The sequence below is a fragment of the Oryzias latipes genome, chromosome 22, assembly GCF_053564925.1.
Source record: "Oryzias latipes strain Hd-rR chromosome 22, Olatipes_Hd-rR_3.1".
In the NCBI taxonomy this organism is placed as follows: domain Eukaryota; kingdom Metazoa; phylum Chordata; class Actinopteri; order Beloniformes; family Adrianichthyidae; genus Oryzias; species Oryzias latipes.
Genome location: NC_136258.1, coordinates 26253584 through 26372743, shown reverse-complemented (window position 1 = coordinate 26372743; position 119160 = coordinate 26253584). Strand labels below are relative to the sequence as shown.

General features: G+C 40.9%; 3 protein-coding genes and 1 long non-coding RNA gene across 9 annotated transcripts; 1 reads left to right on the top strand and 3 right to left on the bottom strand.

The window, feature by feature from the left end:
- Window positions 1-2104: 2104 nt before the first annotated feature.
- clmna (calmin a) lies at window positions 2105-29907 on the bottom strand. Of its 4 annotated transcripts, none has more exons than XM_078941102.1 (13): window positions 29742-29907; window positions 16632-16693; window positions 14413-14508; window positions 14235-14318; window positions 14049-14141; window positions 13716-13912; window positions 13445-13638; window positions 9864-9946; window positions 7728-9785; window positions 6259-6383; window positions 4805-4898; window positions 4681-4733; window positions 2105-3299 (listed from the first exon to the last, which is right to left on the bottom strand). In XM_078941102.1, exons 2-13 carry the CDS (start codon window positions 16650-16652, stop codon window positions 3179-3181), a joined length of 3219 nt encoding a protein of 1072 aa, XP_078797228.1. In that variant the 5' UTR covers window positions 16653-16693; window positions 29742-29907; the 3' UTR covers window positions 2105-3178. The 4 variants fall into 4 exon arrangements, with proteins under 4 accessions (XP_078797228.1, XP_023807157.1, XP_023807158.1 ...); XM_023951389.2 differs by lacking the exon at window positions 29742-29907 and adding an exon at window positions 27340-27712; XM_023951390.2 differs by lacking the exon at window positions 29742-29907 and adding an exon at window positions 27340-27712 and having other exon boundaries at window positions 6259-6380.
- LOC144989106 (uncharacterized) lies at window positions 22892-30479 on the top strand. Its single transcript, XR_013653254.1, has 4 exons — window positions 22892-23007; window positions 23153-23212; window positions 23687-23744; window positions 30361-30479. It is a non-coding gene; the product is annotated as an uncharacterized LOC144989106 (long non-coding RNA).
- Window positions 30480-35441: 4962 nt separating this feature from the next.
- Window positions 35442-51002, bottom strand: syne3 (spectrin repeat containing, nuclear envelope family member 3). Of its 3 annotated transcripts, none has more exons than XM_023951388.2 (14): window positions 50879-51002; window positions 46610-46780; window positions 45906-46078; window positions 45517-45826; window positions 42993-43148; window positions 41341-42921; window positions 40935-41071; window positions 39890-40064; window positions 39596-39778; window positions 38361-38504; window positions 37493-37627; window positions 37331-37420; window positions 36299-36334; window positions 35442-36182 (listed from the first exon to the last, which is right to left on the bottom strand). In XM_023951388.2, exons 2-14 carry the CDS (start codon window positions 46751-46753, stop codon window positions 35997-35999), a joined length of 3450 nt encoding a protein of 1149 aa, XP_023807156.1. In that variant the 5' UTR covers window positions 46754-46780; window positions 50879-51002; the 3' UTR covers window positions 35442-35996. The 3 variants fall into 3 exon arrangements, with proteins under 3 accessions (XP_023807156.1, XP_023807155.1, XP_078797226.1); XM_023951387.2 differs by having other exon boundaries at window positions 46610-46784; window positions 50879-50985; XM_078941100.1 differs by lacking the exons at window positions 35442-36182; window positions 36299-36334; window positions 37331-37420; window positions 37493-37627; window positions 38361-38504 and adding an exon at window positions 38512-38668 and having other exon boundaries at window positions 46610-46784; window positions 50879-50985.
- A 1448-nt stretch (window positions 51003-52450) lies between these two features.
- Window positions 52451-116448, bottom strand: gabrr2a (gamma-aminobutyric acid type A receptor subunit rho2a). Its single transcript, XM_004082154.5, has 9 exons — window positions 116067-116448; window positions 92495-92601; window positions 84303-84370; window positions 82037-82260; window positions 66318-66400; window positions 60795-60935; window positions 59558-59710; window positions 58399-58607; window positions 52451-56021 (listed from the first exon to the last, which is right to left on the bottom strand). The coding sequence occupies exons 1-9, from the start codon at window positions 116186-116188 to the stop codon at window positions 55689-55691; spliced, it is 1440 nt and encodes a 479-aa protein (XP_004082202.1). The 5' UTR covers window positions 116189-116448; the 3' UTR covers window positions 52451-55688.
- Window positions 116449-119160: the final 2712 nt, after the last annotated feature.

Here is a 119160-nt window from a genome sequence, read left to right as displayed (position 1 = left end):
CAGGATGAGGGTGATGTGGTCCCTCATACGAGGAGCAGCGTTCTGGACCAGTTGGAGATGTGAGAGGAATGACTGCTGACTCTAAAATAGAGAGAGTAACAGTAATCCAGCCAAGATATAATGAAAGCATAGATTACTGTCTCAAAATGACGTTTTGGTAAAAATGGTTCAACCTTCAACAACTGCCTAAAATAAAGTAAGATGGATTTTACCACTGAGTTAATTTAACAGTCAAGTTTAAAATCACTGTCCATTTCAAAAGCCAGGTTTGACACAGATTGTTTTAAATGTGGAGCCAAGGGACACAACTCCACTGAGGAGGATTCACAGAACCTTCCTTTGACCAAACACCATCACTTCTGTTTTTTGTCATTAACCTTAAAAAGCTTTGGGCCATCCAGTCTTTGATGTCTGGTAAACAAGACAGTATTGGTGTAATGGAGCAACCTTCCATTATTGGTAAATACATTTTTAAAGCTTTAAATTTGGTATGAAATGATATTCATATTTTTAGATGCTTTTGTAAAGTTTGACAGCTTTGACCTATCAGACCTGAACCGGTAATTTACATTTATTACATATAATTAGACAAATAACGTTACAGTAAGTCTGTTGCAAATTAATGTTATAAAAAGTACAGACCCCAGTTGATGTTTCCCCGTTTTTGTATAAACCTTCTGTCTTCTGGTATTTTTGGAGACAATAACTCAAAAAGGGTGTAAACAAACACAAAATGACCTAACAGGAAAATGATAGAACGATCACTTTAATTCAGCAGTTACAATACATATCAATTTGTATAATATATAAGATACTCTAAGCATTCACACTGAAAAACCTCTCCAGAAAGGAAAAAAAAAATTAAAAAACACTCAGCGCTTCAGACTTAAACTCAACTTCTTGTGAAAGTTTAACCAGGGAAGCATCTTCATCGTGATGTTACAGTTCTACCTTGGTGAAAGTGGCTCATCCAACAGTTTGGACTGTTCTTCAGTCACATTTCTGCATGTCAGAGCGATGGGAAGGAAAAAGTCAAAGTGGCAGCACCATGGAGGACAACATTTTACCCACTCCAATTTATGAGGAAGTTGGCTCAAAACCAGCAAGACTGATTGGTTTGTTGGAAAACTCTGGGCAAAAAAAATAAAATAAATAAAACAGGTACAGTTAAGTGAGAACTTACTATAGAAGGAAAAACCTTTGCTGGTTCAAAGTCTTAGTTGGACCTTTTTTCCAGGCTTCAGAACTATTCACTAAACCAACCCTAGACTCAGCTCGGGATCTTGGAACAATGTTTGTCTCAGAAAGCACATGCTAGGTCAATAGATGAGAAAAAAAGTGCAGGTTAAGAGGCCATGTGTTATCCAAAACATGGTGTAACTCTAAAGGAGGGATAAGAACAACACCGGACTTGGAGACGATTCAGGCCTGAAGGCTCCAACTGACAGCACACAAGATACAACAACTGATAAAAAAAGGACGTCATAATAAAGAAAAACATAACTGGAAAACTGGAAGACATGCATGGACATGGGGAAAAACTCCCCCCACCCCCTGGATCTAATATTGGCTTCAGTACCAGTACTATAACCATGTTTAGTGGAGGTTCAGAAGTATCATCACGCCATTGATTGAATGGTCTAGTAGGTCTGCTTTCTTCTCTATAATGTTGCAAAACCATCCAGATCCCTGCCGGTCATTACTTGAAAAATTCCGTCATGTCAAACAAAGGGGCAGCTTTTATCAACCCTTTTTATTAACTTGGGGAATCTTTTCTCAAATTTGACAATTTTTTGGTTTAAAGGTCAAGTATCACAGGTAAATATTCCCTGTACAGCACACAGAAGCAAAAAAATAAATCTATTTATCTCCTCTTTAAACAGTTATTAACTCCATTTCTGTCAACAGTTTACATTCTGATAATCTGATACTGAAGCTGCAATATCTGAACTACAAAAGCAGAGGATTGAACATCGCTCTGACATTGGCATTTCACATTCAAGAATATTTCCTGATAAATTTACATTTCTCCTCGTAAAATTACATCTGTATTCATAAAACCCTTCTGTAAAGTCTCGAGTAGTTTTAGGAAAGAAACATAGAATTTGAGGTCTTTCTTGCAAAGATATTTATTCATTTAAAGACTAAAATATGATCTTTCTGTCACTGTGAAGCTTCTTTTGCAGGTGTTCATAGATTTTAAACGTTTAATTTTTTATATTTTTTACATTTCAGCGAAGTTTTTCTTAAAATAACACAATCTTACAAAACAAAAACAAGTAGCTTTTGTTAAAAACCAACAATAAAATGCCTTCACTTTACTTTAGCGTAGTGAGTGTAGTGAAGAAAAGTGGCAGTTCAGCTGTCTGTGAGTGAGTTTTCAGTGAAATTGTGTTTCAGCCCCTTTCACACATAGACTTCTTTGTGTTTGGATCGGATCTGGATCCGGTCATTTGGCTTTTAGGGATTTGTCAATAAAAAACAGAGCCATAACATAGCTGATGATTTCATATTTAAGAAAAGCTAAAAAAAAAAAGAAAAAGGGGGTTTCAAGCTGTAGCTTCTGCTTTTTGTATTTTACAATAGCAAAGGTTATGGTCTTTTGGATTCAGTGACAATTAAAATGGCACATCAAGCATAAAAAAGGTTTTAATATAGTTTGCCCTACAGACTAAAATATTATCGGTAGTTATGTCTGATTTTCCATACATCCTAACCCCTAGAAGACTGTACAGTGCCCTGCATTTTACCACAATTCAAACACATGCTCACTCCATTTTTTTCTTAACAGGCAAATATGACGTCACCTACAACGGATTATTAGGGCCACAAAAATAAAGTTGTAAAAGTATGAGAAAAAAAGTCAACTCCGTAAGCCAAATTCATAATTTTACGAGAATAAACCCTTGTAGTTAGAAATTAAAAATGGTAGTATTACAAAGAAAAAGCTATTTCATAAATGGTCTAATTAAGTGACTAGCAGATTGAATCAATGACCTGTCAATACAGAGACTGCAACTATGGAGAAAAATGACTTCTTACAGGTGCCTATTACTGCCTATTACTCCTCTTAACCTATTTCCTTTGTCCGTTTACAAGCAAGTGTGAGTTTATGGATGACGGCGTGCGTGTCTCATGTGTGGAAAGGGCTTGTGCGTGTTGGAACTTTTGTGTGAGTTCAGTCGAGGTTCAGCAGAAGACTCGGCAGCTCCTTTAGGTCCATCTGCGGCAGCAGCATGAGGCAGTACAGAAGCACCCAGAGCAGCAGCAGCAGATAGAGGTCCGAATTCTCGTTCCACCTACAAACACAAAAAAGCCAACTTTGTTTTTCAGACACCTGCTGCTCATGAAGGCTTATCAACAGATTGTATCACAGAGTGCCAGAAGGTTGTACACCAAGGTCGCGACTCTCCTCTCTCCCTTATTTAAGCATTATTTACTTTTTTTTTAACAGCAGGTGTTCCACAGGATTCCAGATTAGGACTTCTTTTTTTACTTCACATGCTTCAAAGGCAAACATCTTTTTACTCAGTTGATTGGAAGCTAATCAGTGAAGGTAAATACTTAAAGCCTCACACCATACTTTGCAGTTAGACTTTTTCTTTATTTTACACGTATGAGTTTCTAATGATGCTGTTTTAATTCTGTCAGTTTTTTACCAAAAGACTTTCCTCCCAAAGGCGTATTAAAAGAAGATTTGTTGATCTATAGCAAGGGTGGGCAAACTACGTCCCGGGGGCCATATGTGGTTCATTAAACTATTTAATCTAGCCCGAAAAACTAGAATTCTATCTATAGTCCTTAATAATGTTTTGTTTTTCTTGTAATTCTGGTGTCTTCCCATAGATGGCGATTCATAAATAGACATTTGCGTAGGTGCTTATTTTGCATTCATGTGTGTTTTCCGAGTCGTTTTTCCCATCATTCCATCACCACATGAAAGCAGCATTTCACTAAAATTTGCGACTTTCCCTGGGGGGCATCGACCCATCGGTGCAATTAAAATGATAAAAAGCCAGAGTTCTGAAATAAAAACGTCCAAATCTTCTGTTTTAAATATCAATTTTCAATCAAAATGAAAGCATGTTTTTTTTTGTTCCGATTCCATGGATTATCAAAACATTCCATGCATCGGTCTCTGGTCCGACCCTTTTGTCAAATTTTAGAACCCCTTGAGGCCCACGATTCACAAGGTTTGCCCGCCCCTGATCTATAGAACGAAGGGTGCTATTATAAACTGTTTTGATCTAACAATTTCCTCCAAACCTTCCAGCTGAGAGAAATCTCTAAAATTGCTGAGACACTCAGAACATTCTCGATCCTTGGCATCATTTATGAAAGCTTCAATGATGCAACCCCTTTCTTATCAGAAAAATGTGTATGCCACAAGATGACGCAAATGTTTTCTTAAAAACAGGAGATAAAATATTGTGAAACACCTTGCAGGCTGTTTTTAAATGTCTGCAAATTTGCTTTTAGGGCAATTCTTTACTCTTTGCTCACTGATGACAGAGCTCATTTCAGAGAAATTGATTGTTCCTTTTATTTTAATGATTTTTTCTGTAGCTATTTAAGGGAAAAGTTTTCTAATGTTTGTTTAGGAAAAAACGTGTAGCTAACAAAGGCCAACATTTGGATTTATAAGCCTAATAAAGTGTTTTCGCGATGAAGAAGTCTTACCAAAAGCAAGTGCCATCTCTGTTGGCTGTTCTTGATGCAGCTCTCTGGTTGTCCTGAATGACAAACACACACACATCAGTAATGGTCGCGGTTCTGACCCTCAGCTGAGAAGCGGGAAACTCACCCTGGACTCCACGAGGTGAGAACCCTTCCTGCGCCGGAGACCTACAGGGGTCTGGATCTCGTCTATTCTGCTGGAACTTCCCGCATCTCTCCAACTAGGAGGAAAACAGACAAGTCTTGGTTCCTGAACACTTGATCAAAAAGGACAATGGTTCCCATCGCCTTCCTCATCTGTTAAGTTGCTTTTTGTTCAGTGTCTTTTAACAAACAGCATGGAGGAGTACTGTCACAACCCTGTTTCACGTCTCTTATTAGGAAAATGTTTATATAAATGTATCCAAAGTTGTTGTTTGACTTAGTTAGGCTAACCCATATATTCAAACTAAATCACAGTTTAGGGAAATGTTGATGTTAATTGTAATGTATGTATGTACGTAGGTTTTAGATGAAAAAACTGTTAGACACCATATTGTCTGGTTTTTTTATTTATTTATTATGAGGCAAATTTGCTGTTCCAAATGTGCCGATGTTCATCTACACCTAGATGCAGCGGCTCCAGAACAAACCCTGCTCTGGCATAATCTCCCAAAGTTGCAGACATGCAGGTTTCAGATGAAGCTAAATACATGTATGTTCGTGTGTCGAAAACAGTACAATTGGTTGTGATTTCCAAATGCACCTTTAGTGTTCAGACTGAATAAAATGATCTCTTCACTCCTTGAGCACAAAACTGTGTTTTTGACTCTTGAGTCTTATTGAAATCTATTTTACGTGACTTAAGACTTTGGTTCGAACTAGCAGCACCGTTTTCAGGAAAGGTTTCCTGACTTCAGTTTTCTATTTAGCAACAGCACTGGAAGCTTTGTTCATTCAAATAAAAGAAAAACTGGCTTCTCTGTTCGCGAGCTGGCGGAGAAGTCTCCTCTTTAAATGATAATGGTGTCTTTCAGAACGAACATCCACAGCAACTGTATGATGTACTACTACTTCACCCTTATGTGTGTGTTCGCTATGACCCTTTGCCTGCAGCCTGACTGTAGAAAATGATGTGCATTAACATTTTCGCTCTACAAACACACGGAGCGGTCTACAATCCTAAAATTACATCAGTATCCAACCATATGGGCAGGTGAGACAAGTTTTTTTTATCCTGAAGTGTCTGCAGTCTTGAGTAAATTTTAGGAGTGAAACAAAAAAATGATCATAAATAAACAAAAAATGATACTTAAAGTTAACAGAAAACACTACTTTTAATAGATTTAAGAGCTACGAAGCAGGAACTTTTACTGGATTATAACTTTGACTCACTGGAGGGAGTGAGCTGAGTTAAGCTGTGATGTAATAAATAATTGAAGCACATTAATGCGCATAATCCTCATCTCTTTTCTTGAGGATGCAGCCTTTAAGTACCGTTAAATTGTTCTGAGTAGAAATGAGGTCGGGACATTAATGGGGATTTGAAATCAAACTGACAGACGCTGGCTCAGAAGAGGCTTTCGAGCAGCCGAGAACTACCTCTCAGACTCCCTGCTGTCTGCTGGAAAATCCACCCGGGATTCCCCAATCGGCACCCCGCACATCGTGCACTGCTCCTGGGTGGAGAAGGCATCAGCAGGCCCCTGGCTGGATGGATTCAGCTGCTAAAACAAAGGATAAAAGCAGGATGAGAGACACTTGCAGATATGAATATTTAACAACGGTATGGCAAACAAAATAAGGGAAAGGGGAAATTTACAAGTGTTAATATACATGGAAATGTTACACACATACAGGGAAATAAGCAGCAAAATTCTGCATGGACACTGAAGCTTTCAGTGCAAATTCAGATAGAAACTCCTCAGGCTTTCTTATGAGTTTTAGAGATCAGATAAAATATGGCATCAGATGCTGGTAAACTCTTCTATAAGATTTTTGTGTGAACATGATTGAAGAAATTTATTTTCACAAGAAATATATGAATAATTACTGAGGCTCAGAGGTCTCAGTCTTGAAGAGCTAAACAAATACAGAACTCAACAGAGCTGTGATGAGGCTCATATAAAATAAAATTATAAAAGTTTGGCTTTAACTGTACAGAATTTGATTTAAAAAAGAAAATTCAATAAAAAAATGTCTTTACTCCTATGATGGATTTCAAAACAACATTTTTCTATGAAATGTGGAAATTCATACTTTTAAAATACACTCAACATATTTTGTGAACACTTATCTTTTGTATCTATGTCAATTTTCCTTATAGACTGAAATTGAAAAACTGAAAAAAATTATGCAAATGTGAGGTTTTTTTTTCATCTGCAATGGGATTTTTGGCTTCAAGATCAACACAAAGAGGCGATTCCCACCACAGGATTTAACATGTGCTTCTTTGCAGTAGGACCTCCCACTTAGTGAGCGATTTTATGAGTCCCATTCTCTTCTTTTAGCAGAGGTGTTACTTATCTTTGTGACATTAATCGGTGCACGCAAACATAAACCAAAGCGTGACTCGTGTGTTCACTGTGGACCACTTACAAAGACTGAACCCTTTCCTTGATTAATGCAAGTCAGCGTCTATGTGAAACAATGAAAGAGAACAGCAGCTGGCATAAAAAAATTAAAAAAAATGTTGGCTTAGCACTTTTGGGAGATGCTGACTCAGCTGCACTAAACTAATTAACAGAGGGGGAAAAAGTAAAAGCTTTACAATATTAATTAATATTTTTTTCCCAGATCAATAAGGAAAAGTTTTGGGGTAAGTTAATACGTTTAAACTGTACTGCTAATTGACAGGATTTAAACATTTAAATAATTAATTTAACACTGGAATAATTTTATCAGATAGATTTTAATGTGGGAAAAAACAAAGTGAAAGTAGAAAAGTTCTAAAGGAGCATTCAACAGAACCTTTAAGAAGGGGTCTTATCCAGGGGATCAAAATGCGGTTCCGGACCAAACGTCATTTGATTTCTCATTTCTAATCACCAACAGGAAATAAAGAAACTTACTTGATCATCATCCTCCTCTCCCGTCAGCTGTTCGTCATCCATGTCATCGAGTGACGGCGGCGCTGGCTCCAGAGCTGAGACGCTCAGAACTGAAGGCCACCTCTGCATCTCCGTGTCAGCAGGTTCTGAGAGCATGGGCTCCTCTTTGTCAGGATAGAACAGATCCATGGGTTCCACTGGGTCACCAACTAGATGCTCTGAGGGAGAGCTTTTGTCAAATTTGGAATAGAACAAGTCCATGTTTCTGTTTAATCCTGGTGGTCCAGAAAATGGAGAAACTTTTGCTTCGTTTAGGTCTAAAGTGTCTGTGTCGAGTATGCTCGGATGGGGGATTTGGGGGCCGCTTTCAGAGGCAGGACCGGCTGGTTTTACTCCATGTCCCTCAGGTTCCTGACTTGCATCACTGTCAGGATTTGCCTGAGCCATTGTCTTCTTTACAGCTGCAAAATCATCTGAGCTGTGCTTTTGTCTGGCTTCATCCATTTCCTGGTTCTGCACACATTCTGACCCAGAGTTTCTGGGAGGTTCATCTCCATCAGACAGTAGTTTGTCTTCAGAGTGGGTGGTTTGCAAAGGCCTCCTTTCAGAATTTTCTGATATCTGACAGGAAGGTCTCTCCTCAGATTCTTCTTTGAGGTCCTCACTGTAGACATGCTCTAGAGGACTGTGCTCCAGAGGAACACACTCCAAAAGACCATCCTCCAGACGACCATGCTCCAGAGCAACTGGACTTGTAGGACTGTTCAATTCCGTGTCATCTTCCCCATATCCAGACTCAAACTGCTGATGGAGTTTCTCCTCTGTTTCCTGGTCTTCTGAGCCAGATTCTTCTTTGTGCTCCTTTGGCTCACTGGAGATGGAAATGATGGGAATAATTAGACCAGTTTTTGATGCTCCCTCTTGATTAGTTAATATCATCTGAGAACTACTGATTTCTTCATCATGTGAGGCGTTAGCTAAGAGTTCTTCCTCCTGGGTTTTCTGGTCTTGATCATTTCCACCTTTTACCTCGATTCCTTCATCTTCCACTGAAGAGTCAGCTTTTTGATACTCTTCCACATAGGTTCCCCTCTCCTGTAGTTCCCCAGATGGACCATCAGTTTGTTCATTTAGGTTCTTTTTGTTCCCTTCCTGTTCTCTCTGAGAACTTTCAGTGTGTTCTTCATGAGGTGGAACATCTGTGGAGAAGGCTGGTTGAAAATGGTTTGTTTGACCATCTTTAAGGAAATCTTCAGAACCTGAGAGAGTTAATTCTTCATTGAATGTCCAGGACCGTTCCTGCTCACTGTCTTTGTGGAGTGGACTTGTACTGATGGGACTGAGGTCTGTCTCTTTTGAAAAGTCAACTTCACTTGGATCAATGATGAGTTCCTGAACCAGATTCTGGTTCTTTGAGTTCAGCTCCTTGTCCTGTTCCTCCTGGTGGGCTTTGTCCTGGGTGCTCTCCAACGAGGAGACTCCTTCATCGCTGTATGATCCCGTCACAAAGGGTTCATCTGGAGCTCTGTCGTCCATGGACAACATGAATCCTTCATCCACTGGTGTCACCTGCACAGGTGTGGCCCGGTACACATCCCAGCCCGGCCCGCTGTCAAACAGAGAACTGTCACTGTGAGTCTCAAGCATCAGCTCACTCTCCATCCAGGATTCTGGGGAGTGGATGGCAGAGTCGGGGATTACAGGCTCTGGGTTTCCACAATCCGGTGCGAATGACGGTGAATGAGAGAAAGACTGCTGAGGTAAGGTGCAGGTCAAATCCTGCTGGACCTCAGCGACTCCTTGGGCGTCATTAGAGACAACGTCAAGAGGCGAGTCAGACAGAACGTCTTCACTGGACCAGGAGCGAGTTGCAGCCACCCTGAGGCGAGGCGAAAGGATGCCTCTGTCCTCCGACACGGAAGAAAGTAGGACTTTGGGAGGCGGCTTATAGCCGTCTCTCTGGAACAATCTGGACCGCTCTTTCACTCTGCTGAGATTGGCGCCGTTTCTCATCAGATCTGCGTCGTTGAGTCGGCCCATGGAGACGCTCCGCTCAATCAGCTGAGTGGACTCCTCCGCCTGCCAGGGGGAGCAGAGAGGTCAGTTTGACGGGCTTACATCAGTTAGAACCTGGTGTCAGACCTGAAGTGACCGTACCTCCTCAAGTCCAGGGAAATGCTCCAAGAACTGGGAAACATACATGATGATGGACTGCTCGTCTGGCTCATTAAAACCCACATCTGGAAAAAAAGACGTCTTTAGTAGTAAACAGAGGAATCTCTTTCTGAGGGATTTTCCCTCGAGATAGTTCCTCCGTAAATTTCCGGCTTTTCCTCCAATTCACCAGTATGATCCACACTGAGAGGGAGATGCTGGCACCCCTCCATCCTTATGCTAATCAGGGACACGCATACTGAGGTTGTGTCCAAATTCCCTCTCTACTACCCTACTGCAAAAAACTATGTGGTGCGGGACTATCTAGTGCCCTGGATTTTAAAATTCTATCACCATTTTCCTTTACAAAAATTATTGACAAGTCTAATTTGTTCTGATGATGAAAACTTGGATGGTTTATAAAAAAATAAATGTAAATAAATTATTTTCACAGGAAGAATTGTTCAAATGTAATGCATTGTGGTCTGTTTTTGACCCTGTTTTTTTTGCAGGGACTTCTGGGAAATTTCTGATGCACTGGATTTTGGAACCGAAGGTTCGGACAGCCCAATTTAGTGCACTAAGCACTGAACCTATGTAATATATGATCCATTTCCTGTGGATAATACAGTCTACATCCAATCATTATTGCAAATGAAGGCCTGCTTTGTACAATCAACATGTTTAAGTGATTTAATGATAGTTGTCATTTAACAGGATTTGTTGAAGTTTGTTTGGTTAATTTATTTTTAGTGCATTTTGTAACGTGGATATCGGTTGAAGTCCCACTCCTATCATCTTTTGATCTATTGATCTATTATAAAATACGATTATGCAGTATTTAGCCAGAATCAAAATCCCTGTGTCGATATAGGACATAATTTCTGCAGAGCTGCAGGAGTTCATTAGAAATACTCCATTGAGTTGTTGGCGCAGAGTGAGTCTGCCTTCATTTCCCATCATTCCTTTGTTTACACTCTCTGCCGCTAGTTTGTAGCCCCTAACAACCCCAACATAACACTATCAACCCAACAAAAATGGCAGCAGTATCAGAGCTTTCCAGCCGTACAGTTTTGATCCAGATTCCAGCTCAGACGAAGAAAACAAAGACGTTCATGGATGTATTTGTCTGGAAGTGGATGTATAGGAATGGAGCAGAGCAGGGAGCTTGTGACCTGCCAATTCTCGATTTTTCGTCACAACTCCAAGCTTTTTCTAACAGCATTTTTAGTCCGCTCCTGATTCACCACAATTTTAATTTAAAAAAATGCCGTTTTAATCTTAAATTTTTTTATAAACTGTATGTCTTCCACAATGAGAAAAATGCTGCAAAACATGTTAAAAACACCAAAAACCCAATTTTTCATTGGAAAAGTTTGGAAAAATACATTCTTAAAGTTTGTTCGCTAACTTTGCAAATCTACAAGGGTTACTAATTTACTTTTTTCCTTGAAGGAAGGGTTTAGCCCATAGCTTTATTTACCAGCCAAACTGGATTTTTTTCTTTTAGTTTCCTGTTGTTGTCTTCTTTTGTGAGCTGTTACTGCTGGACCATAGAAAACAATTAGAAATAATAGGAACATGCTATCATATTCTGGATTTCCTTTTGTTGTGTTTGTCAAGTGAGGGCTTTTTCCCATCTCAACCTTGCACACCTTGTTGTCTGATGTGACAGAGGACTTCTAACTCTTTATTCTATCATTTTAGACAAGTCTTTCGTTTTTACTATGAACATAAATTCAGAGCATCTTTGGCTGGAGTCTCAAACACAGAAACTCGATCTGAAACTGTAAGCTCCTAGATTGAAGCCAAAAATCCCTTTATAAGTGTAATTTATCACCTTAAAACAATTTTCATGGCCAAACACGTTTTTTCTCCTGAGCAAAGACACACGATTCATGTTTCTGTCCACTCCAATTGGATTGTTTGAAAGCTCTTCTGAAAATAAGAGTTAAAGTTACAAAAGAGACTTGGCTGCACAAACGCTGACCGATCCAGGCAGGAGGCTTCCCTCAGAAGTGAGGTGTCACATTTCAATCCTTTATATTTTTCTACCCAACAAGCATTTTTATTGGATTTAACAGAAGGATAAACGTCTTAACTCCACGTATAAGCAGATGACTTAACCTCTTGAATGTTTTTACTCATGCTTGATGTATCACCGACTGTTTGCAGAAGTCTGGGGGCAGGAGGGGCCGCAGAATCTTTAGTGCTTCATAAAACTCGGTAGTCCTTTATGAGAGATCTTTATGGCCTCCTCACATTTTAGAGTGTTTTAATTTTCTTTAGACTGAAGACATCAAACATCTGCTAGAGATGCTTACCACTGAAGTCTTTAAAATGTTTTTTTTTTTTCCTAAAGACGTTACCTTGTATGTTTTGCCACATTTGCCCAAATGTTTCCAGAAAAATACTGTAAGCTAGGTCTGGCTTACAGGCGTGTGATTGGTTGATTGCAAGCTCAGGTTGAAAGTAGGTCAGGTGATTTTTTGTGTGCACTTAGAATTAAACAAGGTACATTTCTAATGCTGGACTGGATTATGTCAATGTTTTTTATTAGGGGTTTTGTTATTAAACATAAGCTTTTATTCAGCAAAAATATTATATTCTGCTTTTGTTGTCATTTGAACCCAAAGTATCTCATATTGCAGCAAGATGAGCGATACATAACTGGGATACTGATCCGCTGTGACACAATAATTCCTTCAGAAGATTTTTTAGCTCAAATGTAATTGTGGGTCATGAATTAGGTCTCTGTAAATAGTTCTGAGTCAGACCAAATAGTAACTGCAAACATGTGATTTCACACTCATGTGTTTCATGAGCACAAAATCTGGCTGCCCCAATTCATTTTTATCCGTGTCCAAATTCACTCACTACTCCCTGGTTAGTGCACTACATCAGGCGTTCACAATTTTTTCAGGGTGTCTAAATCTACGGTACAAAATTCCAGACCACTGGAAAATTGCCAGAGGTCTCTGTGAAAAACCCGTCTGCATCAATGTTCACTTGATTTGTCAAATATAAATCACAATGCATTACATTTGAACGATTTGTCTTTTGTTCAAATATATGTAAATTTGTTTTAAGTTTACGTTTTCGTCATCAGAACACAGAGGATTCATGGACAGCCTTTGTAAAACATTCCTATTTTTTACTTCGGCAAATCAGTGACATCATATTTGACATCATATTTTTTTAACTGTCTTTCCTTTATAGGTCTTCTCTTTGACTAATAATGCCAAACAACTTGTGTTGCCCTCTAGTCAGTGTTCCGGAGTGTAATTTAGGAGCCAAACGCACAATTTTGAATAATGTTGTTTGCACGTATTTACCTGCAACCAGGCATAAAAACTACTGAAAATTCATAATGGTCACGCGTCCAATCCAAGTGGCTTAGATGCACATTGCTGCAGTACCAGCATGTATTTTAACCTTAACTGTAATCCTAATCCAGCCCTAATTAGTCACTTATTTTTTTGCATTTTGCACTATTGTATCCGTAAGTCAATGGCATATTTAGCTATAGTTATCCTGGCAATGGGGCTAAGAAAGCTGGTCAACTGAGGTGGGGTTTTTGTTACCCTCGGGCTCCAGCAGGCGTGGAATGCCCAGGCTGTAGTGAGCTATCCTGAAGGCATCCTCCAGATTCTCTCTTGAACTCCTCAGTAGGGCTTTCCTCATGTCTACCAGGCTGGAATCAATGGACTTAATGAGGGCCAGGAAGGCCAATCCACTTGTCCAGCTTCTTCCAAAATCTTGAACCGCCACGCCATACCTGTAGAAGGACAGGTTGTAGATGAGGGTTGTTGATCGTGCTCAGAGCTGTGTCACTCCTCGCCAAAGCTGACTTACTTGCGGGTTTTCCTCTGAATCCACTGCAGCAGCTTTTTGATGGCTTTGCTGTTCTCCTTGAGAGCGTTGCTGGCGCTCCGTCTTTCCTCGGACGGCGTGCTGCTGTGGGACGTGTCCGAGTCAGAGCTCGTAGGGATGGACGAAAGGCTGGAACAGGAGGGAAACTGACTCTGAATGTTTCCAGTTAGCTCTTTAATCTACGAAAGATGGAGAGTTGGATTTAATTTGGTAATAGTCTCCCTGAGTTTAACCCAACAGCCCACAAGAGACTTCATTCTTCTTCTTTGCTCAAAGTGAAAAATGAAACATTTGAGGCACGGAGAGACAGATCACCTGAAAGAAAAGGATGATGTTCCAGAGGAGTCCAAGGATGATGGACGAGTTCCCATCAGCAACGTCAGCTGCATCAATGCTGACCAGCTTCACCTAAGACCCCCCCAAAGCACAATGGCAGAAGACATGAAAGCAGGCTTTACTTTTTCACCAACAGAATAGAACCCTTTTGACTGTTGGACTTACGTTCCGCTCCTCCAGGAAGGCCAAGACTTTGGCAATGTTGTTGAGTCGGAAAATTCGGTGGGAGGACTTCTTGAAGCCTTGAATCTGAGAACAGCAGCAACACAAATGGTCAAAAAATCAAGAACATATTTCAAAACAAGAGCAAATACAAGGTAAGACAATAATCCAAGAGTCTGACCAGTTTGCAGCCGGAGAGTTCCTCCAGCAGAACCATGAGGATAAACCCATCCTGGATGTCCTGGAACAGGTCTTGGATCTGGATGGGCGGGTCGCACTAAAGAGTCACACAAGAAATGACAGAGTTTTATTCATTTCACTTTATTTACCATCCATTTACAGAAAAATTTAAGATGACAAACACAGATCCTGAGAATGCATGAGGCAACAGTCGGGACAAATGATTTCCCTCTAACAGGAATGAAGCTCCAACAGAACAAAGAAAAAGAATTAATGGAGAAAACCAGCAAAGAAGTAATGAATGAGAATAAGAATCAAAAGAATGAGAAAAATTTAATTAAAGACTATGACAAATTCAAAAGAAAGGAAAAGATGAACATTTTTGCAGCTTCATCTTCAGGTCTGTTTATGTTTCATCTTCCTGTTGGCTGCTTCCAGTCAAGATGGACCTCTGCACTGAATTGTGGATCTGCTACATTCAGAACCTGGAAAATTCTGCGCCTTCAACCCAGGATGAACCAGCTTCATGTCTGCAAAATTGTATCAGTTTCATTTCTAAAGTCTGAAAGCCATAAAAAAAAGAAGCTTCGGAATGATTTCAGAATTAATAGCAGAAAGATGAATCTTTTAAACTAAAGTCTCCTGACTGGATGCAGCCACACATTCTTATGTAAATGCATCTGAATTCATCAGATCAACTGAAGGATTCAACAGCCTAACACAGCTGACAGCACATCCATTTCCTTTGTTTTCATTTGATTTATGTCTCAGAGAACCCGGCTCTTTTGTGACAGCTTTTATTTTTAAGATGTATGAGAAAGAGAAAAGTTAAACAAAATGTAATTCTGTTGGGTTTTGAAGAAAAGCAGCAGAGAAGATCAGGAAATAAGAGGGACGAGTGATGTTTCTGTAACAGGAACATCAGGTAAAATCCTTTCTTGATGTGAACGGTCATGCGGATAGACGCTTGAGGTCGACAGCATTTTACCATAAAATTCTCTGATTCTTGGATGCTGAATTTGAGAGTGGAGTTGAAGGCTGATTTACATGAGATGAAGATTTGACAGCAGGTCAAAGAAATAAAAAAAAATCCCATTAGCTTTGGAGAGGTCATCATCCAGTCGGGTGTCAAGGGGGCCTGGCCCCCTGCAGGGGGTCAGACCCTGCAGGGGGCTGGTGAGGGTGAAGATGCTAGAAGTTTTCCAGAGATGACAGAAAACAAAGTGTGATTGTCTAATTACTGGGTCAGAGATTTGACACGAGGCCAGACGGCAAGAAAGAAGAAAAGAGGCTCTTTGTTTGACATAAGACAAAGACAAAGGGGGGGGGTTGTCGATCCAGCTCTGCTCAATCAGACCCAAACCGACCCGGAAGAGACAAACGCTGCAGCCATTGCAGGTCTGACACCAAGTCCTCCAAGAAAACACCCAACCTGAATTCTGAATATTCCTCCTCTTTCATTCACAGCTGCATCACTGATAATGTTTTAGTCTGTGAGATCTGAACAATGGGGGTTTCAGAGCAGAGCCAAAGTTCTGACAACACAAACATTGACATGAGGATCGTTGTCATAACAACACAAGAGCCGCTACAAGTGTCCCAGTTAGAGCTCCATACTGGTTCCCATTAGGAGGTCGCAGAGAAGGCTGGTTTTCTGGGTGATTTCAGAAAAAACACAGCCTGTTGAATCAGTCACATTGTGACAGTCGGAGGGTGATGATGCTGCTTCATCATATGGCCTGCTAAAAGGATGCTCTGTCTTAAAGATGAATCCTGAGTTCTGTAATACTCCGTCACACGGCGTGATCAAGAGTTGCTGCATCGTATGTTGGTCTTTGTGAAAGATGTAGACGCACTTTAATCGCCTGGTCTGAGGCAAACAAGCAACTTCGTCTCCAGGTCTGTTGAGTGAAAACAACTCCATCATTCTGTCAGTGATTCTGTTTCTGCAAATGTTCTTGAGAAGAAGGCAGACAAATGATGCAGCTTCACCGCAGGTCTGCATCGCACAGGCATCTTCATCACCAGGTCTCCAATAAAACCGTCACCTGGTCTGTGAAGAAGACACAGCACCCTGTGTGCAACCGATGCTTCATCAGACAAACATGCACCTGCACCGCTTAGCTTACGGTAAAAGTGCAGTTTCATTAATCAGTCCCAGACAGCACTGCAGCTTCATCTGCCTCAGAGTCTGAAAGTTACAGAAAGATCTGAGCAAACCTTTTGTAAGTGGAGGTTCATCCATCGAGTGAAGGTCCTCTTCTGCACCGCCTCCCTTTCCACTGAAAGAGGAACAAAATAAGAACATAAATCTTCAGAAAACTAGAGCAGTCGAGTAAAAATACAGAAACATCACAGAGAAGCCTGTTAATGTGTTTTATTCTTTTTCAGGGAAAACAGTTTCTGCTGCTTGGGAAACTTCTGTTTCTCAAAATCTTTATTTTCCAGGTGTTTCTTTCTGTGTATTGTCATCTTTTTTGTGCATTTGTTTTTAGGAATTGTTTTCTCTTTGGGTGTTTTATTTGTTAAATGGTAACCAGACTAAATGTCTTTATTTACATTTGGAGTTCTCGGAAGCAGTTCTCGGAAGCTGAACAACAACAGCACCGCTGTGAGTTTGTGAGCGACTGCAGGTCCTGTTTTGAATAATAGGACTGTCTTATGGGTTTGGGAGGGGGGCTGCAGCATGTTTTGTTTTATCTCATTAAGTTTTGTGACCCTGAAGAGCCTGAAGCTGCACAGAGCAGGAAGTGAATGAAAGGGAAAAGATGAAGGGTTGCCATGGCAGCAAAGTCAGCTGTTTCTCATCTTTATGTCCGGAGCGGCTGACCAGAGCGGGCTAACTCCGCTTCTGTCATGACATTGATTCTGCGTCAGGCTGCAGAGAATATTTTCCATTGTTGTGAGACAGAGCTGCCCTGCGTAAAGGAGGAGAGGAAGACGAGAGCAGCGGGCGGAGGTGATGAAGAATCAACAGACTGAGCTGCAGGGCAGATTAAAAAATGACAAGTGGAGGTAGGGACATCTGCTAAACAGCACAGATAAAGTCCTGAAGACACTACAGGGAAAAGCTGTGGCCCACCCTGCTACGCCACCACCATTACTGGACAGGAAGTCCACAAACCTGCACAGGATGAGTCAGCAACACAGCTGCATTTAAGAAAAAAAATTTTTTTTTTTAGAGGACATGAAAACCTGAAATGCGATCAAGCAAACCTTCAGGGTTGTTCTTTGGTTACAAGAACTTAAAAGTCTGCACCTGAAGTTGAGAAATGACACGACGAAGAGGAGAGGCCTCTGAAAGGGGGGGGGGGGGGGGGGCAATTTCAACCACTTATACGTCTATTATGTGGGAAAAAAGGTCACTGCTATAATTAGGACTAATCCTGGTTTTGTCTGTGGAGCACAAACGACATCAGCCGTGACTGAGCTGGAAAGGCCAACCAGGAGCTTTAGTCTTCATACCTCCTGCTCTCAAACTCGGTTTTAGTCACACAACTGAAAAAAGTAACGAGCAAAAACTATAAAGCTCCTTGACTGGGATTTAAAAAACCCAGAAGATGAAGCTTAATGTAAATAAATTTTGCCACACATCAGGAAACACAAGAAGAAGTACGTTTCAACTAACAACATTTTGCATTCACATAAATCTGAAAAATAGAAGAAGAGTTTATGTGCCGTTCAGTTTTTGTTTTTGCACTGTGCTGTTTTGCATCTACAAACTAAATCTGTGTGTCTGTGATAAATTAACAAGTGCAAAGTAATTATGTGCTTTTGAGTTGTCAAAACAGCACATACACAAGCACACGTGGTTTTTTCTGGGAGGGGACACATAGATCTATGGCCTCAAGCTTGGAATTTTTTAATAATTCATTTCAGCTCATCAACCAATCAGCATCTTTTCTTTTCTTTCTTGAAGTTCACTTATGTTACTAAAGCCTGGGATTAATTCCCACTGTCAGTCTATTATGTCATCGTGGGAAAAACGCCATCAAAACTGTGGTGAATTGCAAAATAAAAAGGCTGCATCAAGGCAGAAACTCTTTTCTTGTGTGTGCAACCCTGTGGGTTTTGGTAAGGTCAGAAGAACTGTTTATTTTTTCCATTCTACTCTTTCATTTGATATCTTCAGAAAGCTCTTTTCAGAGTCACTGGGTTGCTAGAGCCAACCCAGCAACTATTGGGTCCAGACCTAGAACAGGTCGCCAGTCTCTCGCAGGGCCACATTAACACTTAGGGGCAATTTAGAGACACCAAGTAACCTATGAAGCATGTTTTTGAGAAAACCCACCCATGCACAGGGAGAACATGCAGATAGAAACCAGCGCCTTCTTACTGTGTGGGGAAAGCACCAACCACTACGCCATCGTACAGCCCTCGTTTGACATCTGTTAATGCAAAAATTATGAAAATTTTCTAATGAATTGGTCTAAAAATACCAAAGTTGCCATGAAAATGTTTGCATATTCAAAATCTTATGATTTGTCAAACCACACTGAAGTTGTTTTATGTCCTCAGACCCTTTGAAATTCTACATCCTAAGCTTTCAATGTGTTTGTTTTGTCTACCTTTCAAATGCTTTAAATGAAATTAGGATGTCCACATAAACTACGCTCTAAAAGTGTGATTTCCTCGTTTCTATTATTCAGGCTGCACACAAGGAGCACACACCAATCCCTTAATCAGCACTCCAGAACTTTTTTTTATCAATGTTGTGTTTATAGTATGATAATATAATAATAGATAATAGAAGATGATCCTGCAACAGTTCAGTCTCCAAACCATAAAACTTCTACTTCCATTCCTTAGAGAGCTGATCTAAAGTGCGGACACAAAAACCTAATCTTGTTTTCGGTGCGGAAGGCTGCCAAAAAAAAAAAAAAAAATCATCTATGGATCAACCAAATAGCACATTAAAAAACTGAAGATCAATGCCACACAGAGCCGTGAGCACAACCTGCGGTGCGAGTATGAAAATTAGCTGCTTACAGGAAAAGATTAAATTCCTATTTGACTCTTGTAACCTTTTGAATGGATTCATGAGTGTGTGCACCTGAGACAGGTGATGATAATCATGACGCAGAGCCCAATTCAGGTGCGAGTCAGAAACAGACTCTCCAGGAATTCAGATCTTTATACAATAGATTTTTTTAAATTCTATATCTACAAACAAACAGAACTCACTCCATGGATCAATTTACAACCCATCTATGACTAAACTAACCTTTCATTAAAACAGTGTTTTTAACGACATTTATTTAAATATAAATCTACACTGTAACTAAGTAGCTTTTCTACCATCTTGTTTCACTAATTAATTGCTCACTGATTTATTTTTCCAGCTTTGTCAGTCAGCAGGAAATAATTTGTTAGGAAGTTTGTGGCATGTCCCATATCACATCTGAACCTGAGCTGGGACCCTTATTTGTTTGTCATGCAAACAACATTCCTTGTTGGTTCAAACTGCAGCAGAACAACAACTTTCACTACACAACACACAGCAGACACAATGAGGTGGTTATTAGGCGGGTGGGGGATGTAAGTGAAGCAACATCAGCTGTGTGTGGGCTGTGATCTTCTCTCTGATCCACACTGCTGCTGACTCACCCGTGCGCTACTTCTGGTTTATGTTGTTTACAGATGAACGTCGTCTGACTTGAACAGCGACAAAACCTCCATGACCTCTCTGGAAGATGCTACATGAAGTCACAGTCGGACATTGTGAGCATTTGACGGCACTAAAGTCAGATCTTTAAGATCCACTCTGATAAATATTGTGTTTTTGATGTTTTTAACATGCGCTTCTTGTATTTTTCTGACGATACAAGACATATATAAAGACAATTACCGGTAAGCTTAAAATTGCCTTTCTGAGAATTTCTTCATTCAAGTCCTTGTAAATCAGAAGCAGACGAAAAAATGCTGTTTGAAAAATATTGCAGTTTTGGCGTCGCAAATACACTGAGCCCCCTGCTCCGCTCCATTCTGATGCATCCGTTTGTAGGCGACTAGATCCATGTATGTCTTTGTTGTCCACATCCAGGTCAAATCTGTACGGCTGATTAGCTCAGATAACGCTCGCCATTTTTGTTGCACCGGTAATGTTAAGATGGAGGGTAGGAGGGGCTGTAGCTCTGCAGAAACTATGTCCTAGAAAATGAATATTATATTTATACAACAGCATATTTATAATTAAAAGACCACTTGGAACCCTTTGAAAATAGATCAAAAAGTGATCGGAGTTGGTCTTTACCTATAGATGGCCGACCAATTATTCCGGGTAAAAATGTTACAATAAAAATAACATTTATATTAATAGCTCACAAACAATGTCAAGTTCATGTAAAAACCAAACCAACTGGTTCCTGTGATGCCAAACAGTGTGGCTCCAACAATGGATGATTCAACAGTTTCTGTCAGTTAAACCTTTCAGTATTTTGACTTTGCAATCTTGAATCCTGAGCTCTGATTTCAGCCTGCAGGTCATTACAGCCCGACTCAGCCACATGTGATTACAGGCCTCCTCCTCTTCCTCCTCCTTCTCCCTCCTGACCAGCATGTGGACAAACTGAGGAGAAAAGAGAACGTCTTCCTCCTCCTTAAACTGAGGGTGCAGATCCGCTCTCCTGGGTGCCAATTACAGCCTTGAAGTCGACTCTCTCCCACACAAAACCCAAATCGGTGACGAACACAGACGCAGGAGATCAAAGGTACGAAAGAAGGGAACTCTGAAGGTTCGGAACAGCAGACTGCTCCTGCTCCTGCTGCTCCTGCTGCAGGAGGAGCTGCAGGAGAACACAGGCGGAGCTACCCTGCTGAAATATTCATGCAACGGCTGCGACGGGCTTCCCTGAGCGCCGCAGTGCTGCATCAGCCACCAACTTTATGTAACATCCGAGTTCACCCAAGGGCTGTTTCTGCTTCTACTACCCTCCCCCCCCATGCCTCTTGTGCACCTCCACGGTTAATGGAGGGGGTGTATGGATTGATGTGAATCTATTTACTTTTTATTAAAGACAATTGCTGGATTCTTTACGATGAGCCAAAATGTTATAAGAAATTATATAATACAATAAATTATAGAGCGGTTTGCGTTTTCAGACCGAAAGAGAAGATGGTGAAGACATCACATGCAAAGAGGCAGATAGAGACATGGGTTAGGACTTCGGCAAGCAGATGGTTTCTGATCAAGACTCAAAGTCAGAGGAGCTCCCGCTGTACAACAGCCCTTCTTTTTTAGCTTAAACATCTGCTGTTCCAGCCGGAGGATGGCTTGGGTTCCATCATAATCGTGATGAGGTTGGCAGCCAGATGTTGAACACATGCTCATGGTCTTCATGCTCTGAGGAATGATGCAGAAGCCCTCCTCACCTCAAAACTGCTCCTCAATTCCTGAGCTTGATGCCATCAGTGATGATTAGAACATCCATAAAAACACACACAGCCTGCACTCTAGTCTCCCTTCGTTAGACCAAACAACATCTGATCAAAAGTCAATTCATCTTTAGAGCCCCTAAAGTCTGCAGGACTGGCTCATCTGTAGCAAGATTGCTAAGCGCTGGTCATTGACCACAGAGGAACACTCACCGTTCTGTCAATGACCTCAGATGTGGTCAGCTCAGCAAGCTGTCTCCGAGGTTGCATGTCACCTGATTCTCTAGGCTCCAGAAAATCCAGAATCGCTTTGGAGGTCAAAGTGTTGTCTTTGTTTTGGTATTTATCTCTCAGAGTTCAGTGTTTGTGCATCCAAAGTACAACCCCGTGGGAAGGCGCTGCATTGATCATTAGTTGGTCTGCAGCTGAAAAGTCAGACGGTCAGCCTTGTTTAAGCTTACAACAAAAATTTCGAGATTGAGTCCTGAAAGATTCCGGATTTCTCTCGGACACGGTGCTGGCTGGTGTACATTGGGTAGATTGATTAGATTTTTTTCCCCTGATCATCTTCAGCTGCAGTCACAGGGATTTGACCTGTTCGGGGGCTGTGGGTTTGAGGCTGTTGGGGCCATGGAGGGTTGTAGAATGGAAGGGTAGAGTCTTACAGATCCTTTGAGGCTGGTGTGGCCACCTTAAGGGACAATATCAAAATGGTACGTACTATTGTCGTGCATGAGGTAAATGTATCATGAAGTATTTGTCAGGATAACATAAGTTACACACACTTATGACATACAAGTGATTCTGTCGTACGGGGAGCTTACGCCACACTCTAGTTGTTAGTAAGGTGCGAGTACTGGCGGGGTGTGCACATGATACATAAGTGGACACCCGTAGGATGTCAGCATAAAATACGCTCTGACAGTGTGATTACCTAATTTCTAGCATTCAGGCAGCACACAAGGAGCACGCACTAATCCTTTGAACAGCAGTCGTGACACAGTATGCAGGATTTGGGGAAGTTGAGAAAAGGTTGCATAAATAAATTAATCATAAATCTGAAGATTGTGGGATTTGTGAGTCCTCATGTCAAATCAGAGCAACAGCCTTTAAGAGAAGCTCTGAAGAAAGCTTTGCAATAAACCGGCTGAAGTGAGCCAGCATCAAATGTCCTCCACATTCCTGAGGATCAAACCAGCCGAAGCGGGGGGCAGCGGTTACGGTGAGCTTGTTTTTCTGCTCCAAGAACAATCTTACTGACCTGGAAGCATCAAAGCTGACACACAGATAAGAAGAGACCACATGACCAAGTCACCTGACATGCCCAAATGGCTCATGAGTTTATGAATGCTTCTGCAATCTTCCAGTGAGTCGAAGGTGAGAGACGGACAACTGTCATCTGCAAAGAATGACAGCCAACCTGAAAGGTCAGTTCCATGCATCACCTGCATCATGTCATATCTACTACTACCTTGTATAGTGTCTTGTTACTTAAAAGTGCACTGGATCTCCATCAGTGTGAAGATGAGCACTCTGAGTTCAAACCTCACAGCCACAAAAAGAGCAGAACATCTTGATTTCTTGCAGCTTAACTGAGTTTGGATAAAAAGTGATTTTTAGGTCATAGTTTGGGTCCAAGGTAGAACACAGACTGGACTTATCTGAAAGTTAAGGTTTGGGTTGTGGTTTAATATAAAACCAGATACTTTATCCTGATAAGAGGAAGTTTGCAGAGGTTTGTGTGTGCCAGGATTTCATTGGAACCACCTGCAGAACTACAAGCCAACACATAGTTTACCCCCGTTTCCCTCACTCGTTATCTCGCCATGCAAACAGTAACCTTTCCAACAAGTAGGCGTTTCTTCTGAACAGGAAATGAACTCGCGCACTTTGTTCTTTAGGTCTTAACTTTGTGCAGAGGGGTGGGGGGACAGGACTGCGCACTCTGGGCTGCTCCAGGTATGTTCCATCAGTCTATTCTGCGCATGCTCAGATCAGCCTCTGAGCTGCGGCGATCTATGATGACACATTTCTGTCGGATGTCTCGAGTTGTCCAAAGCCTTCTCACGCCTCCACGCAGCTTCAGGGAGCAAACACAACAACAACACATAAGGGACGACTGTGAGTCAGACTCCCACAGAAACACAAAGTTCAGACAGACGCGTTCTTCTGCCCTTCATTCATTAAAACAGAGAACGGAGAAAAGACGGGTTCAAATATGAGCTGAAGAGATGCATTTATAAACACGGCAACATCCTTTTGGAATTTTCAAATTTGTGCAGATGTTTGTGGGGGGAAAAAATGGCAAATTTTCATTTAAAAATAGACGTTAAATATTTAGCATTAGCTATTTATATCTAATGTTAAAAGCTGAAGCAAAACATACGGTACACGGATCTTTTTGCCTGCAAGTGCTTGCTTCAGAATGGAGCAGAGCAGGGAGTTTGTGGCCCACCCTACGTATTTTGTGCATCACAAATAAACTCTTTTTCAAAATGCATTTTTTCATCTGCTCCTGATTCACAATGATTTGAACAAAGAGAAACTAAGAAGTGCAATTTGAAGCTTAATTTTCTTAAACTATGACCGCCAACATCATAAAAAATACAAAAAAAATGTTAGAAGAAAACAAAAGCACTGATATTTTTTAGTCTTCATTGAATCATGCAAAAAATTGCAAACTAAAAATGTATCTTAAAACTTAATAAAAAGCTAAATTATCTCAATAATAAACTGCAGAAGTCTGTCAAAACTGTATGAAGTATCCCAAAAATCTCATTGTATGACAAATATAAACCCAATTATCAATAGTTTAAAGAAAGTAGAAGAAAACCATAAAGAGAAAAAGAATTTGCCCACTTGTTTTCCAAATGTTCAAAGTGCTTGGTTAGAAATCCTTTTTTTTTGTTATTGTTGTCAATATCTTTTCTTTTAGAATCATTTTGCCATATATGTGTTAGAAAAAAATTGGTGAAAAATCACTTAGTTCTTAGAAATACTACATAAAGTGACAATAATAAACTAGCAAAGTTTATCTTAAAATGACAGTAAAAAGGTCAAATTCAAGGAAAGTAAAAAAAAAACTCTTAAAGAACAAAAGTTCTTTCAGATGGGAAACATTTTTCTTTTTTTTTATGTGGCAAAAAAACCTCACAAATATCAAAAGTTACCAAAACTAGAGGTCTGATGTTTTAAAACCTGAACTAACAAAGTGTGCAGAAGAAGAAAGGTAGGAAAAGTCAGAAAGCAGTTTTCATGGAAAGCTTCAGAAATGATGGAGACTTCCTATTTTACTTGGATTTTTATCTTTGGTATCCAGCCAAGATCGCAGAACAGCTTTGAATTCATCTTTTAGTCTTACTGTCGCCATGGTTACATAAACTGAAACTCAGAAGAAGGGGCTACTAAAAAATAAACACACCATCAACATGTATTTATGGATAAAACAAGAATTGGACTCATTTGAATTAATCTGATAAACCGGAAACAATATTTTAAAGAAGATGAAATGTTCTTGGACTTTTCATCACCTGACAGAACATGTGGGAACCGAAGGCAGGTGGAGCTGAGCAGAGATTCGAGCTGTGCCCAGCGATGTGGGAAGCAGGCTGCGAAAGAGCTGCGTGGGAAGTGTGATGCTCTCGGCTCCGCTTGCCACACTCGCCTCGTCATGTTATGTAAGGCAGCGTTTCTACACTCTTTGTGCAAAGAGGCAGCATCTCATCACAGGGATCATCCACAGAGCTTCACAAACAGGACGCAGCGCCGTTTGCACGGCCGAACACACAAACCCCTCCCATCCAACGCTTCCAAGACAATCATGTGACAGACTTTAACTTCTGTCTCCTGCTGCACAAACATGCTCACCTGAACATGTTGCTGCCTGAATTGTGACTAAAACAAGTGTCGATCAAGAAAACAGAAGTTGTTGATAAAAACCATCACCCATCCCGTGATGCTCAGGTTTCTCAGTCAGACATCTATAAGGCAAAATATGAATGTTGATGGTTTTACTTCCTACTTGAATGAAGTTCAAGTGCTTGCTTCTACATTCTGAAACCAAACAGCTTTAGGATAAGCAGCTGGAGTTGAAACTGAAGTTTTATCAAAATGTTAAATAAAATAACTCATAGATTATTTACACAATAAACTTTGATAGGAACACAGATGAGTACTTTAAAAATACTCAATAATTGTGCAATAACATTTCTTTAATCACACTGACACAATGAAAGCTACTTTAAAACAAAAACCTTTCTTAAAAAATTGACACGTTTTAATTTAGTGAATAAATGAGCAATGATGATCAGCACAACTTTTATTTTGAAAATCAAGTAAAAAATGTCTTTTAAAGGCAATGCAAAGCTTTTACTGTGAATGAGATATTTAAAGTACAGCATGATAAAACTAAAATTATTTTATTTTAAGTGATTTTACAAATGTTACTTTTGAAAATGAAATATCTGACACCTTAACTGCACTTTTATTCATGTCTGAAGACAAAATGCTGAAACCATTCAAAACATGCTTATTTAAGAAATATTATTTTAAATCAAAAAAACTCCAGTGCAGGACTTATTTTGCAAGAATTTTTTATATGTTAATGGTACATTTTGAAAGATAACTGATTTGTTTTCATTTTTTTATTAGATGTCAAATAAGTTTGCACACATTGTGCGGTTCGTTTTTGTAGTTTTAGCTTACATTCACTGTTTAATAGCTGAACTAATCATACTTCAGTGGTACATCTACATGTAGCTAAAAGCATTTGTTCTCTAAGTGTGAGGAAATTGTAAATCAACAAATATCAAAAGTACCACTTCTTTAGTTATAAAGTGAAAATGTGGGTTATTTTGAAAACAACTCCAAATTGAAACAAAATAAAATTAAGAACAACTTTTTGAGTGCTTTTTAAGTATTGCATTTCTTTGCATTATCAGCCAACTAATCCTATCTCTAATAATAATACCTTTATATAAATAAAAATACTTTAATAGTACCTACTTAATTTAGCATGTAATCAACAATGCCATTGAGTTAGATTGTAAAGTAATATTACAAAATAAAAGCTGACTTTTCCCTTTTACTGCGTCAGGTTTGTGTTACTTAAAATCAGAGTAGAAGTACTTTGGAGTATTAGTACTCTACAGCTTAGTTACTTTACGGTCTCGTGAACACTCAAAGCCCCTGTTGCTGGTCTCGCGAAGGCTCTATTATAAATTAGTTAACTGGTCACGTGGTCGGGCTTCTGTTTATCAGCCCCTGCTCGTATGTTTTTGTTCGTTTCCATGGATCCTGCAGGTCCGGGACCCGCTGAAGGCGCGTGGGTTCTAAACCTGGTACGCAGAGTCCGCGTGGCCGTGTGTGCGTGACCCGAGCCTCTGCTCTGAACTTCACGGGCTGACCCACTCCTGAACGGGACAAGGAGGCTTGAATGCCTCCGCAGTGTTGCCGCTCGACCCCCCAACACAAAACTTCCCAAAAGCAGCAGGCATGCGCTCTCTGCGCGCGCAGCATCTCTAGGTCTCCAAACACGCGTGCACGACGCTCCTACCTTGCAGGTTTTGGACGCGTATGTCGCTGATCTGTCCGATGAATTCCTCGCGCTCGAACCAGTCCTGCCGCTCGTGTCTAGCCATCCGGAGAGCGCTGCGGAGTCCCGGACGCGCGCGCGGGCGGAGATGGAGGACGCGCTGCGGCGGCTGCTCACGGGCCGGCCGGCAGATGGGGATCCATGCGGGAACGGCGCGCGGGTTCCGCTCAGTGGACCGACATCGCGGCGGCTCACTGCGGGTTTTCCGTCACAGCGCTTCGCTGGAAGCGATGGAGCTCCGGGAGGAGGAGGAGGAGGAGGAGGAAGGAGCCGCCGTACCTGGTTGGTGTTTCCGAGGTGGGATGGAGTTCCTCCAAGGCCCGCCCACCTACCCTCCCCTTACCCACACACGCACAAGTGTGCACGTACGCACGCCGCCTGTTTTTTTTGCGTCCATGAAAAACAAACAATTTGCATTGAATGGATCAAATCCTGGTTTTCTACACCATCAGAGACAAACATCTGCTTTTTCATATCAAAGAACATCAGAGCTGCAGAAAAAAACCCAGCATGAACTTCAGACCCCCCCCCCCCCCCATGAATGCCCAGTCAGCGCTTTTCCAGCAAATACAAACATGCAGAGGAAAATGAATGAATAAGAATATTCAACCAGGCATCGATGTATTCATTGGTTTGTATGATAGCAGAGTCAAAGTCATGACAGAAAACGTCACGGTGTGTTTTATTTTGAAAGGAACGTTTGTGTTGCAGTGAAAAGTAAAAGAATTGTGATAAACAGAAAGGTAAATCACTTTATCATAATACTTATTTATCACTATAATTCAGGTATTTTATAGCTACATTTGATAAATGAATGGCTTAATGGTATCTCTTTGTTCATGTCATTGTGAATCAGGAGCAGATGAAAATATGTCATTTGAAAAAGATTTTATTTGTGATGTAGAAAATATAAGAATATACATGGGGTGGGCCACAAAAGCCCTGCTATGCTCCATTCTGAAGCAAGTGTTCCCATTAAAGTCAATGTTTTGACTTTCTGTTCAGTGTGATTACGTCTTTTATTTTTTTGCAATTTAGGGATCCTAAAGATCAAATAAATAAATATCCTTTGTGGCAAAAATAAAGGAAACAGAAGAAAACTTTTTGAAAGCTTGCTGAAAACGAATCTCAGTTGGGGATAAATGAAAGTTTCTAATAAGTTAGAACAAAGAAGCAAACATCTTTAAGTTCTTTAAAGTGTTGCTTTTAAACTGTTGAAGGCTATCTATCCTTCTCAGACCACTGTGTCAAAGGTTATTGAGCACTGACTCTTTTCTGACATCCCATATAAACATGAAAAACATTTTCTTTCCACGTCCCTATATCTCTTTCTCCGTTGCAGGTTTTTGTTGCATTTGTTTCAGTAGTTGAACAATCAGATCAGAATTTCTGCTTCCTGAGAGCTGCAGCATCAGTCTTTGTCATTTTTTAATCACATAATCCAAAAAAGGACTCACATCTAAGAGGATATCTGGATAATGGATTTTTCAAATCACGTCTCCCGTTCAATAGAATGTTCAGAAATGACTTTGTCCTTCGTATAAATGCGGCGAGCAATTTGGGAGAAGTCAACGCCAGCAAATTTTCCAAAATCTAACAGATCAACATGAGGATGGGATGAATCCCCAAAGTTGGGGAAGAAACCAAAGTAACCTGCAGACCTCAAAGGCTGCAGTCCTGCTGCTTTTTAAACCATGCAGATGCTGTGGCTTCTGATTGGTTGAACACACCAGAGGCAGGTGATCAGCAGTAGGCTGGGGAAGGATCATCTGGAAATCAGCAGGCCAGAGACCCTACATTTGTAATTTCAGTTTATTTTGAAGGTTTTTAGACCCTTTCTCCTAATACGAGGATTTTTTGAGTTCAAACAGAACCAAACGGATCGGGTTTGCAGCTGGAAATTTACCTGAAACCTTCTGACACGATGAAAAATCAAACAAGTTCAGGATCTGCTGTGAACCTGCAGAGAGGTTTACTGAAGTTAGGAGGATGGAAAGAGGAAGGTTCACAGTGAGACCGGATAGATATTATTATTATTATGAATGCTGATGTTTCTCCATCCACCTCCTCATCAAAAGTGCCTCCTATGGAGGAGAGTCTGGGTGATGGGGAGGATCTTCATATGATTTATGAAGTTTACACAATTGTTTGAGAAGTAAAAGAAACATTTAGGTCACAAAGCTGGAATTAGCTGAACAGTGAAATAAATGCATGTTTTTTTTTTTTTTTTGGCCACCTGTCAAACAACCAGCTGGCTCAGCCATCCACATGCACAAGGTTGAAAAACAATCCGAGTGTTTTGGGAAAAAAAATAACTCCATGGGACCATGGAATCAATATTTTCCTCAAAAACAATCACATACCTCAATTTAGGCCAGGTTCTCAGCAGCTTCAGATTACCTGAGCCCACTCAACTCCAGGAGGAAGAGGAGGAGGAGGAGGTTACACAACTGCTTCCCACAGCTGAGCTCATCCTCCCCTTCACGCCAGAAATATGATTTGACATCCATTTCTCAGCCTCAAACTGCCATCCCGCTCAGACTTCAGGGAATTCCAGCGGAAAGTCTACGGAAACATGACAAACACAAAGAATCTTTACTGTTGGTCAGACAGATCAGAATGAAAATATGTAAAGATAGAGATAAAAAGTATAAAATACTCATTTGCATTAATTTTGTCCTATTTCTCCTGTTCTAAAAGTTTTATCCGAATAAGATCATCAAATCTGGGTAACCTAGGAATTTGTCAATTCATGATTGACAAATCATGGATTATTTGACACAAATTTGAGTAAGTTGTCAAGGCCACATTCTAACAGGAGTTACCAATCTTGATTAAAATCTAGTATTTTTCCAGAGTTGCAGAGTGGGCGATGTTTGGTTAATTTCTAAAAATACTCAGCAAGGTAGAATTTTGATTTCTGAATACATTTCTGATAAATTTCACATCCAACTCAACAACCCAACATGATCCATCCTCCAGTTTGACCCAAGACGACCACAAGGCAAGCCTCCAACCAACACGGAGCTGGAAGGAGGATGCAGTGCCTCAAGACCAACAGCTATGGAAAAAACTGGCTTTATGACACACAACTAGAACTAAATAGAAGAATTCATCAATTCCAATGAGTTCTGAGCATTTTAACATCTGGATACTCCAGGTCAATGAAGGCCCTGCACCAATCCCTGTTTTCAGGCTCTACAATGATCCGAACGGCGACAACATGATGAGAAGTTGAGTGCAGATCTTCCTTGGACCATCTCAGGTCTAGGTACAAAACCTGCTGAATGCATTTCTGCTAGAGACTGAAGCTTTCTTGTGTTTCACAGGGACAAACAGAACTGAAAGGGTTTCTTTTCTTCAAACGTTCCCATTTGAAGTCATGACGAGTTAGAGTGTGATGAAGCTGACAGAAGAATCAAGCCTTCCTCAGCTGACCGGAGTCTGGGCTTTGAGCGTTTTAATCTGCACTTTCACCAGCAGGTAGCAGGTCGGAGCTTCTGCTGGCTGAGAAACAGGCTAACAGGACAGTCACAGCCAATCAGCATCCAGATGACACATGGCAGGCTGGGCTATATTTAACTTATCTGGGTCTGCGTCCGGGCTTGCTGTCAATATGATCTCCATCATTTGCTGCTGCAAAAAAAAAAAAACGAAAAAAATGTACTTGAGGAATTCCTGCTTGAAAAACTGTCCGGGGCCCAGGAACAAGCAGAAACATCTCTTGTTGGTTCACTCATGCATTCTTCACACAGAGCTGCATTCTTACAGAGTAAACATAAAGAAAGCAGAAGAACAGGCTCCTTCCTGCTTATCTGCTGCAGTTCTGTCAACACAGGACAACTTCCTGCATTCCTGCATCATCTGCTGGACACGAGTTCATGCCATGAGGAACCTGAAGGTTTCCCGTGTTGAGAAAAGAAGCTTCAACTTCATGAAGATGAAGCGGTTCACAGGTCTTGGTGGTGAACAGAACGCAGCGTTCTCCTGGCACTGCCAACGCTCCAGATTGAGGAACAGCTCGGCGGGCCCGGCTGTCAAAACACAGACTTACACCAGAACACCAGAGCATCAGTACACAACAGTGAGGAGAGCTGCACGAGACGGGAAGGCTTACACACACTTACTGCAGCAAGGAAAATGGAAGAGATTCATAAACTGAACCACATTGATTCATGTTATAAAAGAATAACATAAGTGTACGGCTGGATGAGGAAAATTAACATCAAAATTGCATTTGAATGTTTCTTTTTCCAAATTTTTGTAAATCCGGAGCAGATGAAAAAATTATGTTTAAAAAAAAGCTTGTTTGTGACGTAGACAATGTGCGGAGCGTTCCACAAACTCCCTGCTCCGCTCCATTCTGATGCATCCACTTATAGACAAACTGATCCACCAACTTCTTTCTGTTTTCCTCGTCTCATCTTGTATCTGGATCAAACCTGTACGGCTGGACTGCTCCAATATTGCTCGTCATTTATGTTGGATCGGTAATGTTAGGCTGAGGATGTGAAGGGCTGTAAGCTAACAGGACAGCATGTAAACAGAGAGCTCTCAGTAGCAGGAAGGGGAATGGGGTTGCTCTGCACCAACGGTCGCGCCCGCAATTCAGAGGTGAAATTCTACTGAACTCCGGTCGCTCGGCAGAAACAACGTCCTAGAAAACAACAAAGGTTTTGGGATTTTGGCCAAAAACTGCATAATCATAGTAATAACACCACTGGGAATGGCTTTGAAAAGATCAAAAAATGATTGGAGGGAGACTTAAAAGAAGAAAATTCCACATTTTCAGCTGAAAAGTCATATAATTCATTATTTAAATAAAATCTAAAACAAGCAGAATAGCAGATTTAGCAGAAACTCAAATGTTTCTAGTTGGTTAAGCTTCACTTGAAGCTTTCTCCATTCATTTCAGTTTGTCAGGACTCAACTAATTGATAGTTTTCTAACAACCGATGTGTCTTAAAGTTGAGTCACGGCATCTGGACTTTAAATCTTCTTCCTAGAAACTTTTATTGCTCATCCAACTGATGAAGCCACTTGGATGAGAACGGTGAAGATGATTTAAAGTCCAGATGTCACGACAAGATGCCACCAGGATAGATGAGAACCTTCACTGATACCAACCAATGGGATCATTCACCACCTGATCCAGAATTCTAACACATATTAACATTTGCAACAAAGCACTCAGGTTGCTGTGTAGACGGTTCAATAACAAAAGAAACAGGTTAAGTGAAACTAAAATGTTCGCCCAAATAAAATATGTTTTTCAAATTCAAAAAAGGTAAACATGACCCCCAACATGAAGATATAAACAAATAAACAGAAGCCTAAACTCCAAACAAATATAAAATAAAAGATGATCTGGAATTGAACTTATTTTTTGATAAACTAAATTAACTTTTACAGTGGATCTGTACCTTTTAAAATACAGTGACATTTAAAAAAACAAACGATATTATTCACATTTTTAACTGTTGTCGATTTCAAGCTATAAAAACAGAAAAAGTAAAGAAAAGACAAAAATATACAAATCAAATCTAGTTATAATATTTTGATTGTAAAAATAAAATAAACTTACTTCAATCTATTGATGACGTGTTGGTGTTCAGCTGTGTTTCTGTTAAAGACCTGAACTCAAATGGATGGATTGATGCATCCATCTTTGGACTTAAAGATGGATGCATTTCCCAGCAGCCCTGTGTGCCCCCCCCCCCCCCGGGTCATAAAAGCGTTAAGATTACGTTTCTAGAAAGCAAAATAATAGACTCTGGGTCAGAACGGTTGGGTCTGGAATGGTACACTTTAGCTCTTTTATGACTGTTATAACCGAGTGACGCTGCTGTCTGCCAAAGATTAGCCTGTTATTTCTTTTAAAATGTATTAAAAATAAACGGAATTTCAATTTCAATTTCAATTTTATTTGTATAGCCCAAAATCACAACAACAGTCGTCTCGATGGGCTTCGAAGTAAAACATGAACTCAAAAGGATCACGAATACAAAAGACAAAAGGAACAAACGAAGAAACAAATTCCTTACTGAACATGCTAACTGGGTGGGCGGGACTATTTGGTTCAAACAGAGACAATAGAAAAATCAGCAGAGCTACTACTGGGGACATTTTTCAACATTTCTAAATCATGTGCTAGATGTTGGTCAGGCAGCAACTTTCCACTAGAGGTCAGTAATTGAGTACATTTTATAGGTCATAATGATCCAGTTAACACAGTTAAAGCCTCAGAACAGCTCTCTGAGCTTTAAATTAAATAACATGCATGAAAAGGAAAAACTTTACCAGAACAATCTTGTCTTTGAATACATGTTTTAAGGATAATTAAAAAAAAACAGCCTCAAACTAGTGTCTCCACGCACAGAAATGACGATCATTTCATCAACAACGAACAGAAAACTGACTTTAGGTGCTTTTACAGTATTTGGTGTAAAAAAAAAAAAAAAAAGAGCACCAAAAACACCAATTGAGTAAAAACTGGCTAAACTCCAGCGGATCTTCAATAATGTCACTATAAATATAGTTCAAGTATAATTTGATCATCAGTTGTGTTCAAGTCCAGACTTTACAATGACGAGTACATTAGAGCGAGGATAAGTGGTGGATGTATTTCTCTGCTTTGCTGTATCTGGGTAGTTACACAACTTTGAGTTGACGCACAACAAAATGTCTTTTTTGTCTGAGTTGATGGTAGATCTGGATCGTTCTGATTGACATGATCTAAACAAATTAGTGGTAAAAGCTGAATATCCTCGTTCAGTAATTCTTTTTAAAAAGAGGTGGTTAGATTTCAGAGTTTCCAAACCTACTGTTCTGTATTTCTGCTCACGAAGTCCTCCAAACATCCTGCGTTTATTGTTGTTTCCCAACAACGTTGGTCAGGGAGTGGAACAACTTTTGTCTCCTGATCTCAACAGTAATCCTCTGTTCTTACTATTGGGATATGCTATAGAAAACTCCACAGAATGCTTACTGTCGGTGCTAGAAAACATCTTATCAACTGGATCTCAGACAATCCCTGTAGGTCACAATGGCAGAAAGTTGCATTAATTTATGTCTCCCTTGATTATCCGACTTGTCGACTTCATCAGAACTTTTTCAGTTATATTTTATAATTATTACTATTGAGAGCATTTGTGCTGACACTAAACTGAATACCTACTGTATTCTTTTTTTCTCCTTTGTGTGACTTTATGTTCTTGTTTTCTGGACGGGTTTATCATGTCTTCTTGCACATCTTATTTGTCTTTGTACTCATGGGCAAAGAGTGTGTTGTGTGTGGTTGACATGATAAAAAAAGAAATAAAAACATATATAGAGAACATTGTTGCTTTGGTTTTTTCTGTCTTTGTGAACTGAGCAGACACTCCAACATGGCGTCTGTCCTGACTTTTGTTGACATCTGAGAAGATGGTTGACAATTATTTGCAGCACTCTGTGAATAAAATATATTTCCACCAGTTTGCAATCTTAAAGTTTGGACTGCAGCCATCTGATCATCCAAAAACTCATGTAGATAGACGTCACTCTAGAAACTGACAGGAAGAGCAGCGCTTCCTTTTACAGTCAGGTCTCAAATTCAATAAACTGGTTAGCCCTGATCAAGAAACAAGTTTGCTGATTGTATCAGTGCAAACCGCGCTGACTGCTAACCAGGACTTCAGAAAAGTCCCTCTGGTCTGTGGTTCCCATGAGAGCCTGGCTCCAGAGAGAATGTCCAGAACACGCAGAGGGAACTCGGCCACACCGGAAAGATCCTGCACGCCGCACGAGAACATCAGCGAAGTCTTCAAACCGTAACCACGGCAACGAGTCCTTGCTGTCGTCAGAGGCGTCTGGATTCAGGCTCTGAGCGGGGACCAGTGGCTCCCACTCAGAGTGGGAGGAAGGCACATCGCCATGACGACAAACTGACCTGAAAGCTTCTTCTAATGATAAATATCTGCAATTGCTCCTATTTTACCCTCAAACGAGTGATGATGGACACAGACGAACGGGTAGATTTCTCAATTCAGCCAAGAGTCGTCTTGGCACAAAACCTGTAACACTTTTATAACAAAATGTTCTCACTTTATTCAAAAAACTTTTTAAGAAGTTCCTGTTTCACAAAGTTTCACAAGGCAATGAACAATTTTGCGTTTTTTGGTTAAAAACTTATTTTTAAAAAGAAAACCACTTGATAAACTGAACCTCAAACAGAAAACCGTTAAAGCTACAAAATTCTCAAACCAAAACAAAACAATTCAAATAAAGTCTGTGCCTGGATGAAGAAATGGAAGTCAAAATTGTAAAAATATAAAGTCCATCTGAAATAGATCTTACAGTTATGTAGTAATACGTTTTCCCAAAAAAAAAAATATTTTTCTAATTCTGAAGGTATTTTAATTTGAAAGGGCGCAGGATGAAGCAAAAACCAATCGACTGCTTCAAACTTTAAACTGTTCAAAGCCTGAGAGTTTACAGTTTTTATACATTAAAAACTTTAAAAAATGTTTTTTTCTTTAAACACAGAAACAATGTTTTGCTGGAACAAAAAAGAGAAACCTAAAGCAGTTTGAACCTGCAAACTCAGACACCAGCGCCTGCGTGGGCTCTGCCTCTCCTCATGTGGGCGGCGGCCCGTGGTAGCGCAGCATGATGTTGAAAGAGCGGGCAAAGTTGTTGGTGAAGGAGCAACTGTTGCTTTCATCCACGAAGGGCAACAGGAAGGATGCGAGGAGCAGCAGGGCGAGGAGGAGGAACCACAGCAGGAGAGCCACGCGGCACACCCGCGCCAGCAGCCTAGGCTTCTGAACACACGCACACACACACAACAACTGAGCGGGTCCACAAACGCAGAACCAAGGCCAGCTCCTCTTCCTCATCCTCCCACCCTCCTCAGATGATGAAGACTGAAATAACTCACCAGGAAAGATCTGGGTTCAAGATTCCACCATGGTTTCTGAGAATCAAATTTAAGATAAAGTTATTTTGGGACAAATCTGCACACGTTCTCAAAAGTTACTGGTTGCCTTCATGAAGCTGAGAGTATTTTCCACATCTCGTACTTATAAGTATGAGCAGAATTTGAGCTTCTACTACAAAGAATATGCTAAAAGATTTCCTTGGCAACCAGGAATTACACCTACCATGCTGACAAACAAATACACATTAATGTGATCATAATGAGGCCGATATGAACCATATGTGGTTAAACGTTGATGATTAGCATCAAATAAATACTAGAGAGCAGAACAGAGTATTTTGCTGGTGATAGAAATCTTTAAAGAAGCACCTTGATAACTTTAGCAAACTGTAAACCGGCTACTCTGCAACAATAATAAAGTATATAAATAATAAAACATGTATGTAAAAGTTGGGCACCGTTGGCACCATTTCTTTTTGTTATTGAACCTGAAAACTGCAAATGCATTATTTGCTGTTGTGTTAATGTTGTGTGAGCACTAAGAAAATGCAAAAAACCTCAAACTTTTCATGAGAGAATGAAATATTTCTGCACATAAATATTTAATGAGAGGTTTGAGTGGATTGTTGAACACGGATATGATCAAAGAGTGTTGTGTGTTCCCAGACGAATGATTGACAGATGACAAAATGAAGTCATCTTCATGGATTTAATGAAGGACGACATTAGGGAGGTTGGTGTGAGTGAGGAGGATGCAGAGGAAAAGGCTAAAGGGAACCAGAAGGGAGTAGTCAATAAGCAGAAAGGAAGTATTTCCATTTGTGCTGCCACCTGCTGGAAATGTTGAAAACAGCAGCTTTTTAAAGTCTGTTGTTTCTGCTGCGGATTTGAACCTGCATTTATGGTAAATGGCATATACTCATACAACCCTTTTACTACCATCCTTGAATGCCCTTGAGCATGAACCAGCAGCTAATCCATCAAGCTTTGTTCTCAAATTTGACATGTCAAATGATTTGAAACTCCTCCCACCTTGGTCTTGTTAAAAAAATCTTTTCCAAGTTTTAGACGGAGGGAATCCTTGTGGTTTGACATGGTGCGAGTTTTTTCAAGTCGCGTCACCTGTAAGCAGAAACATGTTGACCTTTGGGTGCACCTTAAGAACCGGAGCAGATGAGGCTAGACTCTACTAACCTCAGAAAGCCCCCGCAGCTCACGCCAGTCATCCACCAGCCCATCCAACCGGTTCTTGTTTTCCTCACTGGTGGAAACCAGCGTCCCCAGAGCCGTCAAGTAAGCCATAAAGTCCTTCATGTCCGTCTGAAGAGCCTGAATGCAAACAGAAACCAACGAGTGAGCACGGCTAAACCCACATCAGCTGACCTTTGACCCACACAGAAACCTCTTCTGCTTCACAGACGAATGTTGTTTGGACCAAAGCTCCACATCATGAAGGCCATTCGGTGCGTCTCCAGTATGCTTTAGGGGCAAAGCCTCATCTTTGTAGTGAAAAATCCTTTTTCACAACTATGCAGGAATAAAAATAAACCTTTCCCTCAAAACTGTTATCAAATAAAGGTATAAGATCAGCATTAAAATATTTTCTAAATTTAGATCTGACATTTATTCTCATTATGTAACCAACAATCTGGAAACTGAGGTGACAAAACTGCATAATACCTGATAAATACTTGATAAACTTAATAAAAACTAAAAGGTGAACAATAAACAGGGAAATAAATGATTAAAAAACAGATTTTTAGCTTTGTCTTTTGTCTTTAATTCATAAATCTTTGAGAACTAAAAAAGTAAATATTGTTTGTAAAGAGTTAAAGAAGAAAAAAACTAGAAAATATGTAAGAGTTCAAAAAAATAGCCCATCTAATAAAGTTAAATTAAGGTTTTAACTGTTTTATCACTTCTTTTGGTGTAAACGAATGTTGCATAAACCAAATCGAAACAGCTGAGATGGAGGCGCTCGTCTCAAGAGGTCCGATCACTGGACTGATGCCTGAGGAAGCGGTGCGAAGCCTTCAGAGACAGTCTGATGTAAAGAACTCACATGTATCTCCAGCGACTGGCTCTGAAGGGCAAAGATGTCGTCCTGCGGGACTTCGGCTGCCTCAAGACGCTTCCTGAAAGCGGCCATCTTGGCATCAAGCTGCTTATATGCAACATCAAAGTCTTTGGTTTCCAAAATTAAACCCTTTAAGAGAAAAAATACATCATTTTTACTTCCTACATGGAAGAAATTGCTGGAAGTTCTTGATCACCTTTCATCAGGGGTCGCCACAGTGAATCAACTTTCACTGATTTGGTTTGACAGATTTTTACGCCGGATGCCCTTCCCAACACAACCCTGCATTTGAACTATAAATTTTTAAATAAGACAAAATTACATTTTTTCATGACTTTAAAAGAAAAATTGTTTTCTCCTTGGAAGCTTATATTTTTATGTGTTAATTTTGGAATGGAGTGACGCCTGTGGGAGTCCTGCCGGGATTTTTTTCAAGCTCAACAAGCACCGGCGTTGGCTACAAATTGCTGAAACTCTGCGGTGCGCCGCTAAAGTCCCCCTCGCCGCCATTGCTGGAGGGGAGCAGTTCCCCTGGAAATACAGAGGAGCAGAGACACACCTCCAGCTGGGAGGTTTTTCTTTTATGCTTTGTCATTAACAAAATAGAGAATATTTGTGAAAAAACTCGTGAAAATCTAGCAAGTAAAAAAAAAAAAAGAATTGTCAAATGGACAGCAGTGGATCCAAACAAGCAAAACTTTTTGGGCTACTGCATAGAAGGGAGACTGAAGTGCAGAGACAATATCAGAGAGGACACATGATAACAGTGTGAAGCCTGTGATCTGCCCCTATTGTACTGAACAGGAACTGTTTATACATGTGGCACAAAGAAATCTGTGATTATCGCCTGGAATTGTTTCTTGCATTTTCATTCAAAAACATGTTCGTTAGTTTGTTGAAAACAGATTTTTTTTTTTTAAAGTTACACCTAAAACTTTTACTCTACGTTGTAAAAATTTTTTGTTGAACATTTCTGGGGTTTTCACTGCAAAATGTAACCTTTTTTCTCTGCAGGAATTTTTGGTTATTGTACTTTTATTTTGTCTAGTGTGTTACTACAACATGGGAAGATGACAAAAGTGCTACATGGGGGAGGTTGTGCTGACATTTTTCTTTTTTTACCAAACAAATAATATTTAAACTTAAACTCAAAAAAGCTGGATTATATCCTTCAGTCCTGGAAGTGAAAAAAGATGAAGATGCATGAGATGCAGTCGCACCTGCAGCCGGTCCTTCTCCTGGAGCAGCTGGTCGTTCAGCAGCTCCTGCCGTCGGATGGCGTCGCTCAGCTCCACCAGCAAGTCGCTGGCTTTGTCCGGTTCAAACAAGGACTCGAGCAGGTTGTCCTTCTGCTCCAGCTTACAGAGACGGTCATGTAGATCATTACTATCCCTCAGCAAAAGCTACAGATACAGATAAGAGGTGGTGTCAGACAAACTAAGATTTTAGAAGGATTTCGGTTGATTTCTGTTTGGGAGAACTTGATAAAAGAAATTTGTGTGCATAAGTGTTACCTCCATCCTTCTGACAGGCTCTGCGACCTGTGAGAAGTCGCTGATGCCTGCAGATGTCTCCAAAGCCTCAGAAGCGTCGCGGCTCCAGTTGGCATATTCCTGCAGCGGTTCCTGCAGGAGGCTCCTCGCCCTGGACTCAGACTCCGAACACAGCCGGGTTGCTCTGGACTTTACACTGCCACACAGAAACACAAGAAACGTTCTTAAGAGTATTTACAGCATGGAGGTTATCACTGTGTTTTTGCACTGAAACAAAGTGTTTACATTGAGCTAAATTAGGTTAGAGCCAATTGAAGTCCAGTATGTGAGACTGCAACCAAACCAACAGCAAGGAGTCACGTTTAGTCAAAAGTTTTAAATGAGTTTGAAAACCTAAAATATTAAAGTTTCTATCAGCTAAGTTAGTCAGTGATGGTTTGGAATTAAACAGCAGTATACAGTAAACTTTCAATAACCCAACAAACTATTTTAATGATCAAAAATGTTAAAAACAACTTTATAAATGCAGTTTTATTCACACTAGTGCTCAGAAGTTTAAAAGCCTATACAATGCTATTCTTAAGCCTTTTATGATAAACAATATCCATGTTTTTGATAACATATCACCTTTGGCACACAAAAGAATTTTTTTTTTTTAATCAATTAATATTTGTTTTTTTTTCTGAGCTCTTTTCCAACGTAGAAGTAAGACTCGATGTCGTCATTTCACGACGTTATCCTAAAGTCGACCTCGGCGGTGTGTCTGCGTTTTGCCCACAAAAACAAACAACATCCAAACTTTTGCAAAGATGGATGCTTCCTATGTTTCCTGTTTCCTATTTATCAGCTCATCTGTATCAGTGCCCTGTGCATCAAGTGCCTTAAAATATGTTTGTGTTGTAAAATCTGTCATTCTCTTGATCATATTTTAGTTTTGATGCTATATAATTATTTTCTGTAAGATAAGTTCATTTTGCCCTTGTCAAGACTTGAAAAGCGCTTGAGGTTTTTGCGCGTTTTGCCAAGTGTCTGCTGGTTTGTGTGCTTCGCTCTCTATTCCTCATACCTCTGAAGTTCAACGTCCAAGGCCAGCACTTTTTCAGAGAGGAAGCGAGAGTCCACTGGGAACTTGAAGAGCTCATTAAGCTGAGATTTGAGGTTCTCCACCTGAGATTCCTGCTCTTCCAGTTTGGTCCTTGTATCCTGCACTCACAAAAGATATATATATATATATATATATATATATATATATATATATATATATATATATATATATATATATATATATATATATATACATATTCACTACTGTCTTGTCTTGAATGTTTTTTTTCTATTGGATCAAAAGCAAATAATTTTTGAAAATGGACTAACAATGACATCCAGTGGTCAGATTAGGAATTGCAACAATCTCAAATACAGATTCTGTTGAACAAACTTAAGTGCAAAGATGTCATGGGAACAAAACCAACCGTGAAGTTCCTCCACCTGCCCACTATCTGCTCCTCAATGTTGTATGAGTAAGTCTGAGGGTGGTCCAGCTCGTCGTCCAGGCCCTTCAGCAGCTCCCTGAGGAATCCAATATCCCGTTGCAGTTGCTGGCTCCGGTCTGTGTACTCGTTTAGGGAGTCCTGGCTTTGGGATTGCGAGTTATGGGAGCCCAGGATGTGGGAGTCAAGGTTGGAGGACTCTAGGCTGTGGGAGCCCTGGCTGTGGGAGCCCAAGTTGGAGGAGTCCAGGCTGTGGGAGTACAGGTTGGGGGAGTCCAGGCTGTGGGAGCCCTGGCTGTGGGAATCTGGGCTGTGGGAGCCCATGTTGGGGGAGCCCAGGTTGGTGGTGTCCAGGCTGTGGGAGCTCAGGCTGTGGGAGCCCTCGCTGTGGAAGTACAGGCTGTGGGAGACCTGGCTGTGGGAGCCCAGGTTTGGGGTGTCCAGACTGTGGAAGCCCTGGCTGTGGAAGCCCAGGCTGTGGGAGCCCTGGCTGTGGGAGCCCTGGCTGTGGGAGCCCAGGTTGTGGGAGCGGGAGCTGTGGGAATCTGGGCTGTGGGAGCCCATGTTGGGGGAGCCCAGGTTGGGGGTGTCCAGGCTGTGGGAGCCCAGGCTGTGGGAGCCCTGGCTGTGGAAGTCCAGGCTGTGGGAGCCCAGGTTGGGGGAGCCCGGGCTGTGGGAGCCTTGGCTGTGGGAGCCCTGGCTGTGGGAGCCCTGGCTGTGGGAGCCCTGGCTGTGGGAGCCCGGGCTGTGGGAGCCTTGGCTGTGGGAGCCCTGGCTGTGGGAGCCCTGGCTGTGGGAGCCCTGGCTGTGGTAGCCCTGGCTGTGGGAGCCCTGGCTGTGGGAGCCTTGGCTGTGGGAGCCCTGGCTGTGGGAGCCCTGCCTGGTGGTGTCCAGGCTGTGGGAGCCTTGGCTGTGGGAGCCCTGGCTGTGGGAGCCCTGGCTGTGGGAGCCTTGGCTGTGGGAGCCCTGGCTGTGGGAGCCCTGGCTGTGGGAGCCCTGGCTGTGGGAGCCTTGGCTGTGGGAGCCCTGGCTGTGGGAGCCCGGGCTGTGGGAGCCTTGGCTGTGGGAGCCCAGGCTGTGGGAGCCCTGCCTGGTGGTGTCCAGGCTGTGGGAGCCTTGGCTGTGGGAGCCCTGGCTGTGGGAGCCCAGGCTGTGGGAGTCCAGGCTGTGGGAGTCCAGGCTGTGGGACCCCAGGCTGTGGGACCCCAGGCTGTGGGAGCCAAGGCTGTGAGAGTCCAGGCTGTGGGAGTCCAGCCTGTGGGAGTCCAGCCTGTGGGAGTCCAGGCTGTGGGAGTCCTGGCTGTGGGAGTCCTGGCTGTGGGAGCGGGAGCTGTGGGAGTCTGGGCTGTGGGGGTCCAGAATGGGGGTGTCTAGGCTGTAGCCAAGGGCTTCCCCTGCTTCAGACAGCTCCTGCCTCAACCGCTGCCAGCCTAGTCTCAACTCCTCAGCCTCCTCTTGCACCGCCTCCGCCCCTGCAGGAGACGTGTTAGCCTTAACTCCATCAGCAATGACTTCAATACACTTCAAAGTCTTCTCTTTACAGGCCACGCTATCATCCAAAGCCTAAAACAAAAGATAACATGCATTAATGCTGTTCTGGTTTGAATGAACATATTGTTTTTAGTGAGTCTCACCTTAAATGCTTTGTGTTTTCCCTCTTTCGGCTCGTCCTGGATCATCAACTGAGTCAGCTGTTTGGTTTTGGACAACAGGAAGGCCTGAAACTTGTCAACGTTGTCTTGGTACTCGTAATGTTCATCACTGATCCTCTGAAGTAGGGCCAGGCGCTCCTAAAACACCAAAACACAGACCCTCATGTACACAAGTTCTGATTGGACTGTAAAGCACTTTCACTGTCACATAGAGGAACACAAATCCACACACTTTCTCCTTTGTTTCCACAATTTGGCAACAGTCTGGGCTTTTAGCTTGTAGCACTCCTTCTTGGGCTAGACAGCATCTCTTCCTTTCGGAGACCACCACAGGTATTGTGGATTGCCGGCCTGACTGACACCAGAGACTTCAATCAGAATCAATCCCCTTTGCCTGCTTTGGTCAAGATAGGGTTGAGCATGGGTGTTTCTTTTTGCCACCATGTCCTTTCATCTGGCAGTTATGTTGTTTCACCCTTAGTTATTTCTTCCTGTTGTGTTTACTTCTTTTTAGCACCATGAGTGTGGCAAGGGAAGGGGATGATGACACCTGTGCAATCTACAATGCTTTGAGTGTTAAAATCATAGCGCAGAGTACGTCTTATCATGTGTCTCTGCCTCTATTGCAGCGTTTCTACAGTGTTTGGTCGCCTCATATAATATGCCGTTTCGTCAGAATTATGCCAGACATCAAACCGGTCCGTGGTGCATTTAAGGTTAGGGACCGTTGTTGTGGCGGACTGAGTTGAACTGGGTGGCAGTTGGGTGGCGTTATAAGTTCCGGAGTTCATTGAACGCACCAAGCAGAGATGCTGATTGGACTTCAGTTCTGTCACTTAGCCTGTCCTTGGGGAGTTTGGACCAATGGGGTTCAGCTATGGGCCGAATAAGGGAAATAGGAGGGGTGTTGCGGGAGCGGTGGAATAAAAGTTGGGAGAAGCTCTCGGCGGGAGAGATTGAGGAGTTGCTGAACAAGTTGTATGGTGTCGGTTACGGCCTACAGTAACCAGAATAAAGAACCTTAAAAGAGGTTAAGTCTCCGTGCCTCAGTGAGGGAAAGGGACGCTGTAATATTGTATGGCTCTCACGGAATTAGATTTAAAAATATGTCATGCTCTCTCTGCCAAAAAGGTTCCCAACCCCTGCCTTAGTGTGAGTTTCTGGTACTGATTCTAGTAAAATGAAAGAATCAAAAAAATTTTTTTTCTTTTTAAATCAATAATTGACAAGGAAAAAGGGTGACATGCAAATAAAATCAAAAAATGACTCATGTAAACCGTTACTGGTTTACGCTAACAGCTACTGTGAACAAAGAAATTTTTTAAAAATTTACGTTTTCAAGTTCCATTTACACTTCCAGCCAGACTGCTGCACAGTCCACTTTCTGGTATACTTGCTGCTTTTGAAAAAAATATCAATTCCCCCCCCATTTATAATGGTAATGTTGAAGTGTTTTAAAAGTCCATAATCCTGTGTCATAAAAGTACAATCAGCAATTAAATAAATGAAAATAGAAACTCCTTTTTTTAACAATAGAAAACTATTATGATATTCAGTCAGCAAAGCAGGGTTATCATTTGATAAAGGCTCTTGCATTTTAAAGAACTTCATCAAAAATTAAAGACAGCTGACTAATTTTTTCACGTTTGCCGGTGTTTCATACATAGAAGCTGATGTGATCACCAACACGTGTGTAAAGTCATGTGACCTTTAAGTCTGTTCCAAACGTCCACATCCAACAAACCGTTAAAATCTAATATCTGTAAAGCACCAACAATGGCTGATATTTAATACTAGTTTCATTATAATGGAGCTTTTGCCCATTTTAGTCTTATAAACAAATGTGATTGTGATCATCACTGCAAAAAAAAGATCGAGTTTCTTGATCAGAGTTCAAAAAATGAAAATGCAAAGAACAAATTCCACATGTCTTAACAAACTGGTTAGGAAGGCCGGCTCTGTCCTGGGCTGCACACTACAGTCCATGGAGGAGGTGGCCGACAGGAGGATGTTTTGCTTAAGCCAACATCCATCATGGATACCCCCTCCCACCCCCTGCACCAAACTGAAGAGGCGCTGACCAGCTCCTTCAGAGACTGTTACCCCCACAGTGTAAGAAGGAGCTACCTCAGGTCATTCCTCCCCACAGCCATCAGACTGTACAACACCGTGTTACAGTGACACTCCACGGACCCACGGCTGTTTTGTTTTTTCATTCACTCATTTATTTTACATTTATTTTGGTTTAAATTTAATTTATTTGAGTAAAAAAAAAAGGAGTTTTTACAGATGTTCCTCTGTCTTATCTATAATGTTATTCTGAAGGTCACTTTATCCTCTGCGAATGCCACTTTTTTTTCTGTTTGCATTTCTGAATGTCTCTTTTGCTGCTGAAGATAAAAGAATTTCCCCATTGTGTGATGAATAGTGTTTATCTAATCTAATCTAATATCTTGTGTTGTGGTCACATGACCTAATGAGACCCACAGCAGTGCTTCAGCCTCACCTCACTTCTGTATTTGATGTCATTGTAGGACTCCTGCAGACTCTCCTGTGTCTGTGAATCAACGCTGGGGTCCTGGGTGGTGCTGTGCAGCGTCGCCGCCTCCTCCAGCAGCCTCTCCAGCATCGCCGCCTTGCCACGCACGTCGCTCAACAGCACCCTCTGCTGGTCCGCCTGCCACAGCTTCTCCTTGGCTCCCACCTGCTGCTCCACATCCACGTCCAGGCTGCAGCGCTGCTTTTCCAGCCACAGAACAAACTCCTCATAGGCCTTCAGGTATTCGCTCCAGCGGAGCCACACCCACTCGATGCGGCTGCAAAGAAAAACAGATCCACGAACCACGTCAAAGCAACCTGCAGCCGCGTTCATGCTTGACGAGCTGCTGGACTCACCTGTGGCAGTGGGTGATGGACTGTTCCGTCTCCTCCCACATGTTCCTCAGCTCTTTGAGCTTCGCGTTGGTACTTCTATGCAACTCCTCATCTTTACTCTCCAGAAGACTCTGCGCTGCCATCTGGGCGTCCGCCAGCTTCATCTGGCCTTCATGTTTTGACTGATAGATTTTCTATTCAGGACAGCAAACACATAAATACAAAAACCCTAAAGTATTACTGCAGAAACACATATGAATACTCAACATTGCTATCTTTAAGTCTACTAACAGGAAGTTCCATAATCTTAAACAGTGTAAGAAACCTGAAAAGATGAACCTGCATAAAACTAACCGTCAAAACTGCTTAGAAAACAGACAAGCACTAAGTTATGGAAGAACATCAGTTACACAAAAACTTGTGTCATAACTGTAGGACTTCAGAACAGAACAGGTTGGATCCTGGGATTCACTCTAAGTGTTGGGTGTAGTTGTGTTTCTGAACCTAAGGGAAAAAACATTTTCAAGTTTTAAAACTTTGATGTTAGGTATTTAATTGAGCAAAACCAAAAGATTTAAACATGTAATAACTGAGAACAAGTGAACTGTTCTTAGACTGAAGACAAAATTTGAAAAAATAAGATGTTAAGTCAAAACTGATTTTCCAATTTGATGGTCATAAAATGTTAAAGAGCCGCATTGGTTCCTGTTTATCAGACTGTTTACCTTTGTTTCGTCAAGTCGGACCTTCAGGGCGTCACGGGGCCCCTGTGTGTCGTCGTTGGCCTTCAGCCTGTCCTGAACATCCTGGATCCAGGAGAGCGCTGCCTCCAGGCTCTCCCTGAACTGCTGCTGTTCCTGCTGAGTCATGGCAGGGCCTGATCCTGCGGCTGCAGTCTACCTTGATCAGGAGTAGAGTTCACATCTGCTTATAGCACCGAACCGGACAGCTTTAAAACCTCAGGCTGGTCTATTCGGAACCAAGGTACGAGGGGAAATGGAAGGTATTATAGGACATCAATGATTGGATGATGACATTTGAGTTTCCAGGATGTTTTGCCTGAACTGTGGTAAAGAGCTGATTGATCAGTCGGTGAACGTGGGTTCAGGTTAGCTGCTCTTGAGGCAGCTGTGTCCGAGTCACCAGTGACATTCATCTTTTTGATTTAAGGCGCTTCATACCAAATAAGTTCTGGTTGAAAAGGTGAACAAACCTCACCATACAGTCACTGATGTCCCATAATACCAACGCTTCTGGTTTCCCATTTTTGAATTTTTCATTTGGAATTCTGGTAATTCCTTGAGTTTTTCCAAAACGTTTCCTTTTTAGTACGTTTCATTTATCTGTCATTGTGTTTGGTTTTTCGTACTTATAAATTAGTTTCTAGAACTTTGTTTGATTTCTAAAATGTAATGCTTTAATATTTGTTTTGCTTTTATAATGGCATCTTTTTTTAAAAGACCCACTAGGCGGGGCCACTAGTTTGTTGTTCTACTTCACGTCCATTTGTAGATTAGATCCATGTTTTCCTCGTCCGAGCTGGCATTTAGCTCCAAACTTTAAGGCTGGACAGCTTCGATATTGCTCACCATTTATTTCTTTTTTTGCACCTCTAATGATAGGTTGGGGGATATAAAGGGGCTATAGGCTAGCAGCATAGCATGTAAACAGAGAGCTCTCAGCAACAGGAAAGGGAAGGGGGGCGGGGTTGCTCTCTGCCAACAGTCCCAACAACCCAATTGGTGAATTTCTAATGAACCACTGCCGCTCTGCAGAAACTGTGGCCCAAAAAACGACAGGTTTATTAAAAAAAGTGGCATAATATACTTTATAGACCATCTAGAACACTTTTAAATTGGATCAAAAGATGATTTGTTGATGTGATTTGCACTTCAGGGCCACTGTAATCAGATGAGCATAAGAGCTGCACATGACCAGGTTTTTTTCCTCCAGAGACAAACTCAAATCATCGGTTTTCATATTATTCACAAATTCCAGAAGTTCCTACCAGCTTTAAAAACAAAGGCAGTTTTGCTTTAGGTCAGGATTTGCTGCTGCACACCTGAAAAATTGTTCACCCTGAGTTCTGCCGTCAAATAGAAGGCAGACGGGCGCCACTTCTTTTCCAAGAAGGGGCCATAAAATGCAGAGAGAATGAGCCAGCTTCCCAGTGACTCACTTTACCCACCACAACATTCTTCAGTGCCAACATCTGCTGTTCCAAAGCTTCTGATGCTGCACAGAAACCTCCTTTAAGGTCTCTCTGGGATTTATTTACTTTTTTTTCTTATTCCTTCTGACTGATCCTTGAAAAAGGTCAACTTGGACCTTAAATAGTTCAGATTTTCCTACATTTATTTCATTCAAGCCCTTTAAAAAGTCAGATACTAAATAGGTAAATAGAAGAGAGCATACATTCTTACTTAGAAATGCTTCTTAAAAGCGACTAAATCTATAAACTCAATGGTCTCAGCAGGGTGGGTTTAGGTACGGTGAACAGAAAAACAACATCGAGCACTCTGTGGTGGCCGTATTAATCATTTAATTTTTATTCAAAGGGTAAAACGTCTGTTGGAATCACTTTTTCACAGGTCCACTTTTAGACACCATCAATGTCAAGAATCCAAATGTTCTGATAAGTACTTAAAAGCTGAAATAATATTATAATGTTTAAAAAACATGTATTATTTTATTTATTTGATGGACTAATTTGTCAACCTCTCACTTTCTGGTCGGAACAAATCAAGGTCTTCTATCTTTTCTTCAATTTGTAAGATTTTACTAAAGAAAGAGAAAGAAACAAAAGTAAATAAATGTTGGATGAAAACAGTTCTCTATGGAGCGGCATCAAATTCAGAAATGGTCTTAAAATGTCCATTTTCTGCCCCTCCCTTTGCCTTTCCTCTCTTTCTTCTCATTCCTGGCTGTATCCTTGGATCTTCCTTTAAATATTTTCTCTTCCTGCACTTTTTGGAAGTGTGGCAACAAATTTCCTGCTGTCTCCTTTAGGGTTGTGCCGATGGACGATATCATCGTCCATCGTGATGGGTGACTGACATCCCGATGGAGAGACCACCATCGTGATGCCACGCCCCCGCCACGTTGGGCGTCGACACCATAAGCCGCGGTTACATGTACAAAATATCTTGATGGGATCAATGGTCGGATTAGAATCCAACCGTGTACATGGGCCCAGAAAAATGTTTTTAGATTATAAAAACGTTCACTAAGGTCACAATTTCGGTCGGAATAAATCATTCGCACATGCGCAGTAGGGTTTGAAAAACGGAAGGATATAAACTCCGCCGAGCGGCTTTTTTTCTTCAAACTTTATTGTATGTAACAATTCAATACAAAACATTGTTAAACAGCGCCGAGCGGCTATATACATTGACATGTCAGCTCGGTAAAATACGAGATGATCTTCTAAACGTGCTTTTAATAATGTTACGGTTATTATGAAACACCTGTTCGCTCATCATTTGAATTTTAATCCGTGTGGTCAGTGCTTTTTCTGAACGAAGCCAGGATTAGCAGTATGCTAACACGGGCTAACAACATTAGCTTTGGGTGGTGCTGCTTGCTGGCTGCACGTAAACATGTAAGAATAACATCAGCCTTTATTTAGTCGGGACACGACTGGAAACACAAATCGGCGTGATTGTTTGAATGTTTTCTAAGGACTGAGTGACATTTCTGCTTTGAAGCTCAAACCGCTGTGTGTGCTGACGATCCGAGCTGTGCACAGACACACACTTTTAGACCCGGTTCTGAGTTCGGTTGCTTGTACCCCTAGAGCTGCGGGACGGATCGCAGCCTTAAATCTCCCACACATATCGCTCATGTACCCCCCCCCCCTCCCATCAAACACAAAGCTGTAAGTCCGCACTCCCCCGGAAGTGCGGGAGCGGACTGCTTCTTTCTATTTTGTTTGTTACTTTTTTTGTTAAAGTCACTTCCCTCAGTTTATACTGGATCATCGCGGATTGGGAAATAAAACGAAAAAAGCAAAAAAACGAATAGCAGTTATATAAGAACGAAAAATGTAAAAATACCCCCCCCCCCCCCCCCCCCCCGACGATGTCATCGTCCATCCCGATGGTTGACAGCAAACATCGTCAACGGCCAATTTAAGGGACATCGCCCAACCCTAGTCTCCTTGCCTGTTTCCTTTTTTCTCAGCCCGTAATTAAAGCCTTTTTCTTTTTGTTTTTGATCTTTTGGAAGAGTGTCTGCTAGCTAAATTGATTGATGGAATATTCCATTGCTGGAGAGTTAGGGGGGAGATGAAACCGTTTTACATGAGCAGTTTAATGCCATTCAAGTTATTATTATTTTTTAAATAAAAGAGCTACATAGCCATGGAAATGATCCATGTACTCCACTCTCCAGCTGTCTCTTCACCACAACGGACCGGTACAGCGACCGCATGATCTTCCCTCCCACCTGCACAACAAGATGCCAAGACACTTCCACTCGGGGCAGGAGCACTCCATCCACCTTGAGAGAACAAACTCTCATGGAAATTATTTTAGAAATATTTGTTTTATTAGCTTGGAGCCCCTAAAATGTTGGGGGGGGGGAAGGGGGGGCGTACCCCCCCAGACAACCGCCTACTTTGCCGGATGGTAAATCCGCCCCTGCACTAACTAAGCAGACCGGAGAGGCGGCGATTATCAACCCGAAACGGAGAAAGTGTAACGGACGTGTGTTCGTGTTTCTACGTAACTGCGTGGCCGTCTGCTGCGTTCAGAACCGACTCGGAGCGAATGGTTTGCGTCTTCGCGGGCTAATCTCATACAAGGGTTGAGATTGACAGACAGGAGGCTCTGCGCCGCTAACGGTCAAATCGCGACCGGAGGACAGGACGGGTCCGGCCGCGCAGCCCGCCTCACCTAAAACAAGCCCGGACACGAGCTTGCAACATTTCCCGATGCTCTTCAGAAGAGGCCGAAGCCGCTTTTTAATTTAAGAAAAAAACGTGAAACACTCACAGCTTCTTCTGTTCGAGCTGATCCCCGTCCTGCTCCGAGGAACCGAAAAGTTACAGCAAACAGGAAGTGGAGAGTCACGCTGCCTTCAGGGACACCTCGGAAACGGCGAAGTGGCTGGAGATGTTTTCAATGAAGCAGTAATAAAAGATACTGGAAATTCTGTTTAAACAAAGCCCAGTCGCAGTGAACTCCTTCTCAGATGTACATATAGTTGTAGCCGACTGGGAAGAAATGCTCTGCCCAAGTAAAAAAGGCAACACATTTTATTCTCTCTGCACACAAACATCTCACTTTCGAATCATGCCATTCATCATTTCACAATCCCTTTTGGCAAAATGTTTTTTTTCGCACCCTATAATTAAAATCACATCTAGAAAGTATTGCCAAGCCTGTTTCCTTTGAAAGACTCGCTCAAATGAAACTGGTGTTCTTGGTAAACATGTTCTTGTCACATTTTTCTCATGATGGAGAACATTTTTTGCATTTTGCATTAAAATTGCTTCACTGGGTGCTTCTTTATTCTAATTCAAATCCTTGTGAATCAGGAAAAGATGCAATATGCACATAAGCTTTGTGGAACAGATGCCAACACCGCACAAGAAGGGTTGTTGGACCAGGTTTGAGTGTATTTTTTACATGTGCAAATTAGGAAAAGCTTTATGTACAAACACTATTGTTTCCATGAGAGGTTGATACTACAAAAGGTAACAAACAGCAATTTATTTGTTTTCCATGGAAGTATTTTGGAATGAAATAAGTATTACAGATTGGTAAAACAAGGAATATTTTTGAAAAGGCCAATTCCTCTTTGGAATGTCTGCGCTTTAGACTTTTGATTAAAACTGACATAAATTTCCCCCCCCCCATTAAATCTCCAATTTTTTTTCTACCTTGGTCGCTTCCTTTGTGCAAAGTCCGCTTCTCTCTTCGTGCGCACTTGTTTGCCTCCAAGACCCAACTTCTTTGCTATGGGGCATCTGACGGCACTGAGAGTATGAAGCAACATTTTGTGCAATTATCAGTGCAAGAATGCCCTGCAATTGCCTGACCATCCCACCTAAATAAAAGAAGGCTGCATTTTCTGTTGATCAAAATAAAAAACAGTTGCAGTTGGAAAATAAAAACCTGGAATCTCTTTAATGTTTATTTGGGTTCAGGCAGACAGACTGGTCCAAGCTTTTGATAAATTTAACATTTGTGTTATTAATTTGAGAAACTTCTTGACTTTGTGGCAATGTGTCGCTGTTTGCAGATGAAGCAGAGGGCGATAGTCTGAAGTCTTGTAGCGTTTCACGCCTGCTGAGCTGCACCAATATCAGCAGATCGTTCCGGTCTGTGCAAGTGATTGCAGAACATCCCAACACAATCTTCCCTTCTCTGTTCATGCCTGTGCAACATATAAGATGCTTAAAATTTTATAATTTCAAATGTTTAAAGTGCTTGTTTCTGTTCCTATTATACTTCTGTTTTGCACATCAATGATGTGATTTATTTATTTTTTACTATGGTCTGATATAGCAACATATCTTAAATTTTTCTTGAGAAAGAAAACACATCTATATAAAGACAGGATGAACCAATTCTCTCTGTTTAATCAAGCTGATGTGATGTACAGTTACCACCGTAGTGGATAGATAAGCAACTGCAGGTAGAAGCAGGTGAATTTAACATTTGACACGTCTGAATCCCTTCTTGGTGGATAATGAACGCATTTATTACATCCTGAAACAAACAGTAACATTCTTCAAAGTCAGTTTGAACCAGAACACTTTAATCACAATGTTTTAATAAATAATAATAAAAGTCAACATACTTCCAGACAGACCATCAATGTGTACACACCATACAAACACAAATCTGGACCCAGCGGTCCTGGAAAATGCTTTAAAAAAACTCTTCATATTTGACACAAAAGTGTTTCTTCAAACTGCTGAATATTGTGAATTTGTACCTCTTTGCGACCTTGTAAAGATATTAAAAGTTATCAAAATAAAGACAAAAATTGATATGTTGAAACCTTATTAACGTCCACCCCCTCAGAACCTGAAATCTCACTGAAAAGTCTTCTTTTAGACCATTTTCTTTCTGTATTCTATGCAGGTGTAGCTGTTGGTACCTCAGTAGTAGTCACATTCCCAGAATTTGTGCTGAACATGTCATGCAATAGTAGACAACACTTCTAACTAAGGGGAAGTAGTTAGGAGTCTAAAGTTAGTTTAAATGTCCTGTTTTGTGAATATGACTCATCTTTTTAACGAAGTTGAAGTCACTTTTCTGCCTTATTATTCTGGGTGTGCTGGTACAAAGTCTTATGGCTTTCATGCTTTGTTGAAAACTTCTAGCAGCTTTGTAACTCCTACATTTCTGAAGCCATATTTGCTGTCAACCAATCAGCTGCAGCAGCTTGATAACCCTTGTGCTATCCTATGCACTTTGACATTGGGAGTGAGGTCATCTAGACCCCACAAGACAGTGCGCTGAACTTTTTTCTTCAATGATTTATGATCTTCACTAGTTTTCATGGATTACATGAAATCCTCTCCACCTTTATCCACCTTTGTCATAGTAGGGAGAACACGTCAATGGTCATCTTGACCCCATAGGATAGCACAAGGGTTAAAGATCTACCACAATCCTATTTTGAGCTATTTTAAAATTGTTTCCAGTGGTCTTTTATTTATGATATTTCTGTTTTTAGCCCAAAACAATAATAACCGTTTCATTTGATAGGACATAGTCTCTGCCGGGTAGCTCTTTAGAAATTTGCCTCTGAGCTGGGGTCCTTTCCCCGTTGTGGAGCAGAGCAGAGCAAGTGTATTTTCTATCTACATCACAAATAAGTTCTTAGTCAAACGACATATTTTCAGCTGATTCACAATCATTTCAATAAAGAAATGCTCAGAAAGTTTGCGCTTATTTTACTTTAAATACATTCTTCATCATCAGAAAAATGCCACAAGAACTTATTAAAAAGACCAAAAGTATGATTTTCTTCGCAGTGAGTCCTTAAGGTTAGAATCTTACTCACCTGTAACTGTCAAAAAATTCTAAATAGATATCAATTAAATGGTCTCATTTCCCTCAAATAATTTGTTATTGCCTTGATAAATTGCATTTGGTATCGTACTCGTGCCATAAACAGGTTAGGTTTCTGTATGTTTTTCTTATGCTTCTCATATTTTGTTTTAGTTTTTTTTTGTCCAAACATTAAAAAACTTGTCAAAATGTTGTGATTTGGTGATCTATAAAAACAAAGGCGTAACCGTCTGGAGACAAAATTGAGTACCGGTAAGTGGAAATATTTAGAGCAAAAATGTAACTGGAAATCTGCTAAAAGCAAAAATATAGTCCTGACAAGATTGAGTCTAAATGTAATCAGCAATCTATACCACAATTCAGTACGATTTCAGATAAAATCTTTGCCAGACTGTCTTTTTTGAGCTAATGTCGCAACAAAAAAAAGTGTAAAATAATTTTTTTTTTCAAACTTACAGAACATAAAACCTTAAACGGTTTAAGACTGGAAATAATAATAAAAGAAAAATCTATGCAAATGCTCACAAATCTGTGACGAACCGTCTCAGCCATTCAACAAACATTTAGGACTTGAGTGGATGCGTCCCTTAAGAGTTATTAATTACAAATCATCACTATATTTTTGTCTCCATCAAACCTCCAGATATAAATCTAACATTTTTATGATTTGTTGGTACAAAGGCAGAATGTTCACCTGTTAAATAAATAGTTTTGTGTCAAATGTGAGACTTCTTGTTTTGTCATTCATTAAAAAAACGTGAAACAAATGTCATCTGACGTTGACTGTGTCCTCACAGTTGTTCATGCATTTCATCGACCTGTCAGTTGGGGAACAGCTGCATGTCTTACAGTAGACATTTTATTTTATTTATCTTTTCATCAATACATTCAGAGCATGATGAGGCTGCAGAATGAGAGTTTCACATTTTACCAACAGGATATTTTAGCTTCACTTGAATCCAATAGTTAAGAATGATGCAAGCAAAATAAAAACTTTGAAGAAGAGACTTTCTTAAATATTTCTTTTCACATGTTCAGTAAGGGGTAGAGTTTTTTGCAAGCAGGAAAATTCATCAAGTTCATTGTAGCTTGATGAAATATCACGGATATTGAACATCATTTTTGCACTCGTCCAACAGGGTTAAAACAGAGAAGTGACCAGAATATGAGAGCTTTTGCCGCAGCTGTGGACCAGAGTGTGAGTGCACGTCTGTCAGCGCTTTGTTTGGTGTGACAGCTGCACATTGGAGCTGTCTAACTCAGAAATGTGAAGGTGTGACTGAGGAAGGAAGCATGAAAAATCACTCATTGACCAAAGCAGCTCGAACAACAAGGTTAATTAATCTGGCTTTTTTTCAGTTCCTTCAGAGCAGCTGATGCGTTACCATTGACAGGAGATCTTCTGTTTTCTCTCAGTTTGGTGCATTTGGTGTTTGACCTGCTGTAATTTCTTCAACTGACAATACCTGAGATGACATTTTAGATTGTTGGTAGATTTTCCTCTCTGTAAATTACATGAATACGAACACAAAAGAGGCCGGACGTCATGTCTGAGTCACATTAAAGATAAGATGAAACATTTTTTTGATCATTTTTGTCGATTTCATGAAAACCACAATGAACATTCAAGTAGCTGTAAGAAGATTAACAGTATCAGAAAGTCCAATGGGATGGCAGAACCTCTAAATCTGATCAAGCTTTGAAAAAACCTCCTCAAACACGGTCAAGCAAACAGCACCGTGGTGCTTTTTTCACCCGCCTCAGGCTCAGGTGTTCAGCAGTAAACTGACCAGTAGATGAGGTTGAAAAAGATGTAGGATCCAGGAAAAATCATCCGGGAGTATTTATCGATGGCGTGCGTGTTCTGGATGATGCTAAGGGCACGCAGGCTCTTCCTCTTCTTGATGCCTGCGGATTCGCTGCTCATCGACAGGTGAACCACCATGTGCTCCGACTTCTCCGGGACCTGGTTCTTCTCGTCGGGCTCCTCCTGCATAATGGGCTCCTCGGTGTAGCCGGCCAGGCTGTTGGTGTCAGCCTCGCTGTAGGTGCCGTCCATCATGGTCATGGTACGAGTCTGGGAGATGCTACAGGTGCAGGGCAATGACTGACAGGAAAAAAACACACAAGTATTACTTCTAGATTCTATTTCAAGCCCAGAGCTTCTTTTGTTGTAAACATATGAATCAAAACCATTAAATGACACAAAATCTTCAGAAAAAACAGTCTGTGATAGGTCTACACAATTATTCAAAACAAGTGGAAACGAAAAAGCATTTTGAAGGATTGATTTTTCATTTTAATTTTGATTCACTTGATGCAGTTACATTTTGAAAATTAAAAAGCATTTCTGTTAATCCATTTTAATTGTCAAATTAGACATTTCTAAATGAATTTTGCTACACATTTACCAGATAACTGTTTGAAAATGAAATGTCAAATACCATTTTCATTAACATTTTAATTCAGTGACAGAATAAGCAGTGTTGAAGAAGAAACTGAAAAAGCATTTTGGCGGATTGGTCTTTCACTTTAATTTTGAGTAAAAAAATGCAGCTTCAATTTGAAAATGAAAAAGCATGTCTGGTTTTGACTTTTATTTTTAATTATGCTTCAGAATCGCTTCAATATATGGTACTTGTAGCAGTGGGACATTGTCATTCCTCTTTGTGCAGGCCATTCTGGAGTGAGAAAATTAGGTTAATTGACGACATTTCCATGTTCCTGGCATCACGTTCATGTCAACACATGTTTAAGTAATGAATCTGGATCCTCCAACACATTTATACTATAGATTTCAAGAAATCACTATCAAGCAGAGAAGACATTTTTATTATTTTTTCTCTCTACATTAAATTTTATCAACTTGAAATTTGACTGGAACGTTGTAGGAATGACTAGCATCTGAGTTTATTTTATTGTATTTATTTAACCTTTATTTAACTAGGTAAGCTATTAAAAACATGTTCTTATTTAACCCTTGTGCTATCTTAGAGGACCCCACCCTCACATTGACGTGTTCTCCCTACCATGACAAAGGTGGATAAAGGTGGAAAGATTTCATGTAATCCATGGACACCAGTGAAGATCACAAATCATTGAAGAAAAAAGGATCAGCGCACTGTCTAGTGGGTCTGGATGACCCAACTCCTAATGTTAAAGTGTCTAGGATAGCACAAGGGTTACAATAACAATCTGGGACCCAGTTGTTCAGCAATTTTTCAATAAAAAAATCTCATTGGATGAATTGTCAGCAAAGCAGATAGTAAATGGTATCTCTCTGGAAAATTTCCAAAATGTTACTTCAAATGGGGTACATACGGAGCAAGAAGTCAGAATCAACATATTCTAAGTTAAGCTGGAAGAAAATATCAATATCATGTTGGATAGTTCATTCCATCATTGTTGGGTCCCAACTGAAGAGTTCAGCTTGTGACCAGCAACAAGTACAAAGACACTAACCCAACATACAGTATAGCAGTGATTGTCAAGGGAGTACATGCTTTTTTTTTGGCCAGAACAGGAAAAAATACCTCTATGCAAACAAAAACCAAACCTCAAACAACTCAAGCCTTGTACTTTGAATGTTCAAAGTTAAATGCCTGTCTTTCTTCATCTATGTTCACCTGTGATACCTATGTTACGTGTCATTTCATCAGCTCAGCTGTTGCCAAGCAAGGAAACGTAAATGTGATAAAGTAATACCATGTGTAGGTTTTCCTTTATCTTTAATCAATGGATTTTGCTTTTGATTTTTCTGCCATTCCTTTCAAGGTTCTTCCCACCAAGTCACCTGTTTCCATCTGACCCTGGTGTCTGAGTCTTTTCCTGTTAAACACTCTCCCAGCAAATCGACGAATCAATTTAACTTTATTTATTACTGTTCATAAATAATATTGCACCTTGAAATGCTTGAGAAAAGTACATTCAAAAACTGAAATGTAGAGACACAAAAGTAGACAACAGCAACAGCAAAACGTAAAAGTAAAAGAATGATTACTTGAGATTGGATTTATCCCATGAAACTGTAAAACTGAAGAGTTTTAACACCTGACTCTAAAGTTTAAAATCTAAGACTTGCAAAGTCACCTGAGAGCATCTCCCTTCCATGGTACGGAAGTCCCATAATGATCCTGACCCCAACAAGGATGCATTTAAACTCAAAAACAAGTAACAGAGTGGAAATGCACATTTCAAGAACATGTTTCCACCTTTATCACTTCATTTAAAGTAACAAACTTGAAATTGCCATTTTAGAACTTGACTTGTGTTGGATTCTATCTTGGAGGCTTGAAAATGTACTTTTGCTGAAAATAGTTTGTAAGCACTTTGCTCACTTCACTGTTTACCATAATTTTGCTAATCAAACCTCTTTTGCATCCTAATAGTCAAAACGAAGTGTATGTTTTATTAAACAAAAGAATTTTTTTAACCAAAAACAGTAAATAAGTTCTGGTAGCGAGAATGATGGGATTTCCACCCACCTGGGAGCGGGCCCTCTCCCTCATCTTGCGCTCACGGCGGTCCTGGACTGTGGACAGGTAGTTGACAGCAGCGTACTCCAACACCGAGAGAAAAACAAAAACGAAGCTGACCCAGAGGTAGATGTCCACAGCTTTGATGTAGGACACACGTGGCATGGAGGCATTCACCCCCGTGATGATGGTGGACATGGTCAGCACCGTGGTAATGCCTGAACACAGACAAAATCTTTACAATAATGAGACAACACAACACATATGTAAATAGAAAAAAAAACTGACCCAAACCCAGACACTGAAAAGTCGTCCTTCATCAAGGATTAGACATCATTGTCTTTTCTGAATTTTACATATAAATTAATGTTAAAGTATGATGTACCAGTTCACTGGAGCCGAGAACCTTTAACCCCTTTAAGTCCGCTTTTTGACATAGTTTTATCAACGCTTTACCTTCAATTTGTAAACTAACACCCTGAGACTTCTTCTGGAACAAAACAAATGTAACTGGTCCTTCTATAATAGGTCTTAGTGACTTAAAGGACTAAATACTCAGGATTTCTGTTTTGTGAGTAAAACTATGAGCAGAAAAACAGAGTAGAAAGTAGTGAAAAAGCAAGAAAATTGAAGCTTGCTCAAAAATAAGTATAACCTAAGACTACAAGCTAACAGAAGACAAAGTAAGAGGCAAAAACTAAATAAATTGTTGCGACAAAATTAAATACAAGCTGAGAGGAGGAAAATTAGAAGTTTGTAATTGTAGCGTAAACACTGAGAAAAAAATGTAAAGAACTGTTAGATGAAACTAAATTGTTAGCTTGATAGTCAGGAGAAGTTTAGAATCGACGAGAATCCACTGGAAAACTGAACAGTTTCCAAATTCATAAAACTGTGGGATGAATTGGAACAGTTTTGCAATGAATGAGCCCCCACTCCCCTCCACCACCTTTGAACAGCCCAACACGTCAAGATCAATCAGATGAGCCACTCGGGGCTTTCAGCACTGATGGCTTCATGACAAGCGGCGGCGCCGCCTCAGCTCAGAGAGCAAAGCAAAATGTGTGATCGCGTTCATTTTTGCGGTGTGTTGTCCCGGTTGGTCGCAGCCAGCTTTCATCCACGCAAACCCCCCAGATTCCTGAAAGCTGAAAGAAGCTGCTTTTACCCAAAGAGACTCTGGCCGGCACAGCCCGCCGGTCGATCCAGAACGACACCCAGGACAGCATCACCATGAGCGTGGCGGGAAAGTATGTCTGAAGCAGGAAAAAGAAGATGTGGCGCCGCAGTGTGAAGTTGATGTAGAGACGGTTGTACCAGCCTGCAAACACACACAGAAACCCCAATTGGATCAGAAAACCCATCCAGACAGCAGTTAAAAACTGGACTTTAGATTGAAGTTTCAAACTTTTCTGATCACAAGCATTAAGCTTTCCTTCTAACTCTCCTTCTCACTCTATGTATCCCATTCCATTTTATCTCTGACATCAAACTAAATATTAAAAAGTGGCTTTAAATGGCTCATGGATTACAGGAGTCCAACCTGCACTTATTCCCAGACAAGACTTTAAAAAAAAGATGATGATTTTAATGTGATTTTCCTCATGTGCTCCAAAGCATAAAAAATAAAGCTTCAGAAAATTCAATAAAACATCAAGAAACCCTTGAAAACATTTCAGATCTGTTAGCAAAGAGTCGCTCAAAAAGTCAGTGTTTTAATGGACGGAATCTGCTTCAAGGAACTATTTTTTTGTTGGGTTTTTGTAAAATATCTGCTAGATTTTTACTATAAAGATATAAATGGATATTAGATTTCCTGTAAAAGAAAAAAAAATAGAGATTTACTTTAGATGTCAACTCTTGAACCGTATGAGATTAGGTCTATAACACCAGCAGTTCTCAACTTTAATTCAAAAGTGCTGCTTTGACCTGTCAAGATCACAACTATTCAAGAAATTTAGGTTAAATTAACAAAGGTTAACGTGGAATTTGATTCTAGGCTTGAGGAGATGTTTAACTTTTATCTAAAAGTTCAGAGATGAAAAAAACATGTAAGGTCAACAGGTTTCCTTTATTTTACAAAAATGTGTTAAATAAAAATGTGTGAGTTTTTCTTCAGGTTTTCTTGAGTTACTGTTAATTCTTTCCTAGCTGGAGTCTAGATTCTCCGTATAAGGAATAGAAATCAAATGTTGAACCAAAAGAAATCAAAGCTAAATGTCAGTATTCCATTGAGGCTCGTATGGGGGGAGAGGGTTGAAAAAAGATTCCTCCATTGTTATTTTGTGTGGGCGCCTGCATGCAGGTTTGCCCATTTTTTGCCCACAGACACCCGTAAGGGCAGTGGCTCTAGAGAAGAAAATGGCTTCATTCTCACAGTACATACAGGTGAGGGAGTGAAGTACCTGTGCTGCTGTAGAAGGCCAAGCGAGACGTGGTGTGAAACTTTTGGATCAAGAACTGCGATAAGGAGATTCGGTCGTCGGTGCTGAGGGACTCGTCCCCGCTCTTCCAGTAGAGCATCAGGTCTTCATCTGTGTAAGCATCTGCAACACATCAGATCCATTTCATGTGTTGTTGCAGCACTTTCATACAATCAGAGGTTTGAAAAGATAGCACAAAGAGCAGCTGCCCCCTATTCTGTCACCAACATTACTCAAGAAAAAGGAAAGGCAAAACTAAACTGCATCCTAAATATCCACTGACAGAAATATGGTAACTTTTTGAAAAAGGCCTTAACCTTATTTTTAAAAATGAAATATGCGTTGTATTTTTTACATTCAATAGAAGATTTTAGAAATCTTGCTCACTAATGTTTTGCAGCTTAGTCGTTTCTTTTGCTCCAATCTCTTTTTTACTCAACTTTTTTTTTCTGTTTGTACGTCTCAGTCCTCATTTGTTGTCCCGCTCCATTCAAAGGTATTAATGATGGAATCCAGCAAGTTTGCTGCAGTTTTTCCAGCATTTGGAGAATGAGAAAAGGGATTTGTAAAATTTATAACTAAGCTGAACTTTGTGGAAAACAAAATATGATGTTGACCATCTCTGTTGGGTTTTTACCTTTTGTTTTACACGTAATAGTATTCACTGTAAAGGTTTTACTTTGTCAAATACATCCATACTTTTGTTACTGTAACTTTTTACTGTTTTTGGGATTCCTTGTCTGTTGTACCATCTGTTAGTCCTCTGTTGTTGTTTTTTTTAATTTTTGGCTCTTTCTGATGTTGGAAGCTTTGCTGTGAATTATGGATCTATTTTCCATCTGCATGGATGACTGACCCTGAACTGTGAGGAGAAATGTGACTTCTTAAAAGGTGTTTTTGTTTGCTACCATATAAATGATGACAGAAGGAGAGTGTTATTTCTAAGTCACTCTTTTTTTTCCTCATCTTCTGCTGATGATTCTTTTTAGGGCTTGTAAAAAATCTTAAATGTTAAACCTTGTTTATATTGTTTACATCATTCATCCACTGGTGGTATAGAGGGGCAATCTCAGTCTCTCCTTCCACAAGTTATTATTTTTTCTATATTTTGATAAGCATCATTACGAGTTGGTCCAAGAATTTTAAAACATATATACAGGCAAGTAGGGAAGTGCTTAAAATAAAAAAGAAAAGAACTGCTAGAATGGATACTTGTAAAGCCAGGAATTGCTTCTTAAATAAAATGTAGGGTTTTGCTCAATTTTGAATAGTAAAGAATAGAAAACATTCCAACTGTTATCCAAAAAAGGTAATATTTAAAAATACAGTATGTCATTTGAAAAATTAGTACAGATGACAGATTTTGTTCTTAATGTAAATATTTTTCTTGAAATATTTCTATGAATATTTATAAGTTATTTACAGTTCTTCAGAAGTGTGTTGAGAACATTTCGATCCAGAAATTCCCGCATTTGTTTCCCAAAGATCGGTTTTCCTCAAACCTGTTTTTGATTAGTGCCACGGCTTGGTTTTTCCAGCGCTTCCTGCAGCCATTTTCTTCACTGCTCTCCAACTCATTAAGCTTCTTAGAGTGTGCCCCCCCGCTGTGAGCTGCTCTTTACTCCAGGAGTTTGGAGGACGCTTTGTGAATTCAAGCTTTCATCTTCGCATTTGATAATTTTTTAGCCTCAAATCCTCAGACTTCTTCTGTTGATGTTTGGAAGCAGCACACAGTTCAGATGACTCCTTAAACTTTGGAGGGTGTGGTGTGTGTGCTGGTGGGGTCCTCTGAGAAACGGCCCATGGTTCCTGATACATCTGTTCTGGGAATATCTTTGACATCTAAAGAAATGGAGACTCAAAGATCTGACGGCGCGGGTTCATCTCCGTCTGTGTTTTTTTTTTGGGAGGCATGGATTCAGGACACTTGCCCCCGGTGTTTTTGATTAAATTCTGCTGTCTGAGAAGACAGCTTTGAAGGGATTAAGCACATTTGTCGAAGTTGCATTCAGCAGTCAGATGCCATAATGTCCCTCAGACTGCCGCACCATTGGTGGCCGTTAGGTGTCCCTGTCAGTACATTTCCTTTTTGAAACAATGATCTGATTAACTTTGCTTTTTTTCCTCAATTTTTTCCTGCTTCTGAAAATAACTGTGAATAAATATACTGTATAATAGACCTTGAAGAAATAAGATTGGGAAGGAGACCCCCACTGAACTGACAGGTCCTATCCTCTGTTAGGGAGAGAGTGTCATGGGGTCAACAGGCTTCTCCAGTTTCAGACAAGATGGGGAGTATATTATACTGAGTTAAGTTAAACATCCTAAAGAAGATGGCGTTTTAAAATGTACAATTTTTTGCTTGTGGAAATTCATGTTACTGTAATATTGCAAAAGTTATAGGGATCTGGAATTTGAAAATAAATAAATAAATAATAACTTTTGAATTTCTGTTCTATCAAGTTTGATTTTTACCAGCAAAAGAATAAGATGGATACCGTAATTTCCAGATTATAAACCACTACTTTTGTCACACGCTTTCAACCCTGCGGCTTATTCAATGATGCGGCTAATTTAGGCATTTTTTTCTTTTTTTATGCATTTTTTCTAACGGCCGCTAGGGGGCGCTCGAGCAGAAAGGGTTAGAGTGAGACGGGGGAATATGGTGTGGCCGCATTTAAACTGCATGGTTCAAGTGACCCAATTCCGATTTTTTCCTCTCATGTGGCACAGATCGGATATGACCGGTGAACGTGTAAGCAGGACAAAAGCGCATGGATTCCGATTTTCTCAGATCGGATATAGGCCTCACTCATATGTGTAAATAAATCGGAAACGAATCGGATACGTGCCATGTAAGCAGACAGATCGGATATTCCCCAGTAAATGCGAGTCGTACGTCAGTGACATCAACTCAGGACACCACCAACGGAGATCATATGACTTATTAAGGCGCTTTTTGTGCACTGATTTTGCTGTCAGCGTGTTACCTTTCAGCCTCAGGCTCAGGAAACCGCTGTTATTCCCGGTCCGGTCCCGGTCGGGACGCAAACGGTAACTAATCAAGCTGGACACCGTTGCTATGGAACAGGCTAGAAGACGTTTATTTCTTTGCTTGTATTGGGGAGTGTGGGCGTGTATGATGGGGACCGCGCATGCTGTGTGTGTAAGGAGAGGAGAGGGGGTGTGAGCGCGGAGCGGGAGAGTGTCGGAGAACCGTAATAAAAAGAAGGTGTCTCCCCCAAAAGATTGTTTTGGAGGCTTTCTTAACCCACTCTGTGCAGAATCCGCCTTCGGCCCTTGAGAAAATCTCTTGTGCGTTTCTGACTACGGTCAGAAAAAGAGAAGTCATCACGCAGGAAAGGTTCAACTCTTGGATCAAACTGTTCGGACAGCACAACGTCTGCAAACACTTTCTCATTCAAAACTCAGAGAGAGCACATAAGACGGCCGAGCAGCCCTCCTTTTTCCTCTCCTCTCAGGAGCGCCCAAGGCACCGCCTCCTTCCGTCGCTGCGTTGCCTCCATGACAACCGCAGTCACAAAAGTCCAAAGGATGTCCGCGGAATGCGGAAATGCTGCTACGTAGTCCTCAGAACGTCTACTTTTGATAGTTTCAGCATTGTATAGTGTAAATGCAAAAATCGGATACGGGTCACTTTTAAAAGATGATGTGAGCGGGTCGTCAAAAAAATCGGATATAGTCAGAAAGTCGGATATGGGCATCAAGACCTGCAGTGTAAATGCGGCCTATATGTGTCGAGGAAGACGCAAGTTTAATGTAAATTCCTTTGTAAATGAATAGCATGAACAGACCCTCATCATGGAAAATGCAAGAAGAAATGCATATGACACAGCTTTCAAGTTAAAAGCAATCGTTGTAAGCAGTGTGAAAAAATCCACCATGACCAACGGGTTTGGAAAAGCCGGTCTGCTGCGTGACGGAGAGGACAGCACAAGCTCAGGAGTGAATTTGCCTCAGAGTGATACAGACAGCGACAACGAAGGAGACACTGAGAGAGTGTGTGGTGAAGAATATCTGACGCTATTCCAATCCCACACTGAGGAGGAAGACTTCCATGGTTTCAGTGCATGGAAGTCACTGTGTGCCGCGTGGAGAGGCGCGCCTATAAGTTACTGCTGTTCTCAGTGACTTTTACAGGTATGTTTCTTTAACCAGCCCTGTTAGTGCTGTTACTACCATATTGCTGCCGTGTTACTACCGCATCACAGGCACTCTTTGGAATAGAGCTGTGACGGTGTGGGATTTTTTACCAATGCGGTATTCTTTATTAACAAATAACAGTAACAACTAACTACTAACTTTCTAACTAATGAATAGGTGTTATAGAAGGAGCATGAGTGTCGGCGCGCTGTGTATGTAAGGAAGGAGCGCAGCAGCGCAAAAGTGAGTGAGAACGCGCCCTCTTGCGCTGCACGTGCTCTCCCCTCTTTCTTACACACGCAGCTCGGGGTTTCAGCACATACACATCCTCATTCTACAACACATGTTTCAATGTGCTCACATGCGGCTTATAGACAGGTGCGGCTTATGTATGCACAAAATGATTTACCCTTTAAAAATGTAATGGGTACAATTTATAATCAGGTGCGCTCTATAGTCCAGAAATTACGGTAATCTGCGAATTACTGTGCTTCTCATGTACAAAAATAAAAGAATGGAAAGCCAAGGACCTGTAATTAGTGCAAACTCCTGAAACTGTTTTTTAATATGAAAAAAAACGAAAAGGAAGAAAGAGTCTAAAAGATAAAACACTTACACACACACTCATTTATAGCTTTACCGAGTGCCAAAACCAGGAAAATTGCTACTCCACAAAAACAAAATCCAAATATTGAAGAAAAAAATGGTTAAAATACTAATTTTTATAAAGAAATTGTATTACTTTTGAAATTCATTGATATTGCTGAGACTCTTTCACTTTAACAGTTGAACAATGTTACAAAACAGTCCGAATAAAAGTAAAAAAAAGTAAAAGAATCATAACTGACTTTGCTTTGCTCAACAAAAACACAAAACTGCCCCTTTAATTACAGACACTGGTTGAATAAAACCCCCACCTCTTGTTTGTAGTCAGCTCTGATAAGCTTCACCCTGCAGTGACCCGGAACAGGATGAAATAACTTTAATAGATGGAAAGCTCAGCTGCTTGCTTTTCTGTGCTCACATTTACGCCAATAATTTGTTGCCTTTTCATCCCTTATGAAACACTTTTTCTCTGTGTGTAAAACAGTCCCACAGCCTTCAGATTGAATCTGTTGGCATTTTTTTTTTTTTTTTAGATTTTAATCTGGATTAACTGATAAACTTCTATAAAAGGGTTTCCTGCACATCTGCTGTCTGTCCTCATTGCCTCCCAGCTTCATGTGTCCGAGTTGGAGGCAAATCAACGCTCTTTAACCTGCTGTGTGTGTTTTTTTTTTTTTTATTAGTAGCAGCCTCTTCTTAGTGCTGGAATCAGATCGCTGAGCAGCATTTACTTACAGCTCTCCAGCTCCAGAGAGCAGGTCTGCGAGTCCAGAGGGAAGCGGCTGAAGTCCATGTTGCAGGCAGCTGTCACCGTCACTCTGTTCAGCAGAAACAAACAAAGTGAAAGATGAGGACACGCTGCACGCAATGACATGATGGCACATCCAGAGCTGTTGCCTTTGACTCTTTTCTGGAGAAAAGATTTGTTGAGATTTCAGACTCTCTGCAATGAATTCACCTAATGGGAATCGAAATTTGTGAAATTGTACCAATAAATAAACCAATAACAATTATAAAAATATACGCTTTTATATTTTCAGACATATTAATCAAAAAAAATTGCTCAAAAGTATCTAATCAGTGTGGAGGTGAACAGGGGTCCATTATATTTGTATGCTCTTTTGATTATGCATTTACTTGATCCTATATATGCGTGAATATTGTATTGTGAAATATGATTGTTTCCTGCCTGATGTGCCGGGGTCAGCAGCAGGCCTGTCTGTGACTCCTGGTCTCTGTTTTCTTTTTGTGCTGCAGTGTTTAGGGAACAGAGACACCTGCGGACTGCAAACTAGATTTGCATCCTTGAGTGGTGTAAAAAATATCTCGCACGTACAGACGCAGAGTCTAATGACATATTTTGCAGGACAATATAAACAATATAAAAAGTTTTACTGCTTGGGAGGGTGAGAGAGCAGACAACGACGAAGTCTCAAATGGTTGTGTTTTTCATCTCTCCCCTTTTGCAAGAGGTTTGTAATTTCATACAGACTCTGTGTGATTTTTTTTCCTGTCCTTTCAGGATTTTCCTTCACCTTTTTATTGACAACTTCATCCAATCACTTTGCCCCGACTTTGGTCCTAAAAAGATTTTTTGAAAGTCACACTTTTAATTTAAACATAAGAAAAAAATGTTATAACCTACATATGGTAATTTTGCTTTCTCTATTTAAATTAAACATTTTAACATAAATATAATGTTGGTCATTTTTGTGTAAAATTTACTTATTATGTTGCTATTATGCAATTGTTCAAATTTTGTAGCTGTTTTTGCATAAACATGAAAAAAATATTGCTTTACTTAAAAAGAAATCCCTTTTTTTTTAAAAAGTGTTAAATCATTTCTCTGCATTAGTGTAAATAAGCGGCTTCATAAAATTATTGCCTGTTTACCAGACAAACTTTTTTATATCTTTTTCTCATCTATGATAAGTTTCTTATTTTGTATTGCAGAATAAAAGCTGAACTTTAACCCTACCCTTTAACATCCCTCACATTCTCCGCCGGCTCTTACTTGATTTTTGGATCAAGTTTAAAGTCCTTCCGCTCATTTTTAAGGACATTCACAAAGTTGCTTCTCTGTGTCTCCCAGGTATCAACATTTCCACTCCCTCCTTAGATCCTCTTCCTCTGTTCATTTCTCCATCCTTCCTACAACTATGGGGAGCAAAGCTTTCAGTCACTCTGCTCCCCACCTCTAAAACGCACTTCCTTCTGACCTCGGAAAACCACTTCATTCACTCTTTTCAAATCCTCCCTCAAAAAAAATCTGTTTAAACTTCCTTCCATTCCGTGACCATAACAACGGTGTCTTACTCTTATTTGAACCTGACATTTAGGTTTGTATCTTTTGTACCTATCCAGTTTTATGTCTTTTATAACGCGTGATAGTGTGAGTTTTGACTTTTATGCGAATTTCTTGCTACATGAGGCTCAGAATCGTGCATTCAAGCGACCACTTTCAATGAAAAGTGTTTACAAACGCACGTAAATGCCTGTCTTAGGCTTGGCATTCAAAACCATCACATTCACGCATCACTACACAAGTTTAGTTCGTTTTTAGGTGGCCACTGAACGTGCGTTGAAAGTCAAACCAGTTGACCAATCAGGGACTCGGATTCCATAATGACTTATGGGTAGTGTCTTTTTTTTTTAAAAAAAAGGAAGCGCCAAAAGCCTAAAAATTAATTATGAAAAAAAAAATACGTGCTGTTTGTGCCAGGCAAGAGTTAGACACCAAATCTTTAATATGGTGCGAGGTTTTTGCGCATTCTTGAACGCGCATTACAGTCCTAGTGTAAATGTGGCGTCAGGGATTTTCTTTGTCTTGTTCAGTGTACATTTTATGCTGCTTGAAAATCTAAATGTTTTGCACAAAACAAAAAAGTTACACGTTTGTGCTACTAAATGTGAGAGAAGCTGAAAACTGAGAATTTTAATCCTTCACTTTAGCTCACATTGGGATGCATGTCTTAGCGCAGGGATCTCTCTCTGTTCATGAACACAAAGGAAATAACAGCTTGATCTTTTGAATGCAGATTACAGAGTTTTGGTTGTAGCTGATCCTCAAAAATAGCAGCAAAACTCAGCAGACACTGCCTCCAAAAATATCCTGGTAAATGTTAAAATTCAAACAGCTCTTTAACGCAGGTTTTGTCTGTCTGTTCCTTTGTCTCACCCCGCCTCGCCCTGATCTCTGATCCGCCGTCTTTTGAAAAACACAGACAAAGACTTGTCAGACACACATCACCATTCCCCTCTCGTTTCAAATATTCTCTACTGACAAATTTAAGGCCAACTTTGAAGTGTTGGTAAATCTGAAACGTAAAAAGATTGAGCCTTCAGGCTATTAGTAGTTTCAGCCACTAAGTCATACAAGGTAACATTTTTTTGAAAAATGTTTCATGGGTACCTGTGTCGGGCAGCTAAGTTTAGCTGGAAAAACTTTGTGTAATCAAAAATGATGTTATAAAATACCTTACCTCACAGAGAAAGTATTCTAAATTTAACACAGTTTATTGAAGCTTTCGGACCAAAACTCTTTAGCCTTTGTTAGGAGTGATTAGAAACAGAATAGTTTGAAACTCCCTTTTACATTTTATTACACTAACTTTTACTTTTTATCACATCAATGGCTTAAACTTGGTTCACTATGTATTATCATCTCAAAATTATATTACATTCGAAGACAGCACAACCAAGACTATTGTCTCGCAACATTCCTTTAACATCCTCCCCTCTTTGTGTGTTCTGGCAAATGTCTGTGATAACCTCAGAGAGATCTGACACTTTAGGTTCTCTGACCTTCGAACATCTAGCCCGCAACAGTCCGTGGGTGGTTTTTTCACACCATGATCCATCGGATGAGGTTCTGAATATGCAAATGCAAGGTATTTATACCAAGCCTATTTCTGAGTTCCTTTGTTCGGACTCTGATGCAACAACCCTGTTCATCTGTCTGTAACCCTGCGTACAAAGTTGTGCTCTTTGTACGAAGTAAAACCTCCACAAAAGATAAGTAACTGTCTCTGAGTCATTATTCATTCATTTCTGTGTGCAAGAAACTGACGGGGTACGAACCTAACATTTAATACAGTCCTTTCTAGAGAATCCAGTTTCTTCACAACCTTTAATGCAAAAAGAGCCATTTGGTCCTGTTTCTTACTGACCAAAACCCAGTGAAAGCTGTAAAATCCCAGTTAATCCTATAGAAAAAAACTGTAGTTTTGTTTTTGTTGCCATTAAGCCATTCATTGATAAAATGTAACTTTTAAATATTTACAATAATTTAATTAGAATATTCATTCCTTCCTTCATGGGAATAAATGAAAATGAATGAATGAATAATTAGAATATATGTTTCCAAATATAAAATTGGAACTCTTTTTTAAATTTTGACAGGAGTTCATGTAAGGATCTTTCAAAATAAAACACACGCTGAGTCAAATAAAATCCTCCTGTTGCTTCAGATTTACTTGAATTAGAAATGCTAGAAAGTCAAGTCAAACATGGTGTTTTCTACAATTCTGACTTTGGAGCACCTTCATCCCTTTTCTCCTTTTCTTACTCAACGTAAACATGACAACATGTGTAGAATACTTTTTATTGTATTTCATATTTACATGTAAATGCAATTAAATACTTTGTGAAAGTTGCCTCTAGACAACTAGCAACTAGACACTGTAGTACAGTAGAAGATAAGAATATTACCTTTAAACTAATTAAACCACTCTGACAATAGATTAAACCCTTGTTACCATTACCTTGCTTGTATGTTAAAAATCTTAATATAAACCACAAAACTTAATTAACGACCTACTTAAAAACAAATTGTGTTTTTGGTGTTTTTAACACATTCTTGTAACATTTTTTCTGATGTGGAAAGACATATATAAAGAAAATTAAGGTTAAAACAGTGTTTCTGAGCATTTCTTTTTTATTTTTTATTTTTTTTTATTAAACTTGTTCTGTCAAACAGCTGAGCAAACAGATTAGAGCTGAAGGCTTTTTGTGTTGGACAGGTTTTACAATCACAAAAAGAGGTTATATAGCTTCGAGAAACTAGAGTGTAGATTTGTATAAACCCCTTTTTGTTGTATTATTTTTTATTTATTTGTTACATTTAGTGTGTGGGGAGGGAGAGGGGAAGAATGTGAGGGGAGGGTGGAAGAGAGTAAAAGGAAGAAAGGTGAAAAGGTGGGGGATACAAGCACTGATTTGAATAAGTTATTATTTTAAGCTGTAACAATTATACCAGATCTGCTGGAATTTCTGAGCTTTCTTTATTCAAGTTATGATGAATCAGAAGGACACGGACAAATGCCGTTCAAAAAACGTAGTTGTTAAGCAAAAATTAAAATTGGAAGGTCTCAAGCTCCCTGCCACGATTCAGTCTCATGCATCCACTTGTGGCCGACTAGATCCATGTACGTCTTTGTTTTCCTGGTCTGAGCTGACATCTGGCTCAAAACTGTACGGCTAGATAGCTCCAGTATTGCTCGCCATTTCTGTTGCACAAATAACATTAGGTTGGAGTTGTGCAGGGCTGTAAGCTAGTGGGAGACAGTGTAAACAAATGGATGATGGGAAACTAGCGCAGGCTTACTCCACGCCAATAGTCCCGCCCACAACTTAGAAGTGAATTTCTAATAAACTCCTGCCACTCTGCAGAAAATGTCCTAGAAAACAATACAGGCTTTTTGATTTTGGCTAAAAACAGCAAAATCATAATTAAAAGAGCACTGGGAACATTTTGAAAATAGATCAAAAAATGATTGGAGTGGGTCTTTAACTAAAACAAATGAACCCAAACCACAAACCCATTATTTATTAAAATCACAAGATTTTTTTTCCAAAGCCAAAGAGAGACAAAGAGGGGATGTGGCTACAGAGCCACAAGTCGCAGACCCCTTTAAAATGACAAACACATTTTAAATTAATACTGTTGAAGATTACCTGCTGCTCTCAGATTGTTGTCTTTGAGCACGATCAAGCACAAGTCTCATACACTCCGGTTCAGGTTTCACTGTCTTTGCTCATATGAACATGACAGCAATGACAACCTTAGAGTGGGCAGCTTTTAGTGCTGTGGTCAGTGACTTCAAGAAGGCTGGGTTCTCTGAACTGACACTTAAGCACTAATGATCATCAGGGCCCATCCTGTTTTTTGAGAGTATTCAGACACACTAACTCCTTCCCATGTTATTTAAATTCAAGCAGCTTTCATCAAAATAGGTTTCCTTTATTGTGCCCAAACACAATTATAAAAACACAAAACCATGGTCTCACATTAGGTCTGTATCAAATCCATCTGATTTGAGGGGAAGACCAGTGCCACTCTGCAGGAGTGGAGCTGTGTTTGAAATGAAACCAAGCCACAGAGGAGCTGTCCTGAAAGCACTTTTGATCTGTAGTGGAGCCGTGACTGCCTAAAGTAGAACTGGCTGTTCCTCAGTTCAACTACTGAAAGGCACTGTTGGAAAAAGTTGACCTAAGGGGAAAAATGCCTCCAAAAATAGATTTGTACAGAAAATCACAGTTGAAAAACAATAATTCAAAAGTGGAACAAAACTGACTGGTGCTCAGTGCGCAAATCTGATCTAACAACATAAAGGCAGTATTTGGTACATTAACTATGTAGAATCAATGCAGCCTGCTTGACACTTATTGATCTTTAACCCATTTGATTTCTCCCAGCCTCAGTACTGGCTGTGCAAATCCAATACTCCCAAAGAATCTAGGACAGATTTAGTGACAAAGTGTTTCACTCACCATGAAACCTAATTAGAATTGAAAGCTCCTATAATCTGCCGTTCTGATGCAAAATCAGCCAATCATCAAGGGTCAGCCTCACAGATCTGGTTAACCACAGGATGACATGGGTGGAGGAGGAACTTCACCTCTGGCTCAGTTACCATAGTTAACACTACCATGGTAGTGTTAACTACTACAGTTATATACTCTGCCAGTTACAACTCCAAACAAAGAGGAGTTGCTGTTTTAATTAATAAAAATCTTAATTTTACTCATAAGGATACAGTTACTGACCCAGAAGGCAGATTTGTAATCATTAATATATCCATTCAGAATAAGGACTATTGTATAGTGAGTATTTATGGTCCTAATGTTGACGACTCTTCCTTCTTTCACAGATTCTTCACCTCACTCTCAGTTCACTCTGACTCCACAATCATTATAGGAGGAGACTTCAACCTTGTTTTGGACCCTGAACTTGACAGACTCAGCACAGCAGCAAACCAGCGTACATGGCGGTCTGCAAGTATTCTAAAGCAGTACATGAATGATCTGGGTCTCTGCGACGCGTGGCGCTCATGTCACCCAAGCACTAAAGGGTTCACCTTTTTTTCTCCAGTTCACTATTCACACTCCCGTTTAGACTATTTATTAATCAGTAACTCTCTTTTAAAAAATATTCAAAGCTCCAATATCCATCCAATTATTATCAGTGATCATGCACCAGTCTCTGTAAACATTTCTAGGGAAAAATCCACACCCTCTGGTACAACCTGGAGGTTTAATACGTCTCTGTTAAAGGACCAGGAATTTCTTGAATTCTTTAAAAAAGAGTGGGCAACCTTCTTAGACTTCAACAATACTCCAGACATCCCACCGTGCGTTCTTTGGGAAGCAGCAAAGGCAGTCATGAGAGGGAAAATCATTTCTTATTCAACGCACAAAAAACGCAAAGAGAAAGCAGATTTATTAGAATTAGAAAATAAAATCAAAACCCTGGAGACTGCGTATGCTGCTTCTGCACAGGAACGCATTCTGGGAGATCTGAAAAATTTAAAGCTGCAGTTAAATGACATCATTAATAAACAAACACAATTTCAAATACAAAGGCTACGACTTGAAAGATTTGAAAACTCTAATAAATCTGGCAAATTTCTGGCTAATCAGCTTAAAATTAACAGAGAAAAATCATCAATCACCTCTATTATGGACCAAACAGGAAATGTCACCCATGACCCGGTCAAAATTAATAACGAATTTGAAAACTTTTATAAAAACCTGTACACACCGCAGATCAATCCGTCAGAGCAAAGTATTGACTCATTTCTTAATAATGTAAACCTACCCAGGCTAAATGAGGATCAAATCACAAACTTAGATTCTCCGCTCTTGCCGTCTGAACTTCATGAAGCTCTGTTACTTATGCCCAATGGTAAAGCACCAGGGCCTGATGGCTTTCCTGCTGAGTTTTATAAAGAATTCTGGGAACAACTGGCACCAACATTTTATAAAACTGTCACATCTATTAATGAGAGCCAATCAATGCCACCTAACATGAACTCAGCCAACATAATTCTTCTTCTAAAACCAGACAAAGATCCCACTAGTCCTTCAAGCTATCGCCCCATTTCTTTAATCAATGCAGATGTAAAAATTATCTGCAAAGCACTAGCACAGAGAATAGAAAAAATCACTCCTCACATAATTCACTTCGACCAGACTGGATTCATCAAAGGCAGACACTCGGATGATAATGTCCGTAGACTAGTTAATATAATAGACTTTGCCACCATTAAAAAACAGGAAATGACGGTACTATCGCTGGATGCTGAAAAAGCCTTTGACAGAGTTAATTGGAAGTTCCTTATTGCTGCCCTCCATAAGTTTGGTTTTGGAGAAGCATTCATCAATTGGATCAAAATATTATATCACAACCCCAATGCATCAGTTAGAACTAATAAACAGACTTCAAACAGGTTTTTTCTTGGAAGAGGAACCAGACAGGGCTGCCCACTCTCTCCTTCTCTTTTTGCTATATTCATTGAGCCTTTAGCTGCAGCAATAAGACAGAATGAGAGCATTATAGGAATAAAAACCAAACACAGCCATCATAAAATTAGTCTTTATGCGGATGACATATTACTGTTTTTAAGGAATTTACATTCTGTAAATGAAACAGCAATGATCATAAATGAATTCTCCTCCATATCAGACTATTCCATTAATTGGAATAAGTCTGTTTTATTACCACTCAACAGGAATATGGAACAAAGACTCACAATTCCAGTTAAAACAGGAAATATCAAATATCTGGGTATCTACTTTTCCCCCAAACTATCAGAACTGGTGCAGCTAAACCACACCCCATTACTGAAAAGCATACAGGACGATCTAACACGCTGGACCAACCTGCCTCTGTCCCTTATGGGCAAGGTAGCCACGGTTAAAATGAAAATCTTACCCAAGGTTAATTATCTCTTCTCAATGATTCCCACACAACCGCCATTAAAATGGTTCAAAACATTAGACTCATCCATATCAAGCTTTCTATGGAACAACAAACCTGCAAGAATTAGTCTAAAAACTTTAAAATCTGCAAAAAGCTGTGGAGGATTAGAACTACCTAATTTCCACAAATACTTTCTGGCAAATAGATTACAATATATCTTAAAATGGTTAAAAAATAATCCAGAAACCAACTCATGGTTAGACTTGGAACAGGTGTTATGTGGAAAGATCAACCTGTCACAGCTACCATTTATTAGCCAAACAGTTAAAAAACAGGATTGTTTCAAAAGCATTAATATAAATGCCACCTTAACAGCCTGGTGGGAATTTCTCAAAATATCAAAATCATCAATTCAACCGTGCAAAATGACACCCATCTGGAACAACCCGGACATCCTTATTAACAAAAAAATGATTCACTTCCCAGCTTGGCAAGCAGGGGGCATAAAACAACTAGAGCACGTAATTATTGATAGAAGATTCATAACCCCCCAGGAACTTCAAGACAAACATGGAATAAATAACTTCTTGGAATATCAGCAACTTAAATCAAGTATTACTAAAAAGTATAAAATTAAAGACGACGATTTAAAGCTACCAGATGTAGTTACCACTCTGATTAATTTTTCAATGAATAGAACTCTCTCCAAAATATACAAACTTTTATGTAATTTAGATAACAATATTGCCCTTCCAACAAAAAAATGGGATGCAGATTTGAGCATCAGCACAGATGAAAGCTTCTGGTCAGAACTTTGTCTAAACACCTTTAAACTGACAAAAAGTCCAAATCTGCAGCTAATCCATCTCAAAACTCTTCACAGAATTTACTACACTGGACAGAGGATGTTCAAGATGGGTCTCAGTAACTCAGACATTTGCGAGCACTGTGATAATAATCTACCCGACAGCTACATGCACGCACTGTGGTTCTGCACTCCTGTCAGGGCTCTCTGGCAGCAGGTATGTGCCGATTTATCAGTCTGGCTTAAGGTTTCAATCACTGCCTCACCGTCACTTTGTGTGCTTGGTGACATGAGTGCCATCGATATAGAAGAAGGATTAGCATCTATCATTTTCATAACTCTTTGTATTGCCAAAAAAACTATTTTAATAAATTGGAAAAACAAGAAAAATATAAACATAAGTCAACACAGAAATCTGCTGTTTGATCATATCAGCTTGGAAAAAATGTCAGCCCAAAGCTCAAGTAACTTTGAAAGAATTCAGTCTCTCTGGTCTCCTGTGGTTGACTCCATGACTTAGGGGGTGGAGGGCCTGGTCGTCGCTGCTCCTTGCCCTTCTGCCGTGGTTTGGGGTGGGGGTCGGGGCTTCCGGTGCCTGGCGGGGGCGGTGGGGGGCTCCGTTGGTCGGGGGGTCGGGTCCGGTGCCTGGGTGGGGCGGGCTGGGGCGCTGCGTGGTCCTCTGGGCTTGGGTGTGGGGGTGCGTGGTGGGGGGGTGGGGTGGTGGTCTGGCTTGGCTTGGGGGGGTGGTCCCTTTGCCTGTGCTGGGGGGGGTTGGCGGGGGGCCCTGCTCGGGTGGGGGGGGCCCAGCGGCGCCGGATGGGCTGCCCATCTGCACCTGGGGCTGGGATCGGCCCTTCCCTGGCTCTGGGACGGGACGGGACAACCCTCTCGGGGCCCCCGGTCGCTCTGGGTGTCACCCGCTTCGGCTGCGGGGTCTGGGGTGGGGTGGGGTGGGGGGCTTGTCGGCCCTGTCCTGTGGGGGGGCGTTCTGGGGGGGAGGGGGGGCCCATTATTAGTACGGGTCGGGGGGGCTAGCGGGTCGGGGTCTCCGCTGAGGCAATCAGTGGTTGCCTCGGCCGGTTGGCCTCCTCGGTCCCGTCGAGGCCTGACCAGAGCTCTTCTAGGGCCGGCGTCTGGGGGTGGGGGCCTGGGCTTGCTCCGGGGGGGGGCGACGCTTTCTGGCTCCTCTCTCTCTGTGTGGGGTGGGTGGTGCCGGGCCTGGGGTGTCGGCGCCTCCGGGGGTGGGCCCCTGGGCTGGGTGGCCCTGGCCCCTTTGCTGGGGGTGGGCTGGGGGACGGCTGTTTGACCACCGGGGGACAGTCTACCAGCTGTCCCCAACTTACCCCCTTCCTTATATAACCTCATATTAGGGTGAGGGGGTGGGGGGTTTAGCCTGCGATGCGCCTTGGGGGGGGGCTACTTGGGAGTGGCCCCCCTCCTATGGTTGCCGTATGGAGTGGGCCCCCCCTCTTTCGGTTTTATTTGCACCTTAGACACGTAGGGTCCTTGGTAGGGGGGGTGCTTGGACATCACTGCCAGCAAGCAGCAGATGTCCTCCTGGCACCCTACCCGCCAATTTTAACCGCACCTTAGACATTTAGGGCCCCTTGGTGTGGAGGGTGAGGGGACATCACTGTGAGTAATCAGGAGATGTCCCCTTAGTGCCCTACTCGCCAATTTTAACTGCACCCCCCCTTAGTACACACACCCCTCCCCCTTCAATATATACATTCAAACATAAACACACACACATGCACACAAACACCCTCTCAAACACCCATACACGCACACACATTTTACAAGGAAGGTGGGACCTGGGTCCATCTGTCCCCTACCCCGTCCCTGGTGGGGGGTGTGGGCCCCTTGGCGATGGCGGCCGTGTCCCTTGGGTGCCGGCTCCCTGGGCCCGGCGGTGCTCTCTCCGCACGGTGGGGGGGTTCATATTACACCTGAGCCGGGGGTGTTCGTGTCCCTGGGGGGTGGGTCCTGGTCCTTGCCCCTGGGCGCTGGGCCCCGCCAAACTTCCAACATGGCCGAGCCTGGTCGGGCCATATTTATAACATCCCTTATGGGCCGCCCTTTTTTCCCCGGGGTTCCCCCCTCCTGGGCGGGGGCGGCGTGCCCCTGCCTTGCTCCTACCTGGACCAACCGTGGGCCGGGTGGGTGGCTGCCTGGAGTGCGGAGCGGGTCTCCCTTGGGGGGTCCTGGCTCGTACCTGGGGTCGGGGCGGGGGGATGCCCGGAACTCCTGGGTGGTGGTGGGGTGCTCGTCTGGGGCTGTGGGCGTCCCTCTCCGGTGGGGCCCTGCGTTGGGCTCTTCCGGCGCGGCGGGGGGCTGCTTTCCTGGCTGGGCTGGGGCGGCGCTCTCTTTCCCTCTGCGCCTCCCTGCTCTCTGGCTCTGGGGGCCTCGCGGCGGTCCTGCTGGCCCTGGCCTGGGTGGCGGTCTTGGTCGCCCGGGGGGCGGTTGTTCCCTGCCTGTTCCCGTGTGGCGCTGGGGGAATTCCGGCTGCCGCTGCTGCTGCGGCGGGGGTATGGGTGTGGGGGTGGCTGGGCGCTCCTCCTCCTTCTTTTCACATTCCACCATCCATTTTAGAAGAACATAAACACTCACCTGAGCACAGGTGTTAGCTCACCTTTGCACTAATAGTTTGCATGATTGAATGAATGAAAGATTTCACACTAGTTGGTTTAAAGGCATAAGTATGCGTTCGTGAACACTATCTGTTTTGTGTGCATGTTGACATGTGGACATTTCTGCGGCTAGCAGGTGTGTTGATAATATTTGAGTGTGTGTGAACAGGCCCCGCCCTTTTTGTACTACATTTGAACCGTACCGTAACGATAAACAACCAGTAAACCTGCCTGCTCTATGCTGCTTCATGGTCTTACCCCCCTTCCCCTCCTATTATCACCCTCCTACCCCCCCCTCTCTCTAACGTCCCTCTCTCTTGTTCCCCTCTTTCCTTTTCCGTCCGGTCCAACACCAAAGATTTTCAAACATGATTGAAATTAATAAAGTTTGGCCTCAATTACAAAAGGGGTTTATTCAGACATACCTTTGGTTTGTCTGAAGATGAATAACCCCTCTTGTTAGAATAAAATATGTCCAACACAAGAGGCCCTCAGCTCTCATCTGTTTGCCTAGCTGTTGGACAGGACAAGTTAAAAAGAAAAAAAAAAAAAAAAAAAAAACACTACCATGGTAAACGCCACAATGAAGTTCTCTGAAGTTACACGCTTTCTGACTCCTCTGCCTGCCTGGATCCTCAAGCTGCTCTTTGATTGATCATTTCCTCGCCACAACAGCAGATCGGATCAGCTCAGTCGGTCATCAACAAAGTAGTCAGTCTGAGTTTAGAATAAAATGTATTAATTTCTGAAAGACTGAACATGAACGCAGCTGTAAGGCTGTGAATAAAAGCATGCTCATAAAAAGCTGCCATCAGGAGTTTACATAGAAGTGCTGAAGCCAATGGACTCAGTCTTAAGTGAAGACTTAGGAGTTTTCTGGTGCTTGTACATAAGAAATGGCCTATGTGACCCCTCCCCTGTGGTGTTTCAAACAGTAAGGCAAGGCTCCAAGAAGCCCGAATCCCATAGACTTCAATAACGAAATAAACAGCCGTTACTCAGTTATTCTATTTGTCAGAATAACCATTCTTGCTATGCTACAGATTTTAACATTTTCTTGGTAATCCTTTTTTTTCATAATATTTTCCTGTAGTTGATGTTTTTTAAGTCATGATCTGACCAAGGGGATTCATCCATTATAAAATGGACCCATTAAGCCAGACCAAACCGTACGATTTTTGGGCTCATTGGCAGAATGTCATTAAGATAAAAGGCAGTGCCAAACCAGCACCAGCGTATTATTCCTCTTCGCCACCCGCAATCCTCTCTCATACAACATTACATGACTTGTATATATGAAGTACTAAAAAGCCAAGTAGAAAAAAATGAGCAGCTGGATGACCTTCATTGTTGTTGTCATTAGCTGTAGTCTCAAAACTACGCAATCAGTTTACAACCCAAATACGAAATGACGGTCCAACTTTTGCTTGCCAGAATTGCCTGGACCATTCTGAACCAGAACAGATCAGACCGTACCGCTCAGTGGAAACAAGGCATAGTCTTGACAATTTTGACTCTAAATCAGACTGATCAGGTGTTGGACCAAAATTAAATAAACATTTTGGGGAATTTTGGTTGAATTTTTCCTGGTTTTTGAATTTCTTGCAAGATTGTGCTTGAAATATCAAATTCTCCCTCTTCTTTAAAATCACTCAAAGGTAAGATATATTTTTTTTACAATCATTCTTAAAGTTAAGTCACCATTTCTCCTGCTTTTTATTCATGAAAACTACATAAAATAATTCATAGAAACTACAAAAATAATTCAAGACTGGTTTAGAAATACCTCTTTTCAACCTTTTCCAATTTTCAAACAATTTTCCTAAACACATAAAAACGAATAAACATTTGTGGAATTCCTATTTTGCTCATTACAATCCATTCAACTTTTTAAATGTATTACTGTAAAAATATTATAAAAAGCCATCTTATTTTTACCTAAACAAGAGAACCTAGTTTGAGAAAAATGTTGAAAAATGTTACCGTTTCCTTCAGTTGAAATTTACAAAACAAAAATACAAATTGATCTGAAAGGTTTATTTAAAAGGATTGCCTGAGAAAAAGATCTGCTTTGAAAATGTAAAGTCTGTGGTGCATAAAAGCAGATCTAAAGTCCACCCTTTGGGCAAAATGTAAAAACCTCTGGATCCAGATTGATGTTATTCATGTTGGAAAGAGTCAGTAGTAATTGTGCCAACTTCAGAATTCGTCCCGCTGTCATTAAAAAAGATAAAACTGAAAACAATGAACCTTAAACACAGACGCATATTCATTTTAATTGTGAAAGATTGATTTAGTGGTTCAAGTGACCCTGAAATATTTGGTTTTGTGATGCTGTTGGTCGAGCAGACAAGACAAAAATAATTCTGTCCTGTCAGAATCGTTAGGAATCCGCTCTAAACTGGCCAAAGCCCATATTTCCCATGACACCACTCATCACAGTCTGGTACACACATTGCTAACTCTGCTGCAGACTGATGGCATGATTGAGATTATTTTCTCAGAGCTGAACACAGTGTTAGACAAGAAAATCCATCAAGGGCCCCGAGATTTCATTTCCCCCCAAATATCGATCGCTTTACTACAACAGTCCTCTTACAGTGAATAGTCCTCTGTGGTGCAGTCACATCCAGAATCCAAACGTGTAATTGGTAACCCCCCCCCAAAAAAAAAGGTTTGACTGATTCCCTTGTAAACAACAGCCCTGATGTGCCTTTCACCCTAATCAATCACATTCCACAGTTCTTAGCAGCATCTCTGTGATTCAAACCAACAGAACAACGAGCACCACAAACACGGTAAACGAGTCGCTTAAAGAGTCATCAATACCTTCTACAGTCAGGAAAATACTGATGTTTCGTTTCTGATCATTGAAGATTTTTTTGTACTGACAGTTTCACTGCTTCTTTTTTTGACCAGTCTTAGAATTTTTTTGAGGTTTGACATCCTGGTGGCAATTTAAGGCCACTAAGGTAGCATCTCAGTTTTACCTTTGGACCTCACCTGAAAGGCAGAAATGTCCCAATCCCAAAAAAGGTCAGGGCCTTTTGTTATTACATCTGAAAAACGTCTTAGAGTCAAAGAAACTGGGGAGTTGTGTCCCCACTCATATTTCTGACTCTTGGTAGATTCGAGGGGTGTACTGTTGATATAAAACTGGTGTAATCTATATTTAATAATATAAAACTTTAGTTTAAATGTTTAAAGATTTTAGCTGTAAAGCCATTCTGACTGAGTAACACATGCATCTTCATTTTAAAGACCCACTCCGATCATCTTTTGATCTATTTTCAAAGTGGTCCCGTAATCTTTTAATGATTTTTGCCGTTTTTGCAGAGTGGCAGGAGTTCATTAGAAATTTGACTCTGAGTTGTGGGCGGGACTGTTACATGGAACAACCCTGCCCCTCTTCCCATCACCTTACTTGAGAAATTTGTTTACACGCTCTTGCTAGCTTACAGCCCCTCACGCCCCCAACCTAACATTACCGGTGAAACTAAAATCTTGAGCAATATTGGACAGTTTAAAACCAGATGCCATGACGTTTATGTATCAATTTGTCTACAACTGTACGCATCAGAATGAAGGGAAGGAGGGAGCTTGTGGCTGTCCAGGATATTTTCTACACTCTTTTTCAAATGCCATTTTTTTCACTCCAATTTGAATAAAGAAATACTCAGAAATGCTATTTTCAGCTTAACTTCCTTTATATATCTCATCCATCATCCGAAAAATGCAACATGTTAAAAAACCACCAAAAACCCAACATTCATCGGAGTGGGTCTTTAAGGACCACGGACGCCATCACGTTACTGACCTCAAGCTGTAGAGCACGTGACCATCAGGAAAGACTCGCAGCATGATGTTGTCTGTGGTTGTGTCATGAATGAAGGACCTCTTGGAGTGGACAAAGAAGACATCAGGGACCCAGATCTTCTTCACCAGACGGCCATCAAATGTCATGCTCTTGTTGGTGCTACTGCTGAATGAAAGCCGCTCATCCTTCCAGTAGTGCCTGAGGTACAACGTCATGGTGAAGTCCTGGTGGGGTCATATCGTTGAGAATGAGCACCATTCCAAACACGAAATGACATTGTTCAAGAGGTAAATAGATACTTTTACTGATCCTGATGAACATCTGAAGGTTCATGCTGTTCCTTAAAGCAATGATGTTCAAATGTAATGACACTTAATGTAAACAGAGACTGTCAAAAAGCATTCAAACTGTATTTTTGGGGGGAAAGGCATAATATTGTCAGTGAGAATCCCCAAATAGGTGATGGCTATTGTAGAAAATAGGTGATTGTGTCTAATGGATACATGAGTTAACAAATAAATGGAAGACTGAAGCTCCGTTAATATCTGACTCCTCTTGATCTCTTTTTTTATTTTGTTTTTGCCTCCAGTCTTTGTCCTTTTTTTGTTTGTCATTTGTTGTCAGATTTATGTGTAATTGTGTTTTATAGGATGTGGTAACATCATCATATTTGTTGAGAGGTTTATAGGCTTTGTTTTGTTTTAGATTTTTGGTTTTGTTTGTATAATTCTGTATAATTGTGTAATTAATTATAACTTAAAATAAGAAGCTAAAAAAATAAAATAGTTGATTGTGAAAAGATTAATTAAAAAAACTAACTAAATATGTATTAACCCGATCATCTCTGATGTTGAAGGCAGAACAGGTTCATATATTTGGTCAGAATTTTAAATGTCTTATTGTGAACTTTTGCAGCTCAGCAAGATTCAGGCTCTGACATTTCTCTGTTTATTCTTCTAAACCAGATGTTTTGGGTGGATGCTGGGGGGCTATTTAAGCTCAGTGGAGAGATGCACCTTCCCCAACATGTCCTGAATCTATTGTGGGCACCACTACAGTTGAAAAATACCCATAACATCTTACTAAGAAGCAGCTCATGAGAGATCTTGATGAAAAGTTAAAATCATCCAAATCTACCGGTAGTATCTTGCTTTATAGAGGATCCCCCAGAATGACTTAAATCTGGTGCTAGTTTTGGTTGTGCCAAGTGTAAAGTGACCACAGATTTTATGACCTGCCTTAACAAGGCATTAAGCAAGAACCCTCAGATATCCACTAATAAGCTCAACCGTGTCTTTAATACAGCAAAGTGTTGTAATGCAGTAACATCATTTTCTGATGTTTCTTTGAAAAATCATGCACCCACCTTCCAGTTCTTTCTAACCAGGATGTAGAAAATGCTGGAACTCTTTGAAAGAACACTGAAAGTTAACACTAAAAAAGCGATTTATCAACATTTACCATATTCAAAAAATTTGATTTTACATTAAAAGACAAACACATTTACAGTTTGGTTTTAAAGACATATTATTTTCCATTGCTTTATTGGCCTATTTATAACAATTGTTTGTCATTGTGGGGAGAACTGGTTGTTTCGATTTTAATAAAACTCCATTTACTGTGCAGAATACCAGCAGTAACAGCAGTGTGTCTATTTTTAAGAAAGAAGTAACATTTCTTGTAACCATTGGTGCATTGCCCTTTTTATTTGACACAAAAGACACTAAATCAGTTATACAATGCTCGACTTTACCTTATTCAAAACAAGGCTCCTGACACTAAATTTTCTTTGATAATGGTGAAATGTTTTGTTTTTAAGCTCCAGATTCATTCTAATTTCTTGTTCACCATAGTTCGCCAATTCTACAGCTTTGAAGGCTCTGATAAAAAAAAAAAAAGCTTCTGTGAAGATGCCCTTAAATATCACACTGAGCCCCTGACCATGACTTCAGCTCGTCTGAAAGGCTTTATAAAAAGCAGGTTCCACCCAAGTGTCCAACTGAGACGAACACAGGAGCAGTGATGCTGGAAATTTCTACCATGACAGGGTAAGCAGCGCAGCTCATACAGAGAAGGCTCTCAGCACTGAACTCCAGTTTTCACACCCTTTTTTACCCATTTACTCCACTGGAGTCATTCAAAAGCAAGACCCTGTTTCTGCCTGAAACAGGCCGTCCGTTCTGTAGAAAAAAGGCATTTTACATCATCCTGCAGATCTTCTGCATAAACTGTCAAACATGGTGTGAAGAAACAGAAGATTTCTTACCATGTCCACCTCAGAGATGCTGTCCAAGCTCTCCACTTGAACATCCACCCCCACAGGGATTGCAGGACCTGCCGAGCAACATTGCATCATCAACCAATTGCACAAACACTGACTGCAGAACAGAGTCTTGCCTGGTAAAGAATTCTTCATTTATGAAGTATGGACGTACTGATTTACCAACAACACTTAGAAAAGGCAGACAGTCAGGAATGCAGCACAAACTGGAGCATTCTTCTTGTTATTGTTTGCTGCAAAGATTTATAGTTTCAAAATAATGCCTAGTTTTTGTCTGTGCGGTGGCTCTAAAGACCCACTCCGAGCATCTTTTGTGCACTTTTAAAAACTTTCCCAGCGGTCTTTTAATTAGGATTGTCATTTATAGCCAAAATAAAAATGTTGTTGTTTTCTAGGACATAGTTTCTGCAGATTGGCAGGGGTTTATTAGAAATTTGCCTCTGAGTTGTGGGTGCGACTGTTGGCGCTGAGCAACTCCATCTGTGACCCACCCAGCGTATTTTCCACGTCACAAAAAAAATCTTTTTCAAACATCATTTCTTCGTCTGCTCCTTATTCACAATAATTTAAATTAAAAAGAAAATCAGAAATTGAAATTTAAGCTTCATTTTTATTGTATTTGTCCTCCATCATCAGAAAAAATTCACAACATAAATAAAAATATATATAAAAATACACAATTTTCCTCACAGTGGGGCTTTAATACCTATCATCTGTTGGTGTCAGTTTATTGTGTTTTCTAAAATCCTCAGTCAATGCAATCATCCACCGGGGAATCCTGCAGCACTTTATACTGACCTCTGCCGATGATCTGTACAGAGATCCTGATTTCATTTTCTAGCAGGATTTGGCTTCTGCCTACTTTGCTAAATGGGTTCAATAACTGCCCAGGAAACAAGCCTAACCTAAAGACACTAAAAAAAAAAAATGTATGGAATGTTGTCAAAAAGAAGAGAAAACACCAGACCCAACAACGCAGATGACCTGAAGGAAGCTTTAAGAGCAACATGGGCTTCCATTACACCCACGCAGTGCCAATCACCTCCATGCCAAAGCAAATGTATTCAGGGAAAAGGAGGCCCATCTAAGGACATGGGAATGAAAATGATATTAGCTTTTTATTATCTGAATGACATAATAATTAAAATGACAGGATATAAAGTCTTGAAAAATAAAATGGGAATTTTATTTTTTGAATTGCCTACAAAAATGATTTAACTTGTCATGAAATTTTTGCTTTTGTTTTAGATATATTTGTGCACACATCAGTGAATTAGTCAGTGGTTCAGTGCAAAACAAATGTCAAACTATAAGTTTTGTGCAGTAATTGAATATTAAAATAAGAAAAAGTCTTTTACGTTAGAAGTGTTCTAAACTGAAAACGGTATTGCTGAAAGACTAAATGATTTTATACTATGAAAAAATTAACGAAACAAATAAACACAATTTCTCACAGCATTTACAAAAGTTTTAGTCAAAGCACTTGTCAGCAGGTCTGTTTTTAAAAAAAATAAATAGGTCAAAAGTGGATGCTGTGGGTTATGTTTCATCAGCACTCGTTTTCAGAAAAAGGGATAATCCAGAATAAAAAACCTTGAACTCTTGAATTTTTCAACATCGTTTTCACCAGTCATCCCAAGTAAATGTGCTTTTCCAGCCTGTTGAGCCATTTCTTGTTCCTATGTTTCCTCTTCGTCTGAACAAAGTGTCGTTTGTGGGGTAACAGCTGTGTGATGGCATAACAGATTGCTTCCTGCTCTAATCTAAGCTGCAAACAGAGAGAACTGCTGCCAGCTTAATCTGCTGCAGCAGCGCCTGGCGTGCAGCCTGGCCACGCAGCACCCGAGATCCACCGGCTGCAGCAGGCAGTCCGTTCCAATAAAGTCAAGATCTCCAGATGGCACCTGGATGAACCAGCTTCCACGAGCTGAAAGCTTTTGCTCTAAAAAATAACCAAGAAACTAAGGTGACTGAATTCAATACAATTCAATTTTATTTGTATAGCCCAAATTCCCAACAACTGTCGTATCAATGGGCTTCGTATCGGTAATTGTAAGGTAAACATACCATCAAAAAGGATCATAAATGCATAGAATTTAATAGGATAATACTAAACTTTAACTAAACAGATTAAACTAAACTGGACATCCCTGCCCTTAGACCCTCCTTCGCGGCAAGGAAAAACTCCTAAAAAAAACGGATTCCGGAAAAAACGACGAAACCTCGGGGGTGTCCACATGAAGGAGGGATCCTCCCCCAGGACGGACAGGCAACGTACCAGAACTCATAGAGAGGAATTAACGTATCTAACTCTACAACTACATATAAGTCCAGGAAATGATCTTCATCCAGGTGAAGTTGGGGGAACGAGGATCCACAGCCAGGTGTAGGTGTAGGAGCAGTAGTAGAGGCAAGCCAGAAGCCAGAAGATGCAAGACTGAAGTTTGGGAAATTCCAGAAACGGAAGCTCTAATTGTTATAGTTTTATGGATTAAGTATGCAGACTTTCAGAAATAAAAGTGTTTGATCTAAAGTTCTATAAGATTGATGGAGTGAGGGCAAAACTTCACATCAGACGAAATAGCCCTCTTTGATCAACCGTCTTATCTTCTCACTTCGGAATCAAACAGCGGACGGGGAATTTATCACCAGCTGACAAAAACAAACTTTTATGTTTCAATAAAGCTTTTTCAAGTACACAGTTCTGTAATGTTCTAGCTGCTTACAGCTGTACTGAACAGTGAGTTAAAAAAAACAGTTTACTAAAAATAAAAAGTTCACCCTCGATCCAGTAAAACGTCTAGTTTTTTTCCCCACATATTGAAATGCCAGGGTTATAAGATCTTATTTATGACTAAAGTTTTTTTTAGGTAATCTACTGTGTTTTTAAGATGCTAAAAGACAGAACAAGCACCAAAACCCGCCACTGAAGCAAGTTTTGCCCATAAATATGTAGCTGGTTCATCAGTTCATCAAAGCCCTGCAGCAGATCTGGAACCAATCTGCATCAGACGTACCTAAAGCTGTGTGCTCATCAAAGTGGCCTCATTTCAGGCTTACCCTACATGATGCTTCTCAACTGTGTTTAGAAACAGACACTGTCAGGTGTTTCTAACTCTGCATGCTCACAAATGAATGACTGAATGAGCAAAAAGAAAAAATAGTAAAGATAAATGAATGGTGGAATGGACATAATGAGAAAAATAACAATGTGGAGTTTAAAAAAAATCAATGGACTGGCAGGTGAATAAATGAAAGATGAATGACAGTATGAGATGTATGGATGGAACACTGGATAAGAAATGAAAGAGAAATCCTTCCAGAAAACCTTTTGTTAGAATGACTGGACAGACACACAGACATAGGTAGATAGAGGTAGGCGGTGAATTGAAAATATGAAGGAGCAAAATATCTAAATATGTGTTTAACTGATGGATGCATGGAGGGATTGATTGAGAGATGGACAAATTATAGGACTGACAGAGTGAGAGACAGATAAAAAGATATACAGAAGAAACAGTAGGATGGATGGATAGCTGGATGAATGGATGAACGGATTGATGGAGAGTTGGATGGATAGGTGGACTGACGGATAGATGAACTGATGGATGGATGGATGGATGGATGAATTGGTGGGTGGGTTGACTGAAGGATGGATGGATGGATAGATAAGTGGACTGAAGGATAGGTGAACTGGAAGATGTATGGATGGGTTGATAAACAAATGAATGGATGGCTGGCTGGATGGATGGATGGAGGGTTAGACTAAAGAATAGACGAATGGATGGGTAGACTAAAGCATGGACGGTCAGATTGATGGATGGGTAAGTGGGTGGGAAAGCTGAAGGATGGATGGATGGATAGATGGATGGCCTTACAGATGTGAGCATTCATAGATGAGTTAACTGTAGAAATAAAAATAATAAGAGATTTCAAGAAGATTTATTTGTCATTGTCAGTGAAACAATAAAAATATGTTTGGAGCATCAACAACAGCTACTCAGTTCAATTCACCAAATAAATACCCAATGGATAAATAAATAACCAAAGTGCAGCATCAGTACAAAAGGGAACACAGCAAGGACCAAACATGAAAAAGAACTATAAATAAACTGGAAGAATAAAACACTGAATGAAATGAGGACACAAATAGCGCCCCCTCCTGATCTGAGGCACATCTGCATCTCTGAGGGGGCCCATTTTCTAAAAAAATGTTTTGGTAAACAGCTTCCAGCTTGCTGCAGGGCTCTGCTTCACATACGACAGGACTGATGGGCTTTGCCGTCTCATTCCTTTCAGCACGGATTACCAACAAGCTTAATGTGTTATTCTACCCTGGATTAAGAGCAGTAATACATCCCACATGTTAACCACACTCACTGTCCTGCCCACGCAAAGACTCACACAGATGTTGTGGAGTCTGTTTGTCCACCTCTGTTAGACATTTAACAATCACAGCTCGTCTGAAACTGAAGACGTCGTCGGCTACATCACTACGAGAATCTTAACCTTTTAACTTCTTCTAACTAATGGATGGAAACTTGGAAAGAAAAACTTTGACTACACTTCTATAAAGAGCAAAGACCAAAGACATATTTACACTAGACCAGGGGTGTGCACCACGAAAAGAGCCATTTGGGTCAATTTTAAAATGCAGCTCTCAAATATTCACATTAATTGACTTATAACAGCGTTATTTTTGTCCATTTATAACATCTTTAATCTATTTTACTTTTGACGCAGCACATGCAAGATCCTCCTGCTGCTGCAGATTAACTTGAGTTACAAATGCTAGAAAGTTAAGTCAAAGGTGGCTTTTCCCATTCTTCTGACTCTGATGTGACTTCATTCATTTGCTCCTTATCAAATATAATTATGACAACTTGGATGATGAAATACATTTCTTTATTCACGTAGGTGCAATTACACATTTTAAGAACTTTTGCTCTGAACAGAAACTAGAAATTGTTGTGCAGCAGATGATCAGAATAAGTGCTTTAAGCTTGTTTTTAATAATAAACCCCCACAAAACTATTAAACTAAAACGTTAAGAATAAAAAAACTAAATTTTTTTCCAATGATTTGCATTTTTTACTTGAAACTCAAAGAGTCACAATGGAGGGAAGAAAGGCCCATATGTATCTCTGGAGCCTTAGTTTGCAGACGCCTCCACCGCACAAATAATCTCTGATGTTACCCCTAAATTAGGATTGACAGGGGCTGATAACGGCTAACTGGGTAAACAGAGCTTTACTGACTACATCCATGGGTACACCCACCTACCTTCACCTTGAGTTTTATAAATAGAAAAATAAGCAATTAAAAATATATTTTTGACATCAGGCTGCAAGCAAATTTCTTTGTGGTATGAAGAAATATTTTGGATTTAGAGAAAATGTGTGATTTTTTTTTCGGTCTCCAGTTCAGGAGCTGCAACATTTGGTACTTCCTGGTTGCATTGAATCCAAAAGGTGAGTTCTTAATGAAGATATGTTACCATTTATTTAACTAATTTTTGACAGTAAAAAAAAAAATATGTGTTTGATGCAAAAAACAAACAAACAATCAGATGAATGTTACACTCTGACCACCGAGAACAAATGTTTCAGCTAAAAAAAGAAATCTTCAAACATTTTTCCATGCCAGGACATGAAAAAGCATTAATAGCTGGTTTATCCAACACCTCAAGATTCATGTGGACTCTAACTGCTTTTAAAATATCAAGTAGAAAACTCTCTTCTCTTCTTTAACTTTTACCAAACCCTAAACACAGTTTTAGCACACATTTCCTAAAAAAACACACACTCAGGTGGGATAAAGCGGTCAAACCGCAACAAAGAGCCGAGGCTCATCTGGAAGAAGCAGCTCTTTGTTGCTCTTTGTGGGGTGCAGCAGCTCCTCGGATGGGACTGTGATGTTCCCACTGAGGTTTTATTTTTAGTCACTTCCCAGCTCGGAACCCCTGCTGCATGCATCCCTGTCTTTGTCTGAATGATTAAAACAAAGATCTGACAGTGAGAAGCTCTCCATTCCCGTTAGGGTTTCTGGAGGGGCATTCAAACTGACAGTTTCTCGCCTTTAACTATCATCTGTAGTGTTAAAATAGTGAAGCTCTGCAGTGGACTGGAGAACCATCCCCGCCCTGTCCACCCGACCACCAGGTTTCCATTAGGAAAACAGATGTCTTAAATTATTTTACTGAATATTGTTTTTGATTGTGATATTAAAAAAATAGATACAACATAAAAAAAAATCAAACCAAAAAAATGCTTGAAAAAAATGTTCATTTCCATTTATATTATTTTAAGCATCTGCTCTGAAAAAACAATTCTGCCTAGACTTTAAAAGACTTTTCTTTCAGAACTCGTTCCTATTATTACTTCTCAATACTATAAAATCTTGCATGTTTTGATACTTTGAGGTTTTAGGGATACATGTGTGTTTGTTCATCACATTTAAGGGCAGGAGTTTCAAAATTAAAGTCTTCTTTTAGTCCCGGCTTCATCTAATGTGACACAAAAGGCATAAAAGTATGAAACCTTTTAAAATATGCTATGATTGACAAAGTAAAAAAACAAGTCCAGAATGACTATTTCTTTAAGTTTAACCCAGAGCCTTTCTGAAGCAGAAAAAACATTTACTTAATACTCGGAGCAGCTCTTAGAGAGTCATAAGAAAAGCAAGAATTTACCCCAGAAATTGGACCATATAACTTTTGTTTTATGGTAACACCAGCAGAGGAGCTACAATACATCTCTGCTCTCTGCAGATCCAACCTGCTGACACTATGTGTGCAGTGTTTGAGGGAGGGAGGGAGTTCTGATGCTTCATGGCTAGAGAAAATTCCAGAGGAGGGAGACTTTGAAACATCAAAGAGTTCGACATATCATAGATGTTATGGAGGTAGCAAGAAGTGCTGATGTGCAGTTAGTTCTAGAGCTGGAGGGGGCGGATAACCGTCACTACTTCGTCCATCTCATCTTCACAGTGGACAGCTTTAAAAGGCCGTGTCGCCTCACAGAGCAGCAGAGATAAGTGCAATAACACCTAGGACCAAAGGAAGTTCATGTCAAGAGGATTCCTCTCAGGTTTGTTTTCATGATTTGTGTGATGGGAGATGTTTAGGTCATTTAGAATAGATTTCAGTCTTGCCAGGAGTGAACTTTGAAGAAAACTCACTAAAAGATCCGATTCGCTGAGAAACTGTAGAACGTCAAAGAAAAAAATCATTTGTTTGTTCAAGAAGAAAGGAAAACCACAAAGATGAACAAACGGCATTTCAGCTTAGACACTTCATCATTACTGCAAGGCACGGGGTGGTGCTATAATCATGTGGGCATGTACCAACAATTCTGTTAACTTTTTTACAACATCGTTTTCTTTTTTACAACATCCTTTTTGAAAAAAAGATTGTTTTAAAATACCTTGCTCAAACTAGATCCAAACCTACAAGCTGCATTATGCAGAAAAACAGATGAATCAAATTGCTTGTTTTATGCCCAAAGGGCTACCAATTTGTTTCCACTTGGCAACGGAAGTCCTAAGGTCTGAAGATCAAATGCTTTTAGTGGTTCCCAGGACTCGGCTTGTGACTCGGGGAGACAGAGCCTTTTCAGTTGCAGGTCCTAAACTCTGGAATGCTCTCCCCTATTCTGTGAGGTCTGCCAGAACTGTCAGTAATTTTAAGACTCTTTTAAAAACACATCTTTTTACTCAGGCTTTTAACTCCAGTAAGCATTTCTAGTGGGACTTGTTCATTTTATTAATTTAATTCTTTTATTGTTTTTATTGCTTTTATTGTTCAATTGATTTTATTGTTTTATTGTGATTGTTTCTTTATTGCATCATATTGTTTGTGATTTTATTGGATTTTATGTTAAGCACTTTGGTTGCCTTGGCTTTTATAAGTGCTATACAAATAATAAATTGATTGATTGATTGATTGATTGATTGAAGTGAAGGAGCCACATCGGGGTGTGAAACAGCACTGGGTATCAACTCCTTAAGTCTAATCCTGCTGATCCTGAGACTTGAACCAGCAACCAGCAGTCCATGTCAATACCTTCTAACCGAGCAGTGCACTGGTTGGTTGGTTAATCTCTCTGTATAAACTGACACATGAAAATGGATTTTTGTAGTAAACCAATCCACAAAGAAATGTGTTTGCAGACTCATACCTCCAAATGCTGGCCTCATGGTGAAGTCATGATCATCTACTTTGAGTAGCTGATCCGTCTTGGTTTTGCGGGACTTGGTCACGTCTGGAGGCTTCTTCACCACAGATCTAGAGGAAAAGGAGGACTTGAGAGGCGACTGGCTGATTCTTTACAGAGAACATAGTTTTGTCTTTTATAGTGTCATTTGTTTTGTTTTATTTATTAATGAGTTTTTTGTGGTAATTTTTTCTTTTCAGTCTTTTTCTTTATTTCTGTTTAATGAAACAAGCCACCATGTATAGGCTCTTAAACCTTTCAAAATAAAGGAAAAAAGGTTTGCTACTTTTTACGCAAAAAGCAAAATAATTATTTTCCTTAAGCACAAGGAAGCTCTTGCTCAAGATATAAAAATACAGATAAAAAGCCCTTATGTTGATCATTTGATGTTCAGAATAAAGTTGTTGTGTACAAACAGTATTTTTATTGGAATGAAAATGAAACTGAGTTTGTGAGATGCTTTGGACGCTGCGTGAAATCTAAAACACAAGTTTTTTTTTTCATAGCTGAAAATAAACTCCGACGTCAAAGGGTTTATAATTTTTTTTTAAACAAAAAGTCTGTTTGCCTTAACGTTTAACATCAAACATAATTATTAAATATAGTAAAAAATGCTGTTATTACAAACCATGTTATTTTTTTAGTTGTGTAAATAAATGAAAAACAACACAAATTAAAGCTACAAGTAGCATTTAGCGGGCCCGAGCACGTGCGACCGCATGGCACGAGCGACCGCCCCGTGAGCAACGCCCTGCTCGAGCCATTCTCGTCGTTTTTTCTTGTCCATTCTGGAGCTCCAAGCTAATGTTAATACGACAGCAGCCTGGGGGGGGGGGGGGGGGGGGCTGTAATCTGTTGCCTTAAGGGACAAAGACTTTTGCATATAGCATGAAAAAAATTCAAGCAATGATGATAATTGTTATCACTGTCCCTAAGGATGAGAACAATAGAACTCATTCAATTTCCACTACAATGTCTAGATGAGTGTCAGCTATGTCTGATAACTTGGCCAATTAGCTGGACCGGGATCTTGCAAAGTGCAGGTGGTTAACGTCCAGTGTGATGAGTCTGTGGACGGCAACAGTACAGCATAGCTTTTGGTTTCCACAAGAGAAGAACTCCTGACACATCTGCCCTAACAGACAACTACAAGAGGAGTTGAAATGTATAACACGGTGAAGGAGTTTTTGTGCAGAAAAAGGTACAATTAGAAAAGCTGGTAGCAGTGACTGCAGATGGGACTCCTGCTATGATCAATAGACAAACAGGTTTCATCACTCACTGTAAAGCTGACCCAGACTTTCCAAAATGTCTGCATTACTGCTGCGTCATTCACCAGCAGGCCTTATGTGCAGAAGTGATTGGCTCTTGACATATAATGACTCTTATTCTGAAAATCGTAAACAACCTCAGCTGCAAAGCAAAACAGCACAGGATTTTTAAGGTGCTATTGGAGGAGATGTCTGTTGAATATGGTGAATATGAACATTGTGAATCTGAACTTGCATTCTTGACTGACATTACTGGAAAACTAAACCACTTGATCTGCGAGCTGCAAGACAATGGCAAAACTATTTTTTTTTTTTTGACCAGCCTGCCTGAGCCAGTGTTTTTCTTGTGGGGATCTTTTCTGCCAGGGCTTGTCAGCTTGGTCAGTGGATGTTGCTGCAGTTGTCTCCCTTGCTGGGACAGCTGGAGTTAAACACAGCAGCTCACGGCTCTGAAGTGGACCCCGTTGCTGTCCCAGTCTGGATGGGCACTGTGGTGATGTTCCAATGGCCAGGCTGGCTCCTGGTATAAAGAGATTCCCAAATACCATTTCCTAACCGCAGAGCCAAGGATGTGTTTACATGTTTAGGTCAAAAATGTGATGGACAGCTTCATGTTGTCTATTGATGTAAGTTTAAACCTAAACATGCCACCCTGTTATTAATCCAGTTGATATGGTTCTCCATCTGTGTCTAGGTGATAGAAAAGCATTTTTTTTATATTTAGAGCTCTAAGCAAACAAACAGTTGTCTATATAAAAGAGCTTTTACAATTGTGCACTTTTAGCAGGTCTCTGAGTTCATGTGACCAATGTATGGTGGATTTTCACAGACCTTGTTTAAAACTGAAGGTGAGAGAGACTTAGAGAAATGGCTTCATTGTTCTGGAGTTCTTTGTTTCATCCACAGAAGAGTAGAATTGGTGATTGATTTTGAAAAGCTGCTGAAAAAAGTATCTTTTTCAAATTGCAATTTCTAACTTGGGTTTTACATTTTGTGTTCCATTTTTTGTGCTTTAATTGGGAAGCATTTGTTATTTGTTTGGTGTTTTTAAGGTTCTGCAAATATACACATCATTTTTTAGAGACATTTGTTATCAGTTGTGTTTGTTGATTTGTAGTTTAATTTCATTGGATGTATAGATGTCGTGTGGGGGGGAGGCTCGAGAGCAGGTAGGACCCAGGCGCAGAGACGGGAGGCAAATGGGTTCAGGGCAAGTGGGTTTATTTAACTAACAAAAAGCGCTGCAGAGCAGGATGACAAAACTAAAAACAAAAACTTACTGTGGCTTGGCAAGGGACATGGACGCCAGACAAGAAGACGTGATCAACATGAGCAGAAGTTAATGGACCAGCACAGGAGGAAGGCAGAGACAAGACTTATATACAGACAGGGCAGACAAGACACAGGTGAACACGATTAGGGCAGATGGGGACCAAAGGAAGTAAAACTCAAGAAACATGACAAGACAGGAAACCTTTCAAAATAAAACAGAACCAAACAAGACAGAACAAGAACTAAAGCGAAAAAAAAGACAACAAACTGAAACCATGACAATAGAAAGGAAAAGAAGTTCAAACATTGATTATAAAAAAGGATATAAGAGATAAAAAAAAAAGAAAAAGGAAAAGAAAAAAGATAAAATATTGATTTAATTGCATTTTGAATGAATAAAAAACAATGATTAATAGAATCAGAATCAGAATCAGAAATCAGAAAAAGTTTTATTGCCAGGTTCAGTAGAGCGCACTTTACAAAACGAGGAATTTGACTTGGTGTATAGTGCAATTAAGAATAAGTTAAAAATTAAGTTAACAACAACAACACACTATATACAGTAGAGTAAGGTGAATTAAAGTGGGAGCACAGATGGGCTGGGATGGTGGGGCCTGTAAGTGGCACCGACAGTCCTTTGGTGGGCGGGGGGGGAGGGGGGGTCACCTGGGGGAGTTGGGGTACTGTTCAGCAGGCTGACTGCAGTGGGGAAGAAGCTGTTCTTGTGGCGCGAGGTCCTGATGGACCGGAGCCTCTTGCCAGAAGGGAGGGGCCGAAAGAGATTATGTCCTGGATGAGAGGGGTTGGCTACAATCCTGGCTGCCCGCCTCCAGGTCCTGGAGATGTGCAGCTCCTGGAGAGACGGGAGGTGGCAGCCGATCACCTTCTCTGCTGAGTGGATGACGCGTTGCAGCTTGGCCTTGTCTCTGGCCGTGGCCGCAGCGAACCAGACTGTGATGGAGGACGTGAGGGTGGATTCGATGATGGCGGTGTAAAAGTCTACCAGCATCTTTTCAGGGAGGTGAAACTTCTTCAGCTGCCTCAGGAAGTACATCCTCTGCTGGACCTTCTTAGTGATGGAGCTGATGTTCTGCTCCCACTTGAGGTCCTGGCTGATGATGGTTCCCAGGAAGCAGAAGGACTCCACAGAGGTCACCGGGGAGTCACAGAGGATGACAGGGGGGAGGGGGGCTGGGGCCTTCCTGAAGTCCACTGTCATCTCCACTGTCTTCAGAGCATTAAGCTCCAGGTTGTTAGCGCTGCACTATGACACCAGCCTAGCTATTTCACTCCTGTAGGCCGACTCATCTCCGTCAGAGATGAGGCCGATGAGTGTGGTGTCGTCAGCAAACTTCAGGAGTTTGACAGACAGGTGACCAGCTGTGCAGCTGTTTGTGTACAGGGAGAGTAACAGGGGTGAAAGGACACAGCCCTGGGGGGATCGGGTGCTTGTGATCCGAGTATCTGAGACGAGCTTCCCCAGCCTCACATACTGCTGTCTGTCAGTCAGGAAGTCTGTGATCCACCTGCAGGTGGAGTCAGGCACATTCATCTTGGAGAGTTTTTAATACTAAAGATGTATGAAAGACATACCGAAAAAATATGTCTTTCAGTGTTTAACTGGCTGTCTTTGGATTATGCATGCCTGAGTAATGGCCATTCTTACTCCTCATCTCTCTGTTCACTGCTTGCTAATTTACATAGCAGGGGTCCCAGCAGGAGGGGGCGGGGTTGTAACACGACTCCTTCAGCAGAGCCAGGCTGAGAGAGGCTTTGACATGTAAGATGTAAGATGTTAGAATGCCAGATGTTAGAATGACCAGTTCATTTTATATCTATGAAAATATTCATGGACCTATGGGACATGTTCAGCTATAGGTCTGTGAAAATTGGTGTCGATTGTTGAAACATAAGTTACCATAAAAAAATGTTTGTTTGGAGTCTAGACAGATTTAACACAGGTTTTTGGATGAAAAAGGATTTTTTATAAATCATCTGTTACACTTTTAAGTCTGAAAAAAATATGGAAGGCAGCAAACACAGATCCCTACCGTTTTTAATTTTTTTGTGCTGATATTTGAAAGATAAGTTATGCAAAAAAATAGGTGTTTGCAGTTTTGCCTAAAAAGACGTTTTCGGACCTTTTTGGATCAAATGTTGTCTAAAAGTTCACCTGTAACTTCAATCATTCTGAATTTTTTTAGGAAAACTAAACCACTTCAACTGTGATCTGCAAGGCAATGGTAAAACTATATTTTTTATGGAACAGCCTGCAGTGTTTCTTGTGGGGATCTTTTCTGCCAGGGCTTGCCGGCTTGGTCGGTGGTTGTTGCTGTTACCAATCCAGTTGATATGGTTCTCCATCTGTGTCTAAGTGATAAAATCAGAATCAGAATCGTTTATTGTCATTGTACATGGGGATACAATGAAATTGCAGCAGCCTTGGAGTGAAGGAGTTACATAAAATAAAAATAAAAATAGAATAGTAAAAGAAATACTGTATTTACAACTCTTAACAAAAAATGAACAATATGGACAGAAACTGTAAAATATTAAATATTTGTGAATAAAATAGAATGGAATTACATGAGTTGCTGTGAGCACAGCTTAATAAATATCAAGTTATTGCACAGTGACCCGGTTAGACAGTCAGGATATTGCACGCATTGTAGTAAAATTAGAGTGAGGTGTGGTTGGTGGACGTATGTGCATTCCGTATGATAATTGCCTGTGGAAAAAAGCTGTTTCTTAGTCTGTTTGTCCTGGTTCAGATGGACCTGTACCTCCTTCCAGAGGGCAGCAGTTCAAACAGAGGGAAAGCAGAATGGGTGGAGTTAGTGGTGATGCTAGTCACTCTGCTGAGGCAGCGAGACTGGTAAATGTCTTTCAGTGAGGGGAGGGGGCAGCCGATGATCCTCTGCGCTGTCTTTACCATTCTCTGGAGACTCTGCCGTTCTGCTTCAGTGCAGTGGGAAAACCACACTGTGATGCCATAGGACAGAATGCTCTCAATGGTTGAGCGGTAGAACGTTACCAGCAGCTCCTGGCTGACGTCGTTCCTCCTAAGTTTTCTCAGGAAGTGCAGGCGTTGCTGGGCCTTCCTGATGACAGTCATGGTGTTGTTAGACCATGTGAGGTCAGCAGAGATGGTGGTGCCCAGGAGGGTGAAGCTGTGGACCCTCTCCACACAGTTTCCATCGATGTAGAGTGGGGGTGGATCTGTTCTGTTTTTTCTGAAGTCCAGGATGATCTCCTTGGTCTTGGTGGTGTTCAGGATGAGGTTATTAGCCTGACACCACCTTGAGAGTTTCAGGACTTCGTCTCTGTAGGCCGTCTCGTCGTCCCCAGAGATCAGCCCCACCACAGTAGTGTCGTCTGCAAACTTCACCACGGTGTTGCTGGTGTGGGCTGGTCTGCAGTCTGCTGTGTACAGTGTGTACAGCAGAGGACTCAGCACACATCCCTGTGTGGAGCCTGTGCTCAGCGTCCGGGTGGAGGAGAGGTGGGGGTCAAGTTTGACTGTCTGTGGTCTGTTTGTCAGGAAGTCCTTGATCCACGAGCAGGTGAGTGGGTGTAGTCCTAGTTCAGACAGTTTGTTGACCAGAATGTCAGGAATGATTGTGTTAAAGGCTGAGCTATAGTCCACAAAGAGCATCCTGGCGTAGGTGTCTCTGTGTTCCAGGTGGCTCAGCGCAGTGTGGAGGGTGATGGAAATGGCATCATCCGTTGATCTGTTTGCTTTGTAAGCAAACTGGTGGGGGACGAAGATTGGAGGGAGGGAGTCTTTGATGTGTCCCAGGAGCAGCCGCTCCAGACACTTTGTGATGACAGCAGTGAGTGCAACTGGGCGGAAGTCCGTGAGGAAGGCTGTGGATGAGGACTTTTTGGGTATCGGGATGATAGTGGATGACTTCAGGCAAGCAGGGATGAAAGCCTGAGCTAGCGACAGGTTGAAGATTTTTGTGAAGACCTGGGAGAGTTGATCGGCGCAGGCCCGCAGAACCTTTCCGGGAACTCCATCAGGTCCCGCCGCTTTCCTGGGGTTTACCCTGCTGAACATCCGTGCCATCCGTGCCACGTCCATAAAGGCATTGTTTTTATATTTAGAGCTCTAAGCAACCAAACAGTTGTCTATATAAAAGAGCTTTTACAATTGTGCACTTTTAGCAGGCTGAAAAAATTATCTTTTTAAAATTGCCATTTCAAATTTGGGTTTTAAATTTTGTGTTCCATTTTTCTGTGCTTGTATTGGAAGGATTTGTTATTATTTTGTTTAAAAGTGCTACATATTGTATATACACATAATTTATTTAGAGAAATTTGCTATACGTTGTGTTTTTTGGTTTTGTAGTTTAATTTCATTGGATTTATATTAAGGAAAAGAAGTTGCAGCATTGATTAAAAAAGGATAAAAGAGACATTTACTGTCTAAGTCTTATGTTACATCTGTAGAACTGTACTGAGAGTTGGGTTTTGTTTTGGAGCACATTCATATGTTTTGTTTGTAAAAAAAAAAAGATAAAATATTAAGTTAATTGCATTTTACATGACTAGAAAAGCAATGATTATTCATAAAAATCTATGAAAGACATACAAAACAAATGAAAAAGCAGTCTGCCCTTCCTCTTGTGTCTAAACTATTGTCACCTCACTTCTGGGTTAGTTAGCATATAAACAGGCAGCTGGTGTGTGTGTGTGGGGGGGGGGGGGGGGGGTGAAATTTGACTCCAGCAACAGAGCAGGCTGAGGAACAAGCTGCAGCATGAGGAAAAGACTGAAGCATGTAAGAGGAAATGACATCCTACAGTTGACCAGTTCATTTTATATCTGTAAAGAATATTCAATAAGCATTTAGACATGTTCAGCTATATGCGTGTGAAACTTGGTGTGGATATTTGAAGCATAAGTAATTTTAAAACACACTTGTTTGGAGTCCAGACGGAAAAAGCACAGGTTTTGGGATGAATCAGGATTTTTTTAAAATCATCTGTTTCACCTGGACTTCTGAAAAAAATATGGAAGGCAGCAAACACAGATCCCTACATTTAAAAAAATAAATGGTGTTGATATATGATGATTAAGTTATGAAAAAAAATAGGTGTTTGTAGTTTTGCCTAAAAAGACGTTTTCGGACCTTTTTGGATGAAATGTTGAATAAAAGTTCACCTGTAACTTCAATCATTCTGAATTTTTTTAGGAAGCAGTAGCACATAAATGCCTATGAAAGTTGAATTCTTGGTGCTGATAACCTAAACAGAATTTATGCTAAAAATCTTTGTTCAGTCCAAAATTTCATTAAAAAAATCAAGTGATGAAGTTTCTCGTAGACCCTATAGTGTTACATATCAAAGCTGGAGGTTATTAAAGGCATCTAATTCTGAAATCTCAGCTTCCTGAGACAAACGGCTGATTTATAATAAATTTCTATTATTTGGGTGCACATAATCGACCACTTCCTGTTACGCAGGCACCGTCAGGTGTACACCCATGAAACTTTACATGATGAGAGAGGACCCTTCTGAGTATCTCCAGTTTTAATTTCATGCACATCGGACAAAGCAAAGAGAAAATACAGGGCAGAATGTGCCCAATGCAATAACTAGGTGGCGCTATAGAGCTCGTCCAAGATTGTCATATCCATGGGTTCAGAATAGAAGCTTCATCATATCCATTGAATTTCAGTGAGATTGGACAAGGAATGTGCACGTGAGAGCAACTTTTGTGTGCATAGCGAGATGCCCAACTTTGCCGCTCTGTCACGACCACACCCCCGCATTGAAAGTTATGGTTTTTTGTCAGAGTAAACTTCAATGGCTTTTCAACAGGTGGATGTCATTTTCAGGTGTGTCGGCTCATCCTACTCGGAGTAGTGATGCTCCAAGTAAAACATGTCATTTCCTCTTGCCAGCAGGTGGCGCTACACTTTTTCCAGATTTTTTCACTGCAGATGTGTTCAGAGTCAGACTACAATCATGCACATCAATTTTGGATCAGATTGGATTATGCATGGCTGAGTAATGGCCATTTTTCTTTTCATGGCGTGATTTCGAAACGACCTCCAATTTTGACGCGCCGCCATGGTCACAAACATCCATAAAAACTTAAAAGCTTTGCAATTTAACATCGGACATGTGTCTAGTTTACAAAACCAAAGTTTGGAGTCATTACTCTCAAATCTCTAGGAGGAGTTCGTTCTAGAGCGAGGCCTGCGAATGACCAAAATACAGCAAAAATGACATATTGTCATCAAAATATCAGACTTCCTGTGCGACTGACAGCTTGGTCCCAAGAGACTTTTTTGTAGGTTTCTATCCGATGAACATGCCCTGTTAAAATCAGGTTTGTACTATAAAGCATATGGAGGTGCTCGCGAAAACAAATTTTGCAGGTGGCGCTATCGAGCCATTTTTGTTTACCTATGCCGTTCTCCTATAAAATATGAAATTTTTCGCGACTCCTGATGTGTATACAAAATTTGGTGAGTTTTGGGGTATGTTAAAGGCCTCAAAAAGGCGACTCTTCCGTCGGAAGAAAAAGAATAATAATAATAATTAAAGCTACAAGTAGCATTTAGCGGGCCCGAGCACGTGCGACCGCATGGCACGAGCGACCGCCCCGTGAGCAACGCCCTGCTCGAGCCATTCTCGTCGTTTTTTCTTGTCCATTCTGGAGCTCCAAGCTATTGTTAATACGACAGCAGCCTGGGGGGGGGGGGGGGGGGGGGGCTGTAATCAGTTGCCTTAAGGGACAAAGACTATTGCATATAGCATGAAAAAAATTCAAGCAATGATGATAATTGCTATCACTTTCCCTAAGGATGAGAACAATAGAACTCATTCAATTTCCACTACAATGTCTAGATGAGTGTCAGCTATGTCTGATAACTTGGCCAATTAGCTGGACCGGGATCTTGCAAAGTGCAGGTGGTTAACGTCCAGTGTGATGAGTCTGTGGACGGCAACAGTACAGCATAGCTTTTGGTTTCCACAAGAGAAGAACTCCTGACACATCTGCCCTAACAGACAACTACAAGAGGAGTTGAAATGTATAACACGGTGAAGGAGTTTTTGTGCAGAAAAAGGTACAATTAGAAAAGCTGGTAGCAGTGACTGCAGATGGGACTCCTGCTATGATCAATAGACAAACAGGTTTCATCACTCACTGTAAAGCTGACCCAGACTTTCCAAAATGTCTGCATTACTGCTGCGTCATTCACCAGCAGGCCTTATGTGCAGAAGTGATTGGCTCTGGACATATAATGACTTATTCTGAAAATCGTAAACAACCTCAGCTGCAAAGCAAAACAGCACAGGATTTTTAAGGTGCTATTGGAGGAGATGTCTGTTGAATATGGTGAATATGAACATTGTGAATCTGAACTTGCATTCTTGACTGACATTACTGGAAAACTAAACCACTTGATCTGCGAGCTGCAAGACAATGGCAAAACTATTTTTTTTTGACCAGCCTGCCTGAGCCAGTGTTTTTCTTGTGGGGATCTTTTCTGCCAGGGCTTGTCAGCTTGGTCAGTGGATGTTGCTGCAGTTGTCTACCTTGCTGGGACAGCTGGAGTTAAACACAGCAGCTCACGGCTCTGAAGTGGACCCCGTTGCTGTCCCAGTCTGGATGGGCACTGTGGCGATGTTCCAATGGCCAGGCTGGCTCCTGGTATAAAGAGATTCCCAAATACCATTTCCTAACCGCAGAGCCAAGGATGTGTTTACATGTTTAGGTCAAAAATGTGATGGACAGCTTCATGTTGTCTAAACATGCCACCCTGTTATTAATCCAGTTGATATGGTTCTCCATCTGTGTCTAGGTGATAGAAAAGCATTTTTTTTTATATTTAGAGCTCTAAGCAAACAAACAGTTGTCTATATAAAAGAGCTTTTACAATTGTGCACTTTTAGCAGGTCTCTGAGTTCATGTGACCAATGTATGGTGGATTTTCACAGACCTTGTTTAAAACTGAAGGTGAGAGAGACTTAGAGAAATGGCTTCATTGTTCTGGAGTTCTTTGTTTCATCCACAGAAGAGTAGAATTGGTGATTGATTTTGAAAAGCTGCTGAAAAAAGTATCTTTTTCAAATTGCAATTTCTAACTTGGGTTTTACATTTTGTGTTCCATTTTTTGTGCTTTAATTGGGAAGCATTTGTTATTTGTTTGGTGTTTTTAAGGTTCTGCAAATATACACATCATTTTTTAGAGACATTTGTTATCAGTTGTGTTTGTTGATTTGTAGTTTAATTTCATTGGATGTATAGATGTCGTGTGGGGGGGAGGCTCGAGAGCAGGTAGGACCCAGGCGCAGAGACGGGAGGCAAACGGGTTCAGGGCAAGTGGGTTTATTTAACTAACAAAAAGCGCTGCAGAGCAGGATGACAAAACTAAAAACAAAAACTTACTGTGGCATGGCAAGGGACATGGACGCCAGACAAGAAGACGTGATCAACATGAGCAGAAGTTAATGGACCAGCACAGGAGGAAGGCAGAGACAAGACTTATATACAGACAGGGCAGACAAGACACAGGTGAACACGATTAGGGCAGATGGGGACCAAAGGAAGTAAAACTCAAGAAACATGACAAGACAGGAAACCTTTCAAAATAAAACAGGAAACAGAACCAAACAAGACAGAACAAGAACTAGAGCGAAAAAAAAGACAACAAACTGAAACCATGACAATAGAAAGGAAAAGAAGTTCAAACATTGATTATAAAAAAGGATATAAGAGATAAAAAAAAAAGAAAAAGGAAAAGAAAAAAGATAAAATATTGATTTAATTGCATTTTGAATGAATAAAAAACAATGATTAATAGAATCAGAATCAGAATCAGGAATCAGAAAAAGTTTTATTGCCAGGTTCAGTAGAGCGCACTTTACAAAACGAGGAATTTGACTTGGTGTATAGTGCAATTAAGAATAAGTTAAAAATTAAGTTAACAACAACAACACACTATATACAGTAGAGTAAGGTGAATTAAAGTGGGAGCACAGATGGGCTGGGATGGTGGGGCCTGTAAGTGGCACCGACAGTCCTTTGGTGGGCGGGGGGGGGGGGGTCACCTGGGGGAGTTGGGGTTCTGTTCAGCAGGCTGGCTGCAGTGGGGAAGAAGCTGTTCTTGTGGCGCGAGGTCCTGGTCCTTATGGACCGGAGCCTCTTGCCAGAAGGGAGGGGCCGAAAGAGATTATGTCCTGGATGAGAGGGGTTGGCTACAATCCTGGCTGCCCGCCTCCAGGTCCTGGAGATGTGCAGCTCCTGGAGAGACGGGAGGTGGCAGCCGATCACCTTCTCTGCTGAGTGGATGACGCGTTGCAGCTTGGCCTTGTCTCTGGCCGTGGCCGCAGCGAACCAGACTGTGATGGAGGACGTGAGGGTGGATTCGATGATGGCGGTGTAAAAGTCTACCAGCATCTTTTCAGGGAGGTGAAACTTCTTCAGCTGCCTCAGGAAGTACATCCTCTGCTGGACCTTCTTAGTGATGGAGCTGATGTTCTGCTCCCACTTGAGGTCCTGGCTGATGATGGTTCCCAGGAAGCAGAAGGACTCCACAGAGGTCACCGGGGAGTCACAGAGGATGACAGGGGGGAGGGGGGCTGGGGCCTTCCTGAAGTCCACTGTCATCTCCACTGTCTTCAGAGCATTAAGCTCCAGGTTGTTAGCGCTGCACTATGACACCAGCCTGGCTATTTCACTCCTGTAGGCCGACTCATCTCCGTCAGAGATGAGGCCGATGAGTGTGGTGTCGTCAGCAAACTTCAGGAGTTTGACAGACAGGTGACCAGCTGTGCAGCTGTTTGTGTACAGGGAGAGTAACAGGGGTGAAAGGACACAGCCCTGGGGGGATCCGGTGCTTGTGGTCCGAGTATCTGAGACGAGCTTCCCCAGCCTCACATACTGCTGTCTGTCCGTCAGGAAGTCTGTGATCCACCTGCAGGTGGAGTCAGGCACATTCATCTTGGAGAGTTTTTAATACTAAAGATGTATGAAAGACATACCGAAAAAATATGTCTTTCAGTGTTTAACTGGCTGTCTTTGGATTATGCATGCCTGAGTAATGGCCATTCTTACTTCTCATCTCTCTGTTCACTGCTTGCTAATTTACATAGCAGGGGTCCCAGCAGGAGGGGGCGGGGTTGTAACACGACTCCTTCAGCAGAGCCAGGCTGAGAGAGGCTTTGACATGTAAGATGTTAGATGTTAGAATGCCAGATGTTAGAATGACCAGTTCATTTTATATCTATGAAAATATTCAGGTAGCTATGGGACATGTTTAGCTATAGGTCTGTGAAAATTGGTGTCGATTGTTGAAACATAAGTTACCATAAAAAAATGTTTGTTTGGAGTCTAGACAGATTTAACACAGGTTTTTGGATGAAAAAGGATTTTTTATAAATCATCTGTTACACTTTTAAGTCTGAAAAAAATATGGAAGGCAGCAAACACAGATCCCTACCGTTTTTAATTTTTTTGTGCTGATATTTGAAAGATAAGTTATGCAAAAAAATAGGTGTTTGCAGTTTTGCCTAAAAAGACGTTTTCGGACCTTTTTGGATGAAATGTTGAATAAAAGTTCACCTGTAACTTCAATAATTCTGAATTTTTTTAGGAAGCAGTAGCACATAAATGCCTATGAAAGTTGAATTCTTGGTGCTGATAACCTAAACATAATTTATGCTAAAAATCTTTGTTCAGTCCAAAATTTCATTAAAAAAATCAAGTGATGAAGTTTCTCGTAGACCCTATAGTGTTACATATCAAAGCTGGAGGTTATTAAAGGCATCTAATTCTGAAATCTCAGCTTCCTGAGACAAACGGCTGATTTATAATAAATTTCTATTATTTGGGTGCACATAATCGACCACTTCCTGTTACGCAGGCACCGTCAGGTGTACACCCATGAAACTTTACATGATGAGAGAAGACCCTTCTGAGTATCTCCAGTTTTAATTTCATGCACATCGGACAAAGCAAAGAGAAAATACAGGGCAGAATGTGCCCCATGCAATAACTAGGTGGCGCTATAGAGCTCGTCCAAGATTGTCATATCCATGGGTTCAGAATAGAAGCTTCATCATATCCATTGAATTTCAGTGAGATTGGACAAGGAATGTGCACGTGAGAGCAACTTTTGTGTGCATAGCGAGATGCCCAACTTTGCCGCTCTGTCACGACCACACCCCCGCATTGAAAGTTATGGTTTTTTGTCAGAGTAAACTTCAATGGCTTTTCAACAGGTGGACGTCATTTTGAGGTGTGTCGGCTCATCCTACTCGGAGTAGTGATGCTCCAAGTAAAACATGTCATTTCCTCTTGCCAGCAGGTGGCGCTACACTTTTTCCAGATTTTTTCACTGCAGATGTGTTCAGAGTCAGACTACAATCATGCATATCAATTTTGGATCAGATTGGATTTTGCATGGCTGAGTAATGGCCATTTTTCTTTTCATGGCGTGTTTTCGAAACGACCTCCAATTTTGACGCGCCGCCATGGTCACAAACATCCATAAAAACTTAAAAGCTTCGCAATTTAACATCGGACATGTGTCTAGTTTACACAACCAAAGTTTGAAGTCATTACTCCAAAATCTCTAGGAGGAGTTCGTTCTAGAGCGAGGCCTGCAAATGTCCAAAATGAAGCAAAAATGACATATTGACCTCAATATATCAGACTTCCTGTGCGAGTGACAGGTGGGTCCTTTCAGACTTTTTTGTAAGTCTCCATCTGAAGAACATGCCCTGTAAAAATCAAGCTTGTACGTTAAAGCGTATGCGGGGCGTCGGGACAAAAGTCACTGTAGGTGGCGCTATCGAGCCGTTTTTGTGCGCCCATGCCAATCTCCTATAAAATACGAAATTTTTCGCGACTCCTGATGTGTGTGCCAAATTTGGTGAGTTTTGGGGTATGTTAAAGGCCTCAAAAAGGCGACTCTTCCGGTAGAATAATAATAATAATAATAATTAAAGCTACAAGTAGCATTTAGCGGGCCCGAGCACGTGCGACCGCATGGCACGAGCGACCGCCCCGTGAGCAACGCCCTGCTCGAGCCATTCTCGTCGTTTTTTCTTGTCCATTCTGGAGCTCCAAGCTAATGTTAATACGACAGCAGCCTGGGGGGGGGGGGGGGGGGGGGGGGCTGTAATCTGTTGCCTTAAGGGACAAAGACTTTTGCATATAGCATGAAAAAAATTCAAGCAATGATGATAATTGCTATCACTGTCCCTAAGGATGAGAACAATAGAACTCATTCAATTTCCACTACAATGTCTAGATGAGTGTCAGCTATGTCTGATAACTTGGCCAATTAGCTGGACCGGGATCTTGCAAAGTGCAGGTGGTTAACGTCCAGTGTGATGAGTCTGTGGACGGCAACAGTACAGCATAGCTTTTGGTTTCCACAAGAGAAGAACTCCTGACACATCTGCCTTAACAGACAACTACAAGAGGAGTTGAAATGTATAACACGGTGAAGGAGTTTTTGTGCAGAAAAAGGTACAATTAGAAAAGCTGGTAGCAGTGACTGCAGATGGGACTCCTGCTATGATCAATAGACAAACAGGTTTCATCACTCACTGTAAAGCTGACCCAGACTTTCCAAAATGTCTGCATTACTGCTGCGTCATTCACCAGCAGGCCTTATGTGCAGAAGTGATTGGCTCTGGACATATAATGACTCTTATTCTGAAAATCGTAAACAACCTCAGCTGCAAAGCAAAACAGCACAGGATTTTTAAGGTGCTATTGGAGGAGATGTCTGTTGAATATGGTGAATATGAACATTGTGAATCTGAACTTGCATTCTTGACTGACATTACTGGAAAACTAAACCACTTGATCTGCGAGCTGCAAGACAATGGCAAAACTATTTTTTTTTGACCAGCCTGCCTGAGCCAGTGTTTTTCTTGTGGGGATCTTTTCTGCCAGGGCTTGTCAGCTTGGTCAGTGGATGTTGCTGCAGTTGTTTCCCTTGCTGGGACAGCTGGAGTTAAACACAGCAGCTCACGGCTCTGAAGTGGACCCCGTTGCTGTCCCAGTCTGGATGGGCACTGTGGCGATGTTCCAATGGCCAGGCTGGCTCCTGGTATAAAGAGATTCCCAAATACCATTTCCTAACCGCAGAGCCAAGGATGTGTTTACATGTTTAGGTCAAAAATGTGATGGACAGCTTCATGTTGTCTTTTGATGTAAGTTTAAACCTAAACATGCCACCCTGTTATTAATCCAGTTGATATGGTTCTCCATCTGTGTCTAGGTGATAGAAAAGCATTTTTTTTTTATATTTAGAGCTCTAAGCAAACAAACAGTTGTCTATATAAAAGAGCTTTTACAATTGTGCACTTTTAGCAGGTCTCTGAGTTCATGTGACCAATGTATGGTGGATTTTCACAGACCTTGTTTAAAACTGAAGGTGAGAGAGACTTAGAGAAATGGCTTCATTGTTCTGGAGTTCTTTGTTTCATCCACAGAAGAGTAGAATTGGTGATTGATTTTGAAAAGCTGCTGAAAAAAGTATCTTTTTCAAATTGCAATTTCTAACTTGGGTTTTACATTTTGTGTTCCATTTTTTGTGCTTTAATTGGGAAGCATTTGTTATTTGTTTGGTGTTTTTAAGGTTCTGCAAATATACACATCATTTTTTAGAGACATTTGTTATCAGTTGTGTTTGTTGATTTGTAGTTTAATTTCATTGGATGTATAGATGTCGTGTGGGGGGGAGGCTCGAGAGCAGGTAGGACCCAGGCGCAGAGACGGGAGGCAAACGGGTTCAGGGCAAGTGGGTTTATTTAACTAACAAAAAGCGCTGCAGAGCAGGATGACAAAACTAAAAACAAAAACTTACTGTGGCATGGCAAGGGACATGGACGCCAGACAAGAAGACGTGATCAACATGAGCAGAAGTTAATGGACCAGCACAGGAGGAAGGGAGAGACAAGACTTATATACAGACAGGGCAGACAAGACACAGGTGAACACGATTAGGGCAGATGGGGACCAAAGGAAGTAAAACTCAAGAAACATGACAAGACAGGAAACCTTTCAAAATAAAACAGGAAACAGAACCAAACAAGACAAAACAAGAACTAAAGCGAAAAACAAGACAACAAACTGAAACCATGACAATAGAAAGGAAAAGAAGTTCAAACATTGATTATAAAAAAGGATATAAGAGATAAAAAAAAAGAAAAAGGAAAAGAAAAAAGATAAAATATTGATTTAATTGCATTTTGAATGAATAAAAAACAATGATTAATAGAATCAGAATCAGAATCAGAAATCAGAAAAAGTTTTATTGCCAGGTTCAGTAGAGCGCACTTTACAAAACGAGGAATTTGACTTGGTGTATAGTGCAATTAAGAATAAGTTAAAAATTAAGTTAACAACAACAACACACTATATACAGTAGAGTAAGGTGACTTAAAGTGGGAGCACAGATGGGCTGGGATGGTGGGGCCTGTAAGTGGCACCGACAGTCCTTTGGTGGGCGGGGGGGGAGGGGGGGTCACCTGGGGGAGTTGGGGTACTGTTCAGCAGGCTGACTGCAGTGGGGAAGAAGCTGTTTTTGTGGCGCGAGGTCCTGGTCCTGATGGACCGGAGCCTCTTGCCAGAAGGGAGGGGCCGAAAGAGATTATGTCCTGGATGAGAGGGGTTGGCTACAATCCTGGCTGCCCGCCTCCAGGTCCTGGAGATGTGCAGCTCCTGGAGAGACGGGAGGTGGCAGCCGATCACCTTCTCTGCTGAGTGGATGACGCGTTGCAGCTTGGCCTTGTCTCTGGCCGTGGCCGCAGCGAACCAGACTGTGATGGAGGACGTGAGGGTGGATTCGATGATGGCATCGTAGAAGTCTACCAGCATCTTTTCAGGGAGGTGAAACTTCTTCAGCTGCCTCAGGAAGTACATCCTCTGCTGGACCTTCTTAGTGATGGAGCTGATGTTCTGCTCCCACTTGAGGTCCTGGCTGATGATGGTTCCCAGGAAGCAGAAGGACTCCACAGAGGTCACCGGGGAGTCACAGAGGATGACAGGGGGGAGGGGGGCTGGGGCCTTCCTGAAGTCCACTGTCATCTCCACTGTCTTCAGAGCATTAAGCTCCAGGTTGTTAGCGCTGCACTATGACACCAGCCTGGCTATTTCACTCCTGTAGGCCGACTCATCTCCGTCAGAGATGAGGCCGATGAGTGTGGTGTCGTCAGCAAACTTCAGGAGTTTGACAGACAGGTGACCAGCTGTGCAGCTGTTTGTGTACAGGGAGAGTAACAGGGGTGAAAGGACACAGCCCTGGGGGGATCCGGTGCTTGTGGTCCGAGTATCTGAGACGAGCTTCCCCAGCCTCACATACTGCTGTCTGTCCGTCAGGAAGTCTGTGATCCACCTGCAGGTGGAGTCAGGCACATTCATCTTGGAGAGTTTTTAATACTAAAGATGTATGAAAGACATACCGAAAAATATGTCTTTCAGTGTTTAACTGGCTGTCTTTGGATTATGCATGCCTGAGTAATGGCCATTCTTACTCCTCATCTCTCTGTTCACTGCTTGCTAATTTACATAGCAGGGGTCCCAGCAGGAGGGGGCGGGGTTGTAACACGACTCCTTCAGCAGAGCCAGGCTGAGAGAGGCTTTGACATGTAAGATGTTAGATGTTAGAATGCTAGATGTTAGAATGACCAGTTCATTGTATATCTATGAAAATATTCAGGGAGCTATGGGACATGTTCAGCTATAGGTGTGTGAAAATTGGTGTCGATTGTTGAAACATAAGTTACCATAAAAAAATGTTTGTTTGGAGTCTAGACAGATTTAACACAGGTTTTTGGATGAAAAAGGATTTTTTATAAATCATCTGTTACACTTTTAAGTCTGAAAAAAATATGGAAGGCAGCAAACACAGATCTCTACCGTTTTTAATTTTTTTGTGCTGATATTTGAAAGATAAGTTATGCAAAAAAATAGGTGTTTGCAGTTTTGCCTAAAAAGACGTTTTCGGACCTTTTTGGATCAAATGTTGTCTAAAAGTTCACCTGTAACTTCAATCATTCTGAATTTTTTTAGGAAAACTAAACCACTTCAACTGTGATCTGCAAGGCAATGGTAAAACTATATTTTTTATGGAACAGCCTGCAGTGTTTCTTGTGGGGATCTTTTCTGCCAGGGCTTGCCGGCTTGGTCGGTGGTTGTTGCTGTTACCAATCCAGTTGATATGGTTCTCCATCTGTGTCTAAGTGATATAATCAGAATCAGAATCGTTTATTGTCATTGTACATGGGGATACAATGAAATTGCAGCAGCCTTGGAGTGAAGGAGTTACATAAAATAAAAATAAAAATAGAATAGAAAAAGAAATACTGTATTTACAACTCTTAACAAAAAATGAACAATATGGACAGAAACTGTTAAATATTAAATATTTGTGAATAAAATAGAAAGGAATTACATGAGTTGCTGTGAGCACAGCTTAATAAATATCAAGTTATTGCACAGTGACCCGGTTAGACAGTCAGGATATTGCACGCATTGTAGTAAAATTAGAGTGAGGTGTGGTTGGTGGACGTATGTGCATTCCGTATGATAATTGCCTATGGAAAAAAGATGTTTCTTAGTCTGTTTGTCCTGGTTCTGATGGACCTGTACCTCCTTCCAGAGGGCAGCAGTTCAAACAGAGGGAAAGCAGAATGGGTGGAGTTAGTGGTGATGCTAGTCACTCTGCTGATGCAGCGAGACTGGTAAATGTCCTTCAGTGAGGGGAGGGGGCAGCCGATGATCCTCTGCGCTGTCTTTACCACTCTCTGGAGACTCTGCCGTTCTGCTTCAGTGCAGTGGGAAAACCACACTGTGATGCCATAGGACAGAATGCTCTCAATGGTTGAGCGGTAGAACGTTACCAGCAGCTCCTGGCTGACGTCGTTCCTCCTAAGTTTTCTCAGGAAGTGCAGGCGTTGCTGGGCCTTCCTGATGACAGTCATGGTGTTGTTAGACCATGTGAGGTCAGCAGAGATGGTGGTGCCCAGGAGGGTGAAGCTGTGGACCCTCTCCACACAGTTTCCATCGATGTAGAGTGGGGGTGGATCTGTTCTGTTCTGCAAACTGGTGGGGGACGAAGATTGGAGGGAGGGAGTCTTTGATGTGTCCCAGGAGCAGCCGCTCCAGACACTTTGTGATTACAGCAGTGAGTGCAACTGGGCGGAAGTCCGTGAGGAAGGCTGTGGATGAGGACTTTTTGGGTATCGGGATGATAGTGGATGACTTCAGGCAAGCAGGGATGAAAGCCTGAGCTAGCGACAGGTTGAAGATTTTTGTGAAGACCTGGGAGAGTTGATCGGCGCAGGCCCGCAGAACCTTTCCGGGAACTCCATCAGGTCCCGCCGCTTTCCTGGGGTTTACCCTGCTGAACATCCGTGCCATCCGTGCCACGTCCATAAAGGCATTGTTTTTATATTTAGAGCTCTAAGCAACCAAACAGTTGTCTATATAAAAGAGCTTTTACAATTGTGCACTTTTAGCAGGCTGAAAAAATTATCTTTTTAAAATTGCCATTTCAAATTTGGGTTTTAAATTTTGTGTTCCATTTTTCTGTGCTTGTATTGGAAGGATTTGTTATTATTTTGTTTAAAAGTGCTACATATTGTATATACACATAATTTATTTAGAGAAATTTGCTATAGGTTGTGTTTTTTGGTTTTGTAGTTTAATTTCATTGGATTTATATTAAGGAAAAGAAGTTGCAGCATTGATTAAAAAAGGATAAAAGAGACATTTACTGTCTAAGTCTTATGTTACATCTGTAGAACTGTACTGAGAGTTGGGTTTTGTTTTGGAGCACATTCATATGTTTTGTTTGTAAAAAAAAAAAAATAAAATATTAAGTTAATTGCATTTTACATGACTAGAAAAGCAATGATTATTCATAAAAATCTATGAAAGACATACAAAACAAATGAAAAAGCAGTCTGCCCTCCCTCTTGTGTCTAAACTATTGTCACCTCACTTCTGGGTTAGTTAGCATATAAACAGGCAGCTGGTGTGTGTGTGTGGGGGGGGGGGGGGGGGGGGGGTGAAATTTGACTCCAGCAACAGGAAAGATTGAGGAGCAGGCTGCAGCATGAGAAAAAGACTGAACCATGTAAGAGGAAATGACATCCTACAGTTGACCAGTTCATTTTATATCTGTAAAGAATATTCAAGAAGCATTTAGACATGTTCAACTATATGCGTGTTAAACTTGGTGTGGATATTTGAAGCATAAGTAATTTTAAAACACACTTGTTTGGAGTCCAGACGGAAAAAGCACAGGTTTTGGGATGAATCAGGATTTTTTTAAAATCATCTGTTTCACCTGGACTTCTGAAAAACATATGGAAGGCAGCAAACACAGATCCCTACATTTAAAAAAATAAATGGTGTTGATATATGATGATTAAGTTATGAAAAAAAATAGGTGTTTGTAGTTTTGCCTAAAAAGACGTTTTCGGACCTTTTTGGATGAAATGTTCTCTAAAAGTTCACCTGTAACTTCAATCATTCTGAATTTTTTTAGGAAGCAGTAGCACATAAATGCCTATGAAAGTTGAATTCTTGGTGCTGATAACCTAAACAGAATTTATGCTAAAAATCTTTGTTCAGTCCAAAATTTCATTAAAAAAATCAAGTGATGAAGTTTCTCGTAGACCCTATAGTGTTACATATCAAAGCTGGAGGTTATTAAAGGCATCTAATTCTGAAATCTCAGCTTCCTGAGACAAACGGCTGATTTATAATAAATTTCTATTATTTGGGTGCACATAATCGACCACTTCCTGTTACGCAGGCACCGTCAGGTGTACACCCATGAAACTTTACATGATGAGAGAGGACCCTTCTGAGTATCTCCAGTTTTAATTTCATGCACATCGGACAAAGCAAAGAGAAAATACAGGGCAGAATGTGCCCAATGCAATAACTAGGTGGCGCTATAGAGCTCGTCCAAGATTGTCATATCCATGGGTTCAGAATAGAAGCTTCATCATATCCATTGAATTTCAGTGAGATTGGACAAGGAATGTGCACGTGAGAGCAACTTTTGTGTGCATAGCGAGATGCCCAACTTTGCCGCTCTGTCACGACCACACCCCCGCATTGAAAGTTATGGTTTTTTGTCAGAGTAAACTTCAATGGCTTTTCAACAGGTGGACGTCATTTTCAGGTGTGTCGGCTCATCCTACTCAGAGTAGTGATGCTCCAAGTAAAACATGTCATTTCCTCTTGCCAGCAGGTGGCGCTACACTTTTTCCAGGTTTTTTCACTGCAGATGTGTTCAGAGTCAGACTACAATCATGCACATCAATTTTGGATCAGATTGGATTATGCATGGCTGAGTAATGGCCATTTTTCTTTTCATGGCGTGTTTTCGAAACGACCTCCAATTTTGACGCGCCGCCATGGTCACAAACATCCATAAAAACTTAAAAGCTTTGCAATTTAACATCGGACATGTGTATAGTTTACAAAACCAAAGTTTGGAGTCATTACTCTCAAATCTCTAGGAGGAGTTCGTTCTAGAGCGAGGCCTGCGAATGACCAAAATACAGCAAAAATGACATATTGTCATCAAAATATCAGACTTCCTGTGCGACTGACAGCTTGGTCCCAAGAGACTTTTTTGTAGGTTTCTATCCGATGAACATGCCCTGTTAAAATCAGGTTTGTACTATAAAGCATATGGAGGTGCTCGCGAAAACAAATTTTGCAGGTGGCGCTATCGAGCCATTTTTGTTTACCTATGCCGTTCTCCTATAAAATATGAAATTTTTCGCGACTCCTGATGTGTATACAAAATTTGGTGAGTTTTGGGGTATGTTAAAGGCCTCAAAAAGGCGACGGAAAAGTCGGAAGAATAATAATAATAATAATAATAATAATAATAAACCTAACAGATACAATAGGGTCCTTGCACTCCGTGCTCGGGCCCTAATAACTCTTACAGATACAATAGGGTCCTTGCACTCCGTGCTCGGGCCCTAATAATAATAATAATAACTCTAACAGATACAATAGGGTCCTTGCACTCCGTGCTCGGGCCCTAATAAAACCTATAATTTTTTTTTTTAAGTAGAGCTTGTACATCTAGATCAATTGTGAATAAAACATGTCATTGTTGTGCTGCAGCTCTGCTAAACATTTGTGTTTTGGAAAACTACAATAGAGCTTTGTAAGGGTGGTGTCCTTTGTTTTTCAGTGCTTTTCTTGGTTCTTCGTGTCTGTATTCTGGTTTTGTGTTTGTCCACAGTACAACAGCCAGTTTGGCTGTTGTACTGCAGCTCTGCTGTAAATTGCAGATACAGAATAATTCTGGAGAAAATAAAATAGATTATGTTTGTTTTTTCACTGCACCTGTCCGTCACTCATAAACTGTGCCAAAATCAGGATTAATACTATAAATTCATGTTAGAGCAGACATGTCTGCGCAAAAATGCAGATAGTCTGCAATGCCCCTCACGTTTAAATCTACATAATGAAAAACTAATCTATATTATATTACATTACATTACATTATATTATATCATATTTGAGTAAACACTGAAAAATGAAAAGAGTTAAATGTAAAAACGAAATGACAGTTAGTAAGTGCTAGGTGGCGCTGTTTTTCGTGGAGTATAAATAGTTTAGTGAAATAAAATAGATTGGATAGGGCCTAATTATTTAAATTTACATTTTCTGTCACATTTTCTTTCTCTCTGTCTTTTTTTTTGTTTGTTTTTTGCGAATTGTTATACTAACCCAAACCAAGAATTGAATGAAAAAGTTTGCTACCGATTTTTTGAAATCTCAGCCAAACTCAAACTTTTTAAATAAAGCTTTAAAAATCTGAATATTGGAGCGCGGGCGTCTAAACAACCCGTCTAAATGCCATACTTCTACTTGTTTTTGTCATGATGCTGCCTCATAACCAACTCAAACATACAGGTGGGGATCTGTAAATTTAGTTTTGCTCCTCATTGGAGCGTTTTTCTTCCACTTACGTGCTGTGCTTCTGCGTATCCGCCGTGCCTGTCCATCTCCGCACCCGGTGTCCGTGCTTCCAGCACTCCCCGGAGACAAACATGCACAAAAGGAGAACGGCAGCACCGCTCAGATAAGGCATCCTGACGGTGCGGTTCCACAGGTGAGTCCCGTCCGGCGGTTCATTCCAGCGGCGCTCAGGCGGCTGCGCATCGCTCAGCGGAGGTGGCGCGCGGAGGAAGCGGTCACGGCACCCGACTCCGCCGTATGAACCTGTGTGTGAGTCTGGAGGCTGCAGCCGCGCGCTCAAACATCAATGCGCGCTCACACTCCAGGATTAATTGCAGCCTGGCATGACACAACAGGAGTCAGATTATTCCTCCTGCTGTGAATCAAAAGTCCGTCCTGGGGGCGCGGCGCGCCGCAGAGACGGCGTGCGCAATTCTGCGGGTGCAGGCACAGCATGGACCCCTCAGTCCCCCAACTTTTAAACAGTAAAGAACAGGTTAAAAAAAGATAGATAGATAGATAGATAGATAGATAGATAGATAGATAGATAGATAGATAGATAGATAGATAGATAGATAGATAGATAGATAGATAGATAGATAGATAGATAGATAGATAGATAGATAGATAGATAGATAGATAGATAGATAGATAGATAGATAGATAGATAGATAGATAGATAGATAGATAGATAGATAGATAGAAAGATAGACAAAAAAGAATATCAGGATCTTAGTTAAAGTCTGATTGACTCATTTTCCTCGATACCCTCTCAGCGGTGTGCCGGTCAAAGAGATGACATATTTCAGCGATATCCGCGCAGCTTTGCTGACATTACAGATCAAATAAAGAAAAACTATCTGTCTGCTGCAGAAGATGCAAACATGGACGACTCTGTTTTTGTAGTTTGAGGGTTTGTGTGGACCAAACCACAGAGGAGTTCCGGTCGTCCACATCTTGAAGTCCCCCGTTGAAACACTCCTCATTCTTACGCCATTCACTCAGAGCTCACATGAGCCTTACACTGTGTGGGCTCGCGGGAGGCGAGCTGGCAGACTGACAGAGTCAGACCAGGCAGCTGCGCAAAGCGGAACAAGTCTGCTCAGGCCTCCTGAACCTCATGATATTTTTCTATTTTCATTGAGACAATGATTATAATGAGGTCCTCTGATTTTATTTTTCCCTCTCGGGGAAAATGTTGAACCTTTCCTGCGATGACGTTTCTGACCGTGGTCGGAAAACGCAGTGGAGATCCGGGGTTTGAATTGGGGTTCACGTCCCCGTTCTGACCCTCCACAGCGGATTGATAAAAGAATCAGGCTCTGTACTTTGGAGGAAACCTTTTTTACTATTACTTCTCCGGGGGACAGGGCAACAGACCCTTAACTTGCGCTCACACACACACTCTTGCGCTGCCTGGGCGCTCTGATTTACACATAATTTAAGACGTAGTTTCACTGCAGGAGCTGAAGCAGAGACTCTCTCTGGGATGATCTCATGAACTCAAACATGGAAACATTGTTATCATGTAGAACTATTCAAAATAAAAAAAACCTGATCTCTTAACATTCTCTGTGTGCATTGTGCATCCATGCATTGTTACTGAGATAAGCACAGGCAACCGCTCCATGTGGCTATCAGGCTAAGAACAGTAGCTGGTAGCTCCTCCCACACGCAGCATGGTGCGTTCATAGAACTCCAGATCATAGAAGCTTTGTGGAACTCCAACAGCCACCCAGCCAAACTCAGGCCACTACTAGATGTTCATGAGAAGATGAAAATTGCTGAACCGACCACAAAATCACCCGAATTATGCACACTCGCCCAAAGCTGCTTTTATCTGCAAATTTAGAACCAAAACTGCCCAATTTATGGTAACACTGTGGATGTGTTGAGGTGCATACTCCCCCTAGTGTTGAGGAGAGTGCATTGCGCCGTCACGTATGCTGAAGCATCTTCGATCGATGTAGTCAGGGTGCTGCTGCTTATGTCTGAGTAAAGGAATAGCCAATCACAAAAGTGTCTCCGCCTTGTCTGGTTTGATTGACAGATAGACTGATTCTTCTGAAAAAGCTCTTCATGAAAAAATAAGTCATTATGAAAAACAGCAACATGAAATAAAAACAAAGCTACTTTGGAAAATATTGATTTTGAAATACGAGCTTCCGAAAAAAGACGTAGAATTATAATAATATTCCACATGAATAAAATTAATATTTTAAAATGCTGTTTTAAAATAATGAACAGGTTTTTTAAAGCAAAATGAAATATATTGAATAATATAATGGCTAATTTAAAATCTGTGTGCAGGTTTTTCACCATTTCATGATCTTTTTATATCTTTATGAGAGATTTATTAGCTGATTGTTTATTTGCATGTGGTCATATTTATTTATTTAATTATGAACAGTATAGGACTCCATAGTTCAAAAGTCTGTGAAAACTCTCCAGATCATAACATAAGAAAAAGCGGAAACAAAAACAAATGTGTGAAGTCAACAGGAAGACCAACAAGATGAAAAGAAGAAGAAACAATCATTTGAGTCTGGTATCAGATATCTACAAAATAAGCATTCACATTAAGGACCACAAAAACAAAAAAAGACACTGTCACCCTCATGGGACGTTCTTCTCTAAGGATTTCAACCATGTCAAAGGAAGTGTGGTCAAACAGATCGACTTGACAGGTTTGTCCAGTGGGCCACGCCTACAAGCAACTGATGGTGATGCATGATGACAGGTGCAAGGCCTCCTGAGGGGGGTCTGCAGGCCACAGTCAAGGTTATTAAAACCTTAATCTTTGTTTGAAAAAAAAAATGGATCTGGACATTGAAGATAATAAGAGCTAGACTTCTAATTCAACAATAATAATAAATTAAGTGTTTTTTAATGAGTTTTGCTAATTCCAAACAACAGTTAGTATGATGTACAATGATGTCAGTACAACCCCCCCCCCCCCCCCACACACACACACACACACAGTTGTTCTCATTATCAAATGTGCTTTTTAGTCCTACAGCTTTAAAATGAGGATTGAACATTTTAAACATTATTTTTGGACATTTCTAGACTTTAATAAAATAATCCCCCTCTGGTTAATTTATC

What these genes read in the sequence shown, in the direction of transcription:
- clmna (XM_023951389.2), bottom strand. Translation starts at nt 27,424, where the DNA reads ATGGCTAGACACGAGCGGCAGGACTGGTTCGAGCGCGAGGAATTCATC. An exon ending in CCTTCCTGGAGGAGCGGAAC is followed by an intron (nt 14,142 to 14,234) that starts GTAAGTCCAACA and finishes GGGGGGTCTTAG; the next exon opens with GTGAAGCTGGTCAGCATTGA. An exon ending in ATTCAGAGGAAAACCCGCAA is followed by an intron (nt 13,639 to 13,715) that starts GTAAGTCAGCTT and finishes GTCCTTCTACAG; the next exon opens with GTATGGCGTGGCGGTTCAAG.
- syne3 (XM_023951388.2), bottom strand. Translation starts at nt 46,753, where the DNA reads ATGACTCAGCAGGAACAGCAGCAGTTCAGGGAGAGCCTGGAGGCAGCG. An exon ending in ACATCAAATACAGAAGTGAG is followed by an intron (nt 43,149 to 45,516) that starts GTGAGGCTGAAG and finishes TTGGTGTTTTAG; the next exon opens with GAGCGCCTGGCCCTACTTCA. An exon ending in GCAGGTGGAGGAACTTCACG is followed by an intron (nt 41,072 to 41,340) that starts GTTGGTTTTGTT and finishes TTGTGAGTGCAG; the next exon opens with GATACAAGGACCAAACTGGA.
- gabrr2a (XM_004082154.5), bottom strand. Translation starts at nt 116,188, where the DNA reads ATGCCTTATCTGAGCGGTGCTGCCGTTCTCCTTTTGTGCATGTTTGTC. An exon ending in GCATCTCTGAGGTGGACATG is followed by an intron (nt 82,261 to 84,302) that starts GTAAGAAATCTT and finishes TGACCCCACCAG; the next exon opens with GACTTCACCATGACGTTGTA. An exon ending in CACGTGCTCTACAGCTTGAG is followed by an intron (nt 66,401 to 82,036) that starts GTCAGTAACGTG and finishes TCTGCTGAACAG; the next exon opens with AGTGACGGTGACAGCTGCCT.